Raw genomic sequence first — 121,289 nt, 5'->3', positions numbered from 1 at the left:
CTCCCCGTGCGTTCACGAGTCATCTGGTCGTCAGAACCCAGTGGAAGGGCGGATTTAAGTACCCTCACAGAGAACGCGGTGCGCGAATCCCCGCATATCTAGCGACAAGATCCGAGGGCAGAATAGTCATTTCGATCGATGCACTCGCTGAGCCAAAAGAGAGGATTTAATTAAACCCAAGAGAATTAAAGGGAATAAATAAAGAGTTGTTGCCGGGTAGAAGCGGCTGCTTGTCCGTACGAAACCGTAGCTCCAGCAGCAGCGGTTCGATCGCCGCGAGGGATTTTAATTAAGGCCGAGCGTTGTTTTCCTCCCTCCCTCTCCCTCCTCTCATATTCTCTCCTCTCCTCTCCTCTCCTCTTCGTCCCAGTCCATCTTCGCTCTGGACATCGAGCTCGAATTCGTGGAGGATTGCGATCCCGGTAACGCTCTCCTTTTCCCCGTTGAATCTTCCCCCGTTTTGCCGCGAATTTTCCCGATCTCGAGAACCGTAGTGGTTTCCTGGTGATCTGTTTCGAGGCATCGCTACTTTTGCTTCTACGTCGGAAGCTTTGGATAGTGGAAGCGTGATTTCTTCCATTAAATCGGTTGTTTTCGTTTAAAGAGAAAGGTTGGCCTCTTTCTCTCTATTCTCACTCATCTGATTTGATTCCTTGCGGGAATTCCCCAGATTTTATCCACTCGCTAGCTTTTCCGCTTGCATTTATTCCTTTCCTTGTTATCGAGGTCTTCGGAATCCTTGTTCGGTTTAATCTCTCATCGTTTCCTGGTTCTCTTGGCAAACTGTAAAGCATGTAAAGGAATCAACCGGGAACTACAAACCTTCTTTGGGATTGTTAGATGCTTAGATCTGGGTTTTCTTCATGGTAAACTGGGGAAGAAAGAGAAAGAGACCATTTTGAAGCTTCCTCTTGCTGCAAAGACTTGTAGTAGGATCACCCCCCAAAAAATTACTTTTTTTTTTTTTTTTTGTCAAAATGGTGTCGAAATCTTACTCCAATCTGCTGGAGTTGGCCTCCGGCGAGTCGCCTTCGCTAGGCCGAATCAGCCGTGGCATCCCCCGCGTGGTGACGGCAACTGGTATAGTCCCGGACCTTGATGATTCCGACGACGATGCGTCCAATGCGTCATCGGAACGATCATCCCTTTCCCCCCGTGACCGTACCATTATTGTCGCCAACCAGCTTCCTATCCGTGCCCAGCGACGCCCGGAAGGCCGCGGCTGGACCTTCTCCTTGGACCAAGATTCCCTCCTCCTCCAGCTTAAAGATAGTATAAGCGAGCATCCCGATATGGAATTTGTCTATGTTGGGTGCCTGCGTGAGGAAATACCGATCCCGGAGCAAGATGAGGTTTCCCAGACACTGTTGGAGACCTTCAAGTGTGTGCCTGTGTTCCTTCCTGCAGACCTCCGCTCTCGGTTCTATCATGGCTTCTGTAAGCAGCAGCTGTGGCCTCTCTTCCACTACATGCTTCCACTGTCTCCTGATCTCGGTGGACGGTTCGATCGGAGTCTATGGCAAGCATATGTCTCGGTTAACAAGATTTTCGCTGATATGATCCTTGAGGTGATAAATCCAGATGACGATTTCGTTTGGGTCCATGATTACCACCTCATAGTCCTCCCCACATTCCTCAGGAAGCGGTTCAACCGTGTGAAGCTTGGATTTTTCCTGCATAGCCCCTTCCCCTCTTCTGAGATCTACAGGACATTGCCGGTCAGGGAGGAGCTTCTGCGAGCACTGCTGAATTCTGATCTGATTGGGTTCCACACGTTTGACTATGCCCGCCATTTCTTATCTTGCTGTAGCCGGATGCTCGGGCTCAGCTATGAATCTAAGAGAGGTTATATTGGGCTAGAGTATTATGGTCGCACTGTTAGCATTAAGATATTGCCTGTTGGGATCCATATGGGCCAGCTTGGCTCGGTGTTAAGCCTTCCAGAGACAGAGGTAAAGGTTGCGGAGCTCATGAAGCAGTTCCGTGATAGGGGCAGAGTAATGCTGCTTGGAGTTGATGACATGGATATATTCAAAGGGATCAGCTTGAAGCTGTTGGCTTTTGAGCAGCTCCTCATGCAGCATCCAGAGTGGCGAGGAAGGGTGGTCTTAGTTCAGATTGCAAATCCAGCCAGGGGACAAGGGAAGGATGTGAAAGAAGTAGAGGCCGAGAGCTATGCAATGGTGAAGCGGATCAATGAAGCTTTTGGGCTTACTGATTACAACCCTGTAATTCTAATCAACAAGCCACTCCAGTTTTATGAGAGAATGGCCTACTATGTGGTGGCAGAATGTTGTTTGGTGACGGCAGTCCGGGATGGCATGAATCTTATTCCTTATGAGTATATCATTGCTCGGCATGGGAATGATAAGTTGGATGAGGTTTTAGGTTTGAACCCCTCGACCCTGAAGAAGAGCATGTTAGTCGTTTCGGAGTTCATTGGCTGTTCTCCTTCCCTTAGTGGGGCTATTAGGGTGAATCCATGGAACATCGATGCAGTGGCTGATGCAATGGACTCTGCCTTGGAAATGGCCGATGCAGAGAAACAGCTAAGGCATGAGAAGCACCACAGGTATGTAATCTCACATGATGTTGGGTATTGGGCCAACAGTTTTTTGCAGGATTTGGAGAGGACTTGCAAGGAACATGACGGAAGAAGGTGTTGGGGAATAGGATTTGGATTGAAGTTTAGAGTTGTGGCGCTTGACCAAAACTTCAGGAAGCTTGCTATGGAGCACATTGTTTCTGCATACAGGAGAACTAGCACTCGTGCCATCCTTTTGGATTATGATGGTACTTTGATGCCACAGGCATCAATTGATAAGAGCCCAAGCCCTAAATCTATTCAGATCTTTAACAGCTTATGTCGCGATAAAAACAATCTAGTCTTTCTAGTGAGTGCACAAAAGCGAAGCTCTTTGAGCGATTGGTTTTCTCCTTGTGAGAATCTAGGAATGGCTGCAGAGCATGGCTACTTCTTTAGGTAATAATCAGCAATTCTCTAGGTGTGCTGCATGGTCTAATTCTACACTTTAGTACATAAACAATTGTCTCTGATGTCTGCTTGCAGGCTAAGGAGAGATGCAGAATGGGAAACATGTGTTACAGTCGCTGATCGTAGCTGGAAGCAAATTGCTGAGCCTGTTATGAGGCTATACACCGAAACAACAGATGGTTCAACCATCGAGAACAAGGAAACTGCACTGGTTTGGTGCTACGAGGATGCTGATCCAGATTTTGGATCGTGTCAAGCCAAGGAACTTTTCGATCATCTTGAAAGTGTCCTTGCTAACGAACCCGTTTCTGTGAAAAGTGGGCCAAACAATGTTGAAGTTAAGCCACAGGTGAGCAAATCACATGTCCTTACATAGTTCATGGCTTGAAAGATGAACACTCACCGTCATTTTCTTATTGCAATAGGGTGTGAGCAAAGGTCTCGTAGCTCAACGACTACTCTCAACCATGAAAGAGAGAGGTTTGTCACCGGACTTTGTTCTCTGCATAGGGGATGATCGGTCTGACGAGGACATGTTTGAAGAGATCATGACCGCAATGTCTGGCTCCGCTTTATCCCCTACAGCTGAAGTGTTTGCTTGCACGGTTGGTCGAAAACCCAGTAAAGCCAAGTATTACCTTGATGATACTGCAGAGATTGTTAGGCTATTGCAGGGACTGGCCTCCGTTTCAGATCAATCACCCGGGAGTTCAGTTCCATTGTGAGACTCATCTTTCGACCTTACGCACAAATTTAGCAAGTGGAATTGTTTCTGGCACCACTGCCCTTTTGTTGTAACCTTGATAGGATAGCCTTACCAAGACCCTCACTTTTCTTGTTACGTTGTGTATATCTATGTATCATAGTTATCTAGTTGAGTTTCTTTATGTATGATTCCCATCTTGTTAGCATGTACATGAAGTCTGTCATCGCTCTCTGGCTGACCATTTCTTCTGCACATGAGAAGTGAATTGGATTTGCCGGCACTCAAAATAATGTTTCACTTTTCATGGTATATTTTTTTTCTTTGAATATCCGAATACCAGTCAGTGATTTGCTCTAATATCTCCCATAGCTTGCTTTCCTGTACTTGGTCTTGCAATGTCAATCAGATTTGGTGGGTATCAGAAGCCTTCAAAATTGTTTGACTTGCCCAGTGATTATGTATCTACCAATAATGTTTTGCTGGTATTCCACCTGCTTCAATTGCTTTCGCTTTGATGTATGAAATGTCATGATCATTAGTCTAAAATCTTTAAATTCAAATTTGTAAAATCTTTGCATCCATGTTAATTGTAGTATTTAAGGGTTGAACATCCTTGTTAAGGTTATAAAATTAGATCTTAATAGGCTTCATTAAGTGGTTTTACATCTCTGATCTTGTCCAAAGATAGTTCTTTTCTTTTCTCCTCAAGTTTAATTGTCCTGAATTCATTCTTTCTTGTGTTTGACCTGTTTGATTATGGTGACTAATGGAGGGTATATGACAAAGAATAGTATTAAAAAGAAATAATAGTGTTGAGATGGAACTTGAGAAATGCAATGTATACCCTAAAAAATAATATGTAAATACTTTTAAGAAATGAATAAATATGACTTTGACCACTTCTGTTTTTTGTTCCCTGACATATAAGTGGACTTTAAGAGTTGCATGACAGTGTTTGGATCACTCAAAGCAGGAATTCTTCAGATCTGTCTCCACACATTTCTTTCTGACCTTTTCAGACTTCGACTGGTTTGGATTGGAGAGGTCTAATTCGTTCCATGAATGAAATCTTGCGGTGTGAACTAACAGCTTGCGGCCACAGCCTCCCTTCAAGACTTCTTACCACTCTTCGTCACCGCTTTGACCTTCACTGCCCGTCCCAGTTCCAGTACGGTTCAGAGTTGACGTCACAAGCATTTCTCTTTCTAGATCCAGAGAAATGGCTCGAGTCCCATTCTTCTGTTCCCACACCTGTTTGCAAGTATTTGGTTAACTAGCACAATGATCATGATTCAGTAGTATACATATATATGTATCTATATATGTATGTATACTCTGTCAAATCCTGCTGCCATTTCTGATACGCCAGCCAAGAGGATCACATGGACTACGTAGATCAACGCCTTCAGGTCAAGCAAGCAAATTCTAATCAAATGGAGGTTCCACCTACGACTTCTTCTTCTTCTTCTTCTTCTTCTGATGTTTACCTTTATAAGCATCGATTTCAGCGTAGCCATATCGTTGCTGAAGGGGAAACGAAGTCCATCGTTGACATGCATATGGTATATTCTCGAGAACTGTTCCATCTTCGGCTGCGAGATTAGTTGGAGGGAGACGAGAGGAGGAGATGAGTGGAGTCGTGGAAAGGGCTCTGACGTGCCTTGGGAGGGGATTCGACGTCGCATGCGACTTCCGGCCGGAGTACTGCAGGGGGAAGGAGAGGCTGGTGGTGATAAATGAGGATGAGAAGAGGGAGCTCGCTGTGCCTGGGTTTGGCCTGTGTAAGGATGTCTCTGTTGATGTGAAGTGCGATAAGGGGGATCGGGTCCGGTACCAGTCCGATGTGCTCGAGTTCAATCAGGTTTGCTTTCTTTGTGCTTTCCTTATCTGGATCAAATTCTTCTTCTTCTTCCTCTTCCTAAACTTCAAGTAATGCTGTATATATGTGAAGGTCAAGTACATCGAAAAAGATGCACGTCATCTGTTTGTTGCATTTTCTAGCAATAGATTTTGCTTTTTACGAGGTTTTTTGTGAGTTTATGGCTTTATGCATGCAATTGTGGTGCTTGTTTCTGTCTTTTGTAATCATTAGTCTCATAATTCTCTTCTCATCTGATCCCATCATCAGTTCTTCCTTCTCATTTTTCCGAACCATCTTGTTCAAAGCGACTATATATGTTTTCCTATTCCTTTCTTCCTTGTTAAGAAACAAAAGAATGATCTCCTAGCTCTGTAGCATCACACTGCCAAATTCACAACGATGTTGCTGGTTTTATCGACAGCCATAAGATCTCTAAATATTTGGTAGAATTTGAAGGTAGTAAAGGAGAAGGGCTGTTTGGTACAATCAATCTTCTAGGTAATTTTAACTCAATATGATCAAGGTTCCAAGGAAATCATCTAAATCTGTCTTGTTAAAAGATATATTAGGATGAAAAGAAATTTGGGGGCTTGAAAAGAAATTTCCTTTGTTGTTTTCTGGGATTTGCCATTAATGTTCTTTGACTTGTTGTTTATTAGATGTTTCCCTGCAAATGTTCCAAAACACTGGTCAATCCCTGACAATTTAGACACTTGGCAAAGCACAGGTTATGGTCTTTGAATCAGGAAGGTGATGGAGTGCTAATCAAACATTAACTCCCAAGTTTTGCTTTTTTATGCGAGTAGAGGTCAAGAAATTGGTTGTAACCAGCACCAATCAACAAATATGTCAGGCCATCCGGTAGTTTGCGTTTCATTAACTCCCAGGGAAAAGTCTAGCTTTCAAGTCATGCTGTCACTTTCTTGTTCTCAATTAACTTGCTGATGCAGCTTGTTCTGTACTGCATTCACATTTAGCCACTCAGAATAAGAGAAGAAAAAGAGATGGAACTCAAAGAAGGATGATCCCAATATGTTTGTTTTCAGTTGCATTCAACATAGAAGGAAAAAGAAGTTTCTTGCAATAGATCATATCCTGTAGGTTGTGGCAATTTTTTATTTTGTATGCAGGTTTAACTCTGCTGTCACATACAAGATTGTTACTTCTTATGGATTCAACCTGTTGGATTTTAGATAGCATTTTCCCTTTCTATTCTTCTTCTTTGATATATATAGAATCAACCTGTTAGATTTTGGATATCATTTTCCCTTTCTATTCTTCTTATTTGATATATATATATTCAATCTACTTGCACAACCAAATAATCAGTGGTTGAACAATTTAGCTGCTGTAGCACACAGGTCATGTTCAGAGTACAAACTAAATCAAATGGCACTTTCTCAAAGACAACTGAAACAACCATGCAGATGTCGGAGCTGTTCAACCACAGGAGCTCACTGGCAGGGAAGATCCCCTCTGGCCTGTTCAACTATGCGTTCGCCTTCGACGGCAGCACATGGGCTCAGGATGCGTCGAACACGAAGTTCCTTGCCATGGATGGCTACTTCATCACTCTCTTTGAGCTGCGAATCGAGCACCAGCCACTTGCACTTGTTGATCATGTTGTCAAAGCTGTTCCTTCAACTTGGGACCCCTGCGCAATCGCAAGGTACGCTAAAAACTATCACTAACATGATGAAAGTCAGAGACGTATAGTTCTACAAAGACAAAGCTTTTCTTTCAAAGTAAACGTAATTCGCATTTGTTTAAGGTTTTTATTGCAATCAACAATGAATTAACCTGTAACAGAGGTAGAATTTAGACTGCAGGACGACAAGTTTTATATTAGACAGTAAGCTGATTGGGCCAAAGAGAACACATCTTTGGAGATAGAAACAGTATTTTTTGAACATGCACAAAGAGAGCTCATCTAACATGATGGATAATTCATGAAAGACGACTTTTTTTATTGAACAAGCTCTATGACTGAGCAAAGCAATGTTGAATACGTGGGTCTTGAGAGAAAAATGTCATGGTTATCTGTCCATGTTAGGTTGGAGAACTGTTTTGTAGCCACCTTGCTATCAACCTCCTGTAAGTGATTTGGTCCATCTTCAGCTAGAATGTGATAACCCTTACACCAGTCTCTTTCAAGGAAGACTTTAAGCTCTCTCTCTGGTCAATTATCTGAATCCTTGACATTGAATGCTGTAAGTTAATATGTCACCAACTGGAATCACAAGTCAACCTACAGCTCTGATATCCCTGTTTCTAACAGTCATAAGTATCCTTCAATGTTCAAGTTGTAAGCAACTTCTATCTGCTAACTCTCTAACTAACAAGTTTTGACCCACAATAGCTGATAGAAGAAGAATCCTTCCCAGGCTCAAAGTTTACTGATTGAAATGGTGTTGGATATATGTGCAGGTTTATTGAAAACTATGGCACACATATAATAGTGGGGCTAAGTGTGGGAGGTCAGGATGTGGTTTATGTGAAGCAAGACCAGTCCTCCAGCCTCCCCCCATCTGAACTCAAACAACAGCTTGATAAGCTTGGGGATCAGCTGTTCACAGGGACATGTGCACTTCCTCCTTTCTACTGGAAATCTAAAGAACATAAGCTTAAGGTCTGCTTCAATAAATCACTCAGAAACTTCGACTGCATCCAGTCTTTTGTAGATACTGTCATGACTCATGCTGTTTAACAGGTTCCAGAGGCTTTCAATGTGTTTGACCTACATAAGAATGGTGTCAAGGGGGTTGCTCCGGTTGTTTGCAAAGATGTAAGTACAAGATATCTCATGCAGTGCCTATTTCCAACACAAACTCTCTTTCTGCTCTCTGGGAAGCTTGACACAATCTCATCCTCTCAGGGTGTGACAGTCATGTGCTGTAAGAGAGGAGGAGATACTTCAGCAAGCAGCCACGGCGAGTGGCTTCTCACTGTGTCTTCAGTGCCGGACATTATCAACTTCACCTTCCTTCCCATCACCTCACTGCTCAAGGGGGTCCCCGGATATGGATTCCTGTCTCATGCCATTAACCTGTACATTCGATGTAAGTGTCATCATCCTCTCATGCAAGCTTAATGATCAGGGAAACTAAAATCCTAATGTTGCTTAATGGCATAAATCTCCTCCGCAGATAAACCCCCACTATCAGACTTGCACTACTTCCTGGACTTCCAATCTCACAAGTTCTGGGCTCCCATGCACAACGATCTACCCCTTGGTCCCATCTCAAACAGGTCCATGCCAACACCAGCACTTACTTTTAGCCACATGAGCCCCAAGCTCTATGTCAACACTTGTCAGGTACTCATCCTCTCGCCATTCCACAAGTCTCCTTGGATGCACATTTGGTGATCCTTCTCATGCACTACCACCGTATAACACCTGAATCATGTGGGAACTCAGGTCACTGTCGGAAGGCGGCCGGTGACCGGAATGCGACTGCACCTGGAGGGCAAGAAGAACGACCGGTTAGTAGAACTCTTTGATACCGTAGTGCTGCAATTAGGCATCACGTTATGAAGCATCTTGAACATGATCAGGCTAGCAGTTCACCTCGAACACCTGTCACACACGCCTGCATTCCTCGGAGCACAGCCCGATCAGGCGCCGCTGTGGCGGGGAACGGACGTGATCGCCGACGAGCGGTACTACGAGCCGGTCCAGCGGAAGAAGTTCGCGCGGGTGTGCACTGCGCCGGTGAAGTACGACCCCCGGTGGGCGACCGATGGCCGAGGAGCGACCGCGTTCGTCGTCACCGGAGCTCAGCTTGCCGTGGAGGCCCACGAGTCCACTAGCGTGCTGCACCTCAGGCTGCTGTACTCCGAGGTGCGCGGTTGCGTCGTCGGCCGGTCGCAGTGGCAGCGGGGCCCGTCCTGCCTTTCTCAGAAACTGGGCTTCTTCTCGGCGGTGAGCGGCTCGCTGTCCGGCGGCTTGGACAGGGAAAAGCAGCCTGGCCCGGAAGCCGTGGTGGACTCAGCTGTGTTTCCGTCGGGCCCACCGGTGCCAGTGGGGAAGCAAAAGCTGCTCAGGTTTGTGGACACCTCTCACCTGTGCCAGGGCCCTCAGCACAGCCCTGGCCATTGGCTGGTGACGGGTGCGAAGCTGGACGTGGCGAAGGGGAAGATTAGGCTGAATGTCAAGTTCTCTCTCCTCGCCTCGATCTCGTAATGTCTGGGATTAGCATATTTATGGTTTCTTTTCTCATTGAACTGTGAATATTTGAGATCATAATGTAATTAAAGAAGCAATTGTAACATTGTTTTTACCACTACAATGGTTCACAAACTTTGCTTATAAGTTACAACCGGTATACTGTTTATACCGTATATATATATATATATATATATGGGGCTTCTTTTGTGGGGTGTGCGTAAAACATGGCATAAAATAACAAACCTGCCAAGACGTCTACCAACGACCTGTAGCGGAAGAAACCTCGTTAGGGTCCCACGTTTCTTTTTCAATGATCTTATGGGTGCAGGAGAGAGTAGAGAGTACGAGGGTTGCTTTCTCTCATTCGATTTCCACGCGGCCTACAATAGCCGGACCAATTTAAAACCCTCGATGACCAAACCCCCAATCGTCTAGGGTTTACCGCGGGAGGACGAGTCACATCATCCATGGGGATCGAATGCCTCGTCTTAGGTAATAATTGTAACCCTGGGCTCCTTCGATCGGTATTTCTCTTTTTCCTCTTGTTTTCTTTGGTTCAATGTGGATCGGGTTGCTTCAAAGGGGCGGGGCAGGAAGTGGGGAAGAGCTGCGTCGTGGTCTCTATGGGTGGAAAGAGGATCATGTTCGACTGCGGTATGCACATGGGATACCTGGATAGCCGCAGGTTCCCTGATTTCTCTCTCATCTCCAAGACCGGCGATTTCGACTCCGCTCTCACCTGCGTGGTCATCACCCACTTGTAAGTGTTCTTTAGCTTCGCGTTTGTGCATTTTTTCATCTTTGAGTAAAAAGGTCAAGAGTTGTGATGTTAGTACAAGAACAAACTGATGGTAGGATATCTACAGCATCTCTGTCGATAAATTCAATTTCGGTTTTTGTTTTCCGTTATTATCAGCAAAAATAAGTTCTTTACGTTGAATGGTAGTAATTGGCACAGAAATAAGATTAGTACCTGTAACGCCATTTATTCTTTTTAAGTCGTCGCTACTATATATCATGTTTCACCTATGAAAATGCAGTTCCTTATTTCAAATCGTTTTGGAATGGCACGTATGGATCATTGTTTTCATTTTTATTACAAATCACCTGTTTGAACAATGTGTTTGAAATATGATTCCTTCAATTTCTCCATTTCGTTCCTATCTTTTGGTTGTCTTTGTTCTTTAATGAATATTGCTTGAAATTATACTTTATAGCATTTGATCACTTTTTAAATTTTTATTCTTGGATTTTTGTGTATTACCCATCAAGAGACTTGAAATCCTAAACCGAAAAGTTGTTGCTGGAGACTTATTCAACATCTCAGTTTCATCGTATATATGTTAGTGTACTATAAATTTTATTCATAAAATGAACTTATGGCGCAACCATTTTGAAGAAGCATAACTTTCCAAGTTGTGTAAATTATCTACTTTTTTAGCAGAAACATTCATGTGCCATTAAGGAAACCTAGCTTTATTATCTTGTTTGTCCTGGCATCATGATCATTTAGGTCATTATTGGCTCAAAATTTTATGGCGTTGGTAACAGAAGCATAGCCTTTAATGACTTTACTTTTTAGTTGTACCATTGAACTGTGGAAAATGAAATATTGTTCATCCTCATGAAGCCTAATTGCTGGATGTAAACAACATATAAGCTTTGTGTGACACTATTTAGTAGAAGCATTATCAAGGCACTGGACATATTTCATGTAAAGAAGCTACAGCCAAGGCATGTAAGTAGGTACTTTGACTAAAGGTACTTTCTGACAACCTGTGTTAGAAGAGAAGATCAAAAAGGTTGTAGATTCCAACTCTTATGATCTGTCATTTTAATCTTGTCTGCAAGTGCTTAAACATATATGGTATTTTGCTTCTTATTAGGCTGACTTGGGTTTATAATTAGTTGTGCTTTGATCTCCACTTTCTTACAATATGTAATTATGAGATTAATATATTTTTTACCATGGCAGTCATCTGGATCATGTTGGTGCTCTTCCATATTTCACAGAAGTTTGTGGCTACCATGGGCCCATTTACATGACAGTAAGTATGCAAGAACTTTAACTTCTACAAAATTGCTTGTCAGTTGGTTATGCTAGTGATGTTAAATGCTCTGACAATGGATACTTTCATTTTTAGCATGGTACCCTATCCTGTATTTCACAATCGGTACGAATTGGTATTTACTAGGTCTGATCAGTACCAAGATTGAAATATAAATTGATACCAGAACAAATACCATTAATTTTATTTTTTATTATTTTTGCCATGATACTAGGTAATACAGGTTGGTACTTGGTATACTGCTTGGTGTATTCATACCATACCCATCTATTAGGTTACTGAAGTTGGTGGCAAGCTGAACCTTAATCCTTGATGGAAATCATCTAGAATGTACATGTAGAACAACAATCACAATTATAATTATGAATGTTGTTGTACTTTATGTTAAACTGTTATTGCCATTGAGTTTGTATTTCTGAAAGAACAGAGAAACAATACAACACATAGGGGAAAAGAACGAAGTGTTGGTATGTAGTTTTTATCTTGAGATTAAAAAATTTTGATATAAGCATCCAAAATTCTACAATTTGGATACTTATAATTTCTCATGGTTGACTAAAAAGAGTCATGGCATCTTTGATAATCCTGAATGGTGCAATTGAGTTCCATTCACATTTCTTGAAAACAACTGGTAAAAACTGTAACAGATGGTAAAAGTTATGAAATGAATTACTGAAAAATGCTTGTCATCAGATGTCTCAAACACAAGATGATGTCCCTAACTATGTTATTTCTTGATGTCCTGCATGCTCACCTATAGAGAACACAATCAAACTATAGTCTAGGTCACCACGAGCAAATAAGGTGTTTATCCAAATATATTAAAATGGCCATTCATAGTATAATATTTTAAAAGAAAAGGAACGCTAGCTATTTTTCATGTTATGAATTAAGGGAAAGTTTTGGCATAGTGGTAAAGTAGCTCCAATGTGATCGAAGGATCATGGTTTTATTTTATGATAATAGTCTCTTTACAGGTGAGGCTAAGGTTGTGTGTGCTTGATCATCCTCGGATGTTGTTGTAGTGAGATCATAGTATAGTGGGTTCCTCTTTATGGAATAAGGGTTGTGGGTGCAAAATTGAAAATTTCAATTTTGAAAGTGACTATATATAAGTTTATTTAGTGACATTAGAACCATGGTTCATTTTACCGGTCTATACCAGTGTACCGACTAGCTATCGATACTGTATGTATCGAATTGTACCAAGCATACCGACGCATGATACATGAGACCATACTGACGTACCATCTATACCAGTCACCTGTTGGATCGGTACATACCGCACGTACCGAGCGGTACGTTGTGGTATGGCGAACCTTGATTAGAACTACTTGGTGCTGACATATCATATGTGAAAAATGGCAATTGGGTAATTTTTCAACTAATATTTAGAATTCAAATAAATTGTGATTAGGAATATAGGCATTAATATTTGGGAGGTAGATAGTGGTCTATTTATGGGAAGTATTTGTAGACAAGGAAATGTTTTGGTATTCAGCTGTAAGAGGAGAATTCTGCAAGTTGCAATCTCCCAATCTAATCACATTGAAAGGAATGGTATGATTTATGTAGAAATAAAATATGATAGGTGTATGTTTCTCCAGCCATTATGTTACATATTATGTGCCATCTGCCACAACACTTGTGCCCTGTCACTCCATGCTATTATTGTCATGTGTCTATGTATGTGTTGTGGCATTATGTTTGGCTTAGCACACAGCATGTACCTTTGCTCCCTTCTGGTGACTAATCTGTATGATAAGACATATATGACCTGTGGTGCAGAAAATTTCATGGAGATAGACATGGACCTTTTTAAATTATATCAAGAAAGGTACCCCATCATTATGTGTGTTATATATGAAAGTATTTTGTGTTTAGGAGTGATAGTCAATTCAATTTAATTTGTGATATCTGAACCATTGTCAGAATTTGCACTTGTAAGTTGTACTACAATTTGGGTTAGAGCATATGATTACATCATCTCAAATATGTTGGGTTATGAAAAGCTTGTACATATTTTTTTTGCAGTTACTTGTGGATAAGATAAGCTTTGAAATTCTGTTTATCACTATATATACTAATTTTGGTTAGCCTGCTGAAATCACAGTGATTCTGTCATTTGTTTGTACAGTATCCAACAAAAGCTTTGGCCCCATTGATGTTAGAAGATTATAGGAAGGTTATGGTAGATCGACGAGGAGAGGAGGAACAATTTACATATGATCACATTATGGATTGTATGAAGAAAGGTATGCTTAGTTTTTTTTTATGCTGTGAAAACTTTAAAGACACATAGGTTTCATACGTGTATTTCATGCTTAGTGGTCTTGACATGACCGATTTTGTTATAGGGACTATCCTTATTCCACATAATTAAAAAATTTATGTTTTATTTTTGAAGTAGTAATGGATTTTTCAAAACGGTGACTTGCTTCAGCTGTTGTTTCCAATTGCTGTTGACTTTATGATGACATTTAAATTTTGCCTAGTTGTTATTCATTCCTTTTTATATCAAACTATTTTGTACGAAATTGCTCAATATGGCTGTAGTTAGTAAAGGGTTCTTTTTTTCGCTAGATAATTTTGTGATAACTAAATTGTTACTATTTCTCCTTTTTCATTGCCTTTGCACATTTATTGTTAAAACTTTTCCCCTTCTAGTTCCAGACTTGGAAAGAGGAAAAAGGTTGCATTGAACAAAGGAAAACGTTTCCTCTTCTGGTTCATTACCTTTTGCTGCTCCCATCGCTAACTAGTGCTTTGGCACCACCACTCTTTGCAAGATACCACCTTACACAAAAGCTTAATTGATGTGCAGTGCAGTCCACTATGCGAACCATATATGCGGCTGTATAAATGATCACATAAGGTGCTTTTAAAATCTTTTTATGCTTTGTCTATTTGAATGTTGCACAATTAGGAAACAATTTTGAAAAAGTTAAGTTTGCTTAGATGATGATGTTGAGAGGAATACATAACAAAGTTTATTAGAAGCAATTAAAGGAGATAAATAGATCCTAGCAAGGATTTAAATGTTGGCCTAATGTACTGGTGGTCTCCTACCTTCGCCTGATATATTGAATAAAATAAAATAAAATGAAAATGGATAGATATATAACTTTATTTAGCTTACGTTTCGATATCAGTACCTAGTGGGACCAGTAAATATTGGTGGTTATGTACCTTTCCAACCTATGTTGATGACCATCTTAGTTTGATTAGTATTACCCTTATAAGAGCTCAGTAATTGGAAAGATCTTTATAGCTAATCCTAATAGATGGGACCTAAAACTTATTTTTGTTGTAGTAGTAGCACTCTCCTATGTTGTTTTCTGGTTGATGAGTTTCTGCTGTTTTTTTTTACTTCTCCCACCTCTTGTGGTTTTAAGGTAGCACTAAATCAGAATATTTTATTGCTATTGACTAAATTTTTCCTGTTGATCTTCTAAAAAATACATGCATAGTGCTACTTCTATGCTTATTAAGAGATTGCATGAATTTTTCCATGCAGTTACGCCATTGGACTTGAAACAAACAGTTCAAGTTGACAAGGATCTTGAGATTCGTGCCTACTATGCAGGACATGTAATTTGTTCTTTAGCTCTTCATAGTTCATATAATGTGTTTCACATTACAGATGGCAGCCATTAAAGTGTGCTTATTCAAGTCTTTTTTAATATTTCATTTTCCCTAAACCATGCATTGACAAGAGCCATGTATACTGGGTGTTCCCATTTTAGTTGGAAAATATTCTATCTAGGACTGCTTCAGGAACATATATATATTTTTAAATGTTGTATTCTAAATTATAATAAACATCAAAATAAGATTCCTGAAACATTTATCTGTTAATTGCATTGGTTTCTTAAGTTAAAAATATAAAGGGATACAGGAAAGTACTTTTTCATTTTACTTTTTGAATTGTAACATCAATCAAAACTCTATTCCTTCTCCCCAGACACAAGCATACACACAAACAGGAAAAGAATTTGTTGAGCTAGCAATTTTGGAATAGAAATGTAACCCAACCTGGCAGGAATCTGTTTCTATTTTAGTAAACATGGGCACACATATAACATGAATTTCTTGTTGTAAATATCTTTTAGAACTTATTTTATTTGAATATGTCTTCTATATACTAACTTAGAAAAGATATGAGAACTTTTCACCAATTCCCAGGCTTTGATTGTTCTCATTTCTATAATTTTGCTTCTGACCAAAACATTTTCAAATGGCAAAAACCTGGATGCTTGCAGGGTTTTTATCAGCTTCAAATAGCAAGTATCTTGTTGATTTTTTTTAATGATTTATATACTGATTATCTATTTCTGTTGAATTTTTAAGATCTTGTTCAATGCACGTGGAGCATATAAGAGAATGATTTTCCAACTTGACAAAGAACAATTTTTAGGACTTGAAAATTGAAACATAATTGATGGTTGATCAATATCTCAAGAAAGGTTCAAAGTCTCGGTTACTGGACCTGTACTGGCCTTTGGCTAGATCAGTACGAGTTCAGTTCGTCCCAATGTAACAGTCCTTGCCTGAACTGGTATGGGTCTGGTTCAAACCAATATATGGACACTGTTTGGAATACTTTGGATTCATTTGAATTTCAGCTTTACATACTATTGTGACATTTCCTTTGTACAAAAAAATGAAAGTGAAATTATCTAACATTTTAGCTACTTTTACATGGGATTTTAGTGTCTTCTATGAGCTGCTCCCTTATTTGTTTCTTTTTCTTCTTCAGTATATTGCTAATGCTACATGTCCTTGAACTATACTGTTTGCCTTAGATATGCTTCTTTGTTTCTTCATTCCTTGTCCATGTGATAAAAATCAAAATTATCTCTTATTCTTTAGTTGCTTGAATGCTTGCATACTTGCCTTTTTGTTCTTCTATAAATTTCTTCTGTCACTGTATTGTATATTGCCTATAATCCTTTTGTATTCTATGTATACATGTAAGGTCCTTGGAGCTGCAATGATTTATGCAAAGGTTGGAGAGAACACTATTGTCTATACTGGGGATTATAATATGACACCTGATCGACATCTTGGGGCAGCTCATATTGATCGCTTACAATTGGACCTTCTTGTAACTGAGTATGGAGCATATACGTGTATTTCTTCTTTCATTATTTTCCTTTGTATAAGTGCAACATCATCTGTTAACAAGTAACTTTTGGATGCAAGGCCAGGGCACAATGTTGTCCATGCTATCCATCCCAATCCATTTTCTATCATATATGATTATGTGAATGTGTATCCATCATATATCTGTCTCAATCCATTTTTGTTGTTGAAAACTTACCTAGTGCAAGATGGATATGGCTCGGGTTCCATCTGGATTGCAAGTGTTGTGTGGCAAGTAGGAATTAGAGGATGAAAACAAGAAGACTAGAGTTAATTAATGATCTGAGTTGCATACAAACACTGTGCAAGTAATCGAGGATTAATGTTTACATACAAGAGAAAATTACATTAGTTGGCAAGGAGAGAAGGGAATAATTAAATTGCAAATGGATTCTCTGGGAAAGAAAATAAAAACTTATGGTGAGTCTGGTGAGTGGTGAGAATGTTCACAATGACTAAAATCACCAATAGCACAATGAAACTAATATTGTTTTTATTCTCTTAGCAACTGAATCCATGAGTGCTTAAATCTAGGAATAGTCTACTCCTTGGAGCAGCAGTTATATTCATTTTGCAGTATCTTATGCAAGCTTATCCCAAGTGCCTTAAGTTTACTGACTAATGCTTTCACCCTATCGTATGGTATATTGCTTAAAGAACTCATGGAGAAGATGCGTAGAATGTTTTGGAATATGGTATTATGATCTAGGCTTTAGTCAACATACCAACTCAATTTTGGCTAGCCAAACCTGAATACATTGGGTTAGCTTAAGGATTTAATCTTTGTAGAAATTATACACGGTGATTATTGGAAAAGTCAAGTAATATACCAAATAATGTAGAGTGGAAATCAATTGGTTGGTGGTCAACTTGTCTTATTGGCCACATAATATGAACTTACTGATAGAAAATAATTATCAAGCTTCTCCAAGCAGGAACAAGATGAATAGAGAATCAAGTCTTTGGGTGACTTCACTTGTGTTGCATGAGTCAGAAAACCAATCTGAAGTTCATGGTTGTTTGAACTTTGAAGTTGCTTACCTAGTAAAAACAAGGCAAGACAGAAAATTTGTTTAGTTATACTGTTGTTGGTTTCATTCATTATAATCCTTTTAATATTATTTATATGATGTATTTTATGGTCCTCACCTGCACTGTATAAGTCATGGCATAATGTCTTTTTTTGTAATTTTTCAGAAGTTTTTTCTTTTATTTTTGTTTTCTAATTATATTTTTTCATTGGTTTATCTCATTTACAGATCCACATATGCAACAACCATACGTGACTCAAAGTATGCACGGGAAAGGGAGTTCTTAAGGGCGGTATGTCTTGGCTTTCTGCATGCACATAAGGGAGATTTTATTGGTATTCATATTTTGTAGAATAATGTCAAAATTGTTTTAGTTCCTTGGTTCTTACCATAAATCATTATGGTCAACTGATCTAATAGCCGATTAATCTATTATATACTGTTAATTGATACAACCATCGAAGCAAGAGATAGGAACAGTATATATACATTGTTAACCCAAATTGCTGCTAAGTCAGAATGACAATGATGAGGATCTGAGAGAATAACTGTTGTTTATTCATTCCATTCTTCTTCTTTTGCTCTTTTCCTTTCATTCTGCTACTTATTCACTAATTAGGCAGGAAGAGTCCCTCAGAGATAACTGTCCACTTTTATATTGTTTTAAATCACTTTTGAAATTGGTCTATTTGTAATTCTGGCTTACTGCTTGAGAATATATGCCAAGATCTTTTTCTGTTGCATGGCTGACCTTCAGCTGTTTTCCCTGTGAACTCTTTGAAATTTCTTACTTGATATCATGAATAAAAGCACTATCTTTTTAGAAAAAATCACTATTCTAAAGTTCATTTACGTTGCACTAATTCTAGAGATGGATTATTGCATTTGATTAATTTTTTTGAAGTTGTTGACAAATATTAGATGCAAAGGCTTAAATATTAGGTGCAAAGACTTAAAAAAGGAACAGAAAGATATACCCAAATCACCATAAAAGCTCAACAAATTAGTGTAGTTAATTCTTCATAATTGATTGATTACCGAGTATTGTTCCTTAACAAATAATCAGTGACAAATTGAAGCACTTGTGGGGTACTTAATGTAATGACTAAACATTTTGTATTTCTAAATTTTGTTGTTAAACCTGCCCCATGTTTTATTTCAAACGAGTGTGGCCACATGTGCCATGGGTGTTAACATCATTTGTTGAAGTAAAAAATATCTTCTGTCGTATGAGTTGGATATCAAGGAGGAGCAGTCAATAAAATAATAGATTAAAATGTAACATATTACTAGATATGACCATCCCATGTAGCATCTTAGTGCATCAAGAACCAGAAGTTATGATGACACTAGTTTGATCATCTAGAGTTCTGGTTTTCTTTAATGTGATTGATGTTGTTGCTTCTTTTTCCATTTTTAGCACATAATCTTGGCTGCTAATACTTCTATCCTGCTTATTAGGTCCACAAATGTGTTGCTGGAGGTGGTAAAGTTCTGATCCCAACATTTGCCTTGGGGAGAGCACAGGTATTGGTGAATACAAATGTTTGTTTGTTTAATCTTTCTTCCTACTTTTAAACAAGACTTTTGCCATGTTTTTTCTTTTTTAATGTTTTTGAAACTTATTGTTCCGCTAGAATATGGAATAAATCATATGTCCTTAAAGTCTCACTGTTACTTTTGTTTCCTTTTCAAAACTTGTCCTAATGCTTGTCCGGTTTTTCTCCAAAAGACCAATTCTACTTTAAAATTTCATATAATCTTGGCTTTTTTAAGCATATAAATCTTGAACTGCCAACTATTATTTATAATTTTGTATTATCTTGACTTTTTGAAGCTTAAATTTCTTGAGACAGCTTTGGACCTCTCATACTTTAGATTTAAAATTAGTAGTAATATTATCGTAGGAAGCATTTAGTCTTTATTCTCATTATTTGATGAGCATCCCAAGATCAGGTGATTTTGACTTGAAAGGAAGCTGCCTAGATCCTTTGTTGGTAACAAAAAACTCCTTAGACAGATACTCAAAAATTCACAAATTGGATATGATGATATGGTAACAGGCATTTTCTGGTCCTACAGACGATAATTAGCGGAATCCTGAGTTAAATAAATCTGTAAGTCAAAGTTTTTTTTTGTTATTAATTATTTTTTACGGACCCAAAACCACACCTATGTTTTATGAAGTTAAAAGAGTTTTTAGAAAATGGGTTCTCATTGTCATTAGTGAAATGTCTTCCTAATTTTCATAAAAGATCATTTTAATATGTGGACATTATGCGGGACTATGGAGACCGCAGGAGAAGATGCACATATGACATATGCAGAGTACATTCACCATGATTATGGAAGCTTCTTGACAGAACATTAAAAACCTGACAATCATGGATGAGATAGAAAAATATGCTGCATAGTGCCTACTTTTTTTACCATATCATTTGTTTGAGAAAAATGATTTCTCTAAACATTTGATGTGCATTTCCCTGTACTCTTGCTTGTGTTTATTCAATACTTGCTTAATCACCTCCTAATATATGACTTAGGCTTAAAAGTCCTGAGGCTGCCACCTCTTTGCTGGTCTGGTCTCCAGCATGTACCATGAGCAAGGAACTGGCAGGATAATTTTATGCAAGTTCATTTACCAGAGGCATGCTGATAATAGCTAACATGCTGGATGTCATGAAGTAGTTCTGACGACCATGCTTTGCCCAACAACACCTGATGGTGAATGACTGACATGGAGTGGATGTAGTGCAATTATGCATATCCGATGGCTTAGATCTAGTGCAGTATTGCACACCCGACATTGCTTGGATATAGCACAATGATGCACACTCTAGTCAACACATGCATAACATGTAAATCCTAGTCCATGCGAAAAATTGTTGTTGACAAGTTCTGTGTGCTAGGAACTCTGCATTTTGTTGGATGATTACTGGGAACGTATGAACTTAAAGGTTCCTATCTACTTCTCTGCTGGTATGTTCATGTTAGTTGTTTTATTTAGTTATTTTATTCTTTCAGTTGCAATTTTATAGTGAAGATTATCTATGTCTTCTTTCATGCTTGATATGTTTGAAAGCAGTTCCTGTACTCTCTATTTGATGATCTTATGGAGTTAGTCTTAATTTGAGCAAATGTATATAGCAAATGTTTGAAGCTAGAGTGATTCAACTAAAAGGATTGCATGTATATATCATTTTTTTTGGCTTTGATGCAGCTGTTATTTTTAAGTTAAACATCATAAGAACTGTCAATGACAGCTGTTCACGTCATTCAATGAACTATTGTTTAGGTGTCCAATATCCATGCATGCCATAACTTAAGCATGAAAGAAAGGCTGTCACAAGATGCTAGATTCTCAATACTGGATTAGTTCAATTGTTGTCAAATACAATTTTTATTTTTATTTTTCATGTTGAAAGCAACATACATTTGAGCTTTTATTCAACCATCCAATGCTTCTGACTACTGTTTCTCTCAATACTTGCTAGGCTTGACAATACAAGCAAATATGTATTATAAGATGCTCATTGGATGGACCAGCCAAAAGATCAAAGATACTTCATCAGTACGCAATACATTTGACTTCAAACATGGTACCTGCTCAAGTAGCTAAATTGTAATTTATTATTGATCCTTACAAAGTGCTCCATGAGAATGTCTGAAATAACTGGACATGATAACAGTCATTGACAATATTAATTGTTTTAAATGACTTTTTAAATTTACTCAGTTAGGTTGCTTATCATTAGCAGATAAGTTTTACACTCATATATGCTAATCTACAAGGGCAGTTATCCATTACTTGTAATTTATTATATTGTACACGCAACAAGCTTTCTAGAGGCTTCACCAGCACATAAAACTTGATGGTTATCAAATAATACGTTCTTTCCTAAATGCAATTTCCCAAAGTAAAATTGTTTTTTCCCCTTAAATGCATCTTAAGTCTCCTTTTCTCTATCTTCCCCTTCTCTCTTCTACTTCTCTTCTTACTCTTCTCTTTTCTGCTTCTTCTCGCATATACATTATCTTGGATTGGACAACCGTTACCTAGATTAGTCAATCCTTACCAATTTAAGTGGTGCAACAACAAGGTATAATGTCTGAACTATTTAAGGTCTACCACGTGAATCTTTTTCTGTTATGCAGCTCTTATAAGGCAATATCTCAGGTTACATGAAGATTCATGAACATTGAATTAGTTTTTCATTGTTTTTGATAAAGTTTTCTTAAATCTCCCTCTATCTCTGCTCGTATGACTAATCATAATTGACTCACTTCAACTAATAACATTTAAACGTTTCCTTTGGACATGCTCATTCCATGTTAGAGAAATTTTCCTTATCTTATAGTTGATCAAGGCGACACCTAATTGTTTAGAAATGAAAACATTTCTTATTCTATCTTTTCAGTAATCCTGTATATCCACCTTGACATTTTCCTGCCCAACACTCTCGTCTACAAAATATTACAGGCCTAACAGATAGTTTACTTTTAGTCTAAGAGGCACCCACTGGCGGTATAAAGCTTCCAAGATTTTCTTTGCTTTAATCACCCAACTTTTACTCTATCAATAATCTCTGTCACTCTCTCCTTCCTATGGAATAAAACCTAAATCTTTCACATATGAAAATTTTTTGTCCATCCATTTCAATACACATTTGTTTTTTTTTAGGTATCACTAAAATTGCATTTCATATATTTGATCTGAGATCTACTTAACCTAAGATTTTAGTTTCTAAGATTGTCGATAGCTCAAGTTCACAATCAATCCCATTGATCCCATCTAATTTATCATCAATCAAAACAATATTATCACTAAATAACATTAACCAGGGGGTCTATCTTGTGTATGAATAGTAAGTTTGTGAATTGCTAGTATGATAAAATTTGGTGTTGACTGGCAGGGGCCAAATATAATCATCCACCTTTTTTATCAGACATGGGATCGACATTAACGATGTTGAACAATTTTAAACAAACAGCAGGTGCTGCTACAGACTTGAACTAGATACTTCAATACACCTCTTTGAGGTGTTCTAACAGCAAAATTCTGAAGTACAGAGTTTTACGCAATTTGGTGTTGTCTATTGCCAATCACATCTATTGGTGATCCTAATTTAGGTAGCTGATTTTTAAAATTGTGATTAGAATTTTTAGAATCTAATTAGAACGATAGATATTATAGGAAGCTCGATCTAATCTCAAGCACATATAATAGAAGTGTATTTCTAGATTTCTCCATGGGAAGCATCTGATAGGGGTGGTCCGGTCTGGTTTAATTCTTGAAAATATAAAAAGGTACTTTGGGTTTTTCATGCAAGTTGCATATGCAACTTGGAAACCACTCGGTGTAGCAGGCTCATCGTTTGTCACTTGCCACCCTCGGCCATCAGATGGGTAGTTCTCCTCCTTTCCTTCTCCTTTGCCTCCTTTCCTTCTCAGCCTCTACCTCATTTTCATTAATTTTTGTTATATATTTTTGTATTTCAATATATGAAAGTTTAGATTGGAGTCTTATATATTAGAAAATAGAATTAGGCAGATTTGAGTAAACTTGCCTCCTTGTCATAGTTTGGAAATAAGATAAAACTTGATTTGATGACTATGCTAGGTCTCTAATTGGTTTCCTTTTAGAGTAGTTAGTGTCCTAATCGTTGTTCATATCCCGATCTTTTGCATCTATTAAGAGAGAACACCAATTTCTTGTTTTCAATAATGGAGGTTAGTGTACTTTGAATTCAATAATGGAGGTTCCTTGTTTTCTCTTGCCCACCAACCATCTCAATCAATCGTTATCCCTTTCTTTTCTCAGTTCCAATCTTCTCTATTTCCTTTGTCTTCCTATATTGGCTGATTATATAGCAGTCCTGCTGGAAATGACCAAAAAGCTGTCAATCTTGCTATTCTGATCATTATACCAGCTTCTAACTCCACTTCTTTTGTGCTGAAAATTAAATAAGCAATTTCAAGTGTCCACGAGTTGGGTACCTGCTGTTCTTAGCTGCGTCACCCTTTTAAAGCACTGCTGAAGACCGACCGGCCCTTGAAGTTTCGATGTAAAACAGCCTTACTCTTTACTATGATCCTTTTAGATCCATTAGTCTCTGTGCATGTCTTTAACATGACCTTGGCAATATAAACTGACAGCGTAGGATCTCATACTTCAGGATCAAAGATAGTTGATTTAACAACTTGAATATAATACTAAAGAATTGTTGACAATTTAAGGTAAGAATGAAATGTATCAATTACAATTTGAGATCAAAGATGAAATTTATTAATCACATCTTGAAACCAAATGACATGATGTGCAACCACAATTGCTAGACTGCTTGAAGAGTTGGTTCTCCTCTGTGCTTCATGTTGTGTGCCACACTATCATGGACTTAGTTGGTTTTGCCTAAGTTGTACGACACCTTTGTGTGTTCGTTTGCAAATGATTAGCCTCCCCGAAACCTCTTATGGTCCCTTAAGCACCTGCCAAAGAGAAGACGAGTTTAAAGAAGCATTTAACTCGAGATCCAACAAGTAGCCATTTCAGCAAACACTTGATAGACAATATAAATTATAAACATAGACTTTGCAAGCTTTGAACTGTCGCGTGACAAAGGGTTCAAGATTGCCCGTCGTGGTCAAAAGTCCCCACAAGTGCCCACATGATACTATTGTGGAACAAGGCAGTGAACTAGCCCTAGACACTATCCCAAATGCTCATCCAGCCATGCATCACCCGGGTAGTTTCTGGATGCTGTGCTAGCTGACACTTTGCACCACCCTGCGGAGCTAGAAAATCTCCAAAATGATTGCCTGGATGCCTATTTCTAGTCAATTTTACCTTTGCACGATGATTGCACATAACCTGCGTTTACAAGTCTAAAACGACCACAAAAGCTAATCAAAATGGGGCTGTCAAGCCTAATACAAGCCCTCTACATGTTGTGCAAAGCATGGACAAAATCGAAAGACACAGACATACATAAACATTATATCGAACATTCTGTTTATAGATTTGTCCATAACAACACATCATGCATAATGAGTTGATTTATCCCTTTTATGTGTTGAGTCACATGCCAACTGGCACTCATGAAACATGAATACCACATAGATAGGCATGAAGTGTTTGGACTCCTTTTGACAATGGAAGTAAATTAAAATTTGTTTAGCTTGGTGCCTATTGTGTCAAAACTTTGTGTATAGACAAACATTGTTCTGTACATTTTGTAAACATGAGTATAATAATTCAAAACATGAAGTTCGTTGATTTTGGAAACCATAATCCAATTAGTTGAAATCAGAATACTTAGGCTTTGCCAGCTGCAGCTGAAGTTAACTGACTTATGCTCGCAGCTTATTTTTGGAGGCAACTCATTCTCGCCAAAGAGAATTGTTGTTTAACCATGACAAATATCATTTCGCCGAAGGTGCTCCTAGGCAGTTGTGTAAGACCAAACAGAGGAGTGCACCTCATCGCATGAGTATACAACTATTACATAAGCTGCTTAAAGCTGACTGCTTGCTAATGAAAAGGATTTGCAATTTACTGATTAGCATGCCATCTCCTAGAGACCTCTGGTGATATTGAATTATCATAATCTAATATCTTTTGCTTTTGAGCATTTTGCTTTTAGATTGTTTTTGTACTTTGAGTTCCTGTGTGCATATCATATATGGAAATTCAGGTTATGAGTTAACATTTAGATAGGAGACATGGTATCTTACAAGTTATTTGCATAGGACACATAATAAAGACTAAACAATATTCAAGTAATTGACAAATGTGTTGCTTGTCAGCTCTCTTATTGATCTGGTATCATGTAAATAAGAATCATTAATTTGCATGTGAACTGACGTCCTTTTGAGTGATTACTTTTCTTCTTATTTTCTTTCAGGTTTTAACATTGTTCTTGTCGTTTGTGATCATACAGTGTGCCCTTTTGATCGGTCTCTTATAAATGCACCTGGACCATGTGTTCTTTTTGCAACGCCGGGGATGATTAGTGGTGGATTTTCCCTTGAGGTTTTCAAGCAATGGGCTCCATCTGAGCTAAACCTGGTTACACTTCCTGGGTACTATTATATCACAATAGTTCAACCGTACCTTTCATTCTAATTTTTTATCTTGGTAGACAAATTGCTTTTTCTAAATCTCCCTACGGTATAAATTTGTATTTACCAGAATCTTCCAATGAACTATTGCCTAAATCAGCTACTACGGTAATGGAAGCAGTAAATATTAAGAGTATCCAAGAACATTGAAGTCATGATTGTTCTTTTTTCCTTTTTCTATCTGTCAAAGAAAAACAGTGCTCATTCACACTTTTTGCTTCCATCTTATCTCCACTAATACATGTCAAGAAAGATATTTTAGGGTATTCTAAGTCCTAATGTTTTTTCTGCCTGTTATTACTATAGTAAATCTATTCTTCCTCATTTGTAGTTGTACAGTAGTAATGAACTCATGATTCAGTGGAGTCAAGTAAGTCTCTTGTAAAGGCTGGCTGGGCGAAATCATTGATAATGTGTTGGGTTAGTTGTTGAGATCTCAATGGAATCCCAGCAAAGGCAGTTCAAAATTTATGTCCTCAGTGTCATTCCTTGGTTCATGTGGCAGAATATTGTCCTTGGTAACCATCTGAAAGGGTTTAGTTTCATTTTGGTATGCTTTAACTTTTATTTCTTTACAATCCACTGGGTGATTAAAATTGAATATGTGCTTGTGATTTTCGTCAATTAAATGTGGGCATACTAAAGCTCTAATAAAACAAAGTTAGTGGAGTTTGACTAGTTGCAGGTGCTGGTTGTGTATTGCATCTCAATTGCCAGTCATCCTCTAATTTTGAAGTAACAATAATTACATCTTTATTATGCTTGTCAAATGAAAATTTCATCTCCTTGCAGATACTGTGTTGCTGGCACCATAGGGCATAAGCTGATGTCTGGCAAACCAACCAAGATTGATTTGGACAAAGATACCTACGTTGACGTCAGATGTCAGGTTTTGATGCAGTGTTGATACTTTTCAATTTTTGGTTCTTCTCCTATTCTTGCTATATCTGCCCACCATGTTTCTCACTATGATTATTGTTCAATAATAATGAAAAGATTTCTTTAGCAACTTTGTTTGTCATAAATTTAGCAGGCTATACAAAAAAAGGTTTTAGAAGTTTTGTTCTTTGGAGTACTATCCATGGTACATATTTTCAAGTAGATAAGCCTCAAAATCATATAGTGAAATTTGTAGTTTTTCAAAGTATTTAGTAAAGCATGTGTTTTCATGGTCAAAGAAGCTGTGCTATGCCTTTTTTAAGGTGCTGCAGGAAGCAAGCCTTTGCACATCCTAAAAGCCACAATTGTAAACAAACTTTGCACCATTTTTTCCTTCTGGATCTGTTTTTCTTATAACATGTTTCTTTACCCTACATGATCATGATTTGGTTTTGGGCCCTCATAATCCTGAATTGGGCTTTGGTCTCCTGTTGGTTCTCTTAGTGACCAGACTGCTCTTTAGCACATCGACAGGATATAGTGTTTGAATAACATCTTCATTTACACCTTACATGGGCTTTACATGGGTGCCACTGCAGTTTTACTCGACCAACTATACCACCCTTAGTTTCCTAGTTTGCTCCTGACATCTTATGCCTTTTGTTCACCGTCACCCTCTTCTTTGTACTCAGAACTGTCATAATTGTCTAGTATAGATCATCTAGGTTTGCACCTTGCCAAATGTGTAAGGTACCAGTTTGGCAGAACAACTATTTTTTTCTTGGGATTTAGTGGGACTTGGTCAGGCTCTTTGTACATTGTTGTACTCAACTTTAAACTTGGAGTGCATCTCCCACAAGTCGGAGTATTATCTTTAAACTTTGAATTATTCATGTTATTGGTTGAACTCCAAAATCTTTTCACTGTACTGTAAGCTTTTACCCTGTGTTACCATCTTGAGCAAAGTCTTCTTATTCATAGGCTACCGTGTGTTAAGCATAAGGCAAGTCAGGTTGTGCACTTGTTTGGTACCAAGTCTTAATTTAAAATTAAATTTTAGTCCCAGTTGAGCTGCAGTTATTTTCTATAACTAGAAGATATAGTTTAAGACATTCATAGTAGAAATGGCCTTTTAATAAAACTATTGGAATTAGTTTGCATATGAATAATATAGCATCACACATAATATATGTTCTTTATTGCTTATGCATGCCGAATACTTAAAGACTTATCTTGTTGAACTATTTTATCTTCCTTTCCTCGTTTATTTTATGCATTATATGTTGCTTATTCTTGTTGATGTTCTTCCTATTTGTTGATTTGTTTGCCCTATCGATACTTTGATACTTAGCTTGGATATTTGTGAGAAAAAAAAGTTTAGTTCACCTTAGGCACCTTTGTGAGAACCTTTTCTTTTTTTCAGCATAATATTCCGGTTGTTGTTCCTGATGCCTGATGCCTTTGGATTCTTATTGATTTTCTTTTCCTTTAAATCCTTTGATGATCTCATATTAATGTTCCTTTTATGCAGATCCATCAGCTGTCTTTTAGTCCTCACACTGATGCCAAAGGGATCATGGATCTCATCGAGTATCTGTCTCCAAAACATGTGATACTTGTGCATGGAGAAAGGCCTAAAATGGCCTTGCTAAAAGAAAGGATCCAATCTGAGCTGGGAATCCAGTGCTATTATCCAGCAAACAATGAGAAACTGCTGATTTCTACAACCCAAAATGTGAAAATTGATGTCACAAAAAAGTTCATCAGGAGCTGTTCCAGTGCTATGCTCAGTAATGTAAAAAACAGCTCTGTGTCCATTTCAGACTCTAGTTCCAAGGATAATGAAATAATAAAGTTGGCAAGAGAGGATACAACAGCAGAAGGCATCCTTCTTATGGAGAAAACCAAAACTGCAAAGCTCATCCATGAGAATGAGCTTCTTCGTACCCTCGGAGTGAAAGAGCATCAAGTCAGGTTTGCTTTTTGCTGTCCTGTGGAAGTTACTAGGATGGAGCATTTATCAAATGAAGCAAATACTACGCACTGTCATGCGAGTTCTATTACGAGGGTTGATGTGCCGAGATGTCTGGCAACAGAAGACAGGCTTGCCACAGCCAACAATACTCTCCTTCATATTTTGCTGTCAGAATTGGAAACCAGAACTGAATGTGAAGATATCCAAATTGCCTCTGATTCTCTGCAGTTGCATACCTTTCATGTCTGTGTTTGTTCAAATGAACATTGTTCCTACAGGAAAAAGGAGAATGGTGTAGGTGAATCAGTAGTATATTTCTGCTGTAGCTGGTCACCTTGTGATGACAGGTTAGCCAGAGAGCTTCTGCAAATAATGGGACAGTTAGCTTTATCATGCTAAGTGTTAATCTCAGTGAGAATGTTTTATACGTGATCCAACCCAAGAAATACTCGGTACACCAAGACAGCAGGAAAAGGCAACCATTTTCGACTCACCCAGCTAAGTTTGTGTTCTAATCTAACTATCACAATGATTGTGGTGCAATCCTTCAAGGTTAAGATGCTTTTCTGTTGGGTTAGAACTCTTCAAGATTAGAAATGGTAAGCCTTCAAGGAGCAAATTTTGTCTCATGCAAATTATTTAACTTGAATATATTTTTTTTCCCAAACTTAGCTATTAGTGCTCTTAACAAAGAAAAAAAAAATCAGATTATGCAAGTTAAATAATTTGCATGTTGTTGCTGTTTATTGTAATCCACATTTTCTTTTTCGTCTTTGTTTATCCTTTTTGTTATGTTTATTAATCACTAGTTTGTCTTTTCCTAGTATTTGATGAATTATAAGAGCGATAATTTGAATATTTCTTGAGTAGCCCTTTTGAAATCGGATTGTTTCGTTAAGAATTATATTTGAATTGAGATGCTGGTATATCTACATTGAGTGTGGTGCGGTATTTTAGATGATATATATTAGTTATTGTTCACCATCAAATAGTAGATGTACAATGCTAAACATGATATCAAAATAACGACACTCCTGATGTAAGGCTATCATTCTATGAACGACCACCAAATTATTATGAGAAAGGGTATTAATAATGACATGATCTTGAAGTTGATGACATTAATGATGCTGTGTATCATATCTTAAACCCAGAAAAATACTGTCATTGAGTGACAAAAAAAACATGGTATGCAGTACCGAATGATATTGCCCAGTATGAGCGGTATGTACTAGTATAGTATTATATTTTTATACTATAGTGTTACATTATGAAGAAAATATATAAAATTATTCGGTATATAAGGGTGTATCGCTCGGTTTGTCCTGTTGTATCACTCGGTATGTCAGTATCGTACCGTACCGAGTCAATCTCGAAACACCGATACGTTACGGTATTACATATCTTGAAAAAAAATTATGAGAGATGTTAGACTTAGTGTAAGAGATGTTATATTAGTTGAATATGACTTAGTGTGTGTTAGTTTAATCGATAAAGATTTTAATATATCAAATATGATTTGGATTTGAATATAGATATTAGGGACATTTTTAGTATTAGAAATTTGATATTTATTTTGCATAAAGAGGGTTATATTGGTGGGTAAGTTTCTCATATACATACATACATTATTCCTAATCAACAATGCTTATTTCATTCTTCGAGGCAGGTCTTTGGGGGTGGAGTGGTTGGTTGACATGAAACGAGATCAGTTATTATTAGTATCCCATATAACAAAATAGAGATCATCATTCTCTAAACATATGGTGTTATATTCTAAAAAATATAAATAGGTCAGCTCATGGATTGGCTAATTTTGTGCTATATCTCGCATCTATTGTTCTATCAAGTCTAGATCGGACGGTAAATAATGGTCCGATAATCTATCGAATCATAGTATCATGCATATCTAAATCATAATAAAAGCCTTACCGACATCTCATCATGTGTTTGTGTCTCGTAGTATCATCATGCATATTTAAATCATAATAAAAGCTTTGCATGTGCCGATAGTATGAACGGAAGTCCGATACCAATTTTGCTTTGCATGTTGATCTCCATCGGCATCCTACTAAAACATGTTTTATTCTCTGGTCAAAGTCAACTGTAGAGGAAACTTCTTAAAGAAAACAATAAGCACATGGAAAGAGAAAGGCGATAGGGCTCAAATAAATATGCAAGTCTTTCTTTTGACCCACGGCACACACTTCATCTTCTTCTTTTTGGTGCACGCAAAACTAACAAAGATCCAGCGAAAGCTATCCTTCTCTTCGTACCTTAAGACCTCTCTCTCTCTCTGTGAAGCTTTGGTTACATGGAACGAGGGACGCGAAGGACAAGCGCAGTGTCTTCTTCGTCGGTGGCTCCTGCACCGGAGCTGCTGCCACTGGCGAAGGCGGCAGATCGGGCGCGGTGCCATCACCGCACCGGCTGCGGCGAGGCACAAGCGGCCTGGCGGCCGTCTCGCCGCCTGCTAGACGACCGCGCTGCTGCTGGTGAGAGCTCGACGGCCGAGCCTAGGCCTGCCATACCACTGCTCGACGCCTACGAGATCGAGTGGATCAGGAGGGAGTTGGACCGCCTCATCGTCGGGAGCCGTCAGGAGAAGCGGAGCGAGACGGCAGCTGCTGCGGCGGCAGAGGAGGAGAGGAGGCGGGCGGCCAGGGCGAGGGCGGCGGGCGGGTTTTGGGCGCGGCACGCGGTGGGGTTATGCAGCCCCAAGGAGGGTGTGGCGGAGCCGGTGGCGTCGACGTCGGGTGCCGGCGGCCGGCAGTAGTTTGAGCTTTCAGGTTCGGTGACGGGTGCAATAAATTGGAAGGCGATTGCTGCAATAAATATGCACGTCTTCGGGTCAGTATTTGAAACGGCTTTCGTTGACAGGATTAGCAGTCGATGGTGCTTTTCACATCAAATCATGTATCGATACTTAATAGTTGACATCGCTCACATTAATAATAATAATAATAATAATAATAATAATAATAATAATAATAATAATAATAATATATTTGTATCTAATGACATGTCATATGCCAGAAAATATGATAAACAAGAAACATAATAAACAAAAAATTCCTATTCCATATATCATCATTATGCCTATGCAGTCTGGAATACTGAAAGATCTCATCTTAGAGTTTCTGCTTGACAGGAAATATTGATATAAAGAAATGATCGCAAAATTCACTGTGTTCGTAGACTATTAAGACTCGAGCCTGATGAGCTAACTAGCCTATTAACTTCGTTTAGTCTAATTCACTGATCAAAATGCTTAAGCTGAAGTTGATAGTAGTACACTTATCAGATCCTTATAAGCTAATCTTAATCTTGTCCACTTTCGGGGTGTTACATAGACACAACTCGAGAAAAATACAGAAGAATTGAGGACATGGTGATATATCTTGAGACGGAAAAGAAGGCTAAACAAAGATATCCTCATCGTGACATTCTCTCCATAATCCAGAAAACAAAGATTCGATAGGATGTTTCTGAATTTTTACTTTGGCCGAAAAGAAAAAAAAAGGTATCTGATATGTTGATATACAAGAACAAGTAAGAAGATTAAGATTAATGTATTGTACTATAAATTCGAAAATGCTGTGGCACTGCAAAGCAACCATATTTTGACACAATAAACTTGACAAAGAAGCATGTGAATTGCACGTCTAATCTTGAACATGATTCAGAAGCAAAAACAGAGGGAGGAAGCCTTTCAGTCCCACTCTCCCTTGACAACAACCTCATAAGGATGACAAGTCAAGAATATGAGAAACTGAGCAGTCATACCTAAAGATCTTTGGCTTACCAAAACATGAAGCAAGAACAACTACAATTATCAAGCTAGGAGGCAAAATTTTGAGAAAAATAACAATCTACCAACTCTACCAACTGTGTGAATTAACCTTGAAATTAACACCTTCTCATTTGAGAATAGAAGCAAAAATAATATCATGACTGTATCATGAATGCTAGTTATATTTTAATCGCGTTATGATGGATGGTTACTCTCTATGGTATTTTACAAACTCAAATTAGCTTGAATGGGTCTTACACCCTATTTGTGGTGTCGAATCGCCATGCAAGGCTTGACCCTATGATGCAGCACCTAGTGTCTCTTTCCAAAATCTATTGATGAGCGGTGAACCAACTAGTGTAATGCTAAGTATCTTCTCAGATAGTTTGATATCAGTTGCCATACTTCGACTCTAATTCCATACTCACTTAATCCTATAAAACATATATAAGGAAAAGAGTCATCTATTAGGACATGGAAGTAAACAAGTTCATCGAACCTGGAATTCTAATCATAGAGGGTATATATGTCGGAGCACCCTCAAGTCATTGGTGTGCTAGGATATTACTGAACCCATGTGAATTCCTCTTTGATTCGCATGAGGCTAAACACGAATACACAGCAATGGTTCCCCAATCAAGAGAGTCGGGATCATTTCTAACACCGAAGTAATAAAGTAACTGAGGCATGATCTGCAAATGGAACAATTTCAAAAGAAATTAACTTCCTGATATATAGATGTGTGATACAAGAAAGATGACAACAATCTCAAATTCCTTCATTATACATAAACAAGCATAGGAGTGATATCTCAGCTGAACAAATGGAGAAACATGCACCACCTCAAAATGCTTAGAAGCATATATTCGCCTCCACTTTATAGATAGATCATTCGGTTCCAATTCTTACCCATTTGATCTATCAGAACAGGTTGATTCTTCTGCTAATCAACCAGTAAATGTTGTTCATCTTACTTTTCAGTCATTTCTTAAAAATTTGGAATACTATTTGAGTATTGAGTACCATGTTACTTAACAATATGAAATTTTCATGACAATTTAATTAAATAATGTTTGCATATTTATCTGAAATAAGCAATAGCTAATAAGATTTAGAGAGAAAAGCACAGATTCATATCAAACCTGAAATTCATAGCATAAAGGACCATTGCAGTAGTTGCATTTTTTAATATTGGCTATGGTGGGGTAACCAATCGACAAAGGCAAAGGCCACAGTGGTTTTGCCATCAGATCTCGACAGTATCTGTTCAATATACAGAAATCCTTCAGTTTTTATCGCATGATTTTCAGAAACAAAGGATCACTTCTTGATCATAGTGATAGTGTAGCAGTACCGGACCGGTAACAGGCGGTCCACGTACCGGAAGCCTGTCGGACCGGTACATACCGCCCGTACCGGGCGGTACGGACCGGTACTGCAAACCATACTTTCAAGAAAGCCAATGATATAAGATAAGCTGAAATATAGGGGTCGCAATACAGGCAGGACAGGTGTAAGGTCAGTAGGACCAGGAATGGGCACAAAATCATCAAGATCACGTCAAAGGGATTGGATCTACCCTTGCTTTTTTGTTCTTACTCTGCTGTCTCTAGATATTTACCAATTGGATTTTATCCAGTGATAAAATAAACTTAATTCTTTATTTATTTCATTTTCAAGATATCTATGAATTTCAACTTTGAAATGCAAGCCTTAAGAATGTTATATGCATTGAAATTTTTTTACAAGCCGAAATTACTTAGAAATAATGTGAAAATGAATTTTATATGAGTTATTTGATTGACTATGTCAAGGTTATGAATTTTTCAATATAATCAGCTATATCTATAAAAACAAAAGAATCCAACAAAGGTAGAAGATTATATCTATAATGATCTTGTTTGCTGCTATTCCTTATAATCAACAATTGCTTTATTCTTGTTAGACCTTCTGCAATAATTAAGGTTCCTTACTAGCTGGAATAGTTTTCATCAGTTGAAAAGTCTCCCTACAACCAAGCAACATTCTAGATATGAGGGAACATCTTTATTACCATAGTTGCATTGGCAGATAAAAACGTTCACACATGATGATCTGAACATGGTTTCAAAACCATTAAGGAGAATTCGTTAAGTAGAGTTCCTTAACGCTAACACAGGATCCTTGTTGATCTTGTGATCACTGAACTGTTCTAGAATAATAGGCTGCTTGTCCATAAAATAATCCAATATAGTCTTTTTTTCCTCTTAAGGTTTCACAAAAAGTTTTTTTTTTTTTTTTGTTCAAGGGCAATAGATCCCTTTGAATCAGGTCATCGCCTATATACTTATATAAATATTCAATCTAGAAGAGTTCACTTGTTTGGAGTAATTTAAGAAATGAAAATCTCATCTAGCGAAGCTATTTTTAGCAATACTTGACAGTTCAACAGAGGAATATGATCCTTATTTTCTCAAACAATTATATTAGATAAATTCAATTACCTCCAACACTCAATGGTTTGTCAGTGCCATAATGTCTTGGTGGTTCATCAGAGTAGAAGGGATTGGATCGAGGAAATTGACAACGGAAGACTTCACACTTTAAAACCAGTCCAAGAAATAAAGAATATAAGCAAATACAAATGACACAGCAGTTAGAATGAAGAATACAAATCAGACATTCAAGGATTTAGTTATCAAATCAAAGGTCTAAGAATAATGTTATTTGTGAAGACTCGATGATAAAAAAATATATCAAGAAGCAGAACTAAAATCATATGAAGGAAGCCAAATTAACATTTCAATGGTAATGAACATTGCAATAAAACCATTGGTCATGGTCACTACCGAGGAGCACTATGGCTGCCCGGAGGATTCCGGCAGAAGAATTTGACCGAGAAAAGAAAACTATCAGAATATCTACTTTCCTGCAATCGCCATTAAAGGTGACCACTATAAGTAAAAGCAACTATCAGAGTCATATAATCCTAGTTTGATTGCTAGAGCAGGAAAGTCCATGACTACCCTGTTCGGAGAAAGTAAATCGGAACACAACCATTAAAGGTGACCACTATAAGCAAAGCAACCTATCAGAATATTTGAAACTCATTGGTAAATCACATTTCCATTAATTTGGGCATCTGCTACCGCACTAAGCAATCCCTAATATGGTATACCACCGGCTAGTAATCAACCAACTGTGTTTGGGTTTCCAAGTGTAGAACGACAGAAATTGGCTCCAAACTAAGAAGCCGTGGAAAGTGTTGTATAAAAGCAGAGTCCAAATAGAGAAAGGAAGGGAGGAGTTTTCAGGCCATCAGTCACCCGCCAGCCGGAAACTGCCACACCGGAGGTCCTACATCCATCCAACAGCCGCAGCCGCAGCGGAGTGGAGAGGAGGAACACTTACTGCGAGAGTGGGAAATGATTACCGGCGGCGGAATTTGGCCGAGAAAGGGTTTAAGTCAAAGCACCGATACATGTTTGGATTAGCGAGTTGTGATAAGAGCACAAGCTACAACTAAATAAATCATCACGTCGCGAATCTGAAAGCTAAGGTTCGTCATGAGACACCGATGAGAAGATCACAAATTTCAAAGCATCAAACACGCATCTCAAAGCCGAACGGGACCTATGACCCTGACCACATCAAGTCTGGGTTAGGCCCAACTCGAGCTTAGGCTCGGCGTGCCACAGCGACGACGATGAAGATTCCGCTAACTGAAGCTAACAAAATTATAGCGGCAGGAACAGATTAGGGTTTGAATTAATTCTACTTTCTTGCTTCGAAGAGAAGAGAAAGAGTAGTCTCTTTGGTTCCAACTCGAATACATTTTTCCAACAACATGATTTTGAGGTACAGTCTCCATCCTGCACATTAACATACACAACAAAACCGCCACATGACTGCGTTATGAAGAAACCTTTTTGCAGGTCGATGCACATGGTTACTTCAACTGTTGTTTCCTTTTTCAGGATCGCTTTTACAAACAACGAAGCGAGATGGTAATCAAATCAAGGTCGTACCAATCAATGAGTTGATTCAACCAAATCACAGCATTGAAACACAGCACGATATTAATACACTGACATCCATCTTTATTAACAATACACATCAATATCCCATTTATACGCCGTACAGTATCGATCTAACAGGACATAGACTATTTTAAGCTTTTTGTCACCACTGAGTTAATAGCACAAAAATAAATCCCTTTACATACCTTACTGATAGAGGTGGATGATACCGTGATCAGGGAAGAACTAGCAATAAAAAAGAACCATTCAAGGAGCTCTACAGTTCTAAAATTCCAGTTAATCAATGCCTTTTCCATCGCTAGTAGTTAAACAATCTATGTATCTTAAAAATCTGAAAAGATTAAACTCGATTATCTCACCGATCATAAATTTGTTTGCGTTGGATTTTGTACTACTAGCTTTGGATGGGTTGCTGCATAAATGGAGGAGTTCTGATCAGTCTTCAAGTGTGAAAGAAGATGCTGAACATCCGGTCTCAAAAGTTCCATGACTTTGCCGCACAAGGTCAAGCTCTCCACTCTGGGTTTACTGGTGTTCTGCACAGGTCCCCCTTGTCCTTCATACATGACAGCATGGTGCCTGATTTCACAAAATGTTAGAAGAACAAGAGATTATAATTCACATGCAAATATAATCCATATATGTTGACATACAAATCAGAGATCATGTATACAACTTACAGAAAGTCAATAAGGTCCCTTATATCTGATGCTTCAGCATGAACTGCAGGCTGTGAATTCTTTCCAAACACATCAGCCATCACATTGAATAACAGAGCTAGTGTCTACGGAACAAGATATAAGTGGTCCATGTTAGGGTCGACAAAGGACAAGTATCATCCAATTATAAGAACTTCAATGGACATTATAGATTAAACAGAACAAGATATGGAAAAGAGTGCCTGCATCATATAATACGTTATATAGTTTTCCAATTTGTCTAAGAGGTCATAAAGACTAAAGCAATGTTGAAAGTCAAAATGACATCTTAACCGGCAGAATCCCCTTTTTGTAGATAGAAATAATAGTCAGTGATCGCATCCGAGTATGCAACTGTTAACATAGTAATGAGGATAACACAAAACAAGTAGTTTGTCAATCAGATCTTTTAATAGAATGAGTGGCACACTGTTAAAGCATTTATAAATGTTAACAAGTAACAAAACCAAGAATTTTCAAGTACTGGTGCCACTCTAATAGTCAATTGGATTAATATGGTATGCCAATATGGTCCCTCGTAGATTTGATACAAAACACAACTTTTAACACAAAAATAGTAATACATATATTCACAAATGTGCATACAAATAATTCTATGTGTACCTTCATGAACAATGGACGAGCAAAGGCAAGACGAGGCAGTAAAGGGCCCATTATGCGGAAAGCTATTCTTAGCATCGCAACAGAATTCAATGGCCGAAGATGCTTAATTATTGTATGTGTTGATTCTAGCCATTCATGTGGAAGATTGCTAAAGAATGAATGCAGCAGTGCCACAATATTTCCTGAGACACAGAAAGGTAAAAAGTAACATTGGGTTAATAAAGAGAAAGTTAAACAGCTGAGAAGATTTAAATAGTCCAGTGTAAGAAAAAAGATATGGATCAATGCAAGTATTTCATAGGAGTTAAGTCCCAGACATTTGTTTAGCAAATACAAGCAAAATTGTAGCATGGCTCCACATCATATCAGGGTTTGCATGGCAAGGGTGCATGTGTTCCTCTGCTGGTAATTTGTAGTGCTATGTAAACCATAAGTTTATACGAATGGGTCAGGGAAATTATAGCACCATGCTCAAAGTCAAAGCCATATTGCCAAGAGTCAGACATGCAGAACACAACGATCTGTGACTCTGGAATTAAACTATGGGGGCTTCCGAACACCTTCTATAAACTGGCATAAAATCTAGAAAAGCAGCAAGTAAAATGTTAAATTGCCTCAACCATCTTGATAATGTTTTCATGTCAATAATAACTTATTTCAAATCCTTTCTCCTCCATAATAAGCTAAAGAGGCACAAAATATAATGCTATGGAGGTTTCAAATATCATACCAACCAATAAGTATTAATCAATATTTATTAATTTGCCCAAAGACTGCTATTAAACCATATAGGTTGGTCCAGTCGATATGTACTTTTTATTATTTTTTCCATTGATATCTGATGGTGCAGTTCAGTATACTGCCAGGTATAGTAGTACTATACTGATCTACCGGTAGCCAAAATTTGAATCAATCCAGTATTTAAAACCTTGATGCTAGGAAGGCATGGGATAGTCTGCAAAGAGTTGTAGGTTGATCATGTATTACAGGCCATAAGATGGAGCATACATGCCACTCAAAGTTTTCCAGTGTGCCTGGAATAATTGACAATAGGTGAAATATTCCAACGGGATGGATTAGAGACTCAATCTGCAGGGGGTTAGTAAACACTTTACCATTTTGCTATATGCTATTGTTGCAGAAAGGATACAGAAGGGCAAAAAGATGACATTGTGAAGCGACCACTGATGAAGCATAGTCTGCAATATTGCCTGCTCACAATATGGTATGTCTGATCCATATTGATCTTATTAAAGATTGATGTGATTCGGTTGAACTTTCGACCTCATGACTAGAATTTGGTTGGAATAAACTAGAACCAATCAAACTCAATCAGAGTTGACCAATTTTGGTCAATTATTAGATGACCTCAGACCAAGAAAAAGAAGAAAGCAGAGGAGAAGAAGAGAAAAAACATGAAGCAAAAGAAACCTCATAAGGTAGGAATGCCATCATCACACCAAGTGTCATAGGATTCACAATTTAAACAATAGTTATTTTTATAAATATTCTGAATCAATTTCATTGTTACATTCTACAAGACCAATATATTTTTACGAAAAATAGCTATTTTATGAAAAATGATGATAATATAGTCTTTTAGCATGTATTATTTTAATATTCCATATTTTAATAATTATTATTTTTATCTTTTTTTAACTTTTCAGTTGACATTGATCCCATTAATCCAAGTGATACCACCAATATCAATTGTATGATCCCCAGCTACCCATGATCCCAATACTGATCTTGTGAATTATGCAACTAAGATTTCAGCCTATTAAGATTTTGATCACTTCACAGTTATGACATCTAAAGAAGGCTTGCCAAATTTGGATTAGCCAATAGGAACAATAGCAGACCTGCAAAGCCTAGAAACTAGAGATATTATTATTTACATTTAAGTCTTGAAGCTAATTGCAACATTCTAAAAGCTAATTTCTAATTATAGACCAAAAATGATAAAAGATCATTTGATATGGAGAGCCAAGTCATGGACGTCAGTCTTGGTCATTTTCAATGTACAAGCATGATGTTGACACAGGTTCATTTCCTCGCCAAGGACATGCAAACACAAGCTTCTCATAGAGCCCAGCTAGCATTCCAACAGAGCATAAGTTTCCACAGACCAGCATAGGTTGATCAGCATGTATATGACATTTTTTACTGGAGATACATGGCACTCTGAGATTAGAAATCTTGGATAAGGTTCATATCATGCTAAATTTTCTATATTTAATTGGTGCCTATTCCATGCCTGATATATAGGTCGATACTAGTAAATGGATTTTAATAGAGATGGGAAGTTTCGACCATCTAACAATTGACTGACAAAAAATTAGCAAATCCCATTAATATCATTTCTGAAACTTTACATGAGATGAGGAACTGAGAACTACTACAATCATCTCCACGACAATAAAATTCAAGAGATCATCTTTGATGGTTGATTCGTCATTTGATTGGCTTCTTATTTCACCACTAGAAAGATACGCAAGAAGGTTATAGCTAGTCTATGTTGGACGGCCAAGGCAAGCACTTTGCAATCATAATGGTATATACTAATCAATGATATCAAGAATGAACACGATCAATCAACATGAAACATCTTAAATGTTAAATATCAATGGAATGCCTACTTAACCCAAGACATACCTATGGCTGTTGATGTATTGTCCTGAGAAGCCCATGTAGAATCCAACAAAGCATAGCCAACAGCAGAGTCCAGCTCTTTAAGTGACTTTTTACTATCAACAAGCCACCAACAATCTTTTATGATGCGTGATGCTTCAGAATACAACTGCATATGAAATTCTGGTGGGAGCTGGGCAAGCAAAAGCCCACATGCTTGTATCATTAGACAAGACAACTGTTGACATGAGTAGCCACTTTTGGAAACGAAATTGTTGGCATTGACCCAAGTTGTTGAAGTAGTTGAACGGCTTGTGTTCATGGATTCAGGACTTCCACCAGAAGGTGATGTTGGTAGACCAGAATTTTGCCCATGGGACATACTTTGAAGTCCATTGCCAGACTGGATAAGTGTTGGCTGTATGTGGACAACAATCTGAATAAGTGAAGCTACTACCTGAGAAGCTGATGCTGGGAGAGAAAGAATCTCAATAGCTGCTGTTTCCAGGACAAGTTGTGTGTATGTCCCAGGATCTTGGTTCTGATAGAAGGCTTTCTGACCATCAGAACAATTAATTGAAGTTGCCTGGCTTCTATTTGCAGCTGGACGCCCAAAATTGCTACAAGGATCTCCTGTGGAGTCTGACTTTGCTTTACTATTTAAAGAGGGTATGACATTATTCACAAGACCTAGTAGAAGGTTTGCAAAATATTCTTGAGGAGGACAGCCAACAGAGTTCGATGAACCCATATACTGAGGAAAAGACTCTGAGAATGAAATCTGAAAAAAAATCTAGCTTCAATTAAAGCACTAAATTAAAAGTAAAAATAGGTTTGATATTGAAAAGAAAAGGTGAAGTACCTTTGAAAGATCAAGTACTTTTAGTATTCGCAAAACAAGCTTGTTTGGAAGGTGACCATAAAAATATGCAAGAGTGTCTCTAACAAATGAAAACCTCAAAGGATGAAAAGCCAGAAGTTGAGTGTAAGAACTAAGAACTCTGTCAGCAATATCAGTACCATCATTCTCGATGAGCCTATAAACTATAAGCGGAATAACTGGGATTAAGCGTGCGGCAATGTCATCAAAGAAAGTGGGGTACCTGCAATGATCATGTATGTGATTATAAAGATTCAATTCGACCCATCAAATTTAGTAGAACAGAAATATCTTGTTGTAGGTACATTTGAAAAGTTGATGACAAGTCAAAAGTGACTAACCCAATGTTCTCATTCTTTTTCTACCCCTGTAGGAAATCAACTCAACACAATTTTGATATGGGTGATGTGGACACATAGTGGAGTAACTTATGATGTAACAAGACTTTGAGATTGAGATGTGTAAGCACAATCCATAGTCAAAATAAAATGGTAGGTTCAGCTCAAAATTTGCCTGTCTGTAATCAGGCTGAGGCTCTTGGACCAGTGATTTAAAAAGCGTTAGGAGCCAAGGTCCAAAAACGCCCGAGGCGCTAGGCGCTCACCCAAGCGCTTGCCCGAGCGAAGCGAGACGCTAAAATATAAAAATATATAATATAATTAATAAATATAATTATTTAAAATTTTAAATAAAAATATGCTATTAAATTAAGAAAATCTAAGATAAAAAATCACAATGTCACATTAACAAAAAGTTTCAAAATTCAAAACCTAACAATATTAACAGTATACACTATACTGTTATACTGTTAATAGTATATTGTATACTGTTAACAGTATATTGTTAACAGTATACAACAATGTTGCAGTATACAGAAGGAGAAGGAAGTGTGAGGGAGTGTTGTGTCTGCTGATTGAGAAAAAAGGAAGCGGCAGCAGCAACGGCAGCGGGAGCCGGAGTGGGAGTGTAAGGAGGCAACGGTAGCAGGAGTGTAAGGAGGCAACGGTAGCGGGAGTGTAAGGAGGCAGCGGCAGTAGGAGCGAGAGCGGCGACAGCAGCAACGGCGAGTAGCAACAGTGGCGAGAAACGGCAGCGGCGAGCAACGGGAGCGGCGACAGCGGTAGCGGTTGCGAGCAGTGACAACGATGAGTAGCGAGCGCGGAAGCGGCAGCGGAAACGAGTAGGGTTAGCCGGTTAGGGTTGGGCAGCGACAACTGATATCGATTTTAGTTGGTTCGATTGAACCAACTAACCACTGGAGACCGAACCAAACCTAAAATCTTGGTTCGGTCGCCTGGTTTAACACAGGCGCTCGCCCGAAGCGCCCAGCGCCTGAGCTCAGGTGAGCGCCTAGGCGACGCTCTTTGAAGCGCACCGCCTGGAAGTTTAGCGAGGCGCTCGGGCCTCGCCTCGCCTCGCCTCGCTCGAGCGCCTTTTTAAATCACTATCTTGGACATTTCGTAACAACATACCACCACAAACCTAGCTTGTGTTGTTGATGTTACTGTTTTCATTCTAGTCCTAAAATGCAAAGAAGCATAACCCAAAAACAATTCAATTGAGCCTCAGGATACTGGGTCACTAGTTGGACCAATAGACCAATTGGTCGGACCGAATGTTTGACTAAAAAAATATATAAGATATATATGTAGCATTATAAAATATTTTTTAAAATCTAAAGCAATAAAATTATAAAATAAGATAAAAGATAGCATAAACAAATATAAGTATGACCTTTAACCAAATTAAAAAATCCAAATTAGAGAAAGACCTTGCCGAAGGGAGAGAAGCAACCATGGGTAGATAAGTGACTAGAGTACAATGTGTGTGAAGATCAGAGGGAGGGGTGTTTGGAGGGAGAGGGTTGGTGGGACGAAGAGGTGCACAGGAGAAAAGGGTGAAAGAGAAGGGCAGGTGGAGAGAATGGTAGCCGGAGGGGGAGTGCTAGAGGGAGAGGGGTAGCGGGGAAGGAAGGGATGGATGGAGAGTCATGACCATATGAGGAAAGAGAAAGGCCAATTGGCTCCTGGACAAGAGCACTTCCTTTCTCCCCTCAATCCTAATTTTAGATTGACTTAAATACACTGAAAACAAATAATAAGAAGATTTAAATGCAGAAATTCAAAGTAGCTTTGAAAATGATACAAAAGCAGGCTGATTCTATTTGACTTGACCTATCATATGGATTATCCAAAAAACTAGTTATGTCAGCCAGTTCATTCAGTTTTTTTTTTTTTAATTATCTAGGAAGCGGACCAGAACTGTGAATGGTCCAGTTTCCAATGTTTCCAATCCAATCATATAGACCTTCAATTTTTTTAACTATACAAAGAAATGTCACTTGACCTAACCTCTTATGTGAATCCTTCATGGATCAACACTAACTGGAAATGCCCTCATACCTCTCAGAAATTCAGCATGCTTTCAAAATATTCAACAAATTATTGAAGCGGACATGCTAACTTGAGGGCTTCCAATTTCTATGTAGTGACTTCTCTTTTCCACTAAAGTTCCATACATTACGTAGCTGGGACACCATGTAGCCTGTCAATAGTTCTACTTAAATATTCATATCTTTAATTTACTATTCACAATGCAATGCATCAAAGGATAAATAGTCTTTCTGTCTGCTATCATAAAGACAGTTTAATCATTTAGCTCCTCATCCTTGAAGCTTCATCGGATTCAATCAAAGAATGAAGGGCCCGTGAATATGATGGCACTACCTAAAGTAAAAATACCTAGACAAGTCTACATTTCTTCGGCTTTTACACTACATTGTTCAATGATTTTCAAGGCATCCATAGTGCAAAAGATGAGATACCAAGGTTTTCCCATAACTATAATACTATTTACTAATTCAGGCAAACATGCACCTATTACCTTTGTTCCACGAAATAGGTTCTTTATATCAGAAGCAAAAGCTATCATCTTCCTAAAGAACTACCATTGAACACCATCCTTTACAACCTTCTATGATGCAGAGCTACATGATCACCCACAGTGTGCACCTCTTTATCACAATCTAAGACCCCAAATAACTCCATTGATCCTTGATTAACATAGAATCTATTATTTTTCTACGACCTTATTCACTTGACATGGATACCCATACAATATTTGTATCTCAATCATTACCACAGAATCTCAACTAGGAGATAACGATCAGATGCATAAACCAATCGGAATGTGCCCCTTAGATAAATCTTTATGCACATAAGACTTTTGCAACTACAACCTAGTATTATATAGTAAATGTGTTTGAGAAAACTTTAACTTCTTCAGAATAATTGATTTACATTGGTGATCTATAGATCACCAATTCCCTACATTTTACTCAGACATAAAACTATTATTTAAAACTTCAGTTTCAGCCTAGAATTATGGGAAGTACACAACTAAGATCACAAATGATGCTATTTATATTCGAATGATGTCATGATGGGTACTATTAGCTAAAAATTATCTTCTCAACTTTTTTCCAATTTGTAGCACAAAACTTTTTTGTAACTATTGAAACCACTATAATGGTCTCCACAAGACAAAGTGATAGTAAGGAACAAATTGAAATTTTTTTTTAATATCTTCATTTGTCCATGGAGTTCGTGCAACATATATGGGATAGAATTCTCACTAATCCAATTATTCTCTGATTTGGACCCACATGGTATCCTAGTAATGCACTAAACTTTAACGTATTCTCATCCCAGTATTAGACAAGATCTTAGATACTATACAAGTTAGGTAAGTGCCTATCTTCCCTCAGTATTGTCTAATAATGGAGCTCGTGCACGAAGCATCTACCCTCTTCCCATTTACACATGTCTCAAAAGTATCCATTGATTTTGACTATGTTATGGGTGATAACATAGTCAAAGGAATCATTTTACATTAGCATCTTTTTGAAAGACATGTCCCTTCTAGTTAGAAGCTGCTGTAGTGGAACTGAGTCTAAACTAACATGAACAAAAGAAAAAATCATTTACAACAAGAACAAGGAGATCTGTGAATTAGTGTAGGGATAAAGAAATGTCCAAACTGGGAGTTATACAGTGCAGGTGCATCTGAAAAACTACTATGCATAGCAGGCTTGCCCCCTTCCATCACAAAGACCCATATAAAGTGCTAAAGTGCCAAATTGATGCTCATAAGATGGAGCTTGCTAAACAAGAGGTCAGATAAACAAACATGGTTATTCCCAGTTAACATACACACTGTTCATCTAACAAATATTTCGCCCTTTCATTCACCATCTAGAGGTCTAATAACTGTATTTGTTGATATTGAGCAATCTTTGATGTAAATAATTAGAATAAGATTCATTTCTGGATGTAATCATGTCAATCATTTGACATATTATCACATCATTACCCAAGAGTTGGCTTATGCTTCGATATGAAACAACATGGAAAAGACACTACAAGTATTTATTAAACGCATTTAATCATTAATGGACCCAAATATTACCACCAATATGGTCTTGGTCCATGTGATATATGGCAATATCCAAAGAAGCTCAGAATAATGCTGAACAAACTCATTTCATAAAGATCTTCAATTGAGACATGAGCTTAAATGAGGTTTTGAAGTAAATATTAGCCAAAAAGCATTAGAAAAGTTTAATAATTGTACAGCTATTATCATCCAATTCATATAAAAGAAAGGCAACGAACTGTCACGGACAAAATTCTAAACAGGATGTTTGATGTAATGCTTGTGTATGTCCGTATCTTTTGGTTTGTTCCTGCTTTGCACAGCATGTAAAGGGACAGTCGAAGACTTAACTACCCCATTTTAGTTGGGTTTGGTGGCCGTTTTAGGCTTGTAAATAAAGGTTGTGTCATGTGAATACTTGTGAAAGATATTCGGTCTGTAGTGGACCATTTTGACCCTTTGTTGTGCAACCATTCAGAGCTTGTAAAGTGTGTTTGTAATTTGCATTAACTATGAAGTGTTTTCGGAAATGTTTGCTTGTGGATCCCGAGTGAGGCGCTTTCTCTAACCCATTTTCTTTTTTGTAGGTCCTGAGAGACCATGGGAGGTTTCAGGGATGTTGACCTTTGCGGACGGACATGCAAGGGTGCCGCACGATTTAGGCAAAACCAACTAAGTCAGTGACAGAACGCCAACTTAAGCTGAACCGGTTAACTTGGTGTATGCAAAGCCAAGGATATAAATTGATGGCACAGCATCTGGGTTTCAAAAGAAACATACTTATGATGTTCATAAAAGCAGAGCAGGGATTTAGCAAGTGTGGTATTCTTAAGTTTTATGGCAAACGATATACGCAGAAGAAAGGAAACCAATGTAGTGAAATTCGTACTGTAGTATGCAGCAGCAATCCTCAAATAATTAGAAAATGCCAGTATAATGACTAAACCTAACAACTCATACCAAATTATCCATATTGACAGTGGCCTACCTCTCTCTGCTCCAATACTTGGGTCTAGAACAGGCCCAAAGAAGTCGGTAATGGGATATTCAAAAAGGTTTAATTTGTGAAAATATCCCTTCAATTTTGGAAAATAAGAACCTCACACTCACATAAATATATCAATCAGAAGACTAAATTTAGAAAATTGACCTATGAAGTATGCAAGCACCGGAACTTCCTCTAGAGTAAGTCTTACCGATCCTTCCAGGAAAGATGGTTTCCAAGAGCTTTTTGAAGTTCAACTCTTTTTGGAGGTTGATTATGGGCCCAATGTTCAGAAGAATGATTGGTGCAGAACACTCTAATCCTTTGCTGAAGCTCAGGCTTGTCAAGCAGATTTATCTGAGTCAAATAAATTACAAAATCATTTAGGAAAATGTACCTGATAAGTGGCCTTCACGTCAAACAAAAATCACAAAACAGTTGCATGTATGGGACTTTAAAAATGCATGACCAAGAAGCATGATAGATTGGAGTATGATTTTCAATTGATAGTTTTGATTTGGGTTTTTTTATTGCACTAAGTATTTGGTTGGGCTATTAGGAGATTAAGTAATTCCTTTTGCTAAAGGAGAGTTTTCCTGTCATCTGGAGAAATAGTCAAGCATTATCAAGTCTGGCTCGGATGACTTAATTTATTCTTGAATTCATTTCCAATTATTTTAATGTTCCTGAATCAGAGTTAATAAATCTAAATGTTTTTATCTATTTTCTAGTACAATTCAGATATGGATTGACATCCCAACATTCGGTATGAATTATCATCCGAACCAAGAGAAAGGGGAAGACAAGAGGGGAGGAGGAAGAAGGAAGGAAGACCAACAGATGAGGAGGAAAAGGTGGAGTGAAGTATAAATAACTGTATCTACAGAACATCACAATCCAATGTTCCACATCACAGATTAACATGCGTAAATAATTGTATGATGATGCTATAACATGTCTGAGTGAACCCATATCTTAGAAGCAAGAATCCTATCATTTAAGATTAAAGCTTGACTACTACCATATCTTCCCCATCATCTAGGTGTACTAGAAGGCTAGAAGCATATTTTCCCAATTTGACCAAATCTGTCCATGTTCTCTCCTCCCTGCCATTAGCATTAAGCAAAATTTCTATTCTCAAGTTAAGAAGATCGATAGTAGATTGAAACTGACATGTAATGTTAAAAGATGAATACTGCGTACTCAAATGTTAACTGAACTGATTTATTATAGGATAAATTAAAGATTGACCCTATTGCCCAAGAGCATGTACAGTTTTTGTATGGGCTAAGGAGGGATTGGGTCAGATCAATCTTGTTTGTCACCTTTGTATCAAGCTGAGATGCAAAATGTAGGATATAACTCTTAACCAAAAATGATAAATAAGTATCTTGAGGTTTAAACCTAATCCAGCATGCATATCAGTATAATAACAGGAAAAGTGAAGCTTTGACTGACTTGACCAGCCCATACAAATTCAAATTGAACACCCTAGACATGATTAACCTATCAGTTAATGTCATCTGATTAAATTAGGGGATGAACCAAACATGCTTTGAATAACACAAGAAAAATAAGACACCCTTACACATTCAATTGATCACCTATGAAGTCAATTTCGTTGGTCACATCCAGACACAACTTGAACCTGGACAATCATTCATGAACTTAACAAATTCAATGTGATCTGGATAATCTTATGTTCAGTCTGGATCGTCAGGTTGATTGCTTGCATTAAGACTTGCCGCCCCTAACATGGACCAAGAATTATGATATAATGAAATGGGGATTGATGGTCAACCAAGATCATTTTTGGCCATTTTACTCTAGATGGTGAGATTTCATTACATGTTATAATTCAAAAATATATCGCAAAAAATAAATCCTATATTAAAGTTTCATTTACTAACAAATTTCTTCATTTATCAAGGCAATCATGTCATGATCTTCAATTTAATAACATAAACAAGAAGTATTCCAGGAAACATACCACAATGCGCAGAGCATAAGGGTCATCATCTCGGTCAATAAGAGCTAGAAGTAGAATGTCCAAAGGAAGTAGCTCGTGTGTCCAAATAAAAAAGGAAAAATTTGCAATTGCTTTCGATAGAAGATCCTGCAGCAGATTTAGATCCCAACAAACATGATTACACATTATCAAAATTTTGAAAAGCAGATGATTTTTTATTTATAAAAAGAGTGAACCTGTGCAGGATGTCCATGTTTCAACTCGATCTGTATATGATGAAGAAGCACATCCACCATTGTGTATATATTAGATGTCACTTCTTCAGGTGACAGTTCTCTCAAGACACGTCCCTGTATCCAAACAGATTTGAGTTCCAAGTAGGAAAATATAGACGAGCATGTATAAATAATTATTATAGAAAGATGAAATTGGATCGCACGAGATTGGTACTATTGATGCTCTCTGGCTGACCATTCATAAGCATCCAAGCCCCAGCACAGAGATACTGACGATGCTGAGGAAAGCTATGACCAAGGTAAGTCGTAACATAAGTAGGATCAGCAGAGGGTGAGAGAAGCTGAGTGCATTGATTGATAACTGTAGACTCTGCCTGATGTAAAATAAAAGGTAATAACAAATCAGAATCACAAGATAACGAAAAGAGCATTTAACTCAAACAATAATTTGACTTCCAGTAACCAAATATAATGAAATGACTATTGTATATCCATACACATTTCATTAAAACATTAGCTCATCCTTTTTACTATAATATTGCATTTGTACTAGTTCCATCAACAGGATTTTGTATTCCAGCTCATTTTAAAGTAATCATTGATTTTTGGATGTTCTTTCCAAATAATTTATATGGGGATATAAATATTTGTTTGATAAGAACATGGAATTGCAACATACATAGAGTCAATTTTTTATTGGAATAAGAGCTAAATTAACCTAAAAGAACTTTATGTATATAGGATCTTTCTACATGGCAGAATATGTTCATTGGTACATCATAAATTCCTTATCTAAGGTAGACCAGTAGATGATCAAGGTTTATGTTTCACTCCAACAACCAACATATTCTACGAGAACTACTATCAGTTTTCTTTTTCAACCTTTCTACTTCAATGAGTATATTTGCAAAGCTGGAATTCTCTGTATCATTATTTTAGTTTTAAGTGGGCTGAACCGTAACTTAATAACCATGGAAATTTCCATGTATAAGGCTTTCTCCAGAGATTAGCAAAATTAATTCTTCCCAACAGAAAATTTTAGAACAGATAAAGCTCCTCAAAGAGCAATTCTAGCATCTAAATTTTTATCTCATTTCATCTTGGAGATACTATAGTCATGGTCACTTGCTTAGGTGCCTAAGCAAGATCTGTTGCTCGTTGCCTTCAAAATAAGCCCAGCAAAGGGGTAGTTAGAATGGATGTTTTCAACTCTAGAGGGGCCTGGCCACCATCATACCACCAGATTTCCTGCCTGCACCTACCCATGTGCCTCCTAAAATTCCCTTAACCAGGTTAATCTTACCCTAAATACCATTGTGGATAATTTTACTTCATAAATGGATTATGAACAATGCAGAGTGAAAGCTTTTTCACCAAATGTTAAAAATTGTATAACTCCAGTCTTTACTCAAGCACCTAGACATCAAGATTTTGACTTGATTTAAGTATCAAGTTCGTACAACAACTTTTATCTCAACGAATTACATTTTGACCTCATCAAATTATATAGTTTTGTCGCTTACCTTCCCAGATAATCTATCCAGATGTAAAGATATATACCTTGAAGGTGTGATTATCAATAACAAAAGACCATCGTTACTGAAATCGATTTTTCAAGTCATAAAATTGTCTAGTAGCAAATATTTCTTTAACAATATCTGATTATAAGTTATTAAGTGGTAATATGAATAGAAATTTGCTATTTTAGGTACAATAGTGCCTAAGGGACCCAACAAATACTTAACTGGGATCATGGGATCCAATTCTTTTGCCATATTGTTACATTTTGAACCATTGAATGGATCAACTCGAGAACAATTGAATGATAACAGAATTATCAAAAATTGTCATTCCTTATTTCAATTTAACAATATACCAATAGTTCATTAAAAGTCTAAAATATGTAATAAAATTCAATTTAAATACACGCAGATGGCTAATAAAAATCAGAAATGAAACTCAGGTGCACAAAAAAAAACCCAAACAAACAAGGGAAAATTCAAGATGAAATAGCATACCTGTTGCCATGCTTGGATAGTATGTCCCCTTTTGTCCATCCTTCCCATCAAAAATTCTCGAATAGTTGGAGGGAAATAACGTAAAGTCTTCTGGGACCATGTATGTTGACTAGTGGCCATAATCTGTTCGAGCAAGGGCTGAAGGTAAAGCGTGTGTTCAACCTCAGCAACTCCACGTGTCTTAATGGTGATAGCTAAGCTAATTATTGTAATCCTATTAAGTGTCTCAGTGAAATCAGTTGGACCCTGTAAGAACCAGCCTTACTAAGGAAAGATATGGTTTATTAACATTTATCTAAAGGTATTAATAGCAGTAAGTTGAACAAAGTTGGTTAAACCTTTATTTCTTTCTTCACCAGAAAAAAATCTCGTATTGAGAGAATCAGATTCATGCATAAATTTTCAGCCAGTCTAAAAAGGCGATGTTCCCCACGCTTTCCCTTTATCATAGAGATTATCTTTGTAACATCATACATCAATGCCTTGCTCTTGCCATGATACCTTAAACAATACACACCAACATGATCACAATACAGTTTCAATAAAAAGTTAAGAGGAAGTGACTTATATTGAACCAATGAACAGATGACTATTAAAAATTAAGACTCAAAAGGGTGAATAATGCCGCCAAGCAGAAATCATAAGTCACCATCACCAACATTGTCATCAGCAGCTTATCCAAGAATGTTATTCAATTCGTTATGTAATCCCAGATTAAAAAGGCATCAGCAGAAATTTGAACAGATCCTTGTCATGGGCTAGCAGGCCAAAGTCAATCCTATAAAGTTGAGGCCAAATACCTGGCATAAACAAGTTTACGCACAAGAGGGTCTTGCCATAAAGACAAAGTCTCATTGATAGTTAGGAAGATCAACTTATTAAGTGCAGTTTAAGATCAAGCAACAGACAACCCTCTCAAGTTACCAAATAATTGATAGTTCAAAAGATGTAACCTATTAACTGCAGTTTAAGCTCATGCAAAAGATAAACCTCTTAAATTGCAAATACTTGGAAAGAGTGAACTAAGTGATTGTGAAAATATTGGTAAATTATATAGGCATTCATATATAATGCATAAAGGACTAGAACTCTGTTCCAATCCTTATATATGTAGTTAGTATGCTTTCAAAACTTCACCAATTGTTAGTTTGGTTTGTGCATTTATGATATTAAAATTCTACAATCGATAGTTAGTTTGGATAAATTTCCAATTTCTGCTATGTCACAATGTCCCACGCAGCAGCCCTGGCTTGCAATGGGAATAACAAGAAAAAAGTAGCAAAGTACCTAGCTGAATATCCAGAATAACTGTTTCCAATCATTTTGGTTTATTATATAGTGCTGGTTTATATCTTATTTGACAAACATGAATATATTTATCAATGTCAATTTTTAACTAATTGATATATGTTTATTGATTAGAATTTCTTGAAACTGTTACGTTTTGCAAAAATGTACATGCATGTGTTTGTGTGCTAGTTTAATTAAATCCAGTGCAGATGTTCTATATAAGTCGTAAAAAAGATTAGATTTAGCTTCACAGAAATTTAAAGGTTCCAGAACAGCTATCTTTGATGCATGGATTTGAAATAGAAAGAACTAAATACTCAGATCAATTTTTTACTCCTTCCACAGAAGAGATACAGTAAAGATAAGACAAAAAGAGGGTGGTAGAATAGTTTTCTCTGTGTTTTTCCATGTTCACACTGTTCATCTGTCACTTTATCCAAATATTCTAATGTATAATTATCTCATTTAAAACTGCAAAACAAAATAAACCAAATGCTCCAAGGAACATATATCTAATTAACAGAACTCAATACCATCCATATCAATGTGTACAGACCACTATTTACTAGTCTGACGAAGGATTGATACCGGACAGCATAACATGAACTGGTCAATTTTCATTCTATCAGGTTTGCCTTTTTGGGTACCGGACTGATTTTGGCAATCTGCGAGAACGGTATGTACCGGTCTGTACTGGTATAACAACACATGGGATGCCAGAACGTACCAATGTTTCGACGAGGAAGAAAAAGAGGGTGAAGAGGAAAGGGCGATGGAGGAACAAAGGAGGAAGGAGAAAGGAAGGGAGAACAAGAAAGAAGTAGAGGAGGAGAAGAAGTGCAACGGCAGCGTACCTGGGAAGAAGCAGCAGCATTGAACCGAAAGCGGCAGCATCACAGTGGCGAAGAGGCTAAGCTTTTGTAGCATCACAGCAGTGAAGAGGCAACAACGAGGGCTGCGGCATCATACACAAGAAGAGGGTTTGCATCCGTGAGCCCTAATTTGCTTTTTATTTCTTTTTTAACATTGAAATGGACTGGGGCCCACCACTTTTTGATTTTTTTTTTATATTTTCATTGGACCGCCTGAAACAGAGGTGGTCCGTGTATCGGTCCATGCTCGGACCAGTACATACCGCCCATAAAATGCTCTTTCGGGTGGTAAAACAATCACAGCATTTTATTATTACTCGTATTCAGTGATGGCAGGTGGTGGTATCAATCATAAACTGCCTAGCACAGTAGTACCAAAGCTGTCTATAAAGGAACCAAGATGGGAATCTGTGCTGTACTGCCCAAAACAGTATGGTTTGGGCAGTACACCCTGGTCCGACCGTGGACCAATACACGGACCACTTCGGGCAGTCTACATTAAAATAAAAAAAAAATCAAAAAGTGGTGGGCCCCAATCCATCTCAGCGTTAAAAAAAAAGCATATTAGGGCTCTTCGCACGTACGAAGTCGTGGCACTGCCTCTTCGCCACTGCGATGTTGCAACGGTGTCGTCTCTTGGCTGCTTCGCCGCTGCAGCGACGCTACCTCTTCGCTGATTTGCCACTGTGATGCTGCAGTGGCACTGCCTCTTCATCGCTTCACTATTACGATGCTGCAGCAACACTGCCTCTTCGCCGCTTCGTCATTGCAATGCTACAATGGCACCACCTCTTCGTCGCTGTGATGCTACAGTCTCCCTTCAACACCGTCACTGCTTCCCAGGTATTGCTGCACTTTTTCTCCTCCTTTTCTTTCTTCTTCTTCCTTCTTCCTTGTCTGTTCCTCCACCAGACCTTCCTCTTCAACCTCTTTTTCTTCCTCGTCAAAACATCGATACACACCAGCGTACCATGTGTTGGTACACCGGTACGGAGCAGCATGTGTCATGCAGCCGGCTGACCAACACTCTAGCTCGGACCGGAAGTCAAACCTTGCTCATACTCATGACAATTGTTCCCATCTTCGGGAACCCATCTGATCGAGTAGTACTTAATATAATAAAGTATAAGATTACATCTTGAGGCAAGATAAATGTATAGTATCCCGGTATATGCCAGTCATCACACATGACTTAAGATAATGTCAGTTCATGCTATTAAATTACTTGTTAATGTCCACTCAACAATGTGCGCAAATGATTCATACTAAATAATAATTGAGTTGTTGCAGTGAGACGTAATATACTAAAATTAGCATTGGTAGTAGACTGTTTTATACAAAGGAGGCAGTTGTAGCACCTGTATAGAGGAAGTAGTCTGTAGTTTAATATCTCCAGGAGCAATAAAGACACACCATTCTTGCTTAAAATAGATGGAGATCGTTGTGTCAAAGTCTATAGATAAAAGAACAAACACAGAAGTTACATAAAAATGGAGGAATTACTATGTCATGTGGTATGGTAAAAACTTACAGTGGATTTATCAAGGAACTAATATAGATCGAACAGGAATTCCAGAATATTTTTATAAATCAAACAAGAAAGATGACTCAAATTTGCAAAATTTCTAATAAAAGCTTTAAATAAAATTTCAAACACTTCAAAAGCAACTAAGAACTAGTTTTCAGATCCAGAAAGTGAGATTAAGTTGATCTATTTGTTTCAACCAAGAAGGCCTCAGGAAAGTGTCAACAATGGTAGATAATCAATTAAGTTGTGAAAATTATCACCACATTCTTATCATTAGATTTGAACAAAAAATGACTCCCTAGTTTCATATATGCTAAAATTATGGTACTCAATTTACAGAACAAGGCAAAACACAAAGAAATTTTTTTAGTTAAAGAGAAAAATAGTAGTCATTCATCTTAGTTTAAGACAAATCCATATACCATATGTCTATGCTTAGCAAGGATTTTAACCACTCAGGAAATATCCTTATTATGTCATAATTCCATCTTTTAATACAAATGGTGAAACAATATAGCCAAATGAATCACAAATTACACAAAAACCTGTGAACATGCTGAGATTTAAAGCATATAAATTATATAAATTAAATAAATAGACCTATCACAAAATTCAATTTGTAATAAGAACTAAAACAAATTCATCAAGACAGAATAATATTTTAGTTAAGATTACCGATACAGATTTAGTAACATTAGAAGTCTCATTTTAAGCAAATAATATACAAGTTCAAATCAAGTTTAAACCCAGTCAGACTTGTTCATACCAATTAGTATTTTATCAGTTTGGTCACAGAATTGATACTCCAACCATGACAAACCAAGTGCAAATCAACCAGGTGCAAACTGGTAAGCATACGTGTATCAAACAGTAAGCCTACAGCCCAGTATCCAAAGTCAACCCATCGTCCCATCCCTCCTGCCCATTTTCTCACCAACAGCAACCACCACCTTTTTCTTTACTCCGGAGTCTCACTCAAATCTTCCTCTCAACCAAATCAAGCTTCAGTCTCAACTAAATAAACTTTCATTCTATAGAATCTAGGTCATATTCTACAAAGCAAGGTAAATTTGAAGCTAAACTTGAAAATTTTTGGTTAATTTTACTCTTGAAGCCTTGATTATAAATCACTTTTTTGTGCTTATTAATACTTTTGTTGTTGATTTCATGCTTGAATTCATGCTTATTTCTACAGAAGTAAGATCCATTCTAGTTTAGACCAATGAATGCCTAACCCAGTGTTAAAAATGAGAAAGAAACCACTATCTGCCAGAAAGCCAGAGTGGACCACACTGTATCAACCATGGCTTGACAAATCTGGCAGAAATCTAGCGGAACGGTACATGCCAGTCCACCCGTGACCAGATTGCTCAGTAAACCCTGTGAACCGGGTTTGCTACGCAACCAATAACGGTAATGGGCCTGGACCAACCGCCTCTTCTCTCTCACATGTGTTTGTTGTCTGCGCCTGCATCAGGCTTATCTCTCATGCACATCCGCTGCCACCCACTGGCCCCGTATCATCAGTACTCCTCTTCCTCCTTTGCTGCCTCCTTCCTTTTCTTTGATGTCACCTCCTTCTCTTCTTCTCCTCCTCCATCATTGTTTCCTACCCTGCTCTTTTTCAACACCTTCTCTATCTATGCCATAGGCCAGTATGGATCCAGTACCCATATGCATCTTACTTTGGAACTGATTACAAACTTGTCCAAGTTTGCCAATTCTGCTTTCAGCATAAGAAGGAAATTTGTAAATTAATCTATTCAGTTTCACTCACACTTAAATGCCATATCTCTCTCAAGGTTGGTAATTATTAAACGGGCAAGCAGTTGCAGAACATTGTAAACGGCGGCAAATAATGGTCAGCCTACTGCTACTACTTCTCAGCTCAATGAATTCTCTCCTACATTGTTCACTCTTGTTTAAACCAGTGAATGACTTTTTCAACCGTACTGGTACAAAATGGGCTGTACATACCAGTCCCAGCATAAACCAGTATGCGTACCGACCCATTTCGAACCATCCGGTCCAACCCATTAAAAAGGTAAAAAGAACTTAAAAGTTCTCCTACAATTAGGGCTCGCAAATGCTAGACCTCTCTCCATATCGGCCCATGTTTCACAAGCCCGGAATTGCCATTGCCATCCGACGCTGCATACTACCGACCATTGGTACTCTTCCTCCTCTTCTCCTCCTCCTCCTACACTGCTTCCTCTTCTTTCTCATTCCTTCCTCCTCCACCGCGTTCCACTTCTTCCTTCCTCTTCCACCACAGCCTCCTGTTCCTCCTCCTCCTTCCTCCACTGTCATCTATTCCTTCCTCTTTTCCTTCTTCTTCTTCGAATCATCAGTACATATCGATGTACCATGTGTCGGTACACATACCTGACCAGTCCATACCAGTCCACCAAGGACCAATACAGATCCGCTACCCGAAACAGCAATCCTTAGTTTAAAGAATCCCTAATCTATAAATTAGATAAATCCCACCAAGCAGTGGCAGGCAGCACTTACACCTTTCCGTTCAAATTACTGTACAGCTCATGTTCTACATTTGCTACAGTATCATTGCCTCTTCCCTGTCTTCAGTTAAGTATCTTTGTGCTTCCTTTGCAATATTTTAACATTTAGTTATAATTTAATTTCAGATAAATTCAAAGTAAATGGTATATAAGTTATCGTATATGCTGTCATAAACAAGTGTAACCGTACCACCAGCATTTCGTTGCTGCTTTTAAAAGATTGGCATAAACACAGCAACAGGAAATTATTAATTTTTTGCTATGTTAACTGATTATTTCATAATCTTTTTGGCAAGTTACAACAAAATTTTCAAAAGTTTTACTGGCAAAACTTAAAAGCAAGGTTCGCTGTACCGTTCCATACCGGCGTTTCGACCCGGGCTCGGTACGGTATGGTACCGGTGTACTGGGCAGTACATCAGGGCGTACCGAGCACTATAGTACTGTAGCTGTACCGGGCGATCTGCATACCGATAACCTGTCGGACCGGTACGTATCGCCCGGTATAGGCGGTACGCTTCGGTACGATAGACCTTGCTTAAAAGTATAAGTTGCACTTCACGTACACCTGGCAGCATATTTTCAATGGAGAAATAATTTGTTAACAAAAAGCTATCAGATGTTGCTAAACTAGTCTTTTGCCATGAAGAAAAGAGATACTTATATTATTCAATTTACAAAGATTAGTCATGCAACTTATAGCAAATAATTACTGGATCCAAACTTCAACTTCGAAATAATGTTGCTTATATGCATGTTAATCAGTTTTTTTAAAATTCAAAGAACAGTTAAGAACAGAAGGTAACAAATGGATGTCAGAAACAAGCATAGAAATTTTCAGGGTGACAACAGCACTCCATTTTTAAGTCAAAGATAGATGGCAAATAGACTAGAGAAGACACAAAAGGGTACCGTGAAATGAGGGCGAAATAACGAGTGAGGTGCAATAAGCAACAATCTGACATATGTTTCAACCATGGCAATGCTAGGGATGGCCTACAACAGAATGAAAGATGTCAATAACAATACATAGAAATTAAGTTTTTCAAATATCATAATTAAAAACTATGATAAATCATGGTTTATGCAGAATTAACAATAAAAATGATTCAACGGGATAAAAACTTTAAAAGTCTTTAAACTATAATTACAAAGAGATTGTCTAACAAGTTAATGAATTATAGCAACCACATATCAAACAGGACCCAAAATGAAAACTGAAGTATGAACAATTGCAAGCAATCTTTTAAATCTTGGATCTTTCATAGAAACCAGGAATTTAAAATTTCACCTTTAACAGATGTTACCATTTCTTTTTTCAGCACAAAAGTCTGAGGAGATAGGAACCAAGAGCGACAAGAATAAAAACAAAAAATCATCTTCAAATTTTTACAAATTTCTTTCTTGAGGAAAAGTTAAATTTGGAAAATAATCCCAAGTACCCTAGAGTCAAAACAGCAGGCAGTTGCAGATGTAAATTTCAAAAAAAAATATTAGAGATTATTTTTCCTTTTATAAAACTAATAGTCTTTCACAGAATCTAGTGCTTAAATATTACTTGCAGAGACAATAAGCACACAAGAAAGACATTCATGATTGAGTTTTCATGGACTGTTGTGGACATTTAAGAGTTTGACAACCATGAATCATTATCTAACTGAAATCTCGTTAACCTTTTCATGCACCTTAATAAATATAGAAGTTAAAGAGTTCACATAATCTTAAATCCTCTTCAACATATGGCTTCAAAGCAGGATTCATTTTCTTAGAATTGCAATATCACACTGCATAGAAACAAGACAATTTGAATTTATTATGAATAGCAAACAAGTCATTCACAAGGAAAAGATTCTAGAAATATATTTCAAAAAGCAACAACTACATATTAGTCAGCAAGTTCAAACGGTCATGCAAGTACAATTAATCATTTCCATATCCATTTTTCAATGCTTATATTTCTAATTAATATTGAATTGAGCTAGAACCCTATCAGAAGGATTTAAAATCCATCATATTACCTCAAAAACAAACCTGGAGACACCAAAACAAAGAGCAGCTCAATTGAATATGATCAATGATGTTAAAAAAATCATAAATAAAAATCATATTATTCATAGACCCTAACATATGCATTGAGTGGAGAAGAAATTAAGCTATTTTATGGACATAGAATAGAACCTGATTTGATCAACAATACATATTTAGATCACGGTCAATCTATTCAATCATTAATTAAAGCAGTCTAGATTATATTTGTCATGCATAAACATATTTTACACTGGTCTTTTTGTGTCACTTTTGATAAACATACAAATCATATCCAAATCACACGAATTTTAGTTTGAAAATTTTTTTAATGATGCAGATCACAAATGGGGTTAATCTTCAATTTGGAGATTCCACATTCAATTTTGAGGTAAAGGATTGATGTCTTAATCCTTACGATTAGATTTTATCCAAATTCTGCGTACTAGTTATCTGCAAAGTCTAGTTCTAGGAAATGCATTAATAAAAATTTAAAATATCATGTGCATTAATCACAAAACTATTCTTTAGTATGTAAATAGACAGGCTAGTACTGGTTGGAAAGGCTTTACCTAAAATCAGGGTGACTGGATTTTCTTCTCTAAATAATGTGAATCATTTCAAGACTTCAAAGAGTCTAAGTGATGATTCCAAGGTTATAGGTGATAAATGCACTCCATAAGAACCATTTTCAAACAAGGTTTTTGTTTTTCTACCTTTCTGACCTAAAACAAGTTATACTTACTGTAGCTTAGTGAAAATTTGATTTGAGAATTCAACTCTAACAAAATAAGGAAAATTGATCTCCATTCGATGTTTAACGAAAAGAACTAGCAATTACTTATTAGTTATTACTTGTTAGTACTACATTACAAATAGAATCCTGCACATGATCAATAACTATGGGAAGAAATATTACTTCAGAAGAAGATAAGCCAAGCAATATACATCATGTTGTCATACCTGGCCAAGAAATATGGTTTCTTCAAGCTGAAATGCAAGCTTTAGACATAAGTTGATTGACAAACCAGAAAGTAATGTCATTGACAGAGGAAAAGTTTCACGCATCATCATCATCCTATCATTGGACTGTACATTAGGTCCTTGTGAAATATCTGTTACTCCAGCTGATGTAAACCAGCTCATAACTGCTTCACAAGCTGGCTGAGCCATAGTAAATGAGAGAACCCAAAACATGCCCATTGATCGATCATCTAAACTCGTAAAATCCATCATACGATCCCCTGAAACTAAATATTGAGGAAAAAAACTATAAAAGATGTAAACTAAATAAAGTAGAATGAGAACTTATTTTGCATGTCTATATGATGGATTAAAAAATGCTGAAAAATGGTTCATATGTTGCATCGAACCTCCCAGTATTTTCTAATTTTGACAGATGAACTCATTGTTCAGGAAATCAATTAAGAATATCAGGTTATAAGCTGCTTCAATCAATAGAAAAGCATACAAATAGATAGTAAGATTTTTCATTTCGATAACAGATGACATAAAAAAGTTATGTCCATAATAGAATCATGACCAGCTACACAACATTAACATGGTAAATACAACAAAGAGAGCACCAAAGATTTACGCTCTATATCAGTATTAGTAGTAAGGTTTTTTAAATATATAAATTAAATATCTAGCTATATTCATGAAATAACAGATATTTTAAAGAAACAATCTGAGCAAAATTACAAATAATTTATGTCACAGGTTTTTGCTATTTTTTTTTTAAATATTCTACAAAATTGAAAGAATCGATATTAAACACAAGAGTGAGTAAAAACAAGAAAAAAGAAGAGAAGAAGGGAATAAAGGCATCCATAAAATGAAAAACTCAAAAGAATCACAGACAACTGAAGCAAATATAAAAGAACAAAGAGTTGCAATTTTAGCCCAAGAAGCAGGAGCATAATGTCTATTAATAATAAAGGGAGACCATAGAAGAAGCTGAACAGAGCGCAAGGTATGTATTTCAATTTTCAATAACTTCTTTGGAATCTCTATTTTGGCTGCAAAAAAATCCCAAAAAACTGGACCTTTTCTTTGGGTATTTGACCAGTGACACAAGTTACAGTGCTAAGTGATAACTATTCTGGCCCCAGCAACTAATTTGTGACCCTGAATCATAAGCCATATATTCCCACAAATTCCACCAACCCAATCTCCACAAGTTCAGAACAGCTTAATTTAATACAACTTAAATTAAAAACCTAAAGACAGAAATCCTCAAAATAATGATGAACATTAAAATCGTAAAGACAGAAATCTGTAGTCCAAGGTGGTTAAGACACAAATTGAATCATACCTAGATTTAAAAGACTCATTTGACATGTTAAATAAAAATAAGAATGTTACAGCAACCAGACCAAATCCTTTTCTACCTAAATGCAACTAGCAAAAGACAAGTTATTTTCCAATGCATATTTATATGACTCAAACTTTACATGGTTCATGGAGACATGCTTATAGTTCAACATCCATGTCTAAATCATTCCACAAATAGCATAATATTGTGCATTCACACCAACAATTCATATCATCAAACAATTTCAGGCTTTATCTCATACATCCAACAGATTGCCATTCAACTTTTATATAGATTAAACTGCAAATTTTCCAATGTTGCATGAGAGAAGTAACTCAAAAGAATTCTTGAAGTAGCTCGGGCCAGTTGCCTTCTGTACATTGTCTACAAAACCATGAGAGAATAAATATGGCTTAAACCTTCCTTATTAGCACCCTTCTCACAAATATTTGCCAATGACAAAAAATGAAAATTCCTCATTTGACTTCAACCTGTCATAAATGTTTCAGAAATCAAAAATAACTATAGATGAAAGACATCCTGATGATAGGTGTGGTTATGAAAGACAAAAAACTCATTTTATCTTCAAAACGTCACATGTAAAATAGACTTTAGGTGTACATATCATTCTCCAAGTCTTGCATACAGAAGATGAATAATCCTCGGAATAGAAGTACTAGAAAATAAAAGTGAATAACCATCAGTATTAGAAAAAAAAATTAATAAATTCATCCAAGCACACTTCTAAACAGAAGTACCTTTGATTACTTGCTTCCACCATTCATCTATTTGCTTTCCTTTCTGAAGCTGATCATTGTTAAGATATTCCCTAATTGAAGAGTTGAAAGACCAAATACGCAAAGTCTGACTGCTACTAATGAAATCCAAAAGAATTGACTGAGGACTGACATTATTTGGATCAATATTTTTTTCTTCTTTATGAAATGAAATGATCTTTTTTGTAGTTTCCACCTGACAAGAACCAGAAAAATATAAACCTAAAATATCGATGTAAATTAACAATAGCTGTTTTACAAAGATTTGAACGCTCAAGCAACACATAAAATGCTATATCCTACCATCTACATGTGAGCACTTCATTGTCCTTGAACCACACCTTTTTACCAAGACAATGCTGATCATGTGTCAAGGCATTTTGGCATTAACATTTCTAGATGGCCAGTAAAAGGCCAAAAGGCCAAAAATCATGCTGATTAACCTGACATATAATGGAAAAGATCGCTACAAGCCATGGAATAAAGTACTTGTACATGTCATTTCTGCTCCAAAGTAAATATACAACTAATTATAGGCAATAGTTAAAGAAAGCACAGTTAATTCTGTGTATGCCACATCATCCAAGATTTTATTGGTTTGATGTCGATAGCATGGTTCCATGGGCATAGGCATGACCTTATCTTTTCAACAATATGCCCAAGCAAGTGACTGAATATGAGCTAACATGGGCATACCAAAGGTTGGTTTCATTCAATGAGATGCAGAATGCCAGCAAGCACACTAAAATCTTAACTATAATTGTTGTATTAGAATTTAGAAGTAAAATATTTTTTAGAAAAGCAAAATAGATAACATAAAAATATAAGGAGACAAGCATTAACTCCTTTCAAGACTTAAAAAATACAGAGAACAACAGACTTATGCACAAAAACCACCTTCTTTGGGTCTGAACTCAATGTAGACATCACAATCTCAATGCGAATAATTTGCGCAAGCAGCCACGTCACATGATTACTGCGAAGAATCTGTTGGTCACCCTTTGTGACTCGAGAGGCAATCTTGTTAATAAAATCAAGAAAATCGATACATCCACTCTTCATAAGAAAGAAGAATATGTCGGCAAATATAAGCCACTCCTGCCAGCACTGTGTTTCTGCCAACGCCAAACAAGAACATGAAAACCACCAAAAAAAGTATGGATAGATATAGCATGTGCAAATAGCATAACTTGATAAAGAGACAGAACAAACTAATGAACTTGTGGCATAAAATATAAGGCACAGAAAGTCCTAACATATAACTAGCAACAAGTATATAAAGACATAAGATGCACAAAATCTAAACCAGATGCAGCATTTTTTATGGAAATACTGAAAAAACTAAATATATCTACTATTCAAGTTCTACTGTATTTCTTTCATTATTACACATTTACACTCATAAAATTGTGAACTCAATGCAGATAGCCACTCACTTGCCATCATAAAAATTAAATATTAAATGTTCAAACCAGTCAAAAAAAATCCTCAATAATTCAATGTGAGTATAACTGAAATAAAGACAACAATTTGGTCCTCAATTGAGACTGAAATTTCAGCAGCAAGGTACCAATCGAGACAATATCATGACATGCACAACAAAGAATTTGAAAAATAAAAAAAAAATATTTATATGTGAAGTGTGTAAAAGAAAATACAACTATAGAAGCTCCTCATGCTTTAGAAGCTATTAGAGTCATAATCCAATATGCATGTCACCTAATAATATGGTCCACCTTCCTAGTCTGTACCAATGTACCGACCAACTGTCGATACAGTACAAATCAAACCATACCAACGTACCGATACATGGTACGATGGGACATACTAACAGACCGGTATGAACCACTCATACCGGCCCCTTGTCAGACAGATATGTACTACCCGTACGAATAGTTTGAATAGTATGTTACAGTATGATGAACCTTGCCTGATATATTAAGTTATTGCTAAGTTTTATACCTGGAGAGAAGGAAATCAATTACTTGTTGAATTACTCATGGGTTTGCAAAATAATACAGCAAAATAATACAAGTTGATAGTATTGCCTGAGTTTGTGATCTTCAATAGTTCCATTGTTCTATCAACAACAGCCTCGCAAATCATTTCAGGGGAAAAAACAGCACCAGGGGTTGATGCCTGTGTAGCTTGAGGTTTATAACAAGGGGCAACAAGAAGCACACGTCTCCACCAATCTGGTGATGGTGTTGTTTGAAGAGCATGTCTTAGACACCGCGAAGCACGTTCCCAGTCCAAACTCCCTTTGGGAATAGATGTAGCAAGATCCTGTCAATTGGAGAGATAAGCTGTAAGACAACAGTAAAGTGATATTCTTGTGTCTCAATGCAACAAGATGATGATTTATATTTCCCAATTATATATCTGATCAGCATGATCTATTGGTTAGAGTAATTGCAAATATAATATAGCATTACACACAGAAACAAAAATACTTGGTCCGACTCCAGGCAAAACTCATAGTAAGCAGCACCAGCCACTACATGTTTTACTCAAGTAATTCCTTCCAATTCTTCCAATTTCCCTACTCTCCAAAAGAAAATAATCATAGACCATCAGCACAGTCCCCATCTAAACTATCACTTGTGGCACTGTAAATGTGTCTGGCACCTAATAAAGACACCAAAGTACGCTGTTTGATGGGTGAACAATTCCATATAACCTAAGAAGATGGTTCAACAATCAGATAGACAGTAGTTAACTGACTTCAATAAAATCTATAATACCTTGACTATCTTCTACACTATTTACTTGTAACTACCTTTTTTTATTTTTCCTATCCTTAAATAACCTTACCTTTTTCATGTATTAAACATATATCTATAAAAGACATTTCGTTTTATTTTCATCTGTTCAAACATTTATACATAAGCAATGCTTCACTCAAGAAAAGTTTTACAAAATCCACTACTCTTACATATGTAATCTGAGTCAGATTTCCACCTATAGAAATTAACATGTAAGATCAAAATTTGAAGACTTTTGGCAGAGACTATCATCCAATCATATTATCTTTCAAATATTACTGAAACCCTCCAAACAGTAAGCTCCTTTGAGACATCATGAAAACCCTTGATCGACAACCATGAACTCTTGAAACTTTTCAATTTCATCAAATTAATAAAATTGCTAGATCCAGACCATACATCTTAGAATGTTAAAATATTTCCAGAAAACATTCAATTTTATTTCTCAACGACACAAGAAAACAAGGGAAGTATGGTTGCCGGAATCTATGGTCCCTAGATTTGCGCATGCAATATTTCGACCTTGTGCGATGTTTGATAACTTGCTCCTCAGGTGGGATGCAATTTGGTAAGTTAACTAAGAGGGTTGGACCTACAAAACAAACCCCACTTCTTCCTAATCCTCTCTCTTCTCCTCCAAACTTTCTGCATCCATATTCCCTATACCCCTATCTTTCTCCCTTCTCAACAATGAACCCAATTCCTACTCTTTTTCTTGACATATTGAGAAGAAGGGTAACTTCACTCTATCAGTATGCATTCCCTATTCATCCAATTTGCAAAAGTCCAAAGAATTAAGATAATGAATTGCGAGTGTAAATCTATTCATAGGAAATCAAACAATTGTAGATGCAACCGTGCAACATATGTTTGCCATTAATTTTTTATTGTGGGCAACAAATCACCCTTGAAATTCAAACTATTTCATCTTTCTTATGTGAAATCCTATCACCTAATTCAACTTTATAGCTTAATACTTCCAACAAGTTAAAAATCAGTTGACAAGATCCTTGAAGTTGTATTTTATGCCTTTATGTATGTGCTCCCCATAAAACTCAATGTCCTAATTCCTACTCCCGACACAGTTGAAATATGCTCTTAGATGCTAACTCATCATACTAAAGAGTATGACATGAAATCCACATAGCATTTTGCCATAACAAATTAAGCATAGGTGTCAAACCTACAAGTCATACTGTCTCACAGAATGTCAGGGTTTTATGATTAGATGGTCTGACATTTTTGGTCTGCTGTTGAATCTTTAAAAACCAGATCTTCAATTTTAATTTAGCACATGGTAAAGAACCTCAATTAGACCAATCACAAGAAAACAAGTAGGCATCAAACAAGATTCATCAATTGTATGAATTCTTCTTTTTCCCATCTCTGATAGGACAACCACAAAGAAAATTGAGATAAAGAAGAGACGTGTTTGCAAGCATAGAGCAGCATGTTATGCTGCAAACAAGATACAAAATGCATGATTTTATACTGAAACAAAAAGCAGATTTCTCACCTCTCCATGCAATGGTTCTCCTAAAACACTAGGATAAGTGATGGGAGAATAACGAACATTGGCCAATGATTCACCGGTTATACTTGGATAGGATTGTGACATGAACCTATGAGTGGCAAAGGTAGGGCAGTGAAGATGTTGATCCAACATTTGCATGTGCATGGCAACCATATCTCTTCTCCTGTGAATTTCCAGAATGATGCCAAACATTGCCTCATCATCAGGAATATTGTCCATGAATTGCAAGTTGCTGCGAAGAAGCTCATAAAAGGGAATGCGGCACTTATCTTCATCCACCAACCTCCATATAACATCTAAGCATGTATGCATCCATTCATGCACAGGCCTCTCAGGCTTCCAGACCTTCTTGCCATCACTGTCATCTGATCCCACAGGCTTTTGATCCCAATTAACCAACCAATTCAGCATCTGACTCAAGATCTCTGCATGCGTAATTGGCTTTAGATTGAATTCTAGTCCAGCTAAGATAATCTTGCATGAGAATTGACGGAGAGAACCCATAGCAGTTCCTCTTGTCATCTGACCGGACCTTGTTATACTCTGATGCCCAGAACCAGAGAGTTCGGATGGTTTAACCGGTGAAAGAGTTGCCCCAGCAGATTGATCAGTAGCAGATTGGGCAGGAGAGCTGACCCCATGAATAGTTGCTAATGGAGATGCTGGATTAGAAGCATGGAGGTTCAGAGCAGATGACACGGTAGCGGTAGATGGTGAAAAGTGAAAACATCATAAGATGATGACAACCCAGTAAACACACCTGGTGTCGCTGGAGTACCCTGCGCAAGTGTTGCCTCTGCAGCGGAAACTGCAGAAAGGAGTGAAAGAAGGAATGTATCCCATTTCAGATAGCCTATGCTGCACAAGCTCCGTATCGCAAAAAGAAGAAATTCTGATTGAGGTGCATGACTGCTGCACTGCACAACAAGAGACATAATAACTGTTTCTGTGCCTGTACGCAGTTGCTCCGGATCCTGAAGTGCAATAGTGCAAGCACAGTTAGTTACAAGTCATTGTCAACGAAACAAAATCATTTGCAAAGGTAGCAGAAAGATTCTGATACATACTGGAAATTGACCCTGCAACTGCTCAAAATCCAATATAAACTGTTCATCACGCGGTGGAAGCTCCCCGTGAGGAGCAGTGACCCTCTTCTGTAATTTGTTTCTAACATAGACATAAACCACAAAATCAGCCAAACCAATACAACATCATAACCAGAACCAAAAACACATTAACCACTACGACAGTTAATGAATCTGCTCTATCTTAAGAAAAGCTCAGGCTAGAACGAAAAAAGAAGAAAATATTTGATGAATTACCAAAAGAATTTTGTATACCCTAGAATCTTCCTGCTGAAATTTTAGCACAAAATGGCCATTGCTAGCACCAAACAGCACCAATCACTCATCAAAAAAGTCATAACTTGTATAAAACTAAAGCACTTATACACCCCAACACACGCACAAACAATATTAAAGATCTAGCAAAACCCACTCACCCAATTGCCTATTTTTGACTCCAAACAGCGGTATCACTGACCAAATACGTTAAAAGGAATGTTTGACTCCTAATTCCTCGTACATGAAACATCATTTCACGATATTTTATTTTCGTCGCCATAAAGTACCATAAGCGACCAAGAGTTTAGCTAACTCCTAGTAAAGCCCTAGGCCATATTCGATATCCTCATTTCCATTTATTTCAGTGTTGCCTCAAAGACGCTGACCATAAATCGAATCTTTGTAAGAAAGGGTATAATTTCAACTTACGAGGCCTCGGGAGACCGGTCTTCCGATCTCTGCCGGCCGTTCCTCTGCAAACAAAAGGATCCATCAGAAGGAGAGAGCCCATCGATGGTCCTAGAAACAAAAAAGACCGAGAGAGTGAGATTATTTGGTTAGATAGGTTACGCCTAGATAGAGGTTGAAGAGATCGACGACAGCGACTCGAGCGGGGTGGAGCTGGAGAGGCCTCGAGGATCGATGGTTCGCCTCCATTAACTGGGGTTCAGAGGGGACTCATCACCAAAAATCCTCCGAACAGCACCCGATCGCATCCATCGCACGGAACAAACCGGAGGTTGCCGTTCTCGCTACGCTTCTTGTTTCGCTCGTTGCATCGCCGAGAGCTTTCGCCACCAGAGACGAAGAGGAGTGGAGGAAGACAAGGTGGGGGGGGGGGAGCGAGGACTCGAGCTTGGGCGGGTCAACAGGTGGAGTAATGGAATGAACGCCCTGGAATCGATTCGACGGATTACATGAAACCCTTGCTTTCGGCTACTTTATCGCACGCACTGTTCTACCGGACCAAACTGCCATCGGTGACGATAAGATGTTCCTTGGAATTATATCTGCGTCTCCAAGTTCATGCACTCTCACATCACTCCGAATCATCTCACCGGAACGCATCATACTTTCACATATACATATAAAATTACTTTCAAATGCATAACATCCAAACAAATATTTATTCTCTTCCACATTTTGTTTTTATCTTTCCAAGGTACACAAAGGATTCAATAATTTTTTATATTCTCCTATTTAAAAAATTACTATCGAATCTAATTAATAATATCAATTTTATAAATAATAATTATTATTATTAAATATTAAATAAACAACTTAAGGAATATTATATCCATTCTCGCTCTATATCTATGTGAGTAATGAAAAATTACTATCAAATAATAATAATTAAAAAAAATTACTATCAAGTCTAATTAATAATATCAATTACGAGTGTGTGTCATAAGTCTCTCATAAGTATAATTAACACCTCTAACCAAAATGATTTTCTGTAGCTCACAACATTCTATCCTCGAAATAGGAGATATTCAAATGTTCAAAATCCTAACTAATTCAATATATATATATATATATATATGAAATTTTATTCAAATATAAAAATCTAAAAAGAGTTCCTTCCTCGAAAGAATAGAGAGATTATATCCAAAATACGTGCTAAAACACTTTTCTTTTTTACTATTAGATTCTAATAACTACGCTTGGTCCTAAATAAACCTCATAATTATTGAAATATATAATAATTATTATATTTGTCCCCAGGTGATTGGCAAATCGATCAGAGAGTCAATAACAAATATCATCTTCATTCCTGGGAATGAAAATAAATCTACTTACATTTAGTTCAAAAGCTAAGGAAAAAATATCAAGAAATATTACTCCACGTAACGTAGCTCAAATCACGTGCACATTTCAAGAAATACCTAATATTGATTTCACTAATACACAAATGATTTCTTTACTATTTTGTAGATTAAGTTAAATGTTAACAATAATAATGGAAATGTTTTTTTAGTTTAGTTGGTTTTTTTTTTAATAATAAATAATTATATAATATAATAGTATTCTACGTCAGCATCTACAATTCAATGTTGATATTAGAGTCATTTTTAGGTAATTAAATATCCTTTTTTTTTTCTTTAACGCTTTGAAGGATGCATGTAACTGAAAACGGTATATATGAATAATAATTAATATTAGAAGGGTAATAATAATAATAATAATAACCTTTTCCCCCTCTCACAACCTCTATATAAACGTAAGTGTGTCGTTCTTCTGCTGCTGCACAGGAGACCTTTCGATAGACCCTTAATGGCGTCCAACAAGGGCCTCCTCCTCTGCTTCCTCTTCGTGCTCTCTCTGTGGGCTTCCATGGGGGTCTCCGATGGCGACACCGACGTTGGCGTGCCTCCGTGCGTGAGGAAACTACTGCCTTGCCTGGACTACCTGCGGTCCCAGGAGAAGCCGCCCGCCGCCTGCTGCGTCCCCCTGGGGAGCGCGTTGGATGAGGAAATCGAATGCCTCTGCAAACTCTTCTTCGACGACCATCTCCTCGAGTCGCTCAACATCTCGCAGTCCCAAATCCTGGGGTTTCCCCCGCGCTGCGGATTGAAGGCGCCGGACGTTACTAAGTGCAAGTTCTCTTCAGGTAGATTATTAGCTCTTCCCCTAGAAGATTTGCTATTGTTATTGGATTCCTAAGACAGTGTTTCTGCCTCTTTTGCCATTGCATAAACTTAAATGATGTTTGGATACTTGTAGATTTTAACCTAATATGAAATCGACTTGTCAATAATTTGCTTTAACTAAAAATTAAAAAGATGGTTATAGTCTTTTATTCATGTTTGTATGTTTGATCTATATAATATCATATGGAGATGTGGCAAACATGCAGTGGGTGAGTTCATGCCCCCCTAAATAAGTCAAGAAATGTATAGGTACATCTTTGTTCAAGAATCCTAAAAAATGGTAAGTTCAATATTCCTGTCCAAAAAAAGGGGTAGATTTGAATCTATAGATTTGGACATGGATAGAAAAATATGAGGATTTAATCTAAACAAAGAGAGAATAAAGTAAGGAAATTATTTTCCACGAAATGGATTCTTATATAATCCAGTCTTTCCATTTTAATCTCATTAGATCTCTATAGTCAGAGAAAGGAAATCATTTTCCACCAAATACAATCTTTCGATTCTCGTTCCAAATTCATTCATAATTAAGGCAGGCCATAAATCCCATCCCACAATTAAGCTTTTAATATAGGTCTTTCCATATCTGACAGATCTTATACCATCTAGAGTTCAATTGCCCTGAAAGAAACTTTTGAACCAAATAATTTGATTTGACCATACCTATTGCTGCATGACAAATCCAGCATTAGTTTTGTTGGATTCTCCCAAACTCTTTTATGCCCAATAACTTGGCAAAAACCGCAAAAAAAAAATCATGGATTATCTAAAAATATCTTTCTCAGGTTTCAGATTTATCTCTTTCCTTTTTCACATACTAAATATTCTAGTACATAATGATAGCAAATAATTAGGAGATGACAATGTTTGTTGTACTCAATTGTAATTTTTACTGTAAATATTAATCAAAATTAAACGAAGCGATCATTTCCTGGCTCCAAGTGTGAAATAAGAATAAAAGCTGTTTTTCTTAAGTAACTTGGTGATCACTAATACAATTAGTATACTTATATGCTCTATTAAACTTTTTCATGACTTCTGCAGATGCTCCAAAACCAAATCCCATCCCACCTCATGCTTCATCGCCTCCAACCTCAACTCCTAAAGGTAAATGGTCTTTCATGAACTAGTTTTATATATGTATATATATATATATATATATATATATATATATATATATATATATATATATATATATATCTCTATACATACATATATATATTTATGTATATGCATATGTATATATTTATATTTATATGTATATGTATATATACATATACATATATGTATATATAATATGTATATACACACATGTACATGCATGTGTATTCTTTTTATGCATCAGACACATCCATTAAGAATTTAATGTGCATTATATTTCTTTACTTTAGTCAATTTTTGCTAATAGCACTTGATCCAAATAATCTTGATTTGGAATCAAATGGATTTTTGTTTTGTGTTTTTTAAATCAAAGTTGGCTTGTTATAGCTCAGCTTATGCATTTACTTGCTCTTCACTCATAATTGCGTACTTGTTATGGAAATAATGAACAAGGCAAAACTCTAGAATCTTAGCCATTGTGAAAGTTCGACAAGCCATGATGATTAATTTCATGATATTGCTTGGACCTAATTAAAATGGTATCTTAATAGTGACTTTTCTCTTAATAATAATGATTGGAAATATAAAGGCTTCAAGTGAATTTGAAAGATATACACGAATTAATTTAGCTATTTGGAAAAAAAACTACTTGAGACACATAAATGAACTCATCTGAATGACAATTTACATTCATAATTTATTAAACTTCAAATTTCTGTGCATGTTCTCCAAGTCAAGTCAGATTGATTAGTATTGTCGCAATGTATTGGCCTTTTCATTTATCTCTTCAGCTATGTCTTGGATGAGCAAGAATAACTTATTCTGATATTAGGAAAGTGGTTTAATTTCTTGTGTATGTTGTTGCAAATTGAATGTTAGAGGAATGCTAAGAAACTAATTGTTTCTTGTTTTCAGCACCATCTTCAAGCAGTGCAGCCATAGGAATCGACATAACGAGTGTATTAGCTTTAATTATCATTTGGGTGTTTTCTGTAACAAGTCCTTTTTAGGACTTACATTTCTCCATTTCATTTTAGATATGTAATTTAGAGGACATCTGAACATGTTACTCTTATCTTTTTTTGATAAAAAATAACTAAATTTGATGTTCAAGCTATTTCTCAATTCAAAAATCTAGTTCTTAATCAGATGTTAATTTTCTAATGATCAGAATGAGGTGATGCATACCAAAGTCTTAGCTTTTCATTGATGCAAGGGTAATATTGATATGATTGTACAGTCATGGAACTCTTATAAGAAGGCACTCATAGTAAGATGGAGCAATTTGTTCTTTTGTATCAAGGAGTAGATTTTGTTTATTGGATTCTATCATCAATAAACCTCTAATTAGCATATCCATTGGAAAAAAAAAAAAAGAATTCTTCGGATTGACTTTGTTCTTTTGATAATTACATAATATTTGTTATCAATAAATCATTGATAATCACACAGTTGATGATTCATATTTGCATCCTAAAAGTTTTCATTGTCATCAACATTTATTACACCTAAAAAACATTAATTTAGTGGTATCATTCTAAACTCACTTATCAACAACGGAGTGAATTTAAAATATCATTCATCTAAAATATTATTTTGATAGTGATATCAAATTCACTCGTTAAAGATTGAGGATTCGATCGAAATCTCATCCGACCCCCAAGATTTTATTAGAAATCCACTTTCATCGTTTATTCTTTAAGATAAGAACTATCTTATTAAGGTTTTTGATTCAACTTACGTTTGAGATAAATCAAAAACCTCACATAAAACATGTCACCTATGATCACATAGAAACCATGAAACGAGTTGAAATCCTACATAACTATTTACAGTCGATCATAAGTTGGGAAAAGAGAGAGAACTCTGAAAGAAGATTTAGAAGTTTGCAGTCGATCTAATGCTACTCCCCCACCGAAATCTCTCGACTGACCATTCCCAGCGGCGACCGCGAACGCTGCCTCCTCAGCTCCTGGAAGACGGCCGGCCTCCTCTTGAACATCTTCGGCCGAAGCTGGTCCTCCATCTTCTCATCCTCTTGTTTGATCCTCCTGACTTGGCTGTGAATTGGAACGCAGTGTCGCTGCTCGATTCCCTGTTGTCTTCCTCCTCCGTTGCTTTGCTTCATCTTCTCCATTTCTAGACCCAAATCCTCCTTTGGTATCGCATTCCTAATCTGCTATGTTATGGTCACTTCTATTTATAGCGAGAGAGAGAGAGAGAGAGAGAGAGAGAGAGAGAGAGAGAGAGAGTATGAACATCATTTTCCTTTGACCAAACATGTGTATTATAGAGCATATAATTTGAAGCATGGGTTTAATGATACAAAGACAAAGACTAGTGTTTATCATATGTACCATTTTTGAAGGATTTTACTTCATTTTGTTACAAGTATGTGGAGGAGATGATTTGTAGGTGGGTGGGTGGGTGGGTGGAGGAATTCCAAGTTGGCCTCATTTGGACTATGAAACTTTGACATCTGGCTTGGTGGAAAATGATATTGGATGGGTCAATATGTTGACCATTTATTTTCATTTGAAGTGACAGGCTCTCATGATATGACCAACACCCTTCATTCAAACAGTGAGGATGGTGAGCCAGATTGACCAAACATTCATCTAATCTTTGGCTCAGGAAAACCTTTAAGGTATGAGAGAGATCAACATGTGGTGGAAAGACCCCCCCATAGCACTAGTAGCAGTAGTAATTGCCTTATAAACTAGCACTTGAAGTGGTTGGGTCTGACACCAATACCACCAACCCAAATCTGTGGCTGGATTCCAAGGTACAGATAGATAGATACATGATGATCATCCTAAAGGATAAGGTCAAATGAATTGTCCACCACTGGAACATTTTTAATTGCTAAAAGAGTCCACATCCTCCCACAGATTCACTCAGCCTGGATATGAGGAAGTGCAGATGCCAACTTGATCTTATGGACAAAGTGAAACATAGAACAAAGATCTCCAAAGGAGAAGAAGACAAGATTGCTAGGTAGAGTAAGCTAGGATTTGATGTGTGAGGTTTCTATCCTGGTTTCTTGATGATTTGATTTGATTTCCAACATCATATTTGCAGTGATGGCAGCCAATAGTTATCATACCTGATCTAACCTGTTCAGTGGGTGGGTTAGGTTTGATCCAACATCCAGTCTGATTTTTTTACCTGAATTTAATCCATCTTGAATCAAATCCAATTTGAGACAATATGAAGTATATGATACATATGAAATAATAGTTTGTTTAAGTAATTAAATTTATATGATTTTGACTTAAATATATATATATATATGTTTCAAACATCATTAATATTTAGAAATTTGGATTAACCCAACCAACCAACCATCACCAGTGCAACCAAATCTAACATTTTTTACAAACTAAAGTTGGTCACCCAATTTCCACTTTGTCCAGTGTGACAAGATTAGTACTCAATGCTCCAACAAAATGTACAAATTATGTAATCTTTGATTGGAATCACTATTTCTTTTAAACATTAAATATAGATACACCCATCCAGCAAAGCTATTTGCCGAAGAACAACATGGATACTAACTCATTGTTCGATAAATAATAATAATAATAATAATAATAATAATAATAATAATAGAATAATAAAATAAAAGAATGTTCTGTTTTTAATGGTCAGTGATGTTAGTATGCTATGCTGAGTTCATCTCTTGCCCACTTGGACTTGATAGAAGGTCTGCCAGCTTATCCACTGCTTCTCTCATCCATGAATGCTTGCACACTTCCCTTGCTTCCTCCACGGTCACCTGGTTCACCAAATCACGGAAGAAATGTCGGTGCTGAACTCACACTACTCTGTGTAGGGATCTGCATTGGAAGCTTGTTTCTTACTCACCCACTTCCGTTCTCGGGCGTCCATCTCCGGCCACTGCTGCAGCACCTCCGTAACTCTCAACGCGTACATGAAGTGGATCTTGTCGTCCCCCTTGCTGGTCCATTTGCCAAGCGTGCCCTGCAACGGGAACAAGGTGTTCAGTGAAATGCCACGTTTTGCGGGACAATGGCAGGGAAGTCGGGGGGCTATGGAGTCGCAAGCTCTGCGAGCTGACCTCCAAGTTTCCACGCACTCCGGCTTCCTCGAACGCCTCCCTGGAAGCTGCTTCGGGCATGCTTTCATCGAGCTCCCAACCACCCTGTCGGAAGAACGCAAGACCTTGTGGTTGATCATAAAGCATAGGCTGATACAGAAGATTGCAGATCAGATGAGACAGAGGAGCATCAACCTTTGGGAACATAAGCTCAGGACCCTTTTGAGAGCTTACGACGAGCACCTCGATCGCTGGCTCGTCCACCTCCTTGAACTTGTAGGGGATGCATCTGGTGATCAGCAAGAATTGCATCAGAATAGAGCACTCTTCAACGAGTCAAATGCAGAGTCAGATAAGCATGTCGATAGGAACGATAGACAGAAGAAGAGCACGCGAGACACACCCGACGACGAGGCGGCGACCGGAGCTGTACCGCTGCAGCCTCCTCCCATGCCGAGACACCAAAGCCACCATCCTTTTCAACGTCTTCCTCGCTTCTCTCTCTCCCCCTCACTTCCCTTTCAAGAAGATTTCCACCCTGTACTCTTAAAGACGAGATTCTTGGAACCACAAGGAGCAAAGGAAGCGAGAACTTCACTGTGCCTTCGCTTCCTCTCATCCAATTGCCGCCTGCAAAGCCTGTCGTGTGTGTGTGTGAGAGAGAGAGAGAGAGATCTTACACATGCCTTCGTAAAGGAGGCGAGGCGGGACGAGGGGAAGATTCGCGGTGTTGACCGTCGATGCAGGCGTTGCGGGAGTTGACTTTCTTCTTCGTCACTCGTTTCTCGGTGCGTGCGTGGACGGCATGTCGGAAGCGCGTTCCGCGACGAGAGATCACGTTGCGTCATATTGGTGGAATGGAGTTCAGCGTGTCAGACTTACTGATTCAGACGTACGTCGAGGGTAGATATGCTGACCGTCGGAAGCGAGAGTCAAGATTCAGAACCGACGGGCTTACCTATTCGTTATTCAAACTGTTCTATTCATAGAACAGATAGTCCTCCCATTCACGAACTTTGAATTTTAATATAGAAACCCATTGATGACGCTCTTTCATAATTATGATAGAGAGATCACGTGAAAAAATAACTCGATAATATAATATAATATAGTTCAAATACTCAACCAAATATTCATAAATATTATTGTACCTTTTAAAATAAAGGGATTTAATCAACCCATGAAAGATTTTCAAAGATTATAACCATTTTTGGTGTGCTTAGAGAATTTATATGTATATCATGTATCGATGTCACATTATATGAAATCAAAGGTTAATTATTTTCCATAGATCATCAATTCCTAGTGCTAAAAGACAAGGCTATCATAGATTCATGTTGTGATGATATGCATATACCACCAAAATAAATTAAGAGAAAGCTTTAATAAATTAAAAGGATTAAATGAGTCTAGCAACTATTATCGATATGGGTTAAGCTCGACTAAGTTAATATATCAAGTATCTCATTATATCAATCTATGATAAATAATATCAGAACTAACTTAGTATTATTCGATACGATGAGAGGCCCGAGTTGAAAATAATTTATGTCAATAAAGGTCAATTAGACCTCACATAAGATTAGATTTTGGACCATGTTGATCCTTAATCCTTTAACGGGGATGATTGTAATAGTTATGTTAATCCCAAATTAGAAGTGAGATAAACATGAATAAACTAAAGGGAGTCAATGATCTTAAGCATATTAGTCTAAACTCAATGAAGCTAATGGGTCAATTATCCCATTAGGATAGTTTATGACATTAACAGAGTCATTGGTAATGAATTGGGTTTGGGTTTAGAAATTAATCTGATTTACCTATTTATGATCATATTAATACGATTTATAATCGTATTCTTCATGAGATTAATGCATCAAGTGACATCACAAAAAAGCAAAAAAAAAAAAAATTGTCATCAACACATCAAGAATTTGGAAAGATATATATATACTTTGCTTGTACATGTAACATTTTTGTGTATCACCATCATCATCTGCAGCAGCAGCAGCAGCAGCAAAAGGTGACAAGTAGATGACCTAAAGGATTACATAGGGTTGGCAAGGCCACAATTGTAGGTCACTAGTGGCTGTATCCATGGTGAAAGGTCATGAGCAGATTTACCAAACAAGATAAACAAATCTGCCTCAGTACTAAAAGGACATTGAGAATTCTACTTTCAATCTCTCCATGTCCGATCTCCATCACAAAACAACAACTTTCAAATAATTCTTTGCAGTTTCTCCTGTTCTTCTCTCTTGCAGCAATTCTCACTGCAAAAAAAGAGAAAATTCTCACTGCATGTTTATTGTTTCTCTTCTCTCATGTATTTATGCTGCTGCTGCTGCTTAAGTTAAGATGAAAGTTTTCTATTCTCTCTTATTTGGTACAATAAGCACAGTCTTAAGCAAATAAATATCTCAGGATTCCTAAATCTAGTATCGTACGAGGATAATAAATCATAATATAAGAAATAGTTCTCGAAGAAAATCTTAAAAATCAAAGTTTTATTCTTCTATATATATCTCATATATAATAAAAAGTGTAGGTTCTTTAATTATTCATGTTATACGATATACAAAGAGATTATGCTGAAATGAAGATAACTCAGATAATTGATTTCATATGATTAATAATTTAATTTTCTTTATGGATACAAATAGAAAATTATGGAATCGCGTTAATCGTATATCAATTTTCTAATATATTCCTTATTTATTGATGTTTATATATCTCTTTTGATTTTAAAATACTTCTCTCCCTCTTCATCACATGTCGCCACCTAATCATCTCACTAGAACAAAATAGATGAGCTGCCGCAAGCTGAGACATGTCACTCGATATCGATCATGGGATTCGGTGGATCGAATTCGCCATGCATGAGATGTGGTTCCTCTTTCTTCCAGCACCACAGCCACAATTCTGCTTGGTTTTGGAGCAATCTACAAGATTGTGACACCTGAGATCAGTATTGCACACCGAGTGGGCCATGCAGCATGAGGAGACTTAAACCTCGCTGTATCATTGAAATGAGATGTCTGGCATTGATGGTATGGATGATGGAAGGAAGGCAAACTGGCATAACTACAATGACAAGGACAGTTTGGGTGTGACACTTCTCCTCTTCCTCCCATTTTTTTCCGTGGTGGTGCAGTGGCTTCCTGCAAACCCTAATGAACCAGGAGCACTAGAAGCATATAGCGATGTGACCTCTTGCACTGGTCGATAACAATTGAAGGTGGACATGCATTGTATCACAGAAACAACAAGTCACCTTTTTTTCTGCAATGTTTTCTGAGGAGGAATAAAGACTGTCCTACAGGAAGCCTGTTTTGTAGGGCAGTGGACCAATGCTTAGAAGCTTTTGAGCTTTTCTTGTGGAGCAATTATAGGCCAGTGTTGTGTGACCATTATTTTGACAGATACGTAGATGAATCATTATGGAACTTGCAGATCTGGAATGAGACTGCACCAAAGTCTAAGGAGCCTAAACATGTAACTGTGACTTGGTGTTCCTGTGAAGTCCTTGGTGCTTGGTGAAGACTGTGGTGCTATATTATACTTCGAGTCTGGCAGATAGTAACTTGCAACTGCAGCTATGGAGTATATGAACAAGAAAGACTGTACCAGAGTAGAATAATGGAATGGTGCCATGATTGAGGAAACCATCAGTAGATCCTACAAATAGTGGTCCAAGATGGAGTCCATAAAACTATATGCATATTATCCTAAGTCTTTAAGATATGTAGGGGCACCATCAAACTTAAAATCATTAAGATCTTGGATTTAACCTCATCTTTACCATTATGTGTTTCCTCTATGTGTATATCATTACAATTCAACATAGGTGGAGAAAGAGAAAACAAAAACAAAAAATGGAGGGAAGAAAATTTCTTCCTATTTTATGACATTTGAGTGTTCATTGTTTTTTTTTTTTTTTGGTTATTATCATAACTAAGTAAAAATATGTCATTGGATGAAATGATCATTTCTCAGCATCAGCTTGCAAGAGATTAATGAACTATTTGCTGATTTCTGCCTATTACCTTATCCTTCCACAGTCATTAAATCTAATAAATGGGGACTTCCTCTTTAAGTACAGATCTCATAAATGTGTGTGTATATATATATATATATATATATATATATATATATATATATATGTGTGTGTGTGTGTGAATCTTAAATATTCCAATTCTAAGTAGGATCCATCACACTATTCCTTCTGCCCTTTCTTTTATACTGATAAAGACTTGTCACTCTTTTATCTCTTCAACTGGGCTTTGATTCACTGTTTCTATGTATAAAAATTCTGAACTTGTGACCAATAATTTAGCTACACTTTTTATGAAATGCTTTATGCTACCAACTTTATTAGCATTTTAGTGGCCTTGAAAAAGTATAAAGGTAAAGCCACTTGGATGAAATGGCAAGGAATTAATTGCCCGGGTTTTGCAATCTACCGGTCCTTAATTGAAATTTCATATCGAAAAATTAAAATTGAATATGAATTAAACTGGTTTAAAATCAGTTTGATCTAAATTGATTTATCAATCACTTAATTTTAAAGAGTATATATTGATATAGCATATTATAAATTCCGTCACAGGACACGACACCCGTCACGTCAGTCCAGGTGCAGAGCCTAAGGAGGAAGACGCAGCACCATGTTAGATGTGCAACTAGAAATCCAGGATAACGGCTGTTCTCCTCCCGCGTCGTCTGGGGCCGCACCAACCAGCATCGTCGTAGCAAGGACCACTCCGGGAAGCTCGGGACGACACCACATGGCGCCGTTCCACATATCCTAGGCGGCGAACATTCGAAGGTACACTCATCGCTCGAGGAGTTGACCGTCGCGCGAAGGCCACGTACAGCCGACCCCTAGGCACTATGATAAAAATCCCTTGCCAACATCTGACAAGGGGCATCGGGAATACTAGGATACCACTAACTTGATCTTTGGAGAGGTTTAAGTCGGGATCCCCCTCCCCATCCCGACCTAGGTCAGTTTGTAGGAATCCGATGGCGATAAAGTTGGACGGGCTCACTGAAGAAGTGCATCTCAACCAAATCCGAGCCTGACCCGATCAGACGAAAACCTAATCCCCGAGATAGTCCTAGATATTGCCAGTCGGACTAAGCCGTACCGACCCCGCGGCCACGACATAAGGTTCACCAACCTATATGATTTTAATTCAAGAGTACCCTTAGTATAATTAATCAATTCAAGCCGAATCAAATTAATTTTATAAATGATATTATCTTAATTTTATAAATTTTATGGTGTCCTCAAATTGGATCAAAATTCTCATTGGATTCAATTGAATTGAACTAATTTATATTAATATATATATATATATAATTATTTAAAATTTTAAATCGATTAATATGTTAATCGAATCAGATTAATCAATTTTGAATCAATTTAGTTGGACAGTTATAAATTGGTTTTAATTAAAATTATCTTATTTTAATTGAATCTAAAAAAAATTCGATTTGATTCGATTCGAGATGTCTATAGATATCTGTGATGAAGCAGAGAAGAAACTTTAGTGCCAGTCTTAAGCAAGTCAACTATGACCTACAAATCCTAGTTTTACATCATAAATCCTCTAGTGAGTCAAAGTGTTAGAATTCAAATAATAAATTTGAGTTAACTTAGTCAAGATTAATGTATATAATATTATGTATCAATTCAATTCAAATATTATGATTTAACTATTTCAATGTTAAATGATTTCTTTTTGAATAAGTGATAAAGATAGAATTCAAATCCAAAATTCTTAATAGCTAAGTCAACTTTCTTTCATCAAATATGGACTTCAAAATGGTCAACCTGGAATCCATCTTCTTCAATTGCTCCTTCATCTCTGGCTAACCTACCATAAGAAGAAGAAGAAGAAGAAGAAGAACAGAAAGTCCACCCATCTTAATCTAATCAAATCAACTTCTCAGTCCTCACTTGCATGTCATCTTTCCATGAAAGCATGCCCACAAATATTTACTCCTCAGCCCATCCCTGTCACAGAACATTCACCCCACTGTAATTTTTGTTCTCAGCAACCCCACCACACACCTCCCATGTCATTTCCTTCTCTCCTCTCTCCACCACTATAACTACTGCACACTTCTCCACCTTCTCTCTCTCCCTCTCCTCACTTCTTCTCTGCATTTTACACACCCGCTTCTCACTGCTTTCCACGCGAACACCTCAAACTCATCAAGAACAGCACAGAAAGGACGTACGAAAGAGGAAGGAAGGAATGTCTACGTTCATGCTTCTCCTCCTCCTCGCCTCTTCCATTGCTTCCCTAACGACGTCGGCCTCCGACGACTACACAGACTTTGTTTACGCCGGTTGCTCGCAGCCTAAGTACACCCTGGGCTCGCCCTACCAGCTCAACGTCGATTCCGTCCTCACCTCCCTCGCCAACGCCGCCGCCTTCTCCTCCTACGCCAACTTCACCTCATCCGCCGCCGGTGGGTCGTTCCCGGCCTACGGTCTCTTCCAGTGCCGCGGCGACCTCCCCTTCTCCGACTGCGACTCCTGCGTCCGCTCCGGACTGTCCCGGCTCTCCGCCTTCTGCCCCTCCGCCGCCGGCGCCGCCGTCCAGCTCAGGGGATGCTTCCTCCGCTACGGCAACGACTCCTTCCTCGGCAAGCCCGACACCAGCGTCCTCTACAAGAAGTGCGGCCCCGCCGCCGCCGGGGGCTACAACTCCGACCAGCTGGGCATGCGCGACGCCGCGCTCGCCGACCTCACGTCCGGCGCCGCCGGGGGGAGCTACAGGGTCGGCGCCGCCGGATACGTGCAGGCGATGGCGCAGTGCGTCGGGGACCAGAGCGCGAAGGAGTGCGACGACTGTGTGGCAGCGGCGGTGGCGCACCTCAGGGCCGTGTGCGGGTTCGCCGTGGCCGGCGATGCTTACCTCGGCAAGTGCTACGCCAAGTATTGGTCCAATGGAGTCTACACCACATCCAAGACTGACCATGGTAAGCTCTTCCCTACTCTGGCGTTCTTTCCCCTGTGCTTGGACTTCAATCCACTAAATTACCTGCTTATGATGTGCTGATCTTATGAAAATTGACCTTAGCTTATTAACTTTATGGCATAGTCTTTATGTTTCTTGTAATTATCTTTTTATTTTTGAGATCATAATTTAGGTTATCATTTTGTCTCCTGAAAGGTTTATTTTCATCAGTAAATTTCCTGAAATAAAATCTTTTTAGAGGACATGTTTTAGATGCTAGATTGAGGAAAATCTTGCACAATGGGCTTGAAATAAACATCTTATTACTTGTTATTTGGAGTTTCCATTTAGTCACTGGAATAAACAGGTATCATTTCCATTGGTTGGTTGAAGAAAGGAAAGCAAGTAAATATTTAGGTGTAGCAGCAGGGCAAGGATAGAGGTTGCTTTGATGCTAGGAGGAAAGTATTAGGTGGATGTTGTCTGAAGTATCACCAATGTGTTCAACAACTCCATTCATTGCTCTCATCTATGTATTCAAGTCTGAATTCAGCTCTGGTAGAACAATGGTGTTGCAACTCTTTTGGAAAAGCTTCTAGCCATGGCCTTTTGAGGAGGAGTCTAGTGATTATAGTGTTTGATCAAGTTTTCCAAGAAAGAGAAGTATATTCTTCATAGATCTCTTCACTACAAAAGCTTGCAAATCTCACATTTCCGACATGAATGTAAGACACAAGTTGGTGTTCCATCTTTTTACTGTTTGGCAAATGGATTATAAAGGTAGGCTGATACTGTGTTTGTCAGATCCTAATCAATTGAAAAGCCAAAGGAAGACCACAGAAAGGATGGGTTACACAGGGCTCTCTTCTCTCTCTCTCTCTCTCTCTACAAATCTGGTGTAATTCCTAGGCCAGCTTTCTGATACGGACATGTTTCCTCAGTGGTCTCCTTTAATGTTGAGGAACACACAACAGAGTTTGGTGGGCAACCTGACCTGCCACATTCCACTACCCTTCTCCGTCTACAATGCTCTCATCCAAGCTATGGACTGAAAGAGTTCTACTTTGATCAGGCACATACAGATCTTCCACTCCGAAAGGAAAAAGAAAGAGATCTGCAAAAGCATTGGAAGGGCAAGCTTTAAAGTAGTAGAAAGGATAAAGTTTTCAGAGGTGTTGATAGTGTTCAAATGGTAATGCTGTGTCAGATCCAAAAATCTATGCAGCTTAAGCTTTTAATTACTGTGATAAATACCTAAACTTGAAGCAAATTGATGCCAATATCTACTTCCTATTACTGTCTTTAACCTTGCACATTTCTAGGAATCAGTATTGCTACAGATACTCATAGCTACACTGCTATTTCTTCCTTCTTCCTTTGGTCTAGATTTTTATTCTTTAATGATGTTGTTCAACAAGTTTACAAATGCTGTGCAACTTTTCTCTCTCTAATCTTCAGGTGATGAGGCTGGGAAGACACTGGCAATTATCATTGGCCTCATGGCAGGAGTAGCTCTCATAATTGTCTTCCTATCCTTCCTCAGAAGAGCTGGACATGATGGTATTTCCCCAAACACATTCTTGTCCAGTTTACCATTTCATTCATGTCCTTACCATCCTCTCTTGTTCTTTTGGTTCATTTGCAGGTAAATACTAAGGTGAAGTGGAAGCATAGTGCTTTTGGGGCCTCTCTCCTTGTTCTGCTTTCTTCTCTTTAATTTCTTTTAGCTTTATGGAGACTTTTGAAGGAGTGGGAGGGGAGACTTAGAAAGATGTGGATGAGCAACTTCCTCGAGATGAGTGAAGTGGAAATGGTTCCCCAATTGGATCAAAGAGGAAGATTGTTAACACACCCCACACTACTCTAAATCCATGTAAAAATAAGCTATTTCATATTTTGATCATTCTGAACAAATAATTCTAGCTTTTGAATGGGTCTAATTTAGTGCATGATGTTCTTGCCTCTTAGGTTGGTGATCTGTGATGGAATGTAATGGTAGGAAACTAGGATTCCATGTTCTAGGGTTTGGTTGAGTAATTAAAATGTCCTTAGCCATGTATCAATCAAATCCAAATACCAAATAGATTTGGCTTCTGTTTGATCCAGAAAGTTGTGTGGTGCTGCTATCTTAGCAACTCCATTTTCTAAGAGAGTATGATCTCTAAGTCTTAGCTTAATTGTTGGACATATGGAAGCTTATTGATCTCTACAAAATTTCTCATATAATCGATCAAAGGCAACATATACAAAGAATTTTATTAACATATTTCTCTGCTGAACATATTGAGAATATATTAACAACAAAATATTAGTTTGTGTACTGACAAAGCTGAACACAGCCATCAAAAGTATGGATTACAAAGGTGGACCTTAATGGGGTAATCAATTTGCTCAGGAAAAAGCAGAAAAGCAAAAAAAGTGTACCAAAAGCATGAATGATGAGTGGGGATGAATCTAATCTCTCCCTCTCTCTCTCTCTCTCTCTCTCTTTTCTCTTTAGAGCTGAAAAGGAAGAAGATAACCTTCTTAATAATCAATTCCTGTACAGAATCTAATCAGTCAGTCATCTGTGCCTTTCTTTGCCACTGTTTCCATGTACAACAATTTAGAATTTGGTCATGTCTGCTGATTCCAACATGATCAATCTGTAAATTCAAATGGAATTTACATAAAAAAAAATTATGAACTCCAAAAAGGTATCTTTAATCATAAAAATAATAATGATAGAGACTTATAAATTTTTTATTTTACTATTCTTCAATTAATATGAGATTAAATATTTTTGTCAGTACCCTCAAAAAGTTCATGACTCTCCTTCTAGTTATATTATGATAAATCAATATTTTTATCATCCTATGAATATTTAATCTCATATTGATTAAGGAGCAGAAAAATTAAGGACTTATAAGCCTCCAGCAAGGTTGAAATATGTTTGCATACTCTCAACATAATAATGATCCCAGAAACTATAATTTAAAGAGTATCCATATGAGCCTCTTGTTGCATGCAGGTGTGCCAAATCAATGTTCTTATTGCAGTCAACATCATGTAATACAGATACAGTTGTATATCCTTTTACAAGTTATAGTCTTAAATAATGGTGAAAGTAAATGCATCCATGAAAGTGTGATGTGATATAAAAGATTGACATCGGATCCAATTCGAGTCGACCAGATCCAGCCCATTTATAACCGGTTCGTCCAGGCCGGCCGGCCCATCACCGTACGACCAAGCCGCATCGCGGCCCAACAACACCACCGACGGTGGAGACATCCCCTTCCGCGAAATGGACGGCTCGATCTCACCGATCGAGGAGCGCCGACTCTCCATATTCCGACAACGGTTCCCCGATCATTAATTAGTCCAAATTAATTCCCTTTTTTTGAGCTTCTGACACGCTCACACCTTCCCAGAAATATACTGAAAATTATTTCCTTCCTTTTTTTTCCCCTTTTTTTTCTTTTTCTTTTTCTTTTTCCAAATAATTATTTTATATGTAACAACACCCACTGCGTTGCTCTTTCCCAAAAGCAAAAGAGAAGTCTGCGATAGGGAGGACAGGGACAAGGGCGTCTTCAACGACGCCTGCGACTTCGTCTCTCTCTCTCTCTCTCTCTCTCTATTAAGCTTCTGCAGGCATACCACCGAAAAACAGAGGCCGGTCACCGATCGATGGGCTTGCCGCTCATGCTTCTCCCTTTGGTGATCCTCTTATCCTTGTTCGGGGGTGGAGCACCAGACGACCTCGCCTCCGACCGCGCCGCGCTCCTCGCCTTCCGCGCCGCCGTCTCCGGCGCCACGCGGCGGTGGAACGCCTCCGACCTCTCGCCTTGCTCGTGGCACGGGGTGACCTGCGCCGCCGGCCGCGTCTCCGAGCTTCGTCTCCCAGGATCCTCCCTTCTTGGCCCGATCCCGCCGGGAACTCTTGGTAACCTTACTGCGCTCCGCACGCTGAGTCTTCGTTACAACCTCATTTCCGGCACCCTCCCGCCGGACTTCGCCGCCCTCGCCAGCCTCCGCTACCTTTACTTACAAGACAACCGCCTCTCCGGTGAGATTCCCACCGTCGTGTTCGCCCTCCGCCAGCTTGGCCGCCTCAACCTCGCCGATAACTCCCTCGTCGGCGCGATCCTCCCGGCGTTCAACAACCTCACCCGCCTCTCCACGCTGCTTCTCGAGCGTAACCGGCTCTCCGGAGAGATCCCCGACCTCCGACTCCCGAACCTCCTCCAATTCAACGTGTCCTTCAACCAGCTCAATGGCTCCATACCCGCGAGACTCCGCAGCCTTCCGGCGAGCTCCTTCAGCGGAAACTCTCTCTGCGGGGGCCCCCTCGGCCCCTGCGCCGGCGTGCACTCTCCGTCTCCGGCGCCATCTTCATCGAGCCCCAACGGCGGCATCGACAGTAACGGAGGGAGCAAGAAGCTCTCCGCCGGCGCGATCGCCGGGATCGCGATCGGCTCCGCCGTCGGCTTCTTGGCTCTTCTCCTCTTCCTGGTCCCCTGTTACCGGAAGAAGAGAAATGCCGAGGCTGAGTCAAAGGCGGGCGGGAGCATGGGACCGGAGGCGGAGATGGCGCTGAGGGGCAAGCGAGAGGTGGCGGACAACGCGGGAGGGACAGCGGCGGCGGTGGCCGGAGGGGCAAGCGGGGGTGGCAAGAAGCTGGTCTTCGTAGGCAATGTTCAGAGAATATACGACCTGGAGGACCTGCTGCGGGCGTCGGCAGAGGTCCTCGGGAAGGGTACGTCCGGGACGACGTACAAGGCGATGCTGGAGATGGGGATGGTGGTGGCAGTGAAGCGCCTCCGGGACGTCAACCTCCCCGAGAAGGAGTTCCGCGATCGGATGGAGGTAATCGGCGCCATGGACCACCCCAACTCGGTGACCCTGCAGGCTTACTACTACAGCAAGGATGAGAAGCTTTTGGTCTACGAGTTCGTGCCCAACGGAAGCCTCTCTTCCGTCCTTCATGGTGAGCTCTCTCTTCTGTACATTCAAGGATTTCGGATCGACAGAAGGATTGAAAATGTTCTCCTAAATTGAACTCCAATGGCAGGAAACAAATCATCCGGTCGCACCCCTCTCGACTGGAAGACGAGATTGGAGATTGCTCTTGGAGCAGCCCGAGGCATCGAGTATATCCACTTGAAAAGCTCTGGCCTCTCCCATGGCAACATTACGTCGTCCAACATCGTTCTCGCCAAATTCAACGAAGCTCTTGTCTCAGACTTCGGCTTAAACAGTCTCGGGTCAACTCCAATGCCAAGTCAACGCTCCGCCGGCTATCGTGCACCAGAGGTCACCGACATCCGAAGGGTCTCCCAGAAGGCTGATGTATACAGCTTCGGCGTGCTCCTCATGGAGCTACTCACAGGGAAGCCACCAACGCAGGCGCTCAACAACGAGGACGGCGTCGACCTCCCCAGGTGGGTGGAATCGGTTGTCAGGGAGGAATGGAACTCCGAGGTGTTCGATCATGAATTGTTGAGGTACCAAAACGTTGAGGAGGCAATGGTACAGCTGCTGCAGTTGGCCATTGATTGTGCTGTACAGTTCCCAGAGAACCGACCTTCGATGTCTGAGGTTGTGGCTCGGATTGAAGAGATCTGCAGAGGTTCGAGCAAGAGAACTCAGCAGCAAGGTGGCACCATCATCGACACTGCTGGTGCCATATCAAACAGTGATTGAGCTTTACATGATGATAATTGCACTGGTCTTATCATCTTAAGGATGTCTTGCCTCCATGGATGAATCAAAGTTTGATCGTTCTTTTATTCCTTCTCCCTTTTTAAGTCCAAACTGTTATATGTTGGATTTTGGCTCTAAAACTCATGTCATCATTTTTTTGATGTTGAGACTCTTAATGTTTTAGGTAGATGTGATGGTGTGATTGGTGGCTGCTTGGCCATTGTTGCAATTGCATTCCACTCTTCATACTATATATAATATTGTAGTAGTTTTTTGTAGCTGTGGTTGAAACTCTCAATTAAGTATTCAGTTTGTCTGTGAATCTGCTAATGCTTCCATTTGTTGTTGTCGTTTTGCTGTAATTTGTCAACCATCCAAATCATGTATGTTTCTGTGAAAATGTCATCATGGACTTATTCTCCCTTTGGATTGTGTAAATGGTTAGCATGTCCTCAATGCAAGGCTCTATTTATTGGTCACCAACTCTTTGTCTATGGCTCACTATGTGTCAGCTTTCATGGTCAAGAAAAGAACATGACAGGGTTGTCTCATGTGACAAGGTGACATTTTGATTGTGGGTTCCACTCCAGAGAGTGAAGTTAGTCATTAATGGGTGCTTTTGACCTTGTTGCTTTCAATCATCAAGTGAATCTTGTGAGCCAGGAATCCTAGGTAAGTTTCAATATAGCCTCATATATTCTATTAGTTTGGCAAAGCAATGCAGATACTTCCACTGTGTTTTATCTAATCAGAAAGAATAAAAGAGCAGACTTCACTTGGGTTTGGTGGACATCAATTGATGGTTAGATTACTCTTCAAATGTTTGAGATCTTGCCACAAGTTGGCATATATTTTATGATCAAGCTTCAGTGAAGAACTCACAAGTGAGATTCCATCCAGTTCAGGACCCAGATTAAGTTATTATATATTTTATAAGAAAGAAGTTAAAGATTTATTATTCTGAACAGCTGTGCAGATCTGTGATCAAGTTGGATATTTTCTTTTCCATTTATATGATTCTTGTAAATTTGTGGGAGGCAAGCCTGCCTCTGAGGTAGATTTGGATGATAAGAAATAGATGGGAAATATCAATATCAAAGGGCATGTATCAATTATATATACACATATTAGCTGGTTGGATTTTGGATTGAGAGACACTGAGGCCATGGATTGATTCTGAAGCTTTAATGAGATCATCACATGCCACCAGCACTATTAAGAAAAAGAAATAACTCCAATTGATTTTTTAATGCTCCTATTAAGAAAAAAAAATTAGAGAAATTACATATTGCACAGCTATATTTAAGTTCTTTTGTACTTTAAAATATATCTCCTTACTGGTTGTATCTCTCCTTTTAATTTTTCACTCTTGTCATTGTCCACATCATGTCCAGGCAAAAAGGTTTTCTAAAAATATTTTTTAGGTATAGAAAAAAAATGATAGGGTTGAAAAATAATATGAGATAAATTCAGGCTGGCATAAATAGGTTTGAATGCATTACTTTAATGTCAAAAAGGACAAAGTTTTATTGTTAAATTCTGATTATATAAACATTTTTAATCCTCCATCTGATATATCATTTAATGACTGACAACCACATGATTAAAGTATTGAGCACAAGGTTTTAATTTCTATTGGTTTAGACCATTATGTACCATCATATTAATTAGGCCATTCCCATTGGAATTAAACAATCCTTACCTATCAACAGCTCCAAATTTTTATTCAAATCTTATTGTCATGCCTTGACATTGAAGAATTATTTGTCCAACCTTTCCCTTAAAATTAGGATCTGGACAAAAGCTCTTGACTCACTTGAAATCCACATCACTTGACATTGACTAATGTAAATCATGCAAGTTTAAAATGTTTGAGTCAAACCAATTCAACTTAAGATTGTTCAAAATAATTATAAGATTTTTGGTGAACTTTGAACAATGTTTTAGAAAGTGAAGGAAGCTTGTTAAACACAATGCTAGCTTTGTGAAAAGAAGAGAAAGCTCAAAGATTAAGAAACAGAAGCAAGCTTTATACAGAGAATGATAAACCCAATAAAGCAGATTTGATTCCCATAGAAATCATATCAAAACATTCTTCCAAGAACAATAGAATCTTGTTTCTGCAACATGCCCACTATCTGATCTGGATCTTAAACCCAAAAAATGAGACAAAAGAAATATGCTCACGCTTTAAGAACTGGTCATGGAACTACATCTTCCATGAACTTTCTCAGCATTGAACTGTTGAATAATCAGATTTTTGAGTGAGGTCAAGACATCAACTCCTCCCTCTTTGCAAGCCTCTCAGCCCCTCTCTTAATTCCTGGAAAGATAGTAACCAATGCAAGTCATATTCCAAGAAATTGGTGCTGCCAAACTGCTGCTTTGGAACAATATGAAACAAAAGAACAAGAAGACAGAATTGGAATTGGAATTGATAGCTACTGCTACACACATATGTTGATCATATTAAATATTAGATGAAAGGAAATAAGTAGTTGCTGAGTTATTGCACTGCACATAAAGAGGGGTGGCAGCATCTCATCAGAAACAATGAAGAGGGGATGAAGAGTTGGAATTTGTGTAGGTAGGACTTGTATATAATTTCTCTTGCAGTAGCTTCGTAGCTGTTTCCTATAACATTGAATGAGTCAGTCCTCCCCAAAGAAGAAGGAAATAGGAAATTGTGAATATTATTTCAACAATCTGTACCTATGTTGAAATGGGATTCTTCTTAAGCCATGTCTGACTATAGAACAAGTCAAAGATATGTTGAAATGAGTATCATTATGTTCAACATTTTATGAGTCAGCTTGGAGTTGGCAGGTTCAGAATATTGAACTTGACATCATCAAGAAAACATCCACTGATTCTTTTTCATAGAAAATATGTAATTTTATGTTATAACATTATTATTATTATTATTTAAATATTTCACTTTTATTATTTTTTGTTTTAATCAAAACTACTAAAATATCATCGTCGCCCTACGACAATTATATTGGGCTTAGATATTTTGGATCAGTGATTTAGATTCATCAGATCAATCAATTTGAATCTTCACTATTGGTCCTTATAAAATGTTTATTAATAATGTTCTCTGATTCAGTGAAGCAGCAGAAATCACTTTATGAAGCTGTGGCTTTATTTCCTTGATCATTTTCTTTGGCATTTAATTTGATTATTTTGTAGTGAGAAGCTCCAATTGGCCAATTTTTTATTCTCTTTCATTTTGGGTCAATTAGATATTCTTTCTATTAGTTTTTTTAAATAAAAAAATTAACTTTTATATCGATAATTGATATATTAATTCTACATCAATTTTATAATTAAAAAATTAATCATGTTAATTCTACATCAATTTTTTGATATATTCTTTAATTTTTTATCTCTAAGATTTCTTTTTTGGTTTGAAAGTATTCTCTCCCTTCCTAACATTTACTTTTGGATATCCGCAAGTATGACTTTGTTTAATATACCTCATAAATATATTAAGATGATTATTTTGGTGACAGGCTATGATTTAATTGAAATTTTTCTGAGAAATAAAATTAAAGTCACTTTCAAATAAGAAGATATGGTGATTATCGATCATTGTTAGATAGTAAATACTGGTTGCGTCGATTAAGTTCGAACATCAATCACCCAATAGATGAGCCAATAGACAAAAATTGATTGATTATTGACCATTGCGTTGAAGATCGTTAGCTTTCAATAGATCATTAGTTGTTAAGACAGTAAAAAAAAAAAAATATTCCTTCCTTATGTTGAGATCATGTTAACCTCTGTATCATTCTAATTTCATCGAATATCTTCGAAAAGATATTTAAAAAATATATTATTAAAAATAAAAATTTCTATGATTTTTACTATAGAAAAAAAGCTGAATAAACTTTTTTTTTTCTTTTTTCTATGATTTTTATCACTTGAGAGCACACATGATGTTTAGATACCTTATCTACTCTAAAATCAATTAGTATCTTGTCATGTATAGCTTTCCTTCCACATTTTGAAGGTTGCCACTCCCAATACTTTGTAGACTTTGAATTCCCCAAAGAGGTTTCACTTTCCATTTTCTTACATATTTACATACAAATTCTCTCTCAGTGCCATGCACACACCAAGAACAAGAAGCAACTTTTCCTGCCCTTGATTTCTTTACATTATCCAGAAACTAATCTTGTTGGATTGAAGTGAAGTGAGGAGGGAAGCCAGTAGAAGGATAAATGGGTTTGGATTGGAGAGAAGTCTGAGCCAGTAATCTGAGGAGGAGGAAGAGCTGTCAACTCCTCTTCATGGCATCAGTTCCTGGCTTGTTGGCTTTTTTCTGTGGTTCTCTTGGTTTCCCTTCTCTTTCCATTGCATGCAACATGTTTGTGTTGCCAAGCCTCTTGTTCTTAGGATTGAGAGTATGGTGCCTTGGGTTTCGCTTCCAGGAGCTCGATATATTTCTCAGGCTGATCCCAAAGGTACTCATGAACTGGAAGAAGGAACTGTGTACTAATGGTGGTGTTTGTGCTGCTTGCGGCACCAAAATTGGAACTCGGAAGCCCTCTCAACCTGAAAGATCAAAGAGAAATAAGGTATGCTTGCTTGAGCTGGGGAGTAGAAATTGGACGATCAGAAATGGTTTCAAAGATTTATCTGATGAAGAAGGGGAGAATGATGGACTCCAGGGAGATGGTACAGTGAAGTTAAAGGAGAAGATTGCAGAGGAAAGGAAGCATCGGACCGCGGCGGTTTCTGAACCAGAGAAGGAGAGGGTAGCAGCTTCATCGGCTGCCGAAGAGGCCATGGCCAAGATTGCAAAGCTACAGAACGAGAAAGGACTGATTGAGAGAGAAGCTCGGCTGTTCCGCGAAATGGCAGAGCAGAAGCAGTCGTATGATGATCTGGTGATCGAAACTTTGCATTGGATCATCATGAAACTTGAGGCAGGGAGATCAGCAGACATAATGAGAACCACAGTGTAGGATGGTGAATGCTCAAGCAAAACTACAAGGTGGCGTTAGAAAGTTTGAGCAGAGCAATGTCTGAAAGTTATCTGGAGTTGCAATGGTGGATTGAATTTTGTTATAGAAGTTAGGATTTAGCAATAATAAAAAAAATTCTTATCAGATTCATTTTCAAGCAACTAAATTTCAAGCATGCTAATTTTCACAATCCTTCATTATCTGATGTCAAAAGACTTGACAAAGGAATCATATCCTGGTGATGCAATAGCCTTTCAGAATAGTATCTTTTCTATGGGATGGTGAAGAACAAACAGAGCATATCAGATCACAAGCAGAATTCTGAAGACTTACTGGCCCTTACAAATAAAGCATTAGATTCCTTGAAATTTGCAAAGCAAATGGAGATGCTGTCATCATACACTAAGGCCAAAAAGAAAGAAAAGAAATAGCAAATTTCTCATATCAAAGAGAATTTTGTTCAGCATATTTAACCTTTCCATTCTTTGTCAAATCCCACTCTTATTGCTTTGGCCTCTCACATGAAGAACAACCTAATGATTTAATTGGAAATTGCAGTGGGCAAGAGAGTCCTGGAAATTAGGAACTGAGAGATCTAACTTTTTACAGATCTGGGAAAAGCCACCAGCAATCAGTTCATGGTCAAATCATGATTATCCAATCCAACTGCTAGATGTTGAAACACTACTTCCCTAAATACTTCTTCTGATAACCTTTTACAAATTATGATCACAAACATAGAAGTTCATATCCTATCTTCTGAAATCCATTGCAAAGGCAAAGCTGATAGAAAAGCCATTTCAGACTTTCACAGCACATTACACAATGATCTTAGTATGTTTATTCTTCCCTACTTAACAGGAAAAGAAATGAGACTTCCCAATGAAACACAATTCATTAGAACACAGAGTTCCCTGAAATATAAGGATCCATGGCTGCTCCACTGCTCATGGTTCCCAGAGGATGGTGGTCTCAGCAATCATGGAAGTGACAATATATGGATCCATGTTCGATGCGGGCCTTCGATCCTCGAAATAACCTGAAGAGATGTATAACACATCCATCATAACTAAGGATAAAAGACTGCAATTAAGCAAATTGAATGAGACACAAGAAGAGTTGTAAGGAGTTCAACCTTTCCCATTTCTCTCCGTCTCACGGCCTACTCGAATGGAAGCTCCACGATTAGCAACACCCTACCGACCAAAATTTTGCAGCTTAATGAGAACAGATCTGAGACGACAGTAGAATAGTATGATTTCGATCAGGGAATGAATCACATACCCAAAGGAAGGTGTTGATATCAGCAGTCTCATGTCGCCCAGTGAGTCGGCGCTCATTGCCTTCTCCATATGCAGCAATATGCTCTTTGTGCCTCTTGCCAAGCTTTTCGATGGCCTTCTTGATGACTTCGTATCCTCCATCACTCCTCATGGACTGGGTACTGGAAGCAGAAGTTAGAGTGAGACTTTGACGGCTGTCATTCTTTTCAATGGCAAATCATGTAAGCAGGATTCAATGATGAGGCAATTTGTGTTACCTGTAGTTTGTGTGAGCACCAGCTCCATTCCAATCTCCCTAGCAGTCACACAGATAAATGATTTCAAATGGTGATTCCCATTCTGTCATCATATGCTTTAGGAAGGAAGAAAATGAGAACACAAATCTAACCTGGATTGGCTTTGGGTCAAAAGAAAGAACAACACCTGCAATTTCAGTGATCCTCTGGATGGAGAAAACAGAAAGCTTGAATTAGCCAATGGATACATAGTGAGTTATGTTCTCATAATCTCAACATTAATCACCTCAAGAATGTAACGAGCAATCCACAGTTCATCTCCAGCAGAGATGCCAACAGCAGGACCAACTTGAAACTCCCACTGCACATCATAGAAAGAGCAGCTGCTTACAAACACTATCAAGGAGGGGAGAGAGAAATGAGACCTTTTCACTGCAAGGAAACAAAGATTACCTGGCCCGGCATGACTTCCCCATTGATGCCACTGATGTTGACACCAGCATAGAGACAAGCTTTGTAATGAGCATCAACTATGTCTCGGCCAAAAGCTTTGTCTGCCCCAGCAGCACAGTAGTAGGGTCCCTGCCACAAACAAGAAGAACACGACGATTGAATGAGCACACTATGAGACATAAAATAGGAAATTAAGATCAAAACAAATGGAACTCTTCATCTCAAAGGAACATAAGTGATAACTATAGAGATTATACCTTCTAGTAGTATTGGATATTGAATTGTAGTAACTTTCATCATAAGAATTAAGTATCAAGATACATAATCCTATCATTTAATCAAGTATTTCTGAGAATAATTTGATTACCTGAGGACCAGGGAACCCACCAACTGGCCAACCAAGAGGCCACTTGACATCCTTTTGCAGAAGGGTGTATTCCTGCTCAATTCCATACCTATTATTCATGTAGAATGTGAAGCAAGGTTAGGATTCTTTCTAGAGAGAGAGAGAAAGAGAGAGAGAATAAACAAAATAATAAGGTGATCATATATATAGACATATACCATGGTACTTCAGCAGTAACAGCAGGATGGCTAAATATCTTAGCAGCATTGAACCTTTTGTTGGTGGGAATTGGCTCTCCGGCTGGGGTATAGCAGTCACACATGACCTACAAGTCAAAAGAACTGTTCCAGTTCTCTTGTACGTAATGGAGTTGAAGGAAACATACTATGCAAACCTTTCAAGAAATGAACACCTTCCTGGGATCAAAAGACTACACTCTACAGATTTATATAAATACAAGCATCTAATCAAAGACAAATGGTGTAGAATATTAATGGACATACGAATCAGAGCCAACCATAAACAATTTTAAGCCCCTGTAAATACTCCTGGACAATAAATGTTTTTGATATCTTACAAAAGCTGTGTTTGAATCTACTTACAAGAATGTTGTTGCCCCTCCTGAATGGATCCTTGAAGATGGCTTGAGGACTACACAACAGAGGCAATTTGTACAAGGAATTATAACACAAACAAGTCGGAATTAATCCAAAAAATACCTAAAACCGTAAGAAATGGAAAAAGGTGAGATGCAAGACTTACTACAAGATCACTTCGCTGTCCTCACCAGGAGCTTGACCTGTGCTGGAACCATCATAATTCCACTTGGGAAGCTTAGAGGGATCAGTGACAGGACCAGTGAGAGTCTGCTCAAAAGGAACAAACTCAGTATTTTGGTAAGCAGTACAGAAAACATAACTACATATTACCAATCATCTAGTTAAGATAACAACAACATACCCTGGCTTTGCTTCGCATATCCATACCACTTCCTCCTATCCTGTTGCATAGAGTAAACATATACTAAATGTCATCTAGCAATTTGAATGGTAAGCAGAAACCATGAAACATATATTAACACTATTTTTTACACAAAGAAATAGTGTAAAATATATGTTTAAAATAATAAACACCTCTTTAAGATCAAATTTTGGACAAAACAGAAGAACAAAATGATGAAGGACTAAACATATATGGACGATCAGAAGGCTCTCTTCAGAAACATATGTTAGAATTGGACGTATATAGTGATCAGATGTAGGGAAGCATAGATAGAGTCCTGGAATCCATCGTCTCCATTACCACCTAAAAGATAATCAAAACCAAAAGTCCAATGGAAGTAATAATCGAGCCACAACAGGTAGGAGGGAAGGATTCAGCAAAAGAACATCAAAACGTAGAAAGAGTAAGAAAGAATCTACTGCGCTCTAATTATAAAACTCAAACCATCCCTAAATGCACGAAAGGAACAGCCTTTTCGCATTTCATAGATCAGAGAACGGTCCTCAAGGCCAAAGATCCAAGTCTACCACTGAAATCTTTACTGAGACCAGTAGAAACTAGCATTAAAAAGCGTGCCAAAAAAGGAGAATAGATCCGTGAAAGGGAAAAGAGTTTACGACACACAGAGAAGTTCCAACAAAAAGAAAGGGAGAAGGAACAGCGTCTTTGCGATCTCAATATTCAGTAAAGGAGCCGCCTTTGCACTAGAAACGACAAGCAAAATAACAGAGGAAAGAGGGAAGCAAACGTACCATATGTACTCGGCAATGATGTTGTCAGTGGTGTTGCTAAGGTTAAGGTTGACGAGATCTGTGAGCAGAGACATGGCTGCTGCAAACGAAGCGATCAAAGCTCTCTCTCTCTCTCTCCTACAAACACAAAAAGGAAAAGATCTAAGAGCGAGGTGGAGAGGGGTGGCAAAAGGGTTTATATAGGCGGCTGGTGGTGAGATCGTGGAGGAAAATGGGCACTCCGTTTCTTTTGGTCAATTATCTATATATATTCTTAACCACAAACAAATATATAATTATTAATTAATTTATTTAAAAATATATAAATAGATGATGGTGACGAATACTTTATAATTTTTTATTTTATAATTTGACAATTATTATGTTGGGATTAGTAAAAATAATTATGGTAATGGATGATAGAATGAGAAAGCTAACATAGCTTTAAATTTTTCAGAGAAGTTCTCTTTTTTACTTATCTAAGAAAATAAAGAAAAAAGTTGATTCGATTTATTTTAGTATCTATAATGTTAAGCAAAAATAAATTATCTTTAAAGATTAATGAGCAATAAAAAAATATTTTAATATATGAACAACTATATATCATCTCGATAGAAGATAAGATAAGAGAAGATTATTTAAGATATTTTGAGTATGCACTAAAAAATATATATAAAGATTTAATAAAAATTATAAATAAATATTTAAGTATTTTGAACTTAACTAAATATATACATTTTTATATATAGTTAATCTCAAATAATTGAGATTTATGATTTTTATTATTGTTATTATTATTATAAAAAATAAAAAATTTGATTCAAGATTATTTTAGTATCTATAATGTTAAGCAAAAATAAATTATATTTAGAGCTCTAACCTTCTCTCTCGAACAATCCTCCCTCTCCACCTACTATTTGGCCACACTTTTTGTCTCTTTTGTCCTATTGTCTTTTTTTTCTTTTTTTTTACAGTTACATAACATGCCACATTCTTCTTTTTTTTTTTTTTTTTTTTTTATCATTTTTAGTATTTTAAGTTTGATCTTTTCTAATATTTTTATATATTTTAGAATTTTAAGTAAACATGTAGTGGATTTGATTGATCCATCGATCCAATTACTTATTAGCTGAAGACTTAAGCAAGTAATTCCTTAATTTTATGACTATAAAATATCATATCAGAGTAAACATAATATCATTGTGATAGGTTATATATATATATATATATATATATATATATATATATATATATATAGTCCAAGAAAATATATCATACCCAACTCCATTTATATGCCATGAATTGGCATATATATATATATATCTATTAGTTTAATTTCTAGTTGTTGAAATTGAAAACTAATTCGAATGATTCTTTCTAAGTCGATCTCAAAATAATCTCTTTCAAATGTTTTTTGAATCCTGCAAAACTATATGGAAGACGCTCTCAATAATGTTCCTGAAGCTTAAGTCAGTTGATAAGTAGGATAAATCAGACTTAAGATATAGTATGTCATCTATTCATCATTTTTATAGTATGCATGATTGTTATATTACTTATTGTGTTATTGTTACGAGGATATATGATTCATTATAGTTATTATTATATTGCATCAAACTTAAGATTCTATAGCTCTCTTCCATCATATCGATCACATAGAGCTGAGATATTCTTCATGCACAATTGAAATATCAATCATATGGAGTTGGCTCACCAATCAGATGGCTCCACCATATCAATCATATAAAATGGAGATGTCCAAATAGAGCTAAGTTATGGAGTAAGTGGCATCAATATGGCACATTTTTACTGTAACAAGATCTTATGTCGATATCTACGTCAACATCTACATGAAAACTTCAATCAATCTCTGATAACTTTTTCTCTATATTCAGATAATCTATTCAAGATTCTGAGTATGTAATCTGAGCATATCAAACCACTTCTAAACAGGCAACCAAAACCAAATCAACTAGATTGAACATGACAACTGCAGAGATTGAAATAGCCAGCACTTCTTAGATATTAATAGAAGACTAATTCAACAAAATAAAATTTATCTTGAGAAGTAAATTAATTTTAATCTTAGGGAAATGCATGGTTATAAGTATCTGCAATTACAAATTGGGTACTGCTCCTCATTGGCATTGTTATATAAGTAATATACTAATCCAATCATACCATATGCAAACTAAGACTATTTTCCTTTTCTTACGATCTCCAATAAAATCTTAGGCCCTAAAATGATGCTATTCAAATAATAAATCTAGCTAGATGGTAATAATTTCTATCTAATACGGATAATAATTAAGGGGCTTAAACTTTCGCACGCACAAGCGCACACACACATATAATATATATATATATATATATATTTGGTGGTGCTATTTCAAACAATGGATTAAATTGGAAGTGGTCTATATAGTGCCCATCACTTTAGTGGCTCTCTAAGTCAGATGCATGTTGGATGTTGTGTCATTAAATAAATCTAAACACGTTAGCAATCACTAAATGTTGATATTGGAAGTCCCGAATGTAGTCATATTCAAGCGATTTATAAAGATTTAATGAATATATAACTATTAATTTTAGTTTGAGAATTTTTGAACAGATAGTTAAGGCTCGACAAAGTTACTAAGCTCGTTGTCTCATTTAATTAAATAATAATAGTTGATATCATGAGAGACTCAAATAAAAAGTTATATTAGATTTATTCGATAAAATGATATCATAATAATACTATGATCTAATTTTAAGATATATTGAACCTCGATAATATGGTCAATCTCTTAAGTAGTGAAGATTGTAACACTTAGATTTAGTTTTAGAAAGATTATAACATTCAATTTAATCTCATATTTGTAGTGAAAAAAAGATTTAGATTGATCTATAATGATTTTATAGATATACTATTAATATTATTTTAAGTATTTTAAATTAATATTTCGAACTTAATAAATTAAAAGATCAATTATCCCAGCAAGATGGATCTCTAGATTCATTTTTCTTGTAATTATCTCATTTTTCTAATCACTTTGAACATTAATGTGGGTATCGACTCGGATGCAAAAGTGAAACAAATGCCATCCGAGTTTGCTACTACGACACACATACCTAACAATTGTTCTTACAACTTTGTGCCTTTATTCTTTCGGAAACTGAACCGAATGGGTTCCGAATAGATATCCCAACTAGAACACATGTTCCGCAACTTTCTCCCATGATCCAAATTAGATATTGTGCTGGAGATTGGGGAGATTCAAAAGGAGAGGATAATAAAGTGAAATGGCATCTTTATCTTCTTTGTTATGTGCAACCTTTTTGTTGTATTTGAACAGGAATCATATAAAGTCTACAATGTGTTCTTAGGCTTCCTAAATCTTAACATTTGTTATTTCGAACTCAACTAATATTATTGTTTCCTAAGCCAAATGCATTAAATGTTCTATATTATTAACATTTTTTTTTTTGCTTTTGATGATAAGAACTTTTTTAAGGGAGTTTGTCATCCCAAACGATCCTCTTCCGATTGATTAATTATGCATATAATGCTTTTTAAGCACTCCTTGATCTTTTTTTTTTTTTCTTAAGAGACATATATTCTTCCTTGATCACAAGAACGATTCAAGCCGGTTCAGATTTATGAAATATCATCATCATCATCGATCATGGTCATGAGAAAAATGTGTAAGATGAAGATTAAAGTTCTACTATTAAAGACAAAACCTTTCACCTCTCATGTATAGTATCTTTTTGTCTAATTGGCAAGATAGGACCATTGGAAGAAAGCTAAGAGGGAGATGCAAGAAGACTACTTGTGTGGTCCTTGGAACATGTCCTCCTATCCAAACCACTCCACTTGATCGTTTAGTTAGCAAAGTGAATTATATTTTTTGGTTGGATTGTATTATATCCATCTCAATTCAACCAAATTAAACTAATTTTTTTTATATATACAATAGTTCAAATTATGAATATCTTTATCTAATGATTCTTAATCATTATAATTTTGAGATTATAAAAGAACGACGTGTTTTACACAAGGAAATCGAATGACCTAAATATGTCATCATCAACTCTCGGCATCCTCTCTAAGATAGATATGAATCATTCATTAAATTACAGGTTGCAAATTGGATACTCACCACAAATTATTATTGGAGTACTTGAAATGATCCGATTGGTATCGTAAGAGAAGGGCTTAGCTACGAGGCTGCTCCTTCACATCGTTCTTGAATCACCTGGTTATCAATCAAGGTCAAAGAATCACCCTGGACCAAATAATTCTCCAATGTGAGTTGGCAAGATGGTCAGTGACCATGACAGGGAAGACTGAGAGCACCAAATGAGAGCCAACCCAATGCATGTTGGCAACTTCCGAGAGAGCATCATTAGGTTGCATGTCGGGGTCTTTATCTGCCAAGAAATTTGAAGCTGAGGACCTCAATTTTGCTGCAAAATATTCCAAAGTTTCATGGATAATGTGCTTACGGAGGGAAGCTAAGGCCATCTTACATGCCTTTATTCTCTCAGATTTTTATTTATTTATTTTATGAGAGATGAGATTCGAATCTAAAATCTTAGAAAATGATGACTAAGCTCCAAAACATGGAACAGTGAGTGGAATATGATTGATGAGGAGATTTTGTTGGATTATATGGTGTTAAGAATCTCAACCACATGGCATCATGCCAACCAAAGGTTTCTTCTCTCAAGATTCAGTTGTCGCAAATCATAATGATTGGGTTTGGAAATTAAATGATATTATGAGAAATTTCTAAAATAAGGTAAAATAATTAACAAAATTATATATATATATATATATATATATATATATATATATATATATATATAGAGAGAGAGAGAGAGAGAGAGAGAGAGAGAGAGAGAGAGAGCACCCCAAAATCAATGATTTTTGCATTTGTCCCTTTAAATTGAAGTTTAGCATATGTAATTCTTTACTAAACCTAAAAACTTTCCTATAAATAAATGTGCATATACCCTTAATGGTTAATCTCTATCTGTTGATTGTCATTTAATTATAAACAACTCAATTGCTTAGACTGATGCACCATTTTGAAAGAACATATATTATGACAGACTAATAAACCATTTCCAATTTGAAAAGGATATCCATATAAAAACCTCAAAATAATTATGAACATGATTACTAAGAAGCTGAAATTAATGACTCATCAACTTTGATCAAGGATCTCTAAAACACCACAATCACCAGGAAGTGTAATTTATTAAAATATATAGCAAAAATGATTCTGTTTCCCATTACAGAAGTAGCACAACCTAGTGAATGTAGTTAATCAATTTTGTAAGTAATTTGCCTTGTAAAATATAGTTGCCACCTCCTTACTACATATTCTGAAATCCAAGCGGATAAACAAGACACTAGAAACTAGAAAAAGCTATCGAGATGATATCACCAAAGATATACATCTCACAAGCAAAATTTTTGTTTATCCCCGATCAACCATGATTGCTTTCGCTCCCCTCCCTACAGTGAAAACTCTCCCTCCCCACCTCCCTGCCTCTCTCTATGCCAAATAGCCTTTAAATAGACTTTCATTCACAGGCACAAAAACCAATAGCATTTGTGTTCTTCTTCCGACAGCAGGAATATAACAAGTTTATCACAGTATGGAACCATAGTTCAAGGATCTACACTCTTCTTGGCTTTCTTTCTCCGAGGTTTTCTTCTTTTACCAGTGGCAGCTGCTGACTTTTCTTGCCCCTTGACATGATCTAATGAGGTAGCTAGCCACCGTTTTTTATGATTCTGTTTCACAGAATCCTGCCCCACCTCCTGGTATCCATCCTCGAGAGGGGGACTACTGCTACGAGCACTGGCATTATCAACATCATCACCTTCATCGTCCGAACTAAGGACCAGATCCTCAATCACATCCTCATCTCCACCAACATCGTGCTTGTCATCTCTGGGTCGCTTCTTCGAGCTCTTCTTCTTTTCCTTACTGTGCAACATTATACATCATCAAAATGTGGAAGATAAATGACAACAAGTGAAGATGGGCATCTAATCATAAATAGGACCACACCTTTTCTTTTCAGGCAACCAAGATGAGCTAAACACAGCAGCACCTTCTTCCACATCTCCACCATCATCTTCATAATCAAGTTCAGGTATCTTGCTGCCAAACAAAGAAGATTCTGCTCCAACAAGAACACTGACAATAGAAAAGCACATGTATTAATCATAAGCAAATTAAGAATTTCATTGGAAATAAAGGAGCACTCATGAAAGCCAATGGACAGGAACAAGTTATCTTCCTAAAACGTTAAAAGAGCTTAGAAATTTTGTTAGGCATGACACTCAAAATTTTAACATGTACCATATTGCAAAATACAATACTTGAACTAGAGCTCAAAACCATCGTGTTCAAAATTTTAAATGGAAAAGAAAATCTGCCACTGTTTCACTTGATACAGACAATGTGTGCCTCATTATTCAAAGCCTTGAATAATGATGCTATTTATCACATCCCATTTAATTCCAAATTTGTATTCAAATCTCTAATGAGATTGGTTGTATATAAACAAACCTATATACATTTAAACTTGGCATTATATACATTCACTTGTGAGAGATATTGAGTGGTAAATGATTCAATCAATACTTATCTGCAATCTAGTTGCCTGTACTATTACCTAAGCAATAAACGAATTGATCTATCAAAGTCAACTGCATAGCAACCATCATGCTTGTGAAACATGAACACTTCTTTGTTTAATCATTAAACAACAAACATTGTGGTTTCTTTAAATTCTTTCTGTTCCCCTTGATTCATAAGATCTTAAGTCATGATTTTCACTGGCTCCAAGATTCAGTGGTCCACTATTATTTATTCTATAGCCAATAAGTAGTAGAGTTAAAATAAAATCTGAATCCATGGGGATAGAAAACCTCAAACAGAGTTACCCAAACTTAATCCCTTAAATGTTTCACGTATCCCTAAATCACCTAGTCTAAATTCCTATCTCACGTCCCCAATTCCATATTATCTTTGCACCTTTCCCTGTCCTTCCACTTGCTTTCACTCGTCTCCCTCCTTTCCTCTCAATCTATTTCCTCCCTACCATCCCCTCTCTCCTTCCTTTGCTACACAATTATATTCCTAGTAAGCATCTCCTCTGCAATTCTCCCTCATATCTGAAAACAATTGCAGCAGCAGTGTCAACAAGCTCTCCTGTTGCTTAATAACTCTCACCATCATCAATGCTGTTCGGTGGATTTGAAGCTATGCAGCCATCATCCAATCCTTTGGCCTATTAAAACAGAGATGTCCGAGCAATATCGTAGGAACAGAGTGTACTAAATCTAACTTGGGATAGTGATGGGGATGGTAAAACCTACACCAACACACCCCATTGCCATCCCTACTATTTAGTTCTACATTATTTCTCTTTCCCCCCTTAAAGTTTCTTTAAATCTATACTCAACTACTGATGATCAGACTAATTTTGCTGGAATTAGAAAAAAAGAGGTTTCGTTTTGAGATGTACTACAGACACAGCATCAAGATAACAAATGGTTCTCTCTTCTCTTTAAATATAAAGAGATGATCATGAATATTCAATTGACCATGTATTGAATCTGGCCAAAACACTCTAGTCCATTTTTCTTATCTTAAAAACAGTAAAATAAGTCAGTGATGGTTTTGCATCCCTAATAATACCAACCTAGATTCCACCAGAGAGTCATTCCTCTGTTGAGATCTGAAACGTAAATTAGCAGCAAACTTTGAAAGAGGACTATCTCCACATTCCTTTTCAGCCTATTGTAAAACAAAATTTGATTAGCCCGGATAAAGAAGTTATAAAAAAAATGTTGTTGAACAGATACCTTAAGAAATGATGCTATGGCGGGATCGCTAGGTGAGAATTCAATTTTTGAGCGCCTTAAGTTTGTAAATTCACAATTTGCCTCCACCTGAGACAAAGGCATGACATTCAATGAAAATACAAATTATTTTCTCCTTTTTTTGGTACTTGTCATTGGTGTGCATAGCTATTTACCACACAATACCTGACGGATTAGCTCCTTTATTTCCCGCCGAAGTCTATCCGCTTTGGTGGATTTGCAGAAGCTCCGCAACCAAACAAGAGGGATAAATGACAGCTCAAAAAAGGCGGGTGAATAGCTCCATTGAGCCAGATGTTCAGCTAGTTCTTCAACCAAACAATATATGCAAGCCTCTTGAAATGCACGTGTCTTCATTGTCGTCTTATCCACCTGCAATAACATTTTAAGGTGAAAATTCTTCCAGTGCTGTCAGTCTGTATTATAAAATTATCAAAACAAACTTCACCTGCTTCATGTTAAGCAAATTGACTGCTTTACCAACACCCCCAGTTGGAGGACCATTCAGTTCTTTCATTTTCAACATATCAAGCAGAAGGGAAGACACAGGAATAAAGGTACCAGTGGCTGCTGCAATGCGGTTGAGCATTCTTATGCATCGAAGCCTAAGTGGTACATATCGAACAGTTGGTACCAATGATGCTACCCCACTTATTATTTGAGTAAGTGGATAAGCCAAAGGTCGAAAATCGGCTTCCGAGTTGTAGGCACATATAACACCAGTCCAAACTTCAAGGCAGAATATGAACTGCCAATCATAGACCTTTTGATACGCTTTCTGCAAAAGGACATGAACCATAATGTCAACAGTATGAAACAATGAGGCTTCTTTGAAAATATAAATGCTACAAAAACAAGGCAACTAAATAGATCCATTTTCTAAAGGATTTACCCACTAGGATTGCAACATAAAAAAAACCTACATCTTCATTTCCACTGTCTATTAAAGAACCTTATACTGATAAATGCACTGAATAAGCATGTTAGTAAATAGTATTTACATAATCCTACTATTGCAAAACCTCCCATGAGATATTTTTTCCTAATGTTGCGGTAAAAATATTTCGAGAACAATGTAATTCTGATTTAAGTGCATTTAATAAGGCATGGAAACTAGAAAAAAAAAAGTTAACATTCATCAAATATACCATGCTGTTGAAATAAGAAAAAAAATGAAACAGCAGAATTCATAGTTTCGCTAGAATGAAGAACATATCTTTTCTTCTTCTTTTTTTTTCTCTAGCAATATGAAGCTACACCGCACATAAAATCTGTGTGCACCGACAAATTGCTCTGGATTTACTTCTTCCAAGTAAAATTAACGCAGCTAAACCTTAATCTTAAACAAGCCAGTTTTACAAGTACAAAGAGATGGACCATAAAGAGATCACTACAGGACTCACCTGAACTTGTTGCTTTGTGTTTTTGTTGCTTTCTTGCTGTTTTTTCCCTTTATTTTTGTCTTTTACTGCCTTCAAGATGAAATATGAGAAGCATAAAATTAAAAAAAGTAAACAAAGGACAAAGTATGATGATTATCTGCATACAGATGCTTACTCAAAAAATTAAGATTTTCAGCACTGCCTTACCTTTGTTCCCTTTTCAGTAAGGGAACTTCGTAATATTACTGCCAACTGACGAATGAAAACAAATGCGTGCTGATATGCAGCTGGCGGTTCCACACCATACAGTTCAGTTACACAATTCCCAAGGAATTGAATGTGTTGCAACTTTGATCTACTTATGGACTTGGACAGTTTGCAGTTTAAAACATAAGCCTTGTATACACCCTTAAGGCATGCATCAAGACAATCGGAACCAAGTCGAATGCACAAGTCTCTCAGGAACAGAAATGAAACCACAGGTAAAGCACCCCTGCCAGTGCCCCAAGAGTGAATAGCAACCTGGAACAGCTTAACAGTTGAAAATCACATCTAAAAAGAGGAGAAAGTCCTAAATCTCTAGACACTGAAATAAGAAAAATGCACTGCAAAAGAACATCAATTTTGAGGTACCTTGATATACTTCCTCAAAAGAGTAGGAAAAGCAGCTAAAAAAACAGCTGATGCCTTGACACGCTTCAAAGTAAATGATATCATTTGTTCATCTGTCATTTGTGTTAATATATGGAGTCCATTACCAAGATATAACTTCATTAAGCTACCATACTTCTTCCACAATTTAGATGTCATGAGATCTATAACAGTCTCCTTCTTCCCACCTGAGCTAGGGGCATTTAACAAACCACGGAGAATCGCATCCATTTCATTTAGAACAAACACCATTATCTTATTAAATACACTGCTCGAAATGATACTAAACTTTGGAGCTGAACCATCTTCTCTATCATCACCATAATGGCATGCCATCCGAAAAGCTCGCAGCAGAGATCTAAGTGCACCAAGGTTTTTATTTTCTTTAATTGCGATGCACCATCCATCAACCATCGCAGTAGTGATTACTTTCCCTGATGGTTCATGCTCTTTTTGTACAGTAACATGAGAGTTAACATCCTCCTCCAAATCAGTTCCCGACTCTTCCTAGAAAGCACATTGAGCAAACAGGTCAGCTTTCTAATTGGCCATAACAAGACATGAAACCATAAATCAATCTGATTGACACTCACGTCAATATCTTCATCATTGAACTCCAACAGCTCTTTGTCATGCTCTTTCAAATACTCATAAAATTCTGGATCCTGCAAAAACAAATTGATGTTTAAATGAAGTTCAATCAAGCTGGTCACATGAATCCAAAGTAAAATTCTTTATCAGAAGTCGTCTTAAACATTACTTCTTTGACTTTGTTGGAGAATATGAAAAAAATACTTTGATATTTGTCGAAGTGTAGGAGACGAGACCAGCAATTACAGAGGTGCATAGTAGGCTACAAGAGAATAAAATCTTCTGTAGCGGAGAAGCAACAGACAAGGTTGCCAACAAAGGTCATCGCAGTCATAACCATTTCTAAGAACAATTATGTTGATAATTTTTTACACCACAAGCTCCAGAGCTGAAGCAAAATGTGAATATCTCAGCATCCTGTACATACTATAGCTCCTGATCTTTATCATGCATCCAGACCAATATAGATGAAGCTCTCTAATGTTGAAAGAAAAAACTGTGGAATTATATTATGCAAGGATTTAAATGTTGGTCTGATACCACACTGACCTATTGGATCGGTATGATACCGGAAATTCATGCAGTAACATCTCATTTCTCCGTCTTGAGGAATTCCTTGGTTTCTCTCGAGTAATCATGTATATAGCACTTGATCTTTATCATGCATCCAGACCAATATAGATGAAGCTCTCTAATGTTGAAAGAAAAAACTGAGGAATTATATTATGCAAGGATTTAAGGGTTGGTCTTATACCATACTCGCCTATTGGATTGGTATGATACCGGCAATTCATGCAGTAACATCTCATTTCTCCGTCTCAAGTAGTTCCTCGGTTTCTCTCTTAATATTGTTAGATTATATTTCACATGATCAATCCTGGTCCTAATTAATTTAAACCTTTTTGTTTATAATGCCTGTATAACTCAAAAGCATCTTGCCATACTTCTACGAATATATGTGCATGCCATATTGGTGAACAATAAATTTGATCTTTCTATGTTGGTGGCAGACAAGTTTCAAGACTGTTTGATTTCCATAACTTGTTTTCTCGAATAAACAACTGCATCAAACCTGATTAATGTTCACTACCTGATAGTTTTATCAGAAACTCTATCATACAAGTAAAGGAAAAAATTTGCTATAAACTATGAGCTAAAAATTTCCTTAGATCTTCTTGTCAATTTTTTAAAATTGGCCTCTCCTACGATCTAAATATTTGAAGCACTTCACTTATACTTTGTGACAGTATAACAATCAGCGCATACTTTTAATAACCGAGATTGAAATCAATGGGCGTCTCCTATGATTTAAACACTTAAAGGGCAAAAACCTCAAGCAAAACTATCCTATAATCTATTTTCGCTTAGGGTGATAATCCTCGTAATTTAAAGATATCACCTTCTCTCGTTTTTCTAAGCAAATCTTTGTTCAACTTCTCAAAAGTCCTCGTTAGATCTATCTACAGAACCACCCCAATAAATTCAGGTCTCCTAAACTCAATTGGTCTTAATTGTAATTCATATTCAGTGCAACTTCTCATTGTTTTTTTCTTGTAATACAAGTCATCCCTAATTCTATCAATATTTTTCAACTTAACATACAAAATGTTCAATAGATTTCAATAATGATCAATATTCTACTTTAGTCAATTGATAAAATATCACAAATAAATAAATTGTACCATAAATTTTATCATGAATGTCTTGTAAGGGCAAACACAATTAGTCCAAATAGGTAAAAGTATATGAATCTGTTCTTACTAGAAACTCAATTGACTCACCTCATATAATCCTTTATGGTAATTCCTACATACCATAATTACATCAAAAAATCTAGATTCTTCTCCTAAGATACATATCATATGCTATTCCAAGTCAAAAGTAACCATGCATAGAAGACAAAGTCTCTCCCTATCTTTAAATTCTTCCATCATTTATCAGGTAGATAACCATCATTTTTTCCCTTATCTTAATGCCTTGGTCTAGACATTTCACAGATTTCTAAATAAATTTTAGTTAGTGATCACTACAATATTTTTATAACAAAGACACACTATTAACTCCTTTACATATGAGACAAGCATGCATATGCAGAGCTCCTAGACAAATACATTGACAAGTCATTTCAATCAAATATTATGGTCCAAGCATCAAACACCATACCACGTCAAGAACAACCAACTTAAACGAAATAACATGGCAGTACCTATAAAAGACAAAAACATCCTAAAATGCTATTGAAAGGGAAGATTCTAATAGTGCATAAATATATTTCACAAACTCATGTACTAAGATGACACAAGAGAAAAATGTCACCTTTTCTTGAAGTCTCTGCAATTGCTTCACATGCTCTTTGGCTTTTTTCCGTGAACTAGAAAGGCTTTCTTCCTCCCCAAAGCTACTTTTCTCTAACAAATGCACATACATTGTGTTAGATGACAAACTAGTACATAGATGGATACTAAGATAGTAACAGTTAGAAGATAGCTTCCACCATTACCTGAATCATCGTAGTCAAACATGCCATTCACCTTCATCCTTCTGAAAAATAGAATATACAACAGAAACAAAACTTTAAAATTATACCGCAATGCTCCTCAAAGTGGGGGAAAAAAAAGATACGAAACAGATTACCAAACAAACAAACAAAATCAACAATACTCCTCAAAGTGAAAACAAAAAAATGTGATTGAATTTCCTCAATCACCATTATTTTTTTAATTCCAGCTAGTAAAGCTTTTAAAAAATTTAGTATTTTTTCGTAAATTAACTCAGTCTTTTTTGTTATGGGTATGATACGTAAAAGAATGATGCAATCAGGTTCCATTGTTCACGTATGAAACGTGCAGAGTTACAAGACGTTCAACCATGAAAGTTCATTACTGAGCCAGAGTGTGTCATCGTTTTTTCTTACTTTTTTTTCAGTCATTATCTTTCCCTTCCTCAATTCTTAAAAAATTAAGATAATACTTCCTCAAATTGTCACAAACCTGTCCTGCATCGCTACTTTTGATTGCTAAATTGCCCGAAGATATGTTCTGGTACTTCATAATTGCTCGGTTGGCCTTGGAGTCCATCATAATATATCGTTAATATATGTTTAATCATCATAGAAACCATCCTTCTTTGGCTATGTTGACTAAATTTACTATCATCTTTATAAAGTTTCACTTATTTAATGATATCATGGTAATGATTTAAAAAGTGTTAGGCACCAAGATCCCAAAACGCTCGAGACAAACGAAACGAGATACTCTAGAATATTAAAATATAAAAATATATGATATTATTAATCTAATAAATAAAGATTATTTTGTAAAGTAACTAATAATCTACTGTTAACAAATAATTTACTGTTAACAACAGTTAGAAGGGAAGAGTATAACTGTTAAAAGGGATAAAAAAATATCACCCAGTGAAAGTGAAACCGACAGTGAGAAGTCAGAACTCAGAGAAGCAGCGGTGAGAAGCAGAGGACAACAGCCGCGGCAGCGGACAGCAGCGGAAGCTGAGGAGACTCGGTCGGCGACAGAGTAAGACTCGGAGGCAGAGGGAGAAATCGTCGGCGGCGGAGGCAGAGGGAGAAAGCGCACCGTAGGTTTGGAAGTCAGGGTCGCGAGCAGGTTTTGAGGTAACTGCGAGCGGTAGTTGGTTCGATTGAACCAACTAACGCAGATTTAACTGAACCCGGTTGCCTTATATCAACCGGGCGCTCGCTCGAAGCGCCCGGCGCTGGGCTCGGGCGAGCGCCCAGGCGGCGAGCTTCAAGGCGAGCGCCCAGGCGGCGCTTTATTGAAGCGCGCCGCCTGGTCCTTATATGAGGCGCTCGGGCGAGGCGAGGCGAGGCGCTCGCTCGAAGCGCCCGGCGCTGGGCTCGGGCGAGCGCCCAGGCGGCGCTTTATTGAAGCGCGCCGCCTGGTCCTTATAAGAGGGCCTCGCCTCGCCCGAGCGCCTAGGCGAGCTGTTTTTGACCAAAACTATTTTCGGAAAATAGTTCTACAAAAACAATACACATCAAATGATAACATAAAACAGATTTAGTTGCAACCTACTGGAGAAAGAAAAACTATTTGTAAAAATATGCCTCTACATTAGTTATCTAGAGACAAAATTAAGCATCAGCACCAATTCCTTTTGCCTCTTAAGAGGAGAGGATAGGTCGGAGAAGAAAGGGAGGAGGGAGAAGCGAGTGGGGAGACACGTGTGGAAAGGAGGAGGGGACGGCGGAGAGATGAGACAAGAAGAGAGTAGAGCGTTCGACCGGGCGTTCCTGGTCAGAGAGAGATAAGTGGAAGGGCGGCAATCGTGGAGAGAGGGGAACAGAGAAAGAAGAAGGGCGGAGCAGGCGTACCGGAATGCGCGACGCTGCAGGGTGGCGACGGACGGTTCGAGAGATGTCGCCCGAGGCGGCAGCGGCTAGGGTATGCGTTTACGTTGGACGGGGTTGGGTGTGTATATATCACCGAGTCGAATCGGTAAATTCGGTCAGTTACCGAGTCGACACGCCTCTTTTGATCTGCACCGTAGATCGGGCGATCGCAACAGGCTGCGGTCGACGAGGGAAAGGAAGCAACGTGAGGAGCGGGGAGTGTACCAACAGCTGTTCTAAGTCGTGGCCGAGGGTAGAGTGGAGGGAGGAGAGAGGAAGGCGCCACTGCCGAGAGGGAAGAGGAGGGAAGCAAAGAGGAAGGAGTCGTGTCCGCGACAGAAGAGAGGAGGGGGAGACGGAGGCAGGAGCGGGGAGGGCTACACTGGGGCGGTTCCATGCTGCGGACGAGAGGAACGAGAAAGAGCGAAAGAATGGAGGGAGAGGAGAGATCAAACCTATTGATGGCAGGTGGCGCGGGAGACGGCCGGGGCGGCGGTTGGTGCTGGGAGATGCGGTGACCGGGCGTTGGCGGGTGATCGGACAAAGGAGGCGATCGCTCCTTGCAGCGCACGAGGCGAGAAGCGATGAGGAAGGTTCCAACCAATTTTATCCTGATCGGACAAAGCAGGCGGTGACCTGCTTTAAAAATTTATATTTAAATTTTTAAAATTATAAAAATTAATATTTAAACGATCGATAAAAGGATAATTTTACTGATAACAAACATTGATACCGTTGATGGTTATTGTGATGATGGTCGATCTTACCACTATCGATTTGAACATCGACGATGAGAAGAAAGAGGAGGCAGAGTAACGAGGCTTCTCCATCGGCATCGAAGGAGGAAGAGGAAGGAGGTGATTTGGATCTACGTCGGTGTTGTACCGTTCTACCTCCTCTTCCTCCTCCAACGTTGCTCTACATCTATGTCGACGTCAAAGGAGGAAGAGGAAGTAGGTGAGGCATATGCATCGGTGTCACGCTCAAATTCTTAAACAATCACTTCATTCAATGGTGTGACAGATTCAAGGAAGGGATAGTGGGTGGTGAGAAGAAGGGAGAGATTGCGAGTGAGCTCAATGAAGAGGCGTGTGCCTGCTTCGAGCTCTCGAGCTTCAACCAACAAGCGAATGATGCATATGCCCCAACCATAGTGGCATAATCGCTAACCTACTTCATATTGAATGACGAGGATTAATCGTCACATAAAATGGAGGCTCGAAGAATACATATTCGATGGTGGGAGAGATAAAAAAATTCTCATATTCCTTCCTACTCATCTCTAACACCGTGGTGGTGGGGGAGAGTATCAAAAAGATGGTGGCGACGAACATGACGAGCGAGATGACGAAGAAACGATAGATCATCGCATTGCAATTAGCCTTCGGATTGGAAATTGCCATTTTGGCTAGGGTTTTGAGATCGATTGATCATATCTATGCTAGCTCACTTGCCTTCTCTTCCTTCTCCCTCCTCGTCATTAGCGACACAGATGCCTCATCTGCTTCAACTTCCTCCTTCAGTGTCAACGTAGATGCAAAGTGATGCCAGAGGAGGAAGAGGAGGTAGAGCAGTGCAATGTTGATGCAAATGCCTTACCTTCGTCCTCTCCTCCTCTAGTATCAATATAGATTCCTCGTTATTCTGCCTCCTCTTCCTTCTCATTATCGATGTTCGGATCGATATTAGCAAGGTCAAAAACTGCGTTGTTATCGTCGACCACCACCATAACAGCCACTCACAACGCCATCATTCATCACTAGTATTGAAATTATATTTTTGGTTATTATTATTATTATACTATTCATGTATATGTTGTATTTTTTATTAATAAAATCGACGACGTTAGAGTAAATGAGATTAAATGTTTCACTTTCATAATTATAGAAAATTCAATATATATTTTTTAAGCCTAGGGACCGGGATACTAAAGAGATCTAACTACGTAGGGTGATCTGTAACTAGTCTATCATCATCATTAAAATTACTTTTTTTATCCATCATCTTTGTGTTATTCATACACATGTTATATCTTCCGTCAATAAACTAACAACGTCATAGAAAATGGGGTTTAATATTTTACTTTCATAACTATAGAAATTTTAATATAAATATTTTAAATTCAAAAATTGAGATGCTAAAAGGTTCTAACTACAAAAGCTAATCTATAATTAGCCTAACCAATTTTGATTGACAAAATTACATGTATATCTCTCAAAATTATGGTTAATTTTTCTCAATTTAACCTGAGAACGAAGCTTTAATAAATTGGTACCTCATAAAAAAAAAAGTCGAGTGTCATAATCTGGTGTCTAGTTTTATGCATGTTAATTCTGATGAATTTGGCTCAGGCTCACCATTTTAACTTTTTCAACATTAACAGCGAATCAAGTAGAGTTTGAACCCAAAAAAAGAATAAATAGATTAATCTAAGTTCACTAAAATAGATGAGTCAAGTAATGTAAATTAAACTACACGTTGACTTGAATATAAGTGAATATTTTCTTAAAGAGCACAGAGATAATCAACCAACATGTGAAAGGAAGATATGTTATGAAAATATTAATTTGTTAGACTTATTATTAAGTGTTTGGAAGATCCAATTGATTTATATTAGACTTGACTTGTATTGATATTTAGTGGCATCAACATTAGTCTTGATCAGTTTGAGTCATACTCATTCCCAGTATCCGTCGTCCCAATCTCTCTTGCCCAGTCGGTATATTTCAAGGAGTTAATGTATAGATTATCTTCAGTATTTGAACTAGCAGAGGTAGATTAATAATAGATCTAATAGATTATTTATACGCAAATTGAGAAGTTTAATAATACAAAAGAGTGACATTTTGTTATACTGCAAAGTTTTGCGTCAATATGTAAACAGAATATCCAAAATCATTACAAGATCAATACATGAAGTTGGAGAATAGCAAAAGATACTCAATAATCCTTACAAGTTTTGCACATAATCAAATAATGAAAAGAAAAAGGCAACATAAATGGATTTGGCATCTACAATTTTCACTGATAATTTAGGCAAGCTAGCTTTCAAGCACACACAATAGCTCAGTAAGTAATACCAGAATGCATAATTCAGCCATATCATCTGCAACTTTCTAAGATGCTCCATGAGAGAAGTGGCACGATTTGCAAGTGCAGTCAGTGGCATCAAGGCACCTAACTCCATATGCATGCCAAGTTCTTCTCATCGTCTTTCTTGCATGGTGCTTAGCAGCCCTTATCAGAAGTGGGATAGTGTTAGCCTTGGCAATCGCCATCTTACCTTTGGTGGCTTACAAGAAGTGATAATGTGGCGAGTGCCTCATCGATCATGCCATTGCTCAAAGGGTCTTGAATTTGATGGTCATTAGCTGATAGCAGCTTCACAAGAACTGGAATGGCCTCTGCCTTGCCTCTGTCTGTGCTCCTTTTTGCAAGATTCACACAATAGACAAGCAGTAGTGCATGGAAAAGTGGTGCAAGTCTGAACAAAAGCCCCGATGGTCTGTCACATTGTTAGGATTGGAATGCCACTACAAGAACAAGATTTTTGAAACAAATACATATGTGATTGACCATTAAATCGTCCTAAAAAGACATTTGATCCAGAGAAGCGTAAATACAATAATTGATAGGATGAGAAAGTATTCATATTGCAGATGACATTGCATATCTGCAATATGAAGTTCATGAAAGGAAATGGAAGCATGACTAAATTTTGGCCAGTAAAATAGTCCAAACGACAGACAGAATGATTATATATCACTTAGCGATAAAATGGATCAAAAAATGAGAAAAATAGAATGTCATTCAATCTAAGTTCAAATTGGCCACATGAAGATGGAACAATTAGTGATTTTTCACCATCTTTCTCTTGTAATGCTTGTCTAATTATATGAAAAAGTGCTTGATTTTATAGCCCTAATTAATGCTAGTTATCAACAAATAGAATAGAAGTTTAATTATGTTTGGATACCTTAAGAGATGAATTTGATGAGAACTAATCTCCTAATTACTTTTTCTAAATCATTTGTTCTCCTGAAAATAAAAAAAAATAGAAAAAGAGTAAATAATTTTAATCTTGATATTAAATATTTTTATAATTTATATCAAAATAATGTCATTAATATCTAAGTTATCAAAGATTATTAAAGAAATAATATCAATTTATATATTAATTTTATTTTGATTATATCTAATTATTATTTCTATTTCGATCGAAGCATGTGATCATGCATCGTTCACACATTCGGATTATAGTCGTCTTCAATGTTAGGGCATTGGAAAGGATGTTGTCAGACTCTGGTCAATGTTAGCTTTGTGGTTGACGGTCGTTCGTCGCGACGGTCACACACCGACCGTAGGCCTCGCGCAAGCACGGGGCGGTTGAGAAAAAAAAATATATCACAAAATCGCGGACGCATCTATGGTGGAAATTACAGCTATACATCTTGAAGGGGATGCCATACAGTGATTTGACTAGTTTGAACACACTCATGGAGTCCTCTCATGACAACAAATTCAAAAAATGACCATTGATCCGCTTCGAACCAACTGATTACGAGAATACTGATGGACAACTAGCAAAGATCCGACAAACACTGATTACGAGAATACTGATGGACAACTAGCAAAGATCCGACAAACCTCCACTATTCAGAAGTATCAAACCAAGTTATTCGGGATTTTCATTGAGGGCTTGAAGCCGGAGATCCGACGAGAAGTTAAAGCATAATAACCATACACACTTATGACAGTCATCTCTTACGATTCAGAGGACTAGGGTCACTTCTCGACCGGCCCTCATTCCTTTCTTGGCTACCACGAGCGCCATCAAGAGATCATCCAAGCAAGATGAGATGCGGATGGTTGCAGCGACGAAGAGGAGGCCGCCTCCGGGGGAGGCGGTTGCGTGGCGTCGCCGGATCTGGCGGCGGAGTCGCGGATCTCCTCGAGGAAGTGGGAGAGGAAGGAGATCTTCCTGGAGAGGCGGAGGCAGCTGGCGGCGAGCGAACCCGGGCCGGATGCGGCGGCGACCTCCCGGACGAGGGAGGAGAATAAAGATCGACGCCAGACGGAACCCGCACTTAATCATCAACAACGTCATAACCCCATCTGCCTACCCTGCGGCGGGGGGAAGACCCGTAAGTGGGACCGGCACTTATCTCACCGTCGTCATCATCATAAACTCCCCTAACTACCCGATCGTGATTGGGCACCGAAAGCCTGGCAAGAGTGACGTTGGTTTGATCGGCAATTACATCGTTCGGAACGTACCCATGCCTTCACCATCATAATCACTGGACCAGATCATTGGGATCCACGCGCTGGTGTGCATAGACATCTGGATCGTTTTGAGGGTGGGCCAAAGGGTATCCGCAGGGTACGTCACTTGCCTTGTTGCGGCTGGCGGAAGCCGGACGGTGGGCCCTCACGTGAACTTGCAGGTGTGTTTCACATCACTTTATGCTGACGATTATTTTATCTGAGGTATTCTCAACATATGTCTCAATCTCATAAATCACATATACTGTTTGGAATATGACAATAATATACTGTTTTGACCTTCTAAATTAAGAGGGATAAAGATTTTTGTTAGTCGGATCAAAATCAAAATCAAAATCAAAATCAGTCTTCTTCACTTGTTTTCATATAAAGATTTTGTTAGTTGTGACATTGTGGTTTTCATATAATTGCAGTACATTACAATATTAAATATATGTCATGACTCATATAACATGAAAAAAATCATACATCTAATATACTTATCTTTACATCTACGTTAATGGTTAGGATTTATTTAGACAAAAAAACTAGAAATTTTCTATTAAGGTTTCATCATTCTTCCCTCTCCTAAGTTTCATATATATCATATCTGTAATGGGGTCAAAATATAAATTGAATGAGGTTTTTTTAGACTTTGATAAGCGAGTTCACTATATTATCATCGGATTAATAGATCTAATATATTATCGGATCAATATTTTTATTATTAATCTATTAACATACCCTCTTGAATTTAGAAAACATCATATTTATTGTTCTATACATTGAAACATCCTCTTGAATTCAAAGAACATAATGCATTACCAGCTATTAACATAAGAAGTGCCTCCATTTTTGTTGCGCCACAGATCGACATCAAAACACCTTCGATGAACATCATGCATACCAACTATTAGCATGAGGAGAACCTGCATTTACTGTACGCTGACATAAAACCATCTTGATATCAAAGAAGGTGACGCATGCAAACCAGCTACTGGAGTACGTACCTCTATTTTAATTGCGATGCCCCCTGTTTCCCTCGGGGACCAAAGGGTTAAGCAATGTCGACCGATCATTTGGTAGGTCTTCCTCGACCTACAATAAATGTACCTTAGGTGGATAAATCATTGCCTGACATGTGGTGTATCGTTTAATTTTCTCAACTATAATGAATGTACCTTCGATGATGAATGACATGTAACCGATGACCCACTACTTTAATTATTAATGATTATTAAAAATGATGCTTTTGGATCAAAAACTAGCTATAAAAGATTGGATGATAAGTAAAATTAGTCTATGATAAGAGATCATTTTGTCGGTCGATCATTGGTGCGGCCCTATGAGAGGGGATACTGATAAAATCATTTAATGCCAGAGGAGTATGGGAAAGGGATGATAAGTTCGTTGGGTCTCCCTTATCCTCAAAGGCACCTTTTGGAGCCCATATGCTCCGAAAAAGAAAAAATTGTGCTAAGTACGCCCATCGTCCAAAGCGAACAATTCCTTACGAGCCTACGAGCTGCACCGATGATCAATCTACCAAATGGTCCCTTATCATATTGGTACTAGAAGGAGTGCCCGAGGCCTGTATCTTGGTTGCGCAAACTCGCTCTCAAACCATGCACCTTGGCTCTCATACATAAGGGAGCACTGATAAGATCATGTAGTCCCACATTGGTTGAGGATTATTGGAACAAATGGCTCATAAGTCCGCTAGGTCTTTCTTGCCCCTAAAGATGTTTTTTGAAACTCATATACTTCGAAAAGAACAAAACCGTACAAGTACGTCCATCGACCAAATAGTCTCTTATCACCTCAAAAGACCTATATGTATATTACACTAGTTTTTAAAAAATTATATATATATATATATATATATATAATATAAACGTAGATGGACTGAGTGTAGAATTTTCTAATGTTCTATTATATTTTATTTATGATAATATACTTTTCTTAAGACGATATCTGAATAAATATATTAAATAATTAGGCTAGTTGATATGTTCTTATTTTAATAAAGTGAGTGTTAATATAATAGAATTGTACAAATTGATAAATACCATTTTAACTTGTTTTTTTTATATATAGGGAGGAGTGGAAATGTGTCCGATGAGGTGGATATCAAATATATTGAGATGATATGGTTCATATGTGATCATCATCTATTTGAGTTCATGTCAAGATTTTTAACTTTCAAAATTATCTAAACATTAGAAAAATATGCCTAAATAATATATGAAAATCCATTTTGTGATCCTTTTAAAATTTAAAATTACAAACAAAAGAGTCTAAAATTTCTTAACTATTTTAGGATAATTTTTTTGCAATATCTAAATATTTGCAGGGTTTTATGTGCTATTCTCCTTTGAGAAATTTTCAATATCTAAAATATCAGTCTAAAATCCATCACCCTCTCCAAAGTTTCATCTACCTATTCTCCTTTGGGTTCCCTCCTCTTCTTCTAACTTCATGTTCAGGTTATCCGATATACCCCTTGTTGTGGGAAACAACTTTTTAAGCCGCGGTCTCGGGGCCGACGAGACTCGGTTCGGGGATCCGGATGTCAGGGATCTCGGGCGGCGTCCCTCGGGGTCTCTCGGCGGCCGAGCATGGTGGTTCGGGTCGGGAGGAAGCTCCGCTGCAGCGTCGGGAAGAGGCAGCACCGTCTCGCACCTGCACACAGGTCGGGCCGGGAGCTCAACCCGACCCCTCCGACGATCAAGTTAGCGATGTGGAGAGGGTTTTGGAGTAAGAGATGCCTCCATACAAGTGTTGTGTGTGAGTTCGTCCTCCACACCATTCGTTTAGAACTCTGAGGTATTTATAGATGAGTGTGATGTTACCTGATGTGGCTACCTACAGGAGGCAGGCTGATAGCGTCTGACATGGGGTTGGCGTGGCGTTAAGAACCAAGCCTGAGTTAGGTGTTAATGCGCCTCGACCAGTGTTCCGGCTCGGTTAACCGAGTACAGTTGCGTCGATCGAGGCATGAGGCGTCGGCTCACGTCATGGTGTGTCACATCGCCATTTTTACCCTTATCATATTCCCCCTCCCCCCCCCCTCCCGAAAGGAGCTATCGTCGGCTGTTGTACGAGGGGAGACCGATGCATGGCTTCTGTCTTCAGGCGGGTGGGCCGCGCGGACGCGGTCTCGGGGAACATGGAGCTGAGGAGCTGAGGAGCTGAGGAGCACGACGCAGGTGGGCTGGCCGCGCAGGTGTGTCCCGGGAACATGGAGCCGAGGAGCACGACGCAGGCGGGCAGGCCGCGCAAGTGTGTCGCGAGGGGCACGAAGCCGAAGAGCCGAGGAGCACGACACAGGCGGGCTGGCTGCACAGGCGTGGTCTCGAGCGGCACGGAGCCGAAGAGCCGAGGAGCACGACTCAGGCGGGCTGGCCGCGCAGGCGCAGTCTCGGGCGGCACG

General features: G+C 37.7%; 11 protein-coding genes and 1 long non-coding RNA gene across 19 annotated transcripts; 7 read left to right on the top strand and 5 right to left on the bottom strand.

Moving 5' to 3' along the window:
* Positions 1–206: 206 nt before the first annotated feature.
* Positions 207–3,886, top strand: LOC103977587 (alpha,alpha-trehalose-phosphate synthase [UDP-forming] 6). Its single transcript, XM_009393147.3, has 3 exons — positions 207–2,983; positions 3,071–3,344; positions 3,421–3,886. Exons 1-3 carry the CDS (start codon positions 978–980, stop codon positions 3,718–3,720), a joined length of 2,580 nt encoding a protein of 859 aa, XP_009391422.2. The 5' UTR covers positions 207–977; the 3' UTR covers positions 3,721–3,886.
* Positions 3,887–4,032: 146 nt separating this feature from the next.
* On the top strand, positions 4,033–9,845 carry LOC135607074 (MACPF domain-containing protein At1g14780-like). Of its 4 annotated transcripts, none has more exons than XM_065098568.1 (8): positions 4,033–5,562; positions 6,990–7,231; positions 7,990–8,191; positions 8,273–8,347; positions 8,438–8,621; positions 8,709–8,878; positions 8,981–9,045; positions 9,118–9,845. In XM_065098568.1, exons 1-8 carry the CDS (start codon positions 5,329–5,331, stop codon positions 9,743–9,745), a joined length of 1,800 nt encoding a protein of 599 aa, XP_064954640.1. In that variant the 5' UTR covers positions 4,033–5,328; the 3' UTR covers positions 9,746–9,845. The 4 variants fall into 4 exon arrangements, with proteins under 4 accessions (XP_064954640.1, XP_064954639.1, XP_064954642.1 ...); XM_065098567.1 differs by having other exon boundaries at positions 6,924–7,231; XM_065098570.1 differs by having other exon boundaries at positions 5,392–5,562; positions 6,917–7,231.
* Positions 9,846–10,074: 229 nt separating this feature from the next.
* Positions 10,075–29,749, top strand: LOC135607073 (cleavage and polyadenylation specificity factor subunit 3-II-like). Its single transcript, XM_065098566.1, has 13 exons — positions 10,075–10,222; positions 10,313–10,490; positions 11,706–11,778; positions 13,937–14,054; positions 15,317–15,390; positions 16,778–16,914; positions 18,204–18,267; positions 19,437–19,502; positions 20,885–20,954; positions 21,470–21,574; positions 25,913–26,054; positions 26,886–26,982; positions 28,504–29,749. The coding sequence occupies exons 1-13, from the start codon at positions 10,198–10,200 to the stop codon at positions 29,344–29,346; spliced, it is 1,992 nt and encodes a 663-aa protein (XP_064954638.1). The 5' UTR covers positions 10,075–10,197; the 3' UTR covers positions 29,347–29,749.
* Positions 29,750–31,041: 1,292 nt separating this feature from the next.
* LOC135607072 (uncharacterized) lies at positions 31,042–36,204 on the bottom strand. 2 transcript variants are annotated; one of them, XR_010485069.1, is made up of 4 exons: positions 35,224–36,204; positions 33,883–34,003; positions 33,240–33,432; positions 31,042–31,772 (listed from the first exon to the last, which is right to left on the bottom strand). It is a non-coding gene; the product is annotated as an uncharacterized LOC135607072 (long non-coding RNA). The 2 variants fall into 2 exon arrangements; XR_010485070.1 differs by lacking the exon at positions 33,883–34,003 and having other exon boundaries at positions 31,043–31,772.
* Positions 36,205–36,798: 594 nt separating this feature from the next.
* Positions 36,799–69,175, bottom strand: LOC135607071 (mediator of RNA polymerase II transcription subunit 23-like). The gene is made up of 22 exons (XM_065098564.1): positions 68,777–69,175; positions 68,636–68,679; positions 67,931–68,030; positions 67,624–67,837; positions 66,846–67,525; positions 64,613–64,850; positions 63,462–63,679; positions 62,547–62,760; positions 60,435–60,721; positions 58,359–58,442; positions 54,755–54,849; positions 51,573–51,735; positions 51,235–51,480; positions 49,420–49,590; positions 49,217–49,330; positions 49,002–49,127; positions 47,223–47,368; positions 41,575–41,815; positions 40,737–41,493; positions 38,082–38,263; positions 37,440–37,543; positions 36,799–37,338 (listed from the first exon to the last, which is right to left on the bottom strand). Exons 1-22 carry the CDS (start codon positions 68,861–68,863, stop codon positions 37,122–37,124), a joined length of 4,728 nt encoding a protein of 1,575 aa, XP_064954636.1. The 5' UTR covers positions 68,864–69,175; the 3' UTR covers positions 36,799–37,121.
* Positions 69,176–70,325: 1,150 nt separating this feature from the next.
* On the top strand, positions 70,326–72,983 carry LOC103978062 (non-specific lipid transfer protein GPI-anchored 3-like). Its single transcript, XM_009393765.3, has 3 exons — positions 70,326–70,817; positions 71,902–71,964; positions 72,874–72,983. Exons 1-3 carry the CDS (start codon positions 70,481–70,483, stop codon positions 72,966–72,968), a joined length of 495 nt encoding a protein of 164 aa, XP_009392040.3. The 5' UTR covers positions 70,326–70,480; the 3' UTR covers positions 72,969–72,983.
* A 2,507-nt stretch (positions 72,984–75,490) lies between these two features.
* On the bottom strand, positions 75,491–76,636 carry LOC135606424 (nudix hydrolase 17, mitochondrial-like). 2 transcript variants are annotated; one of them, XM_065097450.1, is made up of 5 exons: positions 76,422–76,636; positions 76,214–76,307; positions 76,040–76,123; positions 75,826–75,942; positions 75,491–75,736 (listed from the first exon to the last, which is right to left on the bottom strand). In XM_065097450.1, the coding sequence occupies exons 1-5, from the start codon at positions 76,490–76,492 to the stop codon at positions 75,623–75,625; spliced, it is 480 nt and encodes a 159-aa protein (XP_064953522.1). In that variant the 5' UTR covers positions 76,493–76,636; the 3' UTR covers positions 75,491–75,622. The 2 variants fall into 2 exon arrangements, with proteins under 2 accessions (XP_064953522.1, XP_064953521.1); XM_065097449.1 differs by having other exon boundaries at positions 76,040–76,307.
* A 5,524-nt stretch (positions 76,637–82,160) lies between these two features.
* On the top strand, positions 82,161–85,086 carry LOC103977581 (plasmodesmata-located protein 6). Its single transcript, XM_009393140.3, has 3 exons — positions 82,161–83,014; positions 84,451–84,552; positions 84,638–85,086. The coding sequence occupies exons 1-3, from the start codon at positions 82,285–82,287 to the stop codon at positions 84,646–84,648; spliced, it is 843 nt and encodes a 280-aa protein (XP_009391415.1). The 5' UTR covers positions 82,161–82,284; the 3' UTR covers positions 84,649–85,086.
* Positions 85,087–86,528: 1,442 nt separating this feature from the next.
* On the top strand, positions 86,529–89,002 carry LOC135607069 (probable inactive receptor kinase At1g48480). Its single transcript, XM_065098563.1, has 2 exons — positions 86,529–87,964; positions 88,049–89,002. Exons 1-2 carry the CDS (start codon positions 86,665–86,667, stop codon positions 88,678–88,680), a joined length of 1,932 nt encoding a protein of 643 aa, XP_064954635.1. The 5' UTR covers positions 86,529–86,664; the 3' UTR covers positions 88,681–89,002.
* A 3,843-nt stretch (positions 89,003–92,845) lies between these two features.
* On the top strand, positions 92,846–93,790 carry LOC135607068 (protein FLOURY 1-like). Its single transcript, XM_065098562.1, has one exon. The coding sequence runs from the start codon at positions 92,976–92,978 to the stop codon at positions 93,651–93,653; it is 678 nt and encodes a 225-aa protein (XP_064954634.1). The 5' UTR covers positions 92,846–92,975; the 3' UTR covers positions 93,654–93,790.
* A 537-nt stretch (positions 93,791–94,327) lies between these two features.
* Positions 94,328–97,885, bottom strand: LOC103977579 (glutamine synthetase nodule isozyme). The gene is made up of 13 exons (XM_009393138.3): positions 97,726–97,885; positions 96,932–96,971; positions 96,734–96,837; positions 96,574–96,622; positions 96,190–96,296; positions 95,993–96,080; positions 95,626–95,754; positions 95,459–95,533; positions 95,325–95,378; positions 95,194–95,231; positions 94,938–95,097; positions 94,789–94,849; positions 94,328–94,692 (listed from the first exon to the last, which is right to left on the bottom strand). Exons 1-13 carry the CDS (start codon positions 97,797–97,799, stop codon positions 94,601–94,603), a joined length of 1,071 nt encoding a protein of 356 aa, XP_009391413.1. The 5' UTR covers positions 97,800–97,885; the 3' UTR covers positions 94,328–94,600.
* Positions 97,886–102,933: 5,048 nt separating this feature from the next.
* On the bottom strand, positions 102,934–113,209 carry LOC103977578 (nucleolar complex protein 2 homolog). Of its 3 annotated transcripts, none has more exons than XM_009393135.3 (13): positions 113,047–113,209; positions 110,723–110,763; positions 110,539–110,630; positions 108,225–108,296; positions 107,614–108,138; positions 107,188–107,502; positions 107,002–107,070; positions 106,047–106,376; positions 105,764–105,970; positions 105,581–105,667; positions 105,418–105,512; positions 103,776–103,904; positions 102,934–103,691 (listed from the first exon to the last, which is right to left on the bottom strand). In XM_009393135.3, exons 2-13 carry the CDS (start codon positions 110,757–110,759, stop codon positions 103,370–103,372), a joined length of 2,280 nt encoding a protein of 759 aa, XP_009391410.2. In that variant the 5' UTR covers positions 110,760–110,763; positions 113,047–113,209; the 3' UTR covers positions 102,934–103,369. The 3 variants fall into 3 exon arrangements, with proteins under 3 accessions (XP_009391410.2, XP_009391409.2, XP_009391411.2); XM_009393134.3 differs by lacking the exon at positions 113,047–113,209 and adding an exon at positions 112,574–112,655; XM_009393136.3 differs by lacking the exon at positions 113,047–113,209 and adding an exon at positions 111,635–111,793.
* Between the last annotated feature and the right edge of the window lie 8,080 nt (positions 113,210–121,289).

Source organism: Musa acuminata, chromosome BXJ2-3 (genome assembly GCF_036884655.1).
Source record: "Musa acuminata AAA Group cultivar baxijiao chromosome BXJ2-3, Cavendish_Baxijiao_AAA, whole genome shotgun sequence".
NCBI lineage: Eukaryota > Viridiplantae > Streptophyta > Magnoliopsida > Zingiberales > Musaceae > Musa > Musa acuminata.
Note: the sequence above shows the minus strand (reverse complement) of the source record. Positions and strands in the feature narration are given on the sequence as shown.

Bases quoted from the DNA above. Each gene is read 5' to 3' on its own strand.
- LOC135607073 (XM_065098566.1), top strand. From the start codon at position 10,198: ATGGGGATCGAATGCCTCGTCTTAG. The intron at 15,391-16,777 runs GTAATTTGTTCT...TATACATGTAAG, and splicing joins GTGCCTACTATGCAGGACAT to GTCCTTGGAGCTGCAATGAT. The intron at 16,915-18,203 runs GTATGGAGCATA...TCTCATTTACAG, and splicing joins TTGGACCTTCTTGTAACTGA to ATCCACATATGCAACAACCA.
- LOC103977587 (XM_009393147.3), top strand. From the start codon at position 978: ATGGTGTCGAAATCTTACTCCAATCTGCTGGAGTTGGCCTCCGGCGAG. The intron at 2,984-3,070 runs GTAATAATCAGC...GTCTGCTTGCAG, and splicing joins GAGCATGGCTACTTCTTTAG to GCTAAGGAGAGATGCAGAAT. The intron at 3,345-3,420 runs GTGAGCAAATCA...TTATTGCAATAG, and splicing joins ATGTTGAAGTTAAGCCACAG to GGTGTGAGCAAAGGTCTCGT.
- LOC103977579 (XM_009393138.3), bottom strand. From the start codon at position 97,799: ATGTCTCTGCTCACAGATCTCGTCAACCTTAACCTTAGCAACACCACT. The intron at 95,379-95,458 runs GTGATTAATGTT...TTCTCCATCCAG, and splicing joins TTGCTCGTTACATTCTTGAG to AGGATCACTGAAATTGCAGG. The intron at 94,850-94,937 runs GTATGTGATTCA...TTTGGTCGGTAG, and splicing joins ATATCAACACCTTCCTTTGG to GGTGTTGCTAATCGTGGAGC.
- LOC103977581 (XM_009393140.3), top strand. From the start codon at position 82,285: ATGTCTACGTTCATGCTTCTCCTCCTCCTCGCCTCTTCCATTGCTTCC. The intron at 83,015-84,450 runs GTAAGCTCTTCC...TCTAATCTTCAG, and splicing joins CACATCCAAGACTGACCATG to GTGATGAGGCTGGGAAGACA.
- LOC135607069 (XM_065098563.1), top strand. From the start codon at position 86,665: ATGGGCTTGCCGCTCATGCTTCTCCCTTTGGTGATCCTCTTATCCTTG. The intron at 87,965-88,048 runs GTGAGCTCTCTC...CTCCAATGGCAG, and splicing joins CCTCTCTTCCGTCCTTCATG to GAAACAAATCATCCGGTCGC.
- LOC135607071 (XM_065098564.1), bottom strand. From the start codon at position 68,863: ATGGAGGCGAACCATCGATCCTCGAGGCCTCTCCAGCTCCACCCCGCT. The intron at 60,722-62,546 runs GTACTTCTGTTT...CTCAATATTTAG, and splicing joins GTGGAAGCAAGTAATCAAAG to TTTCAGGGGATCGTATGATG. The intron at 41,816-47,222 runs GTAAGACTTACT...TGATCATTGCAG, and splicing joins CATCTTTCCTGGAAGGATCG to GTACCCCACTTTCTTTGATG.
- LOC135607068 (XM_065098562.1), top strand. From the start codon at position 92,976: ATGGCATCAGTTCCTGGCTTGTTGGCTTTTTTCTGTGGTTCTCTTGGT.
- LOC135606424 (XM_065097449.1), bottom strand. From the start codon at position 76,492: ATGGTGGCTTTGGTGTCTCGGCATGGGAGGAGGCTGCAGCGGTACAGC. The intron at 76,308-76,421 runs GTGTGTCTCGCG...GCTGATCACCAG, and splicing joins GGTCGCCGCCTCGTCGTCGG to ATGCATCCCCTACAAGTTCA. The intron at 75,737-75,825 runs GTGAGTAAGAAA...TTGGTGAACCAG, and splicing joins ACGCCCGAGAACGGAAGTGG to GTGACCGTGGAGGAAGCAAG.
- LOC103978062 (XM_009393765.3), top strand. From the start codon at position 70,481: ATGGCGTCCAACAAGGGCCTCCTCCTCTGCTTCCTCTTCGTGCTCTCT. The intron at 70,818-71,901 runs GTAGATTATTAG...TGACTTCTGCAG, and splicing joins TAAGTGCAAGTTCTCTTCAG to ATGCTCCAAAACCAAATCCC. The intron at 71,965-72,873 runs GTAAATGGTCTT...TCTTGTTTTCAG, and splicing joins TCCAACCTCAACTCCTAAAG to CACCATCTTCAAGCAGTGCA.
- LOC135607074 (XM_065098567.1), top strand. From the start codon at position 5,329: ATGAGTGGAGTCGTGGAAAGGGCTCTGACGTGCCTTGGGAGGGGATTC. The intron at 7,232-7,989 runs GTACGCTAAAAA...ATATATGTGCAG, and splicing joins GACCCCTGCGCAATCGCAAG to GTTTATTGAAAACTATGGCA. The intron at 8,348-8,437 runs GTAAGTACAAGA...TCATCCTCTCAG, and splicing joins CTCCGGTTGTTTGCAAAGAT to GGTGTGACAGTCATGTGCTG.
- LOC103977578 (XM_009393135.3), bottom strand. From the start codon at position 110,759: ATGAAGGTGAATGGCATGTTTGACTACGATGATTCAG. The intron at 108,297-110,538 runs GTGACATTTTTC...TTGTTTTTGCAG, and splicing joins TGCAGAGACTTCAAGAAAAG to GATCCAGAATTTTATGAGTA. The intron at 107,503-107,613 runs GTACCTCAAAAT...AAGCTGTTCCAG, and splicing joins TTTTGAGGAAGTATATCAAG to GTTGCTATTCACTCTTGGGG.